Here is a 143,469-nt window from a genome sequence, read left to right on the forward strand (position 1 = left end):
AAAGGCGGTACCAGAAAAAAGTTTCAAATGAGGCAAAATTAAAAATTCCGTGAAAGTTAACTATAAAAGGGGTCAAAATGTTAAAAACCTATAGAATTTTTTAAAAAATCGATGAAAAATTTAAAAATACATGACAAAATCTAAATTTGGAGGGGAGCATTTGCCCCCTCTGCCTCCATGTGGTACCGCCACTGATCCACAGGTATATATTTCGTTCCCAAACATTTTAACATTAATAATTTTTGGTCACAACATTTCCTTCCCATGATATATCACAACCTTCACCTTTGAAAACCAATGGATCACCGGCACAAAGGACCCGAAAGAAACCCGTCTCCACCAAGAAACACTACTTTAGAATTCGAAAGAATTAAAAAGAATTTATGATAAATTAATTATTTTTTTAGGTGCTTTAACATGCATGTTTGTTGACCCTCGTTAACGAGTTCAAAAAATGTTAATCTCCCTAAAGACAAAAGCAAACTTATAATAACTAGATCAACAAATTTAACAGATTTAGGTAAAATCCCTATCACTTCACTTTTCCATGTTTGAGTTAAAAATAACAATTCAATAAGTCTTACTCTTTTAGTACGCATGACATATGTGTGTCAATTTTTCTATTTACAAATCATTAATGTATTACAATATTCAAAATACATAGCTAGTCTTACAAGCAAAGGATCACAAGCATCGCTGCAAAGGCAGTCATCCAAAATTCAGGACTCACTTTGCACTGCACATAGAACGAAATGTTGACAAGACCGTAATGTGTATTTTTTTGGACCAATTTCTACATTAAAAAAAAATCTAATTGATTAAGCTGTGTTTAATGAAACTCGAATCCGTAAGATTTTCGTTTGCTTTACCTCAAATAACTTTAAAAATCGACAATTCAAAAGCATTTGTTGAATATGTTGTGGCTAAGAAGCTTAAAAAATACTAGCACGGTACCCGCGCTATGCGGCGGTATTCGTGACGACGACGGTGTTAGTGGGTGACGATTGTTCGTAGTAGAGGCGGCGTCGAGTGATATAGATAATTGATGTAAAAGTTATTAATGTAAAGATTTAATTGAGATATTTTAAAAGATTAAGGACTAATAGTGTAATATATAATTAAGGGTATTTTAGACATTTCCTTCCATGTAATTTTCAACATGGGGCTATTCTTTTTATAATATAGTATAGAAGTATAGATATATATTGAGGAGAGACTTGTTATGAAGACTAATATTCGGTTTACAACCGGTCTTTTTGTTTAGTGGTTTTATTCATACAGTTTTTATAATTCACAAAGAGACCGGTTGCATCAATAAAGACTTTTAATCTCATAAATTAGGTAGATATATATGAGTTTTGTGTTAAACAAAGTCTTAAGGGATATAGTTAAGATGCATTAAATAATTGTATACTTATCATAAAATTCAGGGTAGACTTTTAATTTAAAAAATATACAAATATTTTATAAGGTCTCCATTAGATAAAAATGGTAATTGGATTAGTCAAAACAATTAGTTGATTTGAGTTTGTAAACGAACTTTGGTAATAAATCATCGATTCATACAAATATACAATTAAACTAAAGTTGATTAAAGGGTGATAGATTTGGCAACTTGTTTAATCCCGATCAAATGGTTTTCAGAAAATAAAATTGACTTTAATAATAAAAAAAACCTTTGTGACTTGTCATTGATCGGATTTTAACAAGATGTGCCTATTAGTTATTACACTATCTCCAATGCAATATTCCTTAAATGCTTTTACTTCTATGTGGATATCTTTTGTCATTGAAACTTATTCAAAACAAAGATTTTTAACATTTGTTTTTTGTTCAAAACTTGTTAAAGTGTATTGATTGAAGTTGATTTTTTTTAAAATGTAAAAAGGAAAAAGTGATTATTATGTGTGATATATTGTAAAAAAAGAGTAATGGGGGAAATCCTAGCACCGGTACCACAATTGGATACCATCGACTCAACCCGTGTGAGCCATATGATGCCGGTACAATACCTCCATCCTAATCCCTATATAATCTGGGCACCCCAAAGAATCACATATGAGTCTAGATTTCATTGGTAATAGGTACTTTAAATGAATTATTTTATGTGTCAAGCCGAGATCGAACCTGGAAAACTTAAGGTTAAAAATATGCATTTATGACTTATGATTTTATGTATTATGTAATATTAGGTTATCTCCAATGGAGGTTCTTTTGTGTGCCCTTGAATATCCTTTGCCGTTAAAGCTTGTCCAAAATTAATGATTTTTTGAAATGATACCTTGCTTGAAAGCATGCCCTTACTTGTCCTTACCTAATATATTTTTGTTTTTAGTTGGAGGTAAAATAATATGTCAGGATATCTAAGGACGTTTCTATGGTTGGAGATTAAATTATAGGATTTAAATGATTTATAAGGATGTGTAAGGATTTGTAAAGAAATGATGTAACAACTCAAGGACACTTAAGGGCGTCGACCTTAACATTAGAAATAACCTTAGTAACTTCTAATTATCACTTGAGTTGGCTCAAGTAACCACCATTTTTGTCTTAACGGGGGCCCACGTGTGAAGGATTACTAACAAAAAAGGAACGTGGATTCAAGGCTAGCTTCAAGCTTTCAACGGATCCCATATGGTGGTTATTCCTTTGCAGAATGGGATATATATATACATATATAAATACTAATTAAATATCAATGTGGTACATCATTGTGGGAGTTTGGAAGTCCATTGCAGGCTTAAACTCCCACTTTGCCCCACTTGACGTTTCGTTGGAGCGTGTCATTACAGGTTCAATTGGCAATGGAGCTTCCCTTCGCTTTTGGATTGATCCCTGGATTGGAGACCCCCCAATATTTTTATCATACCCTGATTTATTTAGATTAGAAAGACCAAAGAATTGTCGAGTCAGAGATAGATGCACAGGAGCTGGAAGATTTTCTCAATGGGAGTGGGAGTGGACTAATGTTCCCTTAACCCCTCTTGAACTTTTTCAGTTACAAGATTTACTGTCACGAATAAGCCAAGTCTCACTTACAGATGGAATAAGCACGATTGATTCTGATGGAATTTTCTCGGTCAAAATAGTTAGGAGATGCATCATCAACGCTGCTGTACATGGCCCCAACTGTTGTATTTTTCCGTGGAACAAACTCGCGCCTCTGAAAGTAAACATTTTCTGCTGGAGATTAGAGATGAACCAAATCGCCACTTCTGACCTGTTGCAAAACAGAAACATTTTTGTCCTTTCTCCTCTTTGCGTCTTGTGTAAGGCCAGGAATGAAACCGCCAATCACCTTTTCCTACACTGTGATTTCACTAAGCAACTATGGGGATTCATTCGATCATGGGTGAAGCTACCTGTATCCAATCTGAAAAGTATAAAAGAACTCCTTGAGTATCACAAAGTCCCCGTGATACCTCATGGAAAAAGAGAGTTGTTCAATGTTATCATACTATCCTACTGCTAGACTTTATGGAAGACCCGAAACGACTTCATATTCTCTGGAAAGTCTCCCTCAACAAGACAAGCGGCCAAAGATATAAAGAGCAATAGCTTTCTGTGGATTACTAACCGATCAAAGGCTCGTGATATTAATTGGTCTCAATGGAGCAGCTTTTCATTCTAAGTGAACTTCTGATACCCTGACCATCTTGCTGATCTTAGTGAATTTTTTGTTTACTTTGTGGTTGTGCCTTTCCTTTTTCATCTCTATTATCAGTATCAATATGTCAAAATCTGTAACATAACCTTGTACCCCGTTCAGCTGTACTTTTCACTAGCGTCTCGCTAGTTATTATTAATGAAAGGGTTATTTTAATGTTAGAAAAAAAACATCAATCTATAATTTTTTTTAACTATTAAATCACCTTGGTGGTTATCAATACAGGTAACTCATAATGTGTTACACTTTCTAGTCTAGCTAGCACCTAGCAACACCTTACTAGATACGAGTATAAGTACAATGTTTGTCATGCAAAAGTTGCAGAACATTTCAGATTATGGAAACTAATGACACCTTGTTTGTGGACCTCAGTAAACCACATGAATTCAACAACAAATTAAAATAATTGCTCGAGCATGAAGCATCACATTCAAGATGAAAGATCTACACGACTAGATTATTGGACTTGAAAAGTTATGCAATGTAAATGCCAAACCCATAAAGTTGGTACTTTAAGCTAAGAAAGTATATTCGACAAATTTAAAATTCATATATATACAAAACAAAAGTCACTACTATTAAGTTGTATAAATATTCAGTTTTAAGTTTTAAACATGTTTTTTATATCTAGGACTTATTGTATGATTAGTCTCTTTGTGTAGGTACTATTCTTGGTGATCTTTGGTACTTATGGACTACAGAAGTATACTTGGATACAAGGAGGGACTAATGTTGCACAAAGAGATTCAAGAAGGGCTGTAACTATAGTCGGTGGGATCAAGATTAGAAGACCTTATATACAAGTTTAATCCTAAAATCCAGAATTATGATTCATATCGATATTCATTCCTCTTTTGATCGGAAATTATATTCAGGAAATTATATTCATATTCATTCTGTTTCAATATCATCTTGATATTGATTCTGTTTCTGTAATATCTTCAATTTCATTTGATTCATATTAATAATAATACTCGATCAGATTTCGATCTAATATTTGTTTTTTGTTCTTAGTATTTGGATATTAATCTTTTCATATTAATAACAAAATTCTACATGGTATCAGAGACAGGTTCGCTTTGATATCCAGATTAAATCAATTATAATTGTTGTTAGGGTTTCGTTCTGGTTTTGTGTATTTGCAAAATTAGGGTTTTGAATTAATTGGGGATTTCAACTGCAAAGAACTTATTCTTGATTGATTGATCCTTGATTAGGGTTTCTGAACCCTAATTCGTCTACTACAACTCCGCTGCTGTTTTAGGTTTATTCTTTCCTACCTGATCTTGGTAAAATCAGGATCAACCTTTATTTGTTTTTGATTATCACGTTTATCAGTCTTATTGCCTGAAGAGTTGATTAGTGGTAGCATAAAATATTTGTTTGATCATTGGACCTTGACCTTTCACTATAGTGATTTGGAATCCTGGTAGACTTTGATCTTAGAAATTTGCTGCTTAATTAATTTCTTCTGTGTGATTTCATAATGACTGGTAGTGGTACTACTCCTGGTAGCAGTAGTACTCCTGCTGCTACTTCTATTGTGTTTGGTGATGAATTGTTTCTTCATCCTACTGATTCTAGTATCTCTTCTTTTGTTTCTCATAAATTGAAAGGAACTGAAAATTATAATGTGTGGTCTTGTGCTATGAAAATTGCTTTGCAAGCTAAAAATAAATTAGGTTTTATAAATGGTACTTGTGAGAAATCTACTAGTGATGAATCTTTAGCTAGACAATGGGATATGTGTAATTCTGTGGTTCTTACTTGGATTCTTAATTCTATTTTTGAAGATTTGTATTTAGGACAAATTTTCTCTACTAATGCTACAACTGTCTGGAATGAATTAAAAGAGACATATGATAAGATTAATGGTTTTGAAATTTTTAATTTGTATCAACAAATGAATTCTTTTAAACAGAATGGTATGCCTTTGTCAGATTATTATCATAAACTTAATGCTTATTGGAAACAGTTTGAATCTATAACAAAACTGCCTGAATGCTCATGTGATGCTAAAAAGGACTATAAAACTCATAATGATTTGATTAAATTGATGCAGTTTCTCATGGGACTTGATGATATATATGGTACTGTTAGAAGTGGCTTATTAACTAGGGATCCTTTACCTGATGTCAAGATTGCTTTCTCTGTTGTGTCTAGAGATGAATCTCATATATAGTCTTCTTCTACTGTTCTTGTATCTAAACCTCATAATACTGCTTTTGTTGCTAAATATCAACCTAATATTAGGAAGCCTGCACCTAAAAACAATAATCTTGTATGCTCTAATCCTAATTGTGGTTTGACTGGTCATACTGTAGATAAGTGCTATAAGATTGTTGGTTATCCTAATTATATTAAAAAGAAATGGGCTGCTTCTAATGCTTTGAAAAATACTTCTAGCAATAACTGCACATCTTTGTCTAATAATGTTGTTTCTAATGGTTCTACATCTTCAAATTCCACTCCTGTTTCTAATGAGTCTCCTTTCACTCATGATCAAGTTCAACAGCTTCTTAGGTTGTTAAATTCTAAACCACCTGAAAATGTACAAGCCAATATGGCAAGTACTTTTTATTGTTCAAATTCAAGGAGTTTTTTCAGAATTTAGAAAACTGATAAGGGATGGATCATAGACTCAGGAGCTAACCAACACATGGTTACTAGTCTTGATAATCTTGAAAACATTGTTGATATTTCTGAACTTGGACTTCAAATTGATCATCCTAATGGTACTACTGCATGCATTAAAAAAGTTGGTAATCTTAAACTAAGTGACAATTTGACTTTATATGATGTGTTGTATGTGCTTGAGTACTCTATAAATCTCTTGTCAGTCCATAAATTAGCTAGAGATAATAAAGTGTTTGTTGGTTTTGATGAATCAAAGTGTTACATTCAGGACTTACAAAGGAAGAGAACTTTGGGGACTGGTAGTCAGTCTGGAAGTTTGTATTATCTTGATTTTACTAGTTCAGGGAAAATGGTTAATTGCAATACTTTTGTTAGTTTTTCAAATTCTTTATGGCATTGCAGACTTGGTCATCCCTCTGACCAAGTTCTTAAAGTTTTAAAAAAATCAAATTGATATTAAAGGAGATGGTTCTACTTCTCCTTGTGATATATGCCATTTTTCTAAACAAACCAGAGATCCCTTTCCTTTAAGTGATCATGTGTCTACTTCTGTTGAAGATCTTGTGCATTTAGATGTTTGGGGTCCTTACAAAGTTTCTAGTAGAGAAGGATTTAAGTATTTTTTGACTGTGGTTGATGATTTTTCTAGGGCTATTTGGGTATATCTCTTAAAATCTAAAGATGAAGTTTATCAACATATTGTTATCTTTTTTGAATATCTAAAAAACCAGTTTTCAAAAAAGGTAAAAATATTCATAAGTGATAATGGAGGAGAATTTATTAATTCTAAAATGGAAAGTTTTTGTAATAATCATGGGATTGTTCATCAGACCTCTATTGCTTACACTCCTCAGCAAAATGGGATTGCTGAGAGAAAACACAGACATCTTTTAAATGTTGCTAGATCTCTTCTTTTTCAGGGAGGCATTCCTCTTAGGATGTGGACTGATTGTGTACTCACTGCTACTTACATTATTAATAGGCTGCCTTCCTCTATTCTTAAAGGAAAATCACCCTATGAGCTGATATTTGGAAAACCTCCAAATATTAATCATTTAAGGGTGTTTGGATGTCTCTGTTTTGCTACAACTTTAAATAATAATGATAAGTTTTCAAAAAAATCTGACAAATGTTTGTTTATTGGCTATTCAAATATTAAAAAAGGATACAAAGTTTATAGTATTGAGTCTAAAACTTCCTATTTTTCAAGAGATGTTAAATTTTATGAAGGAATCTTTCCTTTTAAAATGAATAAAACCAATTTGCTTGAAAAGGTTCAGAATTCTGAACTTATTAATTTCTTTGATTCACCTTATATCTATGAGTCAATAAACACACCACCCAATGATGAAGCAGAGACTAGCCATGATGATGAAAATCAGAATTTTCAACTAGGAGGCAATGGAGAAAATGCCAGTGATCTTGGATCACTAGGGGATTTCTCAAATGCCACCAGTGAGAATGATGATATGTCATCTCAAGATGATGATGTTAATGCTGAGGGTGTGTCTGATCAAAATCTTAGAAGGTCTGAACGAACTGGACACTTACTTGTTAAGTATGCTGATTATGTTTTGGATGGTAAAGTTAAGTATGGCATTAATAAACATGTTAATTATTCTCATTTTTCTAAAGACAACTTCTGTTTTTCTACTAATTTAAATAAAATTAGTGAACCAAAAACTTTTTTTGAAGCTAGTAAAAACAGAAATTGGGTAAATGCTATGAATGAGGAAATGGAAGCATTAAATAGAAATAACACATGGGAAATAACTAGTTTACCTTTTGATAGAAAACCAATAGGCTGCAAATGGGTATTTAAGGTAAAATATAAGTCAAATGGTGACATAGAAAGATATAAGGCAAGACTTGTGGCAAAAGGGTATGATCAAAGAGAAGGTGTTGACTATGAAGAGACTTTTTCTCCTGTGGTCAAAATTGTTACAGTAAGGTGTCTTATTAGTGTGGCTGTGTTTAATAATTGGCCTCTTTTTCAACTTGATATTAATAATGCATTTCTTTATGGTGACTTATATGAAGAAGTGTATATGGATTTGCCAACTGGTTACTTTCCTAAAGATGATAATAGAGTGTGTAAACTTAAGAAGTCATTGTATGGGCTTAAACAAGCTCCAAGACAATGGAATGAAAAATTATGTGAAATCTTGATTAAAAATGGTTTTAATCAAAGTAAGTGTGATTGTTCTCCCAAAAGGGATTCTGGACTGTTTATTGCATTACTTGTATATGTTGATGACATTGTAATTACAGGAAACAATCTCAATGAGATTGAAAAGGTTAAAATTTTTCTAAAGACTAAATTCTTAATTAAGGATTTAGGTGAGTTGAAATACTTCTTGGGCATTGAGGTTTTGAAGGATAATGATTCTGTTTGTCTTTCTCAAAGAAAATATACTCTTGAGTTATTAGCAGAGTATGGTATGCTTGCATGCAAACCTGCTAAAACCCCTATGGAGACAAAACTGATTATATCCAGTAAACCAATTGATGAAAGTGATAAACCTCTTGTTAATAATACAGAATACCAGAAATTACTTGGTAAACTTATCTATCTTACACATACTAGACCTGATATCTCTTATGTTGTTCATAGTTTAAGTCAGTATATGCATTCTCCTTTGACTTCTCATTTGAAGCTTGCTTTTAGGGTACTAAGGTATTTGAAGCAGAGTCCTGGTACTGGTATTTCTATCTCTAAATCTTCTTCCTTAAATTTATATGGTTACACTGATTCTGATTGGGCTAAGTGTAAAACTACTATGAGAAGTGTAACTGGATATGCTGTTTTTTTGGGCAACTATTTAGTTTCCTGGAAAAGCAAAAAACAAAGTGTTGTGTCCAGATCCTCAACTGAAGCTGAGTATAGAGCACTTGCTTCACTAACTTGTGAAGTAATGTGGCTTATAAATGTTTTAAGAGATTTACAAGTTGATGTTGAAAAACCTGTACCTCTTTTTTGTGACAACAAAGCTGCAATACAAATTTCTTCTAATCCAGTTTTTCATGAGAGAACAAAACATTTTGAGATAGATCTGCACTTTATTAGAGAAAAAATCTTAGATGGCTTAATCAAACCTTTGAAAATTGAGTCATCTAATCAAGTTGCAGATATATTAACCAAAGGTCTTTCAAAGGACCAACATGATAAGTTGTGTTCCAAATTGAAATTGTTTGACATGTTTAAACCTTGAAACTGAAGGGGAGTATTAAGTTGTATAAATATTCAGTTTTAAGTTTTAAACATGTTTTTTATATCTAGGACTTATTGTATGATTAGTCTCTTTGTGTAGGTACTATTCTTGGTGATCTTTGGTACTTATGGACTACAGAATTATACTTGGATACAAGGAGGGACTAATGTTGCACAAAGAGATTCAAGAAGGGCTGTAACTAGAGTCGGTGGGATCAAGATTAGAAGACCTTATATACAAGTTTAATCCTAAAATCCAGAATTATGATTCATATCGATATTCATTCCTCTTTTGATCGGAAATTATATTCAGGAAATTATATTCATATTCATTCTGTTTCAATATCATCTTGATATTGATTCTGTTTCTGTAATATCTTCAATTTCATTTGATTCATATTAATAATAATACTCGATCAGATTTCGATCTAATATTTTTTTTTTATTCTTAGTATCTGGATATTAATCTTTTCATATTAATAATAAAATTCTACAACTACGTACAAGAAAACGTACAAATCCAGACTCATAAAATACCAGCCAACATATAATTAATTTTCATAATTCACATCCAAATCCAACAAATCGCTAGAAGGTTGTCTATTGCAACATATGTCAACAAATTCATCCTTTTGACAAACCAAGAACATGATTGTTACTCGAAACAACATGTTTTTGAGGACTTTCATCAGGGATACAATTTCCATTCTCGTCATACGAAATCTTGCCCGAAAACTCAAGAGGCCGACATCTTTCTCCCATAATAATTGTTCGTTTCCATACGGCCTCTTTATCGTCATTCTCTAATTCTTCTTCTTGGTCAACTTTCCTCCACGAAATCATCTTGGCCATCAATAACGCTTTACTACTCATCAAGCCACTCCCTAATTTGGCAATTCTAGGCTTTTTGTCACCTAGACGTACCATGTTTTTTTCTCTTCTGTATGTATCTGACCTCTTCAAACCACCATTTAAACCACATAGAAAACGCATGATTGAGAAAACGGATTTATATATATATATATATGACCCGGCCGACCGTGAAAAATTTTGTATAGAAAATATATAGTTGTCTCTACCTTGGTAGACTTCAAAAGAAAATGATTAAATGAATGTAGCTAGAGAAGAAATAGGGATATGATGTTTATATAAGTGAAGGGTTGTTAAATGGACCATGGTTGGTTGGTTGGTTGGTTTTTATATATGGAGTAACCATTAAGGTATTGGACCAAAGACCCCGTGTAATTTGGTCAAGTGATCAAAGATACAAAAATAGAACCATATCTTCATATATGATCCAAGTTTTCCACGTACCAAAATGTATACTCCATTTGAAAGTTTAATGATCTTAACTATGCCTGGTTTTGTAAATTAACTATTATTATTAATCTTTTATTTTTTTTTATAATGAAAATGCTTAACGTGTATACAAAGCTTGATTAATTTTGTTCATAATCAAAAGTTTACTATTTAAATTTCATGGTAAGAGTAAAAAGATTTTAAGCACGTTACGGATTGTATTTTAAGACATATTTTAGGGTGGTCCATATACGTAGTAGTTTCTTCAATTATTGTACGGTGATTAAACTATTTTTGTTTAAAATGATGTTTAGAGTTAATTTTTGCTAGCAATCACTGTAAAGATATGTTGTCAAAATAATTATGCACATAAAAGGTCATACTTCATGGTTATTGTAGTTTCTAGAGGTTAATGGTTATTGTAGTTTCTAGAGGTTAAAAATTTCCAATGTCATTTTTCACACGTTTTTGTGTGCCACAATACCTTCATTTTTGTTGGGTATAAAGATCGAACCTTTGCTAATAATGTTAGGAGGTTGTATTATATATATAATTTGTATTTATATTACTTTCAGTTAATTGTACCTCTTAAAATCTTTATGTTGATTGTAATTCTATTTTTTAATTTTTTATTATGTATGATTATGTTTTACCGATGGGCAAGTTGGTCATTTTACTGTATCCACTAACTTAATTGTTGGTGCTTTTTTGGCTTTGCCATCTATCATCCAACATTGACTTAACAACATCATTTCGTGTCATACGGGCTGAGTTGACTCGACGACTTGAGTTGGTTTAACGAAGCAACACTTACGTCTCCTTCTTTGTCCATTAGCTTGTTTTGATATCAATATCTCATATGTCGTTTTCAGGATTCAAGTTTTGTGAAAACCATAGAGTATGAATGACCAATGATTTTTTATTTAGATTTAGTAGTTTAACTGAATTTTATTTCTTGTAGGTAAACTTGAAAGCATTTTCACTTTTAAATTAAAAATTAAAGGTCCAATTTGAAGTCAATTTTAGTAATAAAGTTAAATTAAAGTTTAAAGGATCTCAATCACAACTTAACGGTCAGTAGCCAACTAGTCCACAACTTTACATGATATTCTTGTATCTTTTTAAAGCTGATAATTTTATGAAGTCTAAAGGCCCAATAATCCAAATTAATTAATCCATCTATCAACTCATCCATCCGATCCATCGTTGATATGATGGTTGGGATTAATTATCGGGCCTATCGGACTTGAAAACTCGTTACATCAGAAAACTTCATATTAGAAATTTAAAAGTTCAATTCCTAGCTAGTTAAACATACCCGTACACTTACATTAGCAAAAACTAAAAGTATTCCACTTCAATACATATATCCGTTACACGGTTACACCATTATATTAACTCATCATCAAATAACCAAAATAAGTACGAGTATTTCATTAGTCATACATTCTTCGAATGAGAAACAAAATCAAACAATTAAGAAAAACGAAATTACATTACATTACCAAGTGTATATACATTGTAGTAAAAGTATTTTGGTCTCAAGAGTTACGGTTATACAACTTTTATTTAATTAAAACAAGCACGTTACATTACATAACATAGCATATATATTATATTATATTATATTATATATGTATGACTCAATAGTGAAAAAACATACTTGTATTATATATATTGTGAGTAGTATTAAATAGGAATGGCTCGGTTGACTTTAGGATAAACAACAGTAGCAGGATGAGCCATGATGCGGCGGCCTTTGACATGTCGAAAGATATAAACCAAGGCACCCACTGGCCACTCGATTACCGCCGCTGCTGCAAATGCTATGAACCCCACTGTCGGTCCCACCACCTTGCACCGGCACGGGTTGCTTTTTGTCCCGCATTGTACACATATTGGAAATCCACCTACCATCTTTTAATTAAATTCTTGCTCACTGTATTATATGTGTTTATATATATATATATCGATCTGTTTGTACTCGCCTGAAGTATTGATTACTGAGTGAATCAGATCAGATGTTTTTTTGGTTGTTTGATATTGATGATGGGTGTTGAAAGGTAGTTTTGTGGGTTTTTATAGGGGTGATTTTGATGATGGCATATGGTTGCTACGTGTCGTGATGAGAATGTGGTGTCGTGTGAACGTGTATGCATGTGATGACACGTGTTGGAAGGTTAGTGAACAGAGATATAGGAAGTTAGAATTGGATAATGTTGTTTACGGTGAATTTGATGAAGCTTGGCTATTGGGTGATTGATTTTAGTCTTGTTACGATTACGTGATTTACTATAAGAAAGTTGAACTTAATTACATCGCTCAATTTTATCAAATTAACTTTTGATGATGTTATTATTTAGATAAACTATAAATTAAAAATCCTAATAATAATTATCCAAATATATTATTATATTATTATTTATATTAAATTATAAAAAAAGTCTCATTAATTTACACTTTTTTATTTTCCATCAATAATTTATACTTTTTAGCCCTGAATACTTACTTTATATTTATTTTTAGCCATCAACTTAAGAGAATTTTTTTAAATTTATAATCATTTAATTAAATTAAAAAATTTTTTAACATATGAAATATTTTCTAAAAAAAAATTATTTCAAAACCTAACGACTTATTAACAAATATGATATTAGATTTTTATAATTATAAATATTAATATTTAGTTTAATATTTGATATAAATACAATGTGAACTCTAGATACATATCCCAAACACGATTTACAACAAAGGGTTACTTGAATCCTAAATCCAAATCAATATAAACTACATTCAAGATTCATTTTATCTCTCAATAAAAAAAAAGTACATAATTTTCTCTTTTTTATATATTAGTTTTACATATTAATATTTAATGTTACAGTTGTCACTCAAATCAAGAGTTCTAATTGTTATCAAAAAATATAAAAACATTCCTAATTGTTATTATATTATCATAGAACAAGTGATTGAAAATAAACCTATGCGTATTATGGACGCGCATCATAATTAAATACATATACTTGAATGTCAAGTACAGGATCACAAATATGTTTATATTTTAATTCTTAATTATCTTTCATAATAGTATCACATTATGAGTATATATAACTGGTTTCAAAATATTCTATAATGAAGAAATTATTATATATAGCATGTGGCTTGTGGAATGACTACGACAAACAATTCCATCAATATGTCTAGGCTAATCATTACAGTGACAAACATATGATTATTGTACTACAAATATAACACTTACAACCGTATTTCTTCAAAATTATAAGCTTTTATGACTTAAAGATATGAAGATCTAATATTGATAATATCATAAAACTCGTGTCCAGTGTTGGACACTGGTCTAAAATCTAGTAAAAAATATATAAGATATATTTTTTTAAATCAATTCCATCTTCAATGACATATATTGAGAAGGTAATTAAGATGAAAAATTTAGACAGTATTATCTTTTACTAGATTTTAGATCCGTATTAAATACAGATTTTACAACATTATCAACATAAAAATTAGTATGTGGAACAAACTTATACATTAAATGTAAAAATATACTTAAATTGGAATTAGGATATTCAAATGTAAATCTCGAATGTTAAATCACATCAAGGATGTATAGTGTAGCAGGGTTTATACAAACTCTCTCAGAAAAGCAATATTTCAACTTTGATTACACAATTGACCGAGTTCTCATTAATGTATTGCAAAAAAGTAATTTTGTTTTCGTTAGTCATGATTGTTAAAAACAATAAAAAAATAGCAGCTTGTTCGTGTAATTTTCAATGATTTTGTGTGTTTGATTTTATTTGTAGGGTACGGTTTATATACTACGAGTAATTGAGAAGGTAATTAAGATGAAAAATTTAGACAGTATTATCTTTTATTCATAAGTAAAAAGACTTATGATTATGTTGTAGTAACTAATTATAATCGAATCTCTAACTACTTTTTTTAGAAAAAAAATAAATAAATTGATTTTCAATTTTTTTTTCATGATAATTGATACATGAGAAGCTTGAGGCTCATTATCTTCGATGACATGAAAAATAATATCGCTATGAAAATTGACATAATGTCGAAAGATATATATGATATACGAGCATAATGTTCGCGTGTTGCGGCGGTGAGATGATGGGGGTGATAGATCATCAGAGGTGATAAGTCATAGAGTGTGATAGTCAAATGCCTTAGCTATACAGGTTCTGCCCTCGGTGTTAAAAATTCGTCGAAAGTATATTGAATGACCTCTTTAATGAAAAAACATGAAATTTTAAGAATACCCATACAATTTTTATAACTTATCGGTATACGTTTTTTGTAAAATAAAATATTTTGAATAAATTAGAAGAATAAAATGATCTATGAAGGAAAGAGAAAAAAATGAGTGGTTGAGATTTAAGGTTATATTAAGTAGAGATGTTTAAATTAATAAATAAAGAGAATAATAATTTAGATAGTTCAAATCATCTTTTCTTAAAAAAAAAGAGGCAAAATGCTTTATAAGATAGTATATAATTATATATATAAGAAAACTTATACGGAGTACTAACAAAGTTTACTAATTTATGTGACATCAATCATCACTAATAGAATTATTTCATTTTTCTTTTTATTCACTCTCTCTCTTTATTTTATTGGTCCACATGTATTTGTAAACTTTGTTGGTAAAAGTTTATTTGTAAATTGTAATTATAGCATTTTTCCAATGTATATATCAGTACATCACTGCTATTTTACATTTTTTAATCACCTTTTAAACCAAAACAAAGATTTTAGTTCTTGAAGAACCCCATTGTTGTTTCTGATTACATTTTTCTTTTCATTTCTGTTTTGGAGCGATCCTTTCACATAAAGTTTTGACTTTTGACCCATTTTAGCTCGCATAACAAAAAAGATATACGAAGTTTAATTTTGTCAATTAGACTAGCTATGTGATGGATGACCTGTAAGCAATTGGATAGAGACAAAACTATTTAGATTTTTTTTTCTTTATATCTCGTTTTTGATAAAGAATCGAGGTTTAAAATTGATACTTTTGCTCGGATTTTAACATTCATTTTAAATATCTTAATGACTAATTTCTTAATGAGTTGATATATATTTTTTCATGTTATTTTAAATATTTTATTTTGACTTTTTAATATTTTTTTTACAAATAAAATTATTCATAAACAAAATAACTAGGGGTATGAAACCTGTAGATTTCGAAGTGCAAGTCCCGAATACAAAAAGCTTAATCATGATGTCATATATTTTAAAATCAAATAATATATCTATAATACAAACAAAATTATTTACTGTCAAATTTTAAAGACAAAATGATTGTTAATATATGTATGAAACCTGTAGATTTCGAAGTGCAAGTCTCAAAGACCCGAAGTGCTCGAACAAAAAAAAAATTAAACTTAAAGTGATCAAATGGACAACCCAATACGAACTGCTGTTATGCACGTTATTTTGTTCAAATATTTATGTCCACTTTGACTAATTGTTCGAATAAGGGAAGATATAATTAAGATTAAATGAGAGTTATATTTATTATTTAATTAAAATTTGGGTGCATAGGTTATCAATCGTGACATATTAATACACTGTACATAACAGAGGTCTTGTTACAAATTTAGTGACATATGCATAGGGCTGTAAACGAACCGAACGAACACGAACGGGACCTTGTTCATGTTCGTTCGTTTAGTTTAACGAACGGTTCACGAACAGATTAACGAACAAAATGACTTGTTCATGTTCGTTCGTTTGTGTTTATGAACGGTTCACGAACACAAACGAACGAACACAAACGAACGAAATATTTATAAATTAAGTATTTTTATTTTAACTTTTTCTTAAATAGTTAGGTATTAATAATATATATTATATAAAGCACATATTTATATTTGTAAATGAACATAAACAAACTATTGTTCACGAACAGATTATCAAATGTTCACGAACGTAAATGAACGAACGAGAGCTTTGTTCATGTTCGTTCATTTAACTAAATGAACGAACACGACTGAACTTCCCGCCGAACGGTTCATGAACTGTTCAGTTCGTTTACAGCCCTACATATGCACATTAATCAGTTTTTGATTAATTAGTACGATACAAATAAATTATGAGATACAATTAAAAAGAAAGACACAAATTTAAGGTACATACCAGATCTCTTAGAGTCTTAGGACGTCCATCGTCATCCAAGAACTTAGACTCGTCTTCGGTAAACCCTCCCACAACATCAATGATGCATTGTTGATCCTTTTCGCTAACGTTATCACTTATTTTATTTTTTTATTACTTCCGAAAAAAGAAAAGAAAAATATGAATGTTAAATAAATTAATGATCATGTTAATTACCTGTAACTGTCAAAATCAACTAATTAACCCCAACTCGACACGATCTCAAATAGTATTCTTTCTATTGTATGTATATATAGTACATGACATCGATCAAAATAAGCATTACATAGAATTTAATTTAATTTTGGCAATATTATGAAAAAGATCATATCATTCGAATAACTAAATATTTAATTTGAACAAGATTAAGGGCCGGTAAACCGTTTAACAAAAGTTAAAAAGTCGTCGAAAGTACATCGAATTGGATCTCTAATGAAAGAGGACGAAATTTTAAGACTACCCATGTTTTTTGTTTCGTCAAATGATTTAGGGTTTGTGAGATAAAGCATTTTAAATGATTTGGGTGAATTTTATTATTTACTTGAAGAGAGAGAAAGAGAGAAAGAATGTGTGGTCCAAAATGGTTCTTGAGTTCTTTTTTTTATGAGTGTTCAAAATAACTCACTCTTAGTCTATATATAGTTATTTATTGCATTGTAAAATCTAAATATGACCAATGGTAAATCTTGCATTGTAACATCTAAATATGACCAATGGTAAATCAAGTTTCTTATCTATATATTGTTTTATCACATATTTCAGGATACAGTTAAAGCACCATCTGAACACAAAACCATGAAGAAAGCAAGCATGATCAGTGTTGTGACTATGACGCTTTTTAATATGTTATGTGGATGTTCCGGCTATGCTGCATTTGGAGACATGGCACCTGGAAACCTCCTCCTCGGTTTTGGTTCTTTGACCTTAGCTTACTGGCTTGTCGACATTGCCAACGTCGCCATCGTGATCCACCTCGTTGGGGCTTACCAAGTCTTCTGCCAGCCCTTATTCGCCTTTGTTGAAACCAAATCCTTCCCCGAGAGCAAAGTCATTAACAACGACATCGAGATCCCAATCCCGGCCAGTTGGTGGATGTAAACCCTTGAAGCTAAATATGTTCCAGTTAGCATGGAGAAGTGCCTTCGTTTGCTTGACCACACTCATTGCTATGTTGATGCCGTTTTTTAAACGATGTTGTTGGAATTCTTGAAGCATTTGGATTCTGGCCTTTGACCGTCTACTTTCCGATAGAGATATATATTGTTCAAAAGAAGATACCAAGATGGAGTGCCCGTTGGATTTTGCTACAATCACTAAGTGTCGCTTGTCTCCTTATCTCGATCATTGTTGCAACGGGATCAATTGCTGGTGTGGTTACTGATCTCAAGACTTACAAGCCTTTCAAGACATCAATGTGTATTGGTGCAGCAAATTTGGGGGAGTCTTGTACTTGTTAGTTTCTTATTAGCTTTTTCCTTTAATAAAATTTTTTTATTGTCGTTTGAAAATAAAAATAAAAATAAAAAACATTCGTGTTACTATGATAAATTGTATTGTTTAACCGTTATCACTTTTTATTATGGCATAAATATAATACAGTAAAACCTCTATAAATTAATAATGTCGGGACCGAGGTTTTTTATAAATTTATCGGAATATTATTATATTGATAAATTAATAAATTATTAATTTAAAGATGTCCAAACCTTCAAAATTTCCCTTTTTGATTTCCATTTTCAATTTATGTTTGCACATTAACTTGTCAAGTGCATTGTTTTAAATTAAAGATAGTTTAATGTACATGATTCTAGATTTCTCACAATAAAATGTCCAAGGATAAGTTTTAAAATCAAATCAACTATGGCTTCTAAACTAAAAGGTGTAAAGAAATCAACCATGACCAATCAACAACTCTCAACTTCTCAAGAGATCATCGGTAACAACACTTTACAACTTTTTGTTACAATACGAGAAGACAATGCCTCAACTTTTAAATGCAATGAGAAATTTTAAAGATAACTCAATACATATTTCAAATTCCAAAATAAACTAGTGACTATAGATTCATTTTTTACTAAAAAATATTAAAATTTTGAAATATTTAAGGAATTATTAATTTATAGTTCTATTGGGACTAATATATTTACATGGGGGTTTCAAAAAAATTATTATCTTATTATTTTATTAATTAGGGTCCAATTTTGTACTGGTCCCAAGTTGGGACCGGACAAATTATTAGTTTTATCGAGGTTATTAATTTACGCAGCATGTATCCCCACCATTGTTTTTTGGTATCTCGACCACAACTACTATTTGCAGCGATAGTCGCTACAAATAGTGTGGGCCCCCTGTTTGTAATGACAAATCTGGCGAAGTAATAGCGGGTCCCCTATCAGTAATCGCTGCAAATAGTTGGATATGGACAAAACACCACTATTTGCAGCGATAATCGCTGCAAATAATGTGGTTGAATTATCGAAAGTCTGGTCAAGATACCAAACGCCTTAATTTATCGAGTATTAAATTATTGAGGTTTTACTATAATATCCATGTAATATGCCATTAAAGCCATTTTGTGATACAAAACGTTACTTTTGACCAAAACTTTGAAACGACACATTGAGGCCCAAATGATTCAAACCCCAAATATAATGGGCTTCATTTCACAAATTCGAATAAATAATATTCCCTCGTTCCCCCACTACGACTATACTTTTCAAAATCAAACGTAACCAGGTGTTTGTAAAAATGCCCCAAAGAAAAAATTCCAATAAAAAAGGCCCATCAACATCAGGCGTTGTTACCCTCCGAAGATCACCAAGATTTCTTCAGATGGTACTCTTTAATCCTGAAAACCCGATAACCTCTGACCCGGAACCACCAAATGCTGAAACGTTGTCTCGTACCTCAAATCAGAAAAGCAGTAATCTTTCTTCTTATTTCTTTTATTTATATATTTTTGTAATTTGTTTTGATCATATTTTAGGAATTTTAATTGAGACCAACTAACCCTAACTGTAATTAGCATATCTATTTTATCTGCATTGTTAGTTTTTGCCCGATGGGTCGGCCCGTATCAGCAGTTTCTTACAACATAATTGATTTTGTTATCTTTTTTCTTATTTTGTGGTAATAAATTGTGATTTAATTTTGTATTAGGGGAATTGGAGAGGCGGGTAACACGTAGTACTAGTGGATTTATTGGAAATCCGAGCAATGGTGGTTCATCTAGTGAACAGATAACCGAAGAGGGCATGAATAAATCTAAAAGGTCTAAAGGCCGGCTGCGACAGAATACGGTAAAAAAGAGTAAGAAAAGTAGGGACGATAAAGTTGATGATATAATACACGAAGGGGGTTTGTTGATAACTGAAAAGCAGGTTTTGGATGAAGAGTTATTAGAAAAATATGTAAATAAGTGTATGAGTGAAGTTGATGTTAACACTGCTGCAGTAGTACATGAGGGGCCGGTAAACGTGATGGATGTTAACAAAATGATAAAGAGTGCCGGGGTTAAAAGAACACGAAATGAGTTTGAGAATAGCATGGGGTTGGCTCAAGATTGGACTAAAGAGCAGGAACTGGCGCTAGAGAGAGCTTACCAAGAAGCAAAGCCCACCCCACGGTTTTGGAAGAAAGTTTCTAGGATGGTAATAAACTACCCTTTATAAACTCTATGTCTACTGCGTAATATCAAAAAAGTTTTGATCTTGCTTTATTTCATGTGCTTTTGACAATGGCCAACTCAATTGTGTTTTCTGCATATTATCATAAATTTGAATTTTTTGAGGTTTAATTTTGCTATTAATGTATGTGTTTTAGGTGCCTGGAAAATCTGCACAGGAATGTTTTGACAAAGTACACTGTAGTCATTTAACACCACCACAACCTCGTATGCGTGCTAGGCCTCGAGTATTAAAAAGTTTACAGAACTCTTGTCTTGTTGCAAATAAGTTGCTGAATGCATCAAGTCCTGCAGCTAAAAGGCCTAGATACCATAAGCAGAAGAGTCATGTAGTTCAGAGAACCATAAGACATATGATACAAAATCAGTATAAGGTGGTACAGGAATCTGCGGCTGATCTGTTTTCAGTTTTGGAGCCCGCATTCGCCGAATCTGTAAATGGTAATCGGATGTTTACCACACCTGATCGTAACCCGAACGAAGTACTCAAAAGGTGTCAAGAAAGATCTTCCACAGCCCATAAAAAGAGTGTTTCAAAATTTAGTAGTTTAGACAATGCCACACTGGCGAGTCCTCCTGTTCTAAAACCGGTTAAAAACAAAGCGTTGCATGAGAAATATATCGACCAGTTGAACTGCAGAGAAGCTAAGAGGAAGGCAGCGAATGAAAAGGCGGAAAAGCTCGATAAAAGTAAAGGGATGAAGCAAGAGAGCTCTGCAGAGAGAAAGATTGCAATAAAAACAGCAAAAAATGCTTTGGTTTTTAGTGCAAGAGATGCTATTAATGAGTTCCAGCATCAACAGGCGACAGCTTTGAACGATTTTTTTGATTATGAGAGTGGTACAGATTCTGACAAGGACGACAGTGAGGTTTTTTTATGACTGCTACTGTCCAGATTACAGCTGAGTTTTGTTCTTTTCAAGTTAGTTCTTGTTTACATTGCTTAATATCTGAAACAAGATTTTAACTGTGCATAATCGAGTTTAAATAAGTGATCAATTGAAGTGTTACAATTGTTGTTTTTGTCCTAATTAGTCTTGGTGTCTCAAATTTGTGTTTCTTCTTGAAGCTCTATACAGTCTTTGCATTGCAACCATCCCTATAATATACTGCAGATGACCTGTTATTTAAGAAATCAATTGAGGCTTGGGTAGATGTTTCTTGTATTTGTCTTCACTGTCTGAATGTAAATTACCTTACCCCCACCATTAAAACAATAAAAACTTGACTATTAGTTGTGATGGTTGATTAAAATGACTATTTTTGTGCCATAGCAACATTTTATATTAACTGAATTAACATTATTTATACTTCATAACATGTTTATTACTAACCATAATTATATGATCAAATGTTTTATGGTAACAACCTTTTTATTGGACTAACGCAATACCTGCCCTTAAGGCAGGGTAAATATATACGTTATAGGCCAAGTAAAATGTGTATTATTGTCTTATTGTTTGTATCCAACTGAAGTGTACTGATAAGGATGTTTTACAATGATGGAAGCGCAAAGTGTCAAGCTTTTAGAAGCTAAGCAATTGAACGATTTAGATACGTGCATACAATTATATTTATGAGTGCTAAGCAACTTTAGGCATACAAAAACAAGGGATATAAATATAGGATATGTACATAACCATAGTTGTGCCCCTTTGCTTGATATCACCCAAAATAAATTTTGAGTTTATCTTGCCCTTGGTTGTACAGACAACTTCCTAGAAGACATCACACTGTTACTAGAAAAAAATGTTGAGAAAGAACTGAGAGTTGATGCCTACATATGAAAATAATAAGGAAAATGGTTGTCATTTGTACCTTATTACATCTATAAAAAGTAGTACTTTATACATAAAAAAATCACCCTTTTGAATTTTCATATGACAAAATACAACTTTTAATGCACCCAAATAACTAAGGTTGTCATTAACAAAACTCAAACGATAAATATATGTATTTAGTTCAAAAAAATTTACCATGATTATGGTATTGATTTTTAGTTAAAATAATGTGGATTCCAGTCCAAATAAACTGACATAACAAACCATATCTATAATAAACGTAATCATAATTCATAAATATTGCAACTTCGCAACACACAGTTTCACGCTACCAATGTTGTTTCTGATTTTATAAAATCTTTTCCAGGTCTTTTATGCAATTGTGGTGGTTCTATGAAAATGATTTATCTGTGTACTTAAAAATAAAAGAAATATAATACATTCTTCAATAAAATATGCCTATTTATTTGTCTGTATCCATGGGTTAGTTAAATAAACCTGAGCTGGATATCATTTCCATGTTCCTTCATATTCATCACCCCCAAAAATCCACTCAGCATCCAACATATTATAAATTATAAATATAATTATAAAAATCAACCTTCATCAAATCAAATCCATAATCGTATCCAAATCATAATAATCATGGGCGACCCAATAATCTCATCGGTAATTACACAACTAATGGAAAGATCAACATCATTAGCAACCCAAGATTTTGCAGTATTATGGGGTCTTAAATCTGACTTAAAATCATTACGCACAATCTTTACACAAATACAATCTGTACTTGCAGATGCTGAAACAAAACAAAGAAAAAACATCCACTTACAAAACTGGTTAAGGAAACTAAGAACTGTTTCATTCGAAGTTGAAAATGTTTTAGAAGAGGTTTCAACGGAAGCTTTACTAAGGAGACTTCATGTGGAAAGAGGTATTAAAAATAATTTAAGTACTTTTTTTTCGGCAACGAACCCGCTTCAGTTTCGTATTAATATGGTACGAAAAGTGAAGCGGGTTAAAGAAAGATTGGAACTTATCGCGTTGGAACGCGATAAGTTCGAGTTAATTGAAGGTGTTGTTGGAAAATTAGATGATTTTTGTAGCTATAATAATAATGTGGATATTGGGAATCTTGTATTTAGTGATAACATTGATAATATAGAGTTGGTTATAGGTAGAGATATGGATAAGGAATGTATTGTTGATAAGATATGTAGTGATTTCGATATCGTAGATCATGATTTTGAAAATGTGGATAATGTGAATGTTAGTGTGTGTGTGGTTTGGGGTGTGGGGGGAGTGGGTAAGACGACGTTTGTTGAAACGGTGTATAAGGATTTAAGGGTAGGAAAGGTGTTTGATTTGAAAATGTGGGTACGTGGGTCGGGTGAATTTAGTGCTGTGAGGTTGTTTAGGGAGGTTTTGAAGTCGGTAGAGGGAGGTGATTTGGGGGATATGGAGTGTCTGGAAGTGGGAACGTTGAGACGACGTGTGGAGGAGAGGTTAGGTGGAAGGAGGTTTCTTTTGGTTTTGGATGATGTTGGGAAAATTGGGAGTAAAGCGGATTGGGACGGGTTGATGGAAGGGTTAAGGTGTGGAAGTAGAGGGAGTGTGGTATTGGTGACTAGTAGGAGTGTTGAAGTTGCGGATATGATGGGGACGGATTGTAAGTTGGTGTATCCGTTGGGATGCTTATCAGAAGATGATTCTTGGAATCTGTTTAGACGTTATGCTTTTGACGAGCGGAAGGTTTTGGATGGCATAGAGTTTGAGAGGATTGGAAAAGAAATAGTGAAGAAATGTGAAGGCTTGCCTTTAGCATTGAAGGTTGTAGGAAGTTTGATGTGTATCAAAAGTAGCGTAAATGAGTGGTTGTCACTGTGGGAAAGTGAAGTTTGGGACTCGACAGACGAGGGTGGTAGTAATGTCTTGCCGTCTTTGAAGTTAAGCTATGACAATTTGCCACCACATATGAGACAATGTTTTGCTTTGTGTTCGATATTTCCAAAAGACCATGAAATGGATAAACAGTTGTTGGTTGAGCTTTGGGTGGCTTATGGTTTTGTTCCGTCCAGAGGAGATGCTGACTTGTATGATTTGGGCGAAGAGATTTTCAATGCTTTGGTTTGGAGGTCTTTCTTGCAAGATGTCAAAGAATGCATCTATGAAGGTACTACTACGTGTAAAATGCACGATGAAATGCATGCCCTTGCACAATCTGTTATGAAATATGAATGTTCAAGTGTAATGTCTGGTGAAGTACTAAAATTCCCGGAAGAGGTACTTCATTTGTCTTCTAATGATATATTAAATCTGTCAAATGAGGTGATGGCGAAAGCAAAATCCTTACGATCATTAGTTACTTTAGGCGGTGTTTCAAGGATTCCTACCCCTGACTACATCTTTGAGCAGAGGTATCTTAGAGTGCTACATTTAGGGTCAAGTTCTGATATGCTAACAGATTTGCCAGAATCAGTTGGAAATCTAAAATTTCTTAGGTATCTTAATGTCTCACGCTCAAAAATAGTTGTTTTACCTAACTCCATCGTTCAACTCCAAAACCTGCAAACTTTGAAACTGACTTTTTGTGAACATCTCTGTGAGTTACCTGAAGGTATCAGATACATGAGAAATCTTCGAGATTTGAATATACATGGATGTTGCTCACTTGATCACATGCCACATGGAATGGGACAGTTACGACACCTAAGAAGACTTAGTACATTTCTTGTGGGTCAGGGGGTCCAAATAAGCGAGCTGCAAGATTTGAATCATTTAGGAGGAGAGTTTAGCATAAAGGGACTTACGAATGTAAGAAATTCAATTCAAGCGGAGAGTGCTAACTTGAAGAAGAAACAAAATATAAATTGCTTGAATCTATCCTGGAGTTCAAAGGATGGCAGTGAAGACCACAACCACTCACCGGCAGAAGAGGTTTTAGAGGCTCTTCAACCCCATTTGAATTTAAAGATGCTAACGATCTCTGATTATCAAGGCTCACGGTTTCCAGATTGGATGGCAAGTTTGGTCAATCTTGTTAGTATTACGTTTGAAGGCTGCAGAAGATGTGAAGACCTTCCTGCCCTTGGAAAACTACCCTTCCTTAAGGTTCTTGAACTAAAAGAAATGGATGTTCTAGAATATCTGGATAATGAAGAACCCGAGGATGAAGACTTATTTCCTTGTTTGGAGAAAATGGTCATCAATGACTGCCCAAATTTGATTAAACTGCCTTATATTCCGAAACTGAATTTGTTGCATATAATTGGAAGTAATGTGATGATTTTTAGATCAGTTGGGAAGCTCACTAGTCTTACCTGTCTTGAGATCGAGGGGTTCAAAGAGATGAAGTTGCTTCCGGATGACATGCTTAGCAATTTAACAGCTTTGGAGGAAATGCATGTGTGGGGTTGCCCGAGTCTGAGGAGATTACCACATGGGATACAAAATCTTGAAGCACTCAAATCTCTGGTGATTGGGGATTGTGAATTATTGGCATTAAGGTGTGAGAAAGAGGTAGGTGTGGATTGGTCCAAAATTGCTCATTGTCCCTATATAAAGATCGATGATCAAGTAATACAAGTCTTGTGACAACTGATTCAGTAAAGTGCTTCGTAATTCAGGTACTTAATTTACATTTCTGGTATCAACAAGGTTTCTGAAATTACACAATTAGTTCAGATGAAACGATATACATTAATGTAGGCATATAACTCGTAGTCATGATTTCTTCTTCATTTGTTTAGTGTAAACTAGGAGGTGATAACTTCTAAGTTTTTGCGGCTCCTCTTTTTCTTTAGTGTAAGTTAAGAGGTGATAACTTAGACTTCCAAGATTTTTGATTTCCGTGTAAGTAATGAAATTAAAACATATTGTGTCTAAGAGAGTAAGATCTACTACATTAACTATCAGTCTTGATCTAAAGTAATTGTAAAAATGCAAGCTAAAAAAAATACTTCTGAAATAATATATTTACACCGATTATATTCTTGTGCAAAAAACAGACTTAATGAATCCGTAAACTAGTTCCCCTGCATCTCGATTATAAAAAAATGCTTTTAACTGATGTATGTTATGTTACCACATCTATGAATACCTTATACAGATTTCACAAATCAAACACTTGCTTATCAGTTATTTAATTCGCATAAACACACCTACAGTTTTTCTTATTTGATCAGGTTGTAAATAGCATTTGTTCTGACTAAGATACTTGGATGCAGGCAATTACTAGATTTTTAGGTCTGCCAGGAAGCTCACTGTGAAACCTAAAATTTGGGTTTCAAAGAGACGAAATTGCTTCCAGATGACAGGCATGCCATATTAACAGGTCTGCAGGAAAAACAAGTGCATGCATGAGAGGCAAGAGCCCTCCAATAGCCAAGCCAAAGTGATATAGTTATTAAATTCGTCTATACAAATTTTTGATTGTTGTTCGTTTACTTCATTTTCAACTTTGGTTGTAAACGTTAAAACACCGCAATGCTTATGTATCATAATGAATAAATAATAAAATCAAATTGTAGTTCTGGTGCCTCCTCTCGTGTCAGGTGCACTAACTATTGGTAAAGCTAGTTTGCAGTGACTTAACTAGCGCCAATCTTCTGTGGCGTCAACATGTTTAATACTCCAGTTATTACTTAATTACTTATTAAGGAATCAATAGTATCTGTTAGACTGTAGGACCTGCCGTTACCTAGGATTCATTTAATTATTTGGTTTGCATCATCATCATCATATATGCCATGCTTTCAAATTTTTCTGCTTCGTATTCTTATTTCAAATCTCAGTCTGATTGGATTTATCATAAATGCTAGTCTAGCACCTGTTAAGAAGCCTGTTGAGTAGGCTAAACTCCAAGAAAATACAGAGAGATCAGATAGAGACTTTTTGCTAATTTTTCTTCATACTCTTACTAATTCAGAATTACAATTTAAAGGGAAAATACTGAAGTAAACGTGGGGTCCTAAGTTACTAAAAAAACTGAAAATAACTTTAAATAAAGATAGTGGTACTACCACTCTTCTAACAATATGCATGCATAACAAATGTGAATAACTCCAACTTTGAAGAGTTCATGCTCCTTAAGTAGTGGGCTTGTTGACTGGGTCATTAGTTGGGATGGATCCCGGGTCAACTGTCACATGGGTCGTATCAGCACCATTGTGAAATCGTTACTTACATATGATGAGATAATTCAAATTCACATGTAATATCATTTGCTATATCGATGCTTTGGTTTCATCCAGGGCTGCAATTTGTGTATACCAAGAATCATGATCATGTACTGCAAGGATAGGAAATTACTATGCATAAAAACCAATTTGCTAATTTTCTAGTGAAATGTCATTTAAAGAGTTTCATTGGGTTACATGCTACTTTATAACAAGTTCTTTTTTTAATAGAGTTCAGCAAATATAGAAGACAAACTGGGAAAAGATCGCTATTTATTTTGTAGAAAATGTTAATATAGAAAAAATTGTGGTGATACAAACTCAATCATCTTTTTTTTTGTTTTTTTTTTTTTTTACGGCATTCTATCCTACTCCTACTTCCAAATTACACGTATGCCTGGAAACCAGAACTCTCTAAAAACTCCTATTAGCCCACCCCACAAATGTGGGAAGTGAGACTCGAACCCAGGTCAAAGAACCAACCCCATTATACAGTTTTTATCTTTGTGATATAAAAAATGTTTTTCGTGAATCTGTTGCCCGAGCTCACCTGCATTCATGTTTCTTTATACAAAATACAAAACAATGGTTTTCAACATACAGTTTATGAAACCAAATTAGCAGATACCAGAATGCAGATATCACAAGTCCAAAAATTTCGCCGACATTTGATAAAATCTAGTTAATAATATATGTTCTGATATCCAGATATAATAGGCTACAGAAATAGAACACTGGGAGTGTAAAAAATATCCTGGTGAAGGCTGCAATATAAACTGTCCAAACTTCAATACCTTTTGCATGTTTTGAATCTACCTACAACTACTGCTAGCTAACTTTAGGAGCAATTAAAGCCTTAAAGGTTTGTATGAATTATATATCAGCTCATAATTTAACATGACCCTACGCTATATACCCAATATATCCTTGCCCCAATAATCTTGGTCAAGTCGGCATATATTATATATATACTAAAGGGCATCTCGAGTTCATAGTGCTTTAATTGTTTTGCGCTGCCATGTTGCAGTTTCCGGATCAAACCTCAGTTCCCATGTAGGCCAGTAGTGCAGGTCTTGTTTCAATGTTAGCACCCGTGGCTTTCCATTGAGATACACTGTCTTAATACGAACAAATTCTCCATTTTCTATCTCCTGCATATACCATGAACGCAAGTGAAATCTCAAGATTAGAAGCAAAAACTGCTCTTGTAAAGCGTGTAAAACATCAAGGTGGCAGATAGGCATGTTGGGTCAAGAGGGTAACCTTGGTATGGCTTTGATCTGAAACACTTTGTCTGAAGTGTTTTAGGATTAATATACTTGTGTAGTTGTGTGTGTCAAATACTCGGGTTTATATGATAGCAATAGTGATAGAGGTTTATAGATAAAAAGACACTGTCCATGGGTCCTTTTAAAAGCAGTCTCTCTACTCACAGGTAGGGGTATGACTGTCTACATCTAACCTCCCCCATACCTTGCTTATGGCAGGGTTAAGTAAAGTTGAGTTGAGTTGTTTATGAATAAAAAGATTTAGAATTTAATGCATTACACACTTTGACATATTATCTTTTAAAGAGATAAAGGTATTTAAACTGCTAAAGATAAATCATAAAATAAAACCCAGATTGACCCACTCGAAAAATAAGATGTACCTTTGTTACGTTTACAAAGGCTTCCAAATCAGGAGTTGGTTTCCCATTAACTTCGACAATCCATTGAAGAGCATATAGGCCATATCTATGCACAGGACTTCCATGAGACCACCTGAAATTTCCAAAAGATTGTAATAATAAGCATTTACAGTAGCTTGTATACTAATAAAAAAATGCAACCCTACCTTGTCACGTACACACCATGGCCTTCATCAGGCAAAAACCCGAGAGCACGCACTGCTGGATGAGGATCCTGTAAAAAACATCCACACCAATTGATCACACGAGTGGTTCCAAATCCGTCTCTCACATCCGTTCCAACAAGAAGCTCGATTTCATGCCCCTGAGAAACCACAATGAACTGCTATCATGAAAATTCCTGTCATTTCTTGAATACGTGAATGGATAATCACTCAACACACTGGCTAACCTCACGAAAGATGGTCAGCCCAAGTTTTCCTTCTGGGTCATCACAAAGATCTAATGCCTGGCATGCATCTTCAATATCATAAAAACACGTAATCGGTTTTTTATTGATTGCCAGCACCATATCGCCTTGTGTTAATAGATTTTCAGCTTTCGATCCTGCAAAACAACCTTTGACCCGTAAAACTTGACGTCTGACAGGGTCTTTTTTCACTAGAGCTTGGATCCAGTGGTCACTCAGCCCAAAACTTCTAGCCTTTGCAAGCAAAGTGGGATATAGCTCAACCTCCAAAATCCTAACAAGAGGCATTGATCTTTTAATGCCATTAATGAGAAGGGGTGGTCCTTTTGCACCAGATACTATCTTTGTGAGTATTTGGCTTATTGCATATATAGGGATACCCCTGACAAACTGATGATCTTCGGATGACCCGCTATATTTCAGCTGCAAAGCATAACTTATTATTATAAATTCTCACTTATGAACATATGTAAAGAATATGAGTGTAAATACAAAGTACAAACCTGAGTTGAAAAACTTCCCCATATAGCTTTAACCCTCCCTTGTTCATCAGTAAGCGCTCCTGAAAAACTGCTGCCAAAATCTGCATGCATAAAGTCATTATAAACTACCCTTTCAAATAATAAACAGATGTGGGAACAGTCGATAACCGAGATTTACCAGTGTCGAGCTCAATTACTTCCATGTTTGTTGCCCTGTACCGTGGAGAATCAGCTGAGCTAATATTTAAAGCGGCACATGGGTTGGTAACAACCGATTTTCTAGATGTTGCCTGTAAATTCCTACTTAACCCCACTAGATAGACGGATTCACCACGGCGTAATGGAGGTTCTGAAATAAAAGGCCACAATGATGATAAATAAAATAAGAATGGAATAATACTATCAAAGAAATATTAAATGTTGTAAAGCTTTGTGCCATTTCCTTTAAAACGGCTAAATTCACTGGTGCCTTGCAGAGATAATACCCACCTCTCACAACAGGTATAAACAAACCCATGCTTCATGGATATTCTAAAATCCATTTCCTTAAGGGTTGAAGGAAGGGACCCTGCCCCCGGTATCCCTTAGCTTGGATACCCACCTATACCACCCCGTAAGGCTTTGGGTGCCGGTGGAACACTTCCACTTAATTCCCACACGATATGGGCATCCTAAAGGATCGAACCCTTGTCATTTAAGACTTCCCCTGTGGACCCTAAGCATCATAGGTGACAGGTGCCACTTGGGTATTGCCACATTGGTATTATTATTGTTCCATTCATTCTTAAACCCAAAAACCAAATACACCCTTAGCTTAGAAGGAAACAAGTCAAATAGATTAAACAAGTTAAAAGTCACCAAAAGTTTGTGTTTTAAGCACTATTAGAAAACGTAACACATTTAAAACCCGGTTTTATATAAAAACTTTGAACAAAAAGTACGAGTCTACCCCAACCCCAACCGAATTACACGGTTATCAGAAACCGTTACCCAGTCCCCCTGTCCCGCACATTTTACCACCTCTCTAACATATTAACCTACCAGGAAGAAGTTCAGCAGCTCGCACTAGAGAAACCCCTGCAACTCCTAGTGCAGAAGGATCATATGATACAATAGCATAGTTGTGAACAGGATGAAGAAACACAACCTGGAAACTGATAAAAGTCAACTAAAGTTGTATAGATGCTAATTAGAAAACAAAAGAAAGTCAACCTCGCCAGGAATTTCCATTGGGAAGGCAGCAAATGAAAGCATAATGTCAGATGCTGATATAGCAACGGTGTTCTTGTCGACCACAACCAACCCCAAGTTCTCAGAATGATGTATGATCACCCCAGTTCCAAAAAAGTGTTGCGCGTGGACACCATCAAGCATACAAGATGATGGTACATAAACCTGAATAGTCAAACAAAAACTATCTACTCTTTAAGCGTGCACAGACTACAATTCTATTATCTTTGAGCTAAATGAGTAAGATGAGCTCCGGTTAACGCGTTATACTTACCTCAAACATGACAAGAGTTGGCTCGATCACACGCTCAGCAACACAACCATGAGGGTCTGTCACAACTGTATCTTCCTGAGATCTTGGGTCTTCTTGTATCTCAACCTTTGATTCATTTACAGTATAATCAGCAAGCATACTTGCCTCACCAGATAGACCTTCATCAACTCTTCGTTTTTTTACTATAATGCTGGGTTCATCTTGAGCATGCGGCTCAATTCTACTACTTGTGTCCGTACTGGTTATACCATTGACTAACTGTTTATTGGCATATTGCAGAGCTTGCTTTGCTATCCAAAAACCAGAATTGTCATCACGAGTGTAAATCTGAGGGGAGGCATACCACTCATGCCCATCAACAGTAACTAGAACCGACTGCAGCCAAAAGAATATAAAATATCACATTGTCATATAGTAAGTAATCGAAAAACATATGGGTGTGTTTATGGATGATAAATGCTTAAAGATCGTAATCTACCTTCCTCCTATGACGATCCAAGTAGCTTATATATTCCAATGGAACCCTGGCTCCTCTAGAAAGTCTAGACAAAACCCTAATAAAGTCTTCAAGGTTTGAAATCTCTTCACCTGCAAACTTCTTTATAATGGCGTGACGTGGAACTCCAGCCCTAAAAAGCATATAACTGTAGACAACACAATAAGTATACTTGACTGAAAACGGTTCTACAGATTCAAAGAGCATTCAAAGAACTTACCCTGTTTCTGAGACATACACGAGACCACACTGAAAGCGAAAATTTCTGGCCTGTATAAAGAGGAAAGTTAGTTATAACTATTATAAGAGGAATAAACAGCATCAACATGCAAAAATAACAATTTACAAAAGACGATTGGATCAACCTGTTGATAGGAAAGAGGGTTTATCACAGCACCACTGACTTCCAAGAAGTAATTTGGAGTTATTGAGTGTAAATCTTGCACCTAAAGATAGCATGATGGGATAGTCAAAGTTTGAAGCTAAATGATAATGACGTGAGACAAGAAATTAAAAATTCAGGTGAGTAACTGACCGTCAATTGAACAGTCAAAGGACTGCCACCCCTTTCAAGTTCTAATTCAACATTTTTGCCAACACTATCATCAAGCTGAATCTCCATCTTCAGAAACTGAGTAATCACCTGACGACATGTGCAATTAAAAACATAACTTCAGATAACATTAATATCTAACGAAAAAACTGATATCGAAATAAGTTCATATGCATCTAAAGGATGCTCTTTTGCTCAAATTTACAAACCTCTTTGTTCATGCGAACAAGCACGTCACCTGGCTCTAATTTTTTATGAGCTGGGCCACCTGGCACCTACAGAATGCCCATGAAGTCATGAGTACAAACATACTGGTGAATCTATATATTCTAGTAATGCACTAATAAATGAAAGAAACTTACAACAGAATCAACAACGAGCATTCCAGTTTCGCTTAGAGGAGATGCATGGCGCACCAACTATGTCAATCAAGGACTCAGATCAAGCTTCGGAATTAGTAAGAAGAAAAAATGCTGATAGAGTAATAAAAGTATGGACCTGTTCAGTTTCAGTTTGCAAACCAAACCGCCGAGTCTCATCAAATCCTTTGTGAAGAAAAGTGGTCTATATCATATGTATCATACAATCAGCAAAACCAAAGATAAGCATTCTAACAATAGTTAGCATGTGTCACATAAAGACAATAGAGAAATTCACGAACCTGGAGCGTACCACGTGGTATTGTAACTGCCTCCCATTTATCTTGGAAAGAATCTCTTCCCTTCTGTAAGAAATTCAGAGCCCTCACCACCTGTAACGTCATAAAAAATAATTTGAAACTTTGAAATATCAATGCTCCTAAATGTTAAAGATGTCAGATATACACATAAAAAAGGACCACCAAATTGAACCGGATGTTATAATTAGCTATATACTATACTTACGCGTTCTAAAGGTAAGAAAAAGGCTGAAGCGCTTGAAGACTTACTGCCAGCATTTAAAGCAACTGCTCTTCCCTGCCAATCAACAACTGGGGAACCACTTGAACCACCTTTAGTACCTGAAGCTGCCTGTTGTAAGCAGAGTAAAGGGAAGAAAAAGAAATTACAAATTTGTTATCTAAAACTTCAGTTGCAAACAAATCAGAAAACCAAATAATATGATTCAGTGTATCGAACAAAATCACTGTCACTCCTAGAATATGATTCAGTGTATCGAACAAAATCAGAAACTGGGCAATAGAATAGGAAAAGCAAACAAATCTAAGAAGACCAAATAATAAGACTGGTAAATATGCAAAAGTATAGTAGTATGTAACAAATCTAAGAACATCACCTGCATGTAGAATGTATTGAAATCGTTGTAGCCATCCCTGCAGAAAGCAGAAGACTAGTTATTGCTTCTGCCTTGAAAATCTACGTATTTTATAGAAAAGCAAAATGTATAAAATACTGTTTAGTATATAGTACTTTTTATAGTACGGAGCATCCCTATCCAAACGAGCAATGGTACCAGCCAAAATAGAGATCTGCAAATTAAGACCAATAGTGAATACTTGCATGAAGAATATCAAACAGATGTGGCCCAACATAAATGAAGCTGATACGGAAAAACACCCACATAGACAACAAAGTAAAAGAGTGAGGTGTTGAAAACCTAGGACTCGATGACAAGATGGTCAAACCAAACTACCAAACAATTCAAACCTAAATATATAAATATAATGAAGTATACAACTGTGGAGTGACATAAGCTTGATATAATGCAAAAAAAGTGGCAACTTTCGTTTAAATGGCAGAAAAGAAGTGAAACATCAATTCTTCATAATATTTTTTCAGCTAGCCAATAGAATTTAGACGCCTGTTGATAAAAATACAATATTACAATCAAAGAATAACTTTCATGAAGGAACGTAAATGCCCTCCCAAATATCACACATAGGCAACTCCAGATATCAAGTAGAATAGACAAAGTTTCCACAAACAAAGATTCATATACCTTCTCTCCACTATCATTACCGACAACTCTGATTTCCAATCCAACACAAGCAGCGTCTGGAGCAAGAGGGATCTCTTCATAGCTCAGGAATTGAATCGCAGCAGGATCATAACAAAAAAATCCAAAATCGTGAATCTAAAAGTTGGAAAGGCAATTTTGAAGGGATTAGTATATTTTCGTATTGTAGCTTTCATAGAAATTATATATTGTTTTTGTCATACCTGTTTTTATCAGGTAGCCAAGCCAATATATTATATCTATATGTCCACAGCTAATAAACCTATCATCAAAGGTAACAACCTTCATATTACACACAGATTTTAAACCAATTATATCTGCAACAAGGGTATTTGTTTACACGTGATGTGATGTGACATGGATTCTAACCTGTTGGTAACCACTCCATGAAATTTAGTCTGACAAAAAAATCAATGGAATCGAAATCCACCTGTTCGACTTAGCATACTTGGCGAGTCTGATTATGTAAAAAGGCTTGTAAGTCCTTCGTGATCCTTTGTACTCGAAATATATATGCAAGTGGTATTTCAGGTAGAAAGAAACATGAAAGCCGAAACCTTTTTACATAAGCAGACAGCAGATTGGACACTATTCAGATGCTAAATCAAAAAGACAAAGAGGGTGGTTTTACAAATCCAGCAAAAAAAAACTTTGAAAACTTTCGCGGGGTGACTCATGACTGGGATTGATGACTGCCAACACGCCAAGAATCCAAGTCCACGTATATAAAAATTCAACTGTGGTGGATAATCAGATTATCAGAGATCAAAAAAGTTAACCTTTGACGATAGATGCTAATTGTGGACATAAACAATACACGAATTCAATGATTGTATGTTCTTTTGTTTATATCAGCAATGGCAAAAACGTGTGGGTTGGGCAAAAACAATAAACGATTTCAATGGAAACTCCGATATTACACAAACACACTTTACAAAAACAAAACATAACACATATACTAAATCAAGCAACTCACAGGGTCCCTATAGATTGGATAGACAGGAATCTCTTCACGATTCACAAACATAGCTTCGGCTACCACCGGACCTGCATTAAAAAAAAAAAAAAACAACTTACACATTGACTTTACAATCTAATAACATAACATCTCAACTAACAATAAAGGCAAATTACGAAGCTTTATCTCAAAAGATGCATCGAAATTTAAAACAAACAATATTTACTTGGATAGTCAATAAAACTCATATGAAATTCAATTACACATATATAAATTATAAATTGGAGTCATCAAGATACAAAATTGATACAATGTATATATATATATATATATATGAAAGGGAAGTAGTTGACCTGGTTTAACGACATGACGATTGGTAAGTATAATTCCACGTGTCTTATCAACAACAAAGCCAGTAGCGTAGCTGGAACCAGCGGGTTCAGTATCGAAAGCTCGAGTGGCGGTGGTTCGGAGCACAACCACCGCCGGAACTACTTTCTGTAATGCCTTTCTCCAATCTTCAGCTGTCGCCTGCAGCTTTTCTTTATCTTTTTCCATTCCTAGTTTATTATCTATTCTATCTATATATATATATTATCTTCTGTGTATCTATCTATAATATATATATCTATATGTATTGATGTATATATGTACTGGTTGAACTTGTTCTTGCTGGGGCGATGGGAAGGAAGAAAGAGAGAGTTGATAATTGAGATTTTTTATATTTTTTTAATTTATTTATTGTCAACTCGCTATTTCGTCCTTTTGGGTTTCATGCTCTTCGCTTTACAACTAGTTTTGATAAACTACCAATTATAGATTTACACGTGGATTTTATTGTCATCAACTGAAGTGAAAGTTGGGGTAGTTTTGGTAATTCGTTATAGAAATTTCGTTTTTTTGTTTATTTTTTTTTTTTTTACTTTTGAGATAATAAAAATATGCATACTGAATTAATCATCAATTATCCAGTGTCTACAGGCCTGGGACCATTAGCCACTGTCAACGGTTAGCTTCAAAGAAAGAGCATCTTTGACCGGTTGTTTATAGCACGTGTTTGTCCGGAACCGCCAGCACCCCCGGTTGGAAACTCGACAGTTTGGGTGGGTCAGTGAGGTGGGTCTCTCGGTGTAGTACTATAGTTAAATGAAACTTTCAATAAAAGGAAATGGCAAAAAATATTAGTTAACGTATAATTTTATTAAATGGTACGCAACGGATACATAAAAGGATATGGGTACTCTTACACAACAATTAACTTTTATTTTCTCACATCATCACATACACACACTCATATCAGCGTTGGTGTAGAATGTTGTCAACGTCATCACAACGGCGGCGGCAGATATAGGGTGGTGATGGCGACAACACCATTTTACACCATCGGTGATATGGGTGTGTTGTGTCATGTGTATAAGACACTTGTAATTTTTCATTCTAATTTTGTATGTTGGTTTTTTGTTCGACAATGATGAGAAATTGGTAATTAGGGTAAAAATGATATTTTATTTTGCATTAGTTGCATGTAGTTTAAAAGCTCAAAATAATTTTTAACTTTTCAAAGGTTGAAAATTTTAGAATGAAAAAAAGGTTGTTTGCTTTATAAAGGTTTAAAGATAATAAACATAGTGATGAAGTTAATTATACATTAACTTTCTTTTCTTTCTAATCATTACAATATGATTTGGTGGTAAGTAAATTTTAGCTCACAAAATGATGCGGTTTGATCCTACCTTATTACATATTTTTGTTAGTCCTAAATATATCACTTCAGAAGATACTTCTATGTCTATAGTGATATAAATTGAGTATTTTTATTGGACCATGAACAATTCCAGTGAACAATACGCCGACATTGAAGTATTCAACTTGTATAATACAATAAAGTAAATAAGTAAAAACAAGACTAAAGCGAAGTAAATACAAAAAGTAGATTGGTGTAACACACTTGTAGTTTTCAATATTTTTATTTATTATATATTTTCTAAATAAAACTGAAGTCCTTAGCAAAAAAATAACCAAAAAAAAGCTGACTTGGCTCTATAGGAACCCTTTAATACATTAATTTGATTAAATAAATATATTTAGTGATGTCATCAGTTGAATACTTCTAAATCTTTTCTCAATTAATTTAATAATTAAATTTACTCATTAACTAAAAAACGTTTCACGTGAATTTCAGCTTAAAAAAAAAACCCAACTTCTAACCTCAAAAGCATATATTTTTATAAAACCAACACCTCAATTTCAATACGAATTAAAACCAGATTAATAATCCATGGAACCTAACTTTCAACCTCAAATTACTTAAATCCATGAACCCCCAATTTTAAACCCAATTTCATAAATTTAACCTAATTAAATCCATGAAACCCCAATTTTTGAGGATCATTTTCGTAAATTGGATTCCCCGGTTTCTTTTAACCCCAAAATTGTTGGGGGACGGTACGATGACACATACACACAATATGTTTCTACATTGAGTTAAAAGAAGTTTTTTTTTTAAAGGACATCAATATTTGGGATCCAGGTTAGTTTTTTTTTTTTTTTTAATTACTAACCATATTTTTTTATGCTCATTCATATTGATTCGTTTATATACGAGGATAAAAAATAATCAGAATTTAAATTTGAATACTTCAGACAGATAATCACGGCTGCAAAGAAGCTGTGGAATGTGGATGCCATTGAGATGATTATTCATAGAAGTAAATATGGGTTTAATATAAAGCTCTTCACGTGGGATTAGAAAAGAGTTTGAATCCAGGTTAAATTCTTTTTTTATTATTATTATTTTCGTATTTTCATATTGCTATACACATAACAATTTTTTAAATCTTTTCAAAAACGACGATTATTTTGGGATTGAAACCTCAATATATATATTTTTCTGTTTCCTTTTATTTTGGATTCAACGTTGAATTTCAAGTAAACTTTATCAACAATCATCAACTCTAAATATGTTTTAGATATTATCAACAATTTGAAAAACCCTAAATACGGATCTTATCACCAATTTGTTTCTCTGTTGCTATTCCTATATATAAGTGATACATTTTGAAGAAACAAGTATCTGCCTTCAACACACTTAACTCTTATAAGCCTCTCTTAATATCTTCTACTGCAAGTATCTGCCTAATGATGTTTGTTTTTTAGTCCAACGTTACTTTTGTTCTTTGTGATTTGAAGGGCCTGATGATGTTAAGTTGGATGTTTTGGTCATGCTTCATGCTCATGGTCTCTAATGTCAAGGTTGCTGCTCATACATGTTTTGATACATTGACTTTCGGTTTAATGTCAACATGGTCATTTTTATGTTTATGTTTTGTTTCCTTCGTTCCATGTACTCGGTACTTATTTACTTTGGTTATGCATATGTCTTGGTGGTTTGAAATTATAATTGTGACTGGGCATTCTTTCATGTTAATAAGTTGGGCCGTTTACAAGGATTGCTTGTGCATTGATTGTTTTCAAATTAGATCTATACCGTGTAAGAATTATAAGATTTTTTTTATTGAATATATTAAATGACTACTTATTATGTAGTTAATTGTGTTGTATTGTTTACATCTTTACTATAATTAGTTTTTATAATACCACCCGGGTAGTCACCCGGGTCCTTAAGCTAGTTGTTAAATAAAATGAAAGGTTGTTAAAAGACCAAAATAATATAAAAAATGTAAATATTCTAACAACCTATTAATGCAATGTGAACAGTGTTTGAAAATACTCTACAAGATTAAAACACTTAACGTTGTGAAATGTTCTCTTTTACGATCGAGAGTATTATTGCACAAGTTCACGAAGAACGCCAAAGTCATTTTCTAGGGTTGCAGAAAGACTTTATTTTGTAGGCAAACAAGAGTATATGTAAAGATATATATATATATATATATATATATATATATATATAATATATATATATGTTGTATAAATATGGTTGTGAAAATTTAAGAAACACATTTAATTCCTTAATATACTTGTTTCAAGTTAAGGATAAAGTCATATTGGATGACATTTTTTTATTTAAACCAACCACCTTATACACATAATTAGACTTTGCATATGCAAAAGGTTATTGTCCGTGAAAAAAATATGTAAAGGTAAAAAGTGTTTCTCGTAATCGGTGTAAAATCGTAATGAGTGTAAAGATATGTAACTATGTAAGTATTTGACACTAATGATTGGCTCCGGTCTTCAATCTGATTAAAACATTTTATGGGCTCCGCCACTTACAATGTTTTCTTTTTTCTAACATTAGTCTTCGACTTCTGCTAGAATATTTTCAATTTACTAGTGGATCTTGAATGGAGCGAAGCTTCGGTAACCTTTGTTCCCTAAACAAATTATGGAACTTGACTGGAGCGAAGCTTCAGTAATCTTTGTTATATAATGGTACTAGTTTCATATTTCTAAATATATTATCAATAACCACCCCCACCCCTTTTGCCTTCTCTGCAACTCCACACACACAAAGCCCAACATGAAAACTCATGAAGACCAAAAGTATATTATCTCTAGTATTAACAATAAGTTACCTACTAAACAAGAGTTAAATAATAGGGTACATAATTTGCTAAGCTCTCTTAATCAATTCACTAAAAGATTTGTCTGTTGGTTTAAGCAAGTTATAAACAAATCCTCCTGCAATTGCTCCAATGGTTGGACCCATAATGTATATCCAAATCCCTTTGTAATTGTATTTCTAGGGAAATACCGATATTGGACCGGTTTTGAAAATCACCACAACTTAATACCAGTCCCATACGAAACGGTATTGACATGAGGCATTTAAAGAATATGTATTTGTACGAGATTTTTCAAGTATCGGTATTGATCTTGAAAACTATCAAAAGTGAATACCGTTTACGCTCCTACTTGAAATTCGATACCACTTCTCTATTGAAATCAAAACAGTTTCGAAACAGGATCAAGATTTAAATTTTTGTGCTGATCCCTATTCTACATTCATAAACTTTTAAGCAAAAAAGTAAAAAACAAATAAAAATGCGGCAATATTCGTTTGGGCCATATTTAAAAACCCAATGGGCCAAATCATAAAGAAGGGACAAATTTTCTGATACTCTAATCAAAATGCCTAAAGTGGTCGCCAGAAAAACTGAAAATTAAGCAAAAGTAGAATAGCGGCGAACAAAAACAGTCAAAACCTCAAATCATCTTCTCAAATTATATTTTTATTCCTTGAATCCCCTTCACTTGTTTCAAACTTCTGACCATTTATTCATCATATATATATATACACATTCCAGGTTTGTTAATACTCCCTTTTTCTTACTTACTTTTCCATCTATCTGACTGTTTAATTTGTAATTAGGGTTTTTGTAATTATATCACTGTATATATTACCAGTTCTTTTAAATTTTGTTTATATTATTATATGTTAATTGGTAACTTTTATTGGTTGTAAAAATCTGCTATTGTGTGTTGACTTGATAAAGAAACACTGAAACAGTAAGTTAGTAAGTAATGGTTAGTTAAGTGAAAGTTAGTTTTCGAAAACCGAGCTATAAAGTTGTGTGCTTTAGGGAATGTTTGTAGTAGTAATAGTCAATATGTGAAAGAAGTGATGGAATGAATTTGGTTGGGGCATGGGAATGGGAACATGTAGCCGGAGATTTATTTGTCTCGTTTTTCCGTGAGAAACGAGAATGTAGGAGAAAAGGTTAGAACTTTAGGGTGCGTTTAGTTGTATGAATTTGGAATCTTTTTTGCAGCTATAAGTTTCAAGAACAACTCGAAAAATAAAGCCAGTGTTCAAGTTTGAACTTTCTAGGAAAAAAAATTTTAGGAACAAGAAAACTTACTTTACATATTTTGTTGCTAAGTTTTTGAAAACTAGTTTGCTTTCTTGAATTGAAGTCTCCTTTCATTTTTTAAACTGTATTATGAAAACAAATTACCAGCTTCTATAAATTTTCCAGTAGTAGATAAAGTACAACTTCTGATTTTTAAAGATGTAGAGATGGACAATTTTGCAATTTTCGGCAACTAAACACACCCTTGGTAGATCTCACTGTCATTTTCCTTTCTGCGATTGAGAGATGTATGGGTGATTTGGGAATTCCATCATTCACTTTTATTTGTGTCATTTTAATCACTGTCATCTTGGTTCTGTTTGTTTTAATGTAAGTCTGTAAATGTGTGAACATTCTTGTTTGAATTCAGATGAAGATCATTTCTGGAACGATTGTATCTTCAAAGCCTGTTAATCTCTCGAAAGCCGCCAATATTTTGTCGAAGTTTGTGAAATCTGACAACGGAGCTTCCCAAGCGGTGTCTGCTTACCTCCGCCGTGCATCCGAGGCTTTTAATGAGCACGTATACTTTAAAAAGAACCATAAACTTAAGAGAAGTCGCTCAAAGGAGGAAGCTTCAACTATATCTGGATTTTCTGATATGACTCATAGAGATATAGAAGAAGATGAGCGTACAGTTATGGAAAATGGCGATGCGGGAAACAGGGAATTTGACCAGGATCCAGTTGAAATTGATGAAAACGGGGCCAGTAAAGCTAAAGGTAAGTTGAGAAAGAAAGATAAGAAAAAGAAGACGTCCGAGGATCTGGAGAGTAGTAAAACATACAATACTGAAGTTGGATTGGAAAACGTTATCGAACCTGTGAAAGAAAAGAGTGAAGAAAAGAAGAAAAAGAAGAAAAGGAAGAATTCAGAGGTTGATGGGGGAGAAATTAGGAATTCAGTGACGCCTGAAAAGAAGAAAAGAAGGAAAACCAAAGCCGAAGAATAGGCATAAATTTTTGGTACAATTTTTGTTGTTATCGTAATTAACTTGATGAATGTGATTTACTATTGAGTAAAGCAATTTTGATGGTGATAAACCAGCTCTTGATTGCTATTTTTTCTATTGTCTATGAATGAGATCTGAATGTTATTGTATTTCAGTTTTCATGCTATCGCATTTTAGATGAACCTTTCACTTGACAGGGTCTTCAGATGGCAGGAAATTGAATTAATACGGATGATGAATGTATGCTAATGTTTTAAATTTTTTTAAGAGGGGGCTTTTTGAAGTTGGATTCACTACAATATGGATTTTCCCAGATGAAAAAAGCCCTGTAAAAAGGTTAGCAAAGCTTTAGAACAGTTACTGTAGCTGTATAGATTACAACATTTTGGTTGAAAATAGCAATACTTTGATAGGAACTTGCAGATTCTGATGCCTTCTATCCGTAAATGCAGGGTAGTAGAAAAACATATCTCACATTCTCACACTTCTATCATTTTTTAGTGTTTCTTTTGGAAGTGTGCTGTTATCTTTACTAGATTTTTAGTAGAAACTAGTATTTTTAGTAGTATTTATTTAGGTCGGCCAGGAAGCTCACTGCTCAAGTCTCAACCTAAATTTGGGTTTCATATACATGAAATTGCTTCCAGATGACAGGCTTATCATATTAACAGGTCTGCAGGAAACGCAAGTGCATGCGTTTTAGGCAAGATCCCTTTAATAATCAAAGTGATGTTATTCAATCCATCCATACAATTATTTTTTGTTTTTGGTTTACTTCATTCTCAACTTTGGTTACTGGCTAATGACCAGTTGTGTAAACATTAAAACATTGAAATGCTTATTCATCATTCTGAATAAATAATGAAATCAAAATGTATTTTACATGAAGTTTGTTGACATTGTAGTTCTGGTGCCTCCTCTCGTATCAGACTATCAGGTGCGCTGAGTATTGGTAAAGTTGGTTTGCAGATAAGCGGCAATCTTCTGCGTCGCCCAAAACGTATTATATTTATAAGTAGTCGACAGTACCTGTTCAATTGTAGGACAATGTGATTTAACAAGAACCTGCCTGTACCTAGGATCCATCTGATTTTTGGTTTGCGTCATCATCATCATCATCCATGCCATACTTTCATAGTTTTCTGCTTGTCTTTATTTAAAATCTCACTATTTGGTTGGGGTTGTCCTAAATGCCAGTTTATAGAATCATTGTGAAATGTTACTTACATATGATGAACATGTAGTATCAGTTGCTATTCTAATGTTTTGGTTCCATAAATGGGCTGCATTTTGTGTGTACTGAGAATCATGGTCATTTGCTGGAAGAATGGGAAATTTACTATGCATAAAAACCAATTTGCTAATTTTCTAGTGAAAAGTTGTTTTATTTGATTATTTCAGGTTGTAATTAGGAAAATCCCCAAAAAATAACTTTTAGTTTACTGGTTCTTAACACATAAACGAGATCAAGTCGCACAAAGTTATAAAGCAATGTCTCCAAGTCAATCAGATAAAAAGTTGTAAAATTGTCAAGAACACAAAACGAGAAACCGACTGTGAGAAAGAAAAAGACACAACATGACACCTTGGCTAAATGAAATTGCCATTTGACTTACAGATACAAATAAATGCATACCCGACTATTAATTGTGATCCTGAGGAAAAGTGTCAGTGCCGAACATAAAGAAAAGGAGGATGATATGATCGAAAATAAATAGCCAGACTCTGTGAGCTCCACAATCGCAGTCCCATATTATTTTTTTGCAAGTAGCTTGGATTATTACACCATATGCCCAACTAGAAATGCCCTCTTTAACTCAATTTTATATTTTTAGAACGGTGAGTTAGTTGTTAGAGATCGAGTACCTTTAGATTTTAGTGACAATCAAGCTGAACTTGGTCTAAATCCACTTAGACAAGAACGATGTAAATAAAGATTGTGAGTTGTCTATGTGGTGTGTAGCTAGCAACATTGCCACCACTTGCCATATTGACTTCTGATTTTGGGTAAAGGGTTTACCCTGATTAGTTAACATATAAAAAACTCAAATAGATAAAGTACAGGCAGTATGGTTGAGTACCAAACTGGCTTACACATCCGATCGTACCATAGTACGTCTATAACCTACCAAAAGAACCAAACTAAACATCATAAACTCAAAGAACTATTACATCTAGTAAATTCAATGAGAATAAAATTACGTCTCGACAAGTAACTTATGGGGAAGATCCCACGCTGCTAAGGCTTGTTCCATTCGTCTTGATTTCTTGAATCTAAATGTCATGAGCTTCAGTCGTACAGTGGATATGATGGAATCCACAATCCGAACACGTGTTCTCTTTTTTTCCAGAAACAATCTCACATTCCTTTCATTCCAAATGACATACACTGCAGCAGCAAGCACTAATTTAGGGACAATGCTTCTAACTGTTGACTTCTTCGGTAACAACATAATGTTGCTAACAACATCATTCCATGTTGAGAAGTTGAGATTAATCTCAGCTTTCCTTTGAGCAGCTATCCATACCTGTTGCTTGAAAGTACAATAAAAAAATAAGTGTTCATGAGAGTTTGGAATAGCTTCACAAAGTGGGCAGACAAGCATCCTCCCATCTAACCCCAAATTCCATTGGCTCATAGTATCTTGAGTCCTCAATTTGCGATGAAAAACTAGCCATAACACAAATGCATGTTTAGGGATACATCGTGCAAACCAAACAATATGTGCCCATGGCACCTCATCAGCCCGCAATCTGATGTCTTCCCACACATTATGAACCGTAAATTCTTTGAAGTTTCCGTGTAGATCCTTCCATAAAAGCTTATCACTTTCATCTGGTTGAAGCATCGGAGGCTCAAAGGGGAAATCACCATTCCATCGCGCTGGTCAGATCCAATTATTATCCATAACAATGTCAGCAACTTTAGAACACAACCGAAAACCGGCATTAGCAATCCGTCTTGCTGTAACATAATCAATTAATGGACCATGTGCACCCCAATTGTCAAACCATGCATTCGCAGCCAAACCGTTACCCACCTTGAACCAGAAGAATCTTTTTACCTTTGGGCGAATATGGAGGAGCTTACGCCAACTCTAAGTCATGACACCTTTGGCTGGAATTTCCCAGAAACTTCTGTTCTTAAGCTTATAAGTATGAATCCACCTTACCCAAAGTGACTCTTTATGTGACAAAATATTCCAGATGTGGGCTGTTAGGAGAGCAACATTGAACGTTTCCAGCTTTTTTAAACCTAGCCCACCCTCATTCTTAGGAAGACAAACCGTATCCCAAGCAACCTTCGCTTTACCTCTTTGCATATCACCATGACACCACAAAAACCCTCGCATTAACTGTTCAATTTCTAGGATGACCCGTTGAGGGAGAAACATCACAGTAGACCAATATACAACAAGTGACGAGACAACAGACTGAAGCAATTGCAGTCGACCTGCAAAAGATAAAAATCTATTCCGCCAATCATCCAGTCGTCTTTTAACTTTCTCAATTAGCTGCTGACAATTTTGGTACTTTAATCTTGTGGAGATATGAGGCACCCCAAGGTATTTAACCGGCAAGCAACCTTCCTCAAAAGGGAGGACTCCAAGAATAGCAACTTTAACATGATTCAGAACGTTACAAAAAAATGTTGTACTCTTTGGGAGACTCGGCGCAAGACCAGAGGAGTCTTTAAATTCAGACAAAGCCTTCATAATAACCTGAGCTGATGCTACATCCCCCCGCATAAAAATGAAGAGATCATCTGCAAAGCAAAGATTCACCACTTTATGTAGATCACATTTGTGGTGATACGAAAAAGTACCTGACTCATTGATAGCTCGATGTAGAGTAAGTGTAAGTACTTCCATAACTAGTCTAAATAAATAAGGGGATAGCGGGTCTCCTTGCCGAAGGCCCCGCCTGCCTTGAAAGAATCCATGAAGCTCCCCATTAATGTAAATAGAAAATGAAGCCCCTGAAAAACATTTCATTATCCACACAACCATTGTAGGATGAAAACCAAATTCAAAAAGTATAACATTAAGAAAATTCCAATCAACTGTATCATAAGCTTTCTGGATATCCACCTTCAACGCACACCTTGGTGAACCCCTGTCAAGATGATAATTATGCATAATCTCTTGGGTTAAGAGTATATTATCAGAAATTCTTCTACCTGGTATGAAGGCTGACTGATTCATGTTAACCAGATCTCCAAGACTCTCTTTAATTCTGTTTGCAATGATCTTACTAATGCACTTAAATAACACATTACAAAGGGAGATAGGCCTATAATCAATGACTCGAGATGGAGAAGACACCTTAGGGATTAGGGCAATCACAGTGTGATTGAGTTCCCTAAGCATTTTCCCTGAACTGAAAAAATCTTTTACTGCACTTGTCACATCACCACCGATAATATCCTAACCATTCTTGAAAAAAGCTACAGAAAACCCATCAGGTCTTGGGGATTTGTCGTCCCCCATAGAAAAGATAGTTTGCTTTACTTCCTCCACGGTAACCTCACTCACCATGTTATTCGCTTTCTCTAAAGACAATTTATTATAAAACAAATTGGAAGTGTTAAGAGGAGACACCATACCAGCGGTGCCAAGGAACTGAGCATAATGAAACACGAATGTATTAGCAACCTGTTCTCCTTCAGCTTGATTTCCACTAGAGTCTAGAATAGTATCAATCCGGTTATTAGAAACACGACCCTTTACTACCTTGTGGAAATATGCAGTATTTGAGTCACCCACTTCTAACCAATGAATTTTAGCTTTCTGCTTTAGGAACCTTTTTTCATCCAAAACAGCATTATTATAGTCTTGAAGATAAATTGCGTGTTCATCTCTTAATAATGGATTTTGTGGCTCCTTATTAAAAGCTGTTTGCACCGTATCCAGCTAAAACAACAATTTTTTTAACTTTTTCGTGTAAGTTATACAACAACTTTCTCAACGGTTTCTTAAGAAGCTTCAACCTTTGTACCACCCTATACATCGGGTAACCGGGAACATCGACCCTCCAAATATCAGCAATAACATCCTTAAACTTTGGGTTGTGAACCAATAGATTGGAAAATTTAAACGGCTTGGGCTTGTATTTGATATTTAGAGGGATCCTTAAAATAGATGGGGCATGATCAGAAGACCTGTATGGTTGAAATATAGCATTCACACCAATGAAACTATCAAGAAAATCTTGATTAGCCATAACTCGGTCAATCTTCTTCAATAAACCAGAGTTACCTCTTGGTTTTTTATTCCAAGTGAAATGCAATCCGGACCTATTTACATCAGTTACCTCCAAATTCTCAACACACTCTCTAAACTCTCTCATAGCAATGTCTATTGTCGAGCTGCCTTCTGACTTATCTTCAAGATTTAAAGCGGCATTAAAGTCACCTAAAAGGCACCACGCTTTTTGATGAACAAACTGGTTATGGAGAGAAAGGTTATTCCACAGCTCACGCCTATCAATGTAACGGTTGTGTGCATATACAAATGAGCAGAAAAATGACTTTTTAGTAGCTTTGATATACACTTTAGAATGCATAACCTGGTCGGATTGAGTAATCACCAAAACGTCCACAGTATTTGGGTTCCAACCTAGAATGATACGCGAACCCTTACTACAATAGCTTGCATTAGAAACCCATTTCCAGTGCCAACAAACCTTAGCACAGATTTTGTCTACACTTAAAGTCGAGACATGAGATTCAAGTATGGCACACACATCCAGTTTATTTTCGTACAGAACCTGATGTACGTCGTTCTGTTTTGGGGCGTTATTAAGCCCCCTTATATTCCACGGCGCTACTTTAATCATTTGGAACTGTTTGAATGGGAGTGCTTGCCCCCTTTACTTCTTTTTCTAGGATAGACTCATCGTAAACCACTTCAACATTGTCATCATCACTATCCAGGTCCAAAGCAGTTTTGTGCGAAGTAATAGAGCCACTCCCAGAACTACTTGTCGATGCACCATTAGCAGGATGCGGCTCAGGATTAGGCTCATCCTCCAAAAACACATCCGCATTATCACCAGACAACAAATCATACGTATTCTTTAGAGGGAGATTATCTTTAGATTATCCAGACCCATCCTTAGTCACACATTTCTGGTCAGGTTTTTCCTTTCGTCGATATATAAATTGTGGCTTAGGCTTTGTGATTTTTATGCCCTCAACTTGTCTTGTTTGTTTCGACTTAACTTTCCCACCCTTCTTATTTACAATCTGAAAACCATCAACATCCTGATTCCCCACAACGTCCACCTTCTTTAAATTTACAATTACTCTTTTTGGACACTTATCATCAAAATGACCATATACCTTGCACCCTGAACACCTAGGAGGCTTCCATTCATATTCAACCCTAACCCTCTCCATTGAATGCCCTTCACCATTCATTCGTGTAATAGCTACCCTAATTTCATCACACCACTCCTTATCAGCATGAACTTCAATTAATGCACGGGCATAACTATTTCGACCCCATGAATCCATACACATAGAGCTAGTAAAGGAATCCAGCATCTTAGGATCACCAAGTTTGGTAGCTAACATACTCAACTCATCCTCGGAATATGCAACTAGAGGAACCTGGTGCATTTTAACCCAAACCGGGACACTTGTAATATCTTGCTTGGTTAAACATGAATTCGGTGTCCAAACATTTAACAAGATAGGCATGGAGTGAATAAGCCATGGTCCTCTTTCAAGTACTTGATCCATGCCTTGTTTTGTGTCAAACTTGAAAAAAAAGAACCCCAAAGAATTCATCATCATTTTCTTTAACCCATACTTCGCCCAAGTGTTGTTAACGTAATTCTAAACAATAGGATATGCAGGTCTATCCCCAAGAAAATAACCATAAAGCGTATTTGCAAGCCTACTATTAACTTCCAAGACAGTAGAGAGAGGAATCACCACGTCCGCCCCCTCTACAGAAGAATTACATGAAAGATTTCTAAAATTTACCTTTTTGGTGATATTCGTTTGAGCTTTGAGAGCAGCCGCATAAGACGGCTGCCCCTCCAGTTTCTTTTCACCATCGTTCCTGGTAGAGGATACTGGAGGCAATGGCTGCCCCTTAGCATTTGATATTGGCTCTACAACTGTCGAGTATTTCCCATCGTCATTCAAAGGACTAGAAACATCCTTATTTGCATTCACAACAGGATTATCAACAAGCTGATGAACATCACCTTGATCTTTTTATGTATCCACTGTAACAACAGTTTCCTCTGTATCTTCAAACACAACCTTTTTAGGTGAAAGAGCTGAATTGGAGTCCATGGAAGCACTCTTGTCCATTTCCTTCAGTATGCTTCGCGGCTGTACCTTTTTATCATCACCACCAACAGAACCCCTAATATCAGTCCTAATCGGGCTGTTAGTAACATCACTTTGATGATCAGAATTGGTATTAGTATCTTTTTCAGCTAGACTATGAACAGTGTCTTTGAACTTTGCTGGAACCTTCCCCTTACGTTTTAAAGATTTCCGATTAGGAGACATCATTGGAGGGAGAGGCTTGTGAGGGGTTTAATTGCAACTTCTGATTTTTGTTAGCTGTTATGTTATCGAAATCAAATATCGTAAGTTGAAAGTAATTAACCAATCCCATGATGGGCTAAAAATCGGGCTGGAGTCGTGGTCATCTCGGGATTCTTCATAATTTCGTTAGCGACTATTTGGTACTTGGATTTTATCACAAGTCTTTGGCTCGATGTTTTTAATACGAGTATATATCACTGTTAAAAAATTTAAAACTTGAATAGTTTTTCTAGCTCATTCATTACAAATTCTTTTGCATGTCTACGGGAATGTAATGTGGACAAAGAGTTGAGCGAAGCAAACCTACATACATGGTCAAACACTCAAACCAAACACCAAGCAGAAGTCTTCCTTGTTATAATCACCAACAAAAATAAAATGCACAATTTTGTTGGCCGGTGTCCATTTGTCCCGTCTTGTCTCATGAATTGAACCAATAATATCGAGAATGTTGGAATTTGACAATCACGACATTCTTTGACTCTATAGTTTCGCACATAATAATACCACTTTTGACTATGTAGTTAGGCTCTTCCGTTTAGATAAAATGTTCATTTGTCAAAAACACTTGCTATTTATGGATATTTTGTGGGATAAATATCATTTCTCATCTATTAATTAATGCATATCTTCTCTTTCTATTATCTAAAGAAAGTGACATTGTTGGGAGAAATAACAAGATTTTGGTTTTATTAAGTTTCCATTCTTTTTCACACTATATTATCAAGGAAGGATATATATTATCAATGTGAATTCAACGGACGTAGACCATACAACAACAAAAACAATATCCAATACTGCCAAAGCAGGATATGGAGGTAATTAGACGTAGACAACCTTGATTCTATCAAAGGTAAAGAGATAAGGATCTTCGGCCAAAAGATGTAGGGGTAATGGAATTACCCCGATGAGTATATTTCATCACAACATCGAAAAGGTTCAGTACAAATAATATGGCTGAGTATCATAACAATCTACATATATGACATGCCATATATGTGTTATAATCATAGATTATCCATAACAAAACATGCAAATAACCTCTTAAATACTGTTATAGTATTGAAAACTCTTTAAACAATCATAGTTATAGTTGTAAATATAAAGAGATATAAATTGTATGGAAACAACTTTCCTCCAAGATTTTTGAAAATTGCTAGAACACTACCATCAACAATTATTCCAATATTTTATGAAATAAAATTCCCAAAATTAAAAAAAGAAAAAAACTAAAAACAAAATACAGTATTTCAACAATCTAAATGAAAATATACTCCATCTGAATAAAATGATCAATGATTTCTTTTAACAAGATCGCTATAAGATTTATCTGTTGGCTTTAACAATTGATAACCAAATCCTCCGATAATAGCTCCGATTATTGGGCCAAAAATATATGCCCAAATTCCTTTGAAATTATGCTTAACAAAAGCTGGTCCAAGACTTCTAGCAGGATTCATCGATGCTCCAGAAATAGGCCTGAATTTTTATAATTAAATTCAATTAAATATTTTCCTAAAAAATGCAATTAAAAATAATAATTAATCATAGTTAACTTAGCAAATTCAGTTAATAATAATTACCCTCCAACAAACACATTTAACATGATTGCCATTCCAACTGCAATCCCTCCATGCTTCTTTATCTGAAATTTTAAAACAAACAATTAGTAATTAATGAAAATTCTAAATCTGAATGATTTTATCTAATCAACAAAATATTTTTATACGCTTACAATCAAGATCATTAGAATGAAAACATACCGCTCTATCGTCATTGGAAGCACCAGATATAACAAACATCAAAATAAACGTAATGATTATCTCAACAACGAACGACTGTAGGGTTGAACCAACCGGTACGGTCCCAAAATATGCTTCCGGGGTCACATTCATTAACAACGCCAATGTTGCACTAGCAAGAATCGAACCCAAAAGTTGTGCCAATATATAACCAGGCACCTACATATGTATGCACAAGACTAAAATTAAATAAATTCCAAAAACTATATATTACAAAAAAAAAAAAAAAACGTGTATATCAATTTCAATAAGTTATTTAAAAAATAAAGTTGCATACTTCTTTAAATGGCAACAACTTCAAAAGAGACAAGGTGATTGTCACGGCGGGGTTAAAATGAGCCGATACATGACCAACGGTGTAAATCATGCACATAACGATTAAACCCCAAGTTACGCATATTCCAGGAAAAGTTACTGTGCCACCGTAAATTTTATTAACCGCGACGGATCCACATCCAGCAAAAATGACACAATATGTGCCAATGAGTTCCGCTAACAGCTATACAACGTCAACGAACAACATTATAACAAATATACATAAGCAGATATTATCACTACACAAATACAATATATTATGAATTGTACAAGTATATATATATATATACCTTTTGAGTTAAATGGACTTTGTAGTTCGTTGACTCATTTAAGGTAACAAGATTGCCTTTTTCGATATCTGAAAGTTGTTCTATAGATTTAGCCATTGGACGTAGGGATCGAAGAAATGGAGTTTGAAAGCTACAAGAAATTATATATAAAAAGAAAAGTGTATTCTAGGTTGTTGGTGTTTATATAGGGAGAAAAATCCCAAGTGGATCATTATCGGATATGTATTTTGTTTACCTTTTTTAAAAATTGAAAATTAGATAAAGTTATCTAGATATTAATTGGTTATCACGAAATTAAATGTTTGTTGTAATTTATACTTTTCAAGTTTTTACTAGTATTTTGATAAATGTTATTTTATAATAATAATAATAATAATAATAATAATAATAATAATAATAATAATAATAATAACAATAATTGTATTAAGGACAAAGTTAGCATTATGGTAATATAGTCATTGATGGGGTGTTTTCTCGTGTCTTGGGTAACTGTGGCATGAGTTTCTTTCTAACTATTTTACAATCTTAACAGTTAAAGATCCAGAAAGTTTCTAGATTGTGGTTTTGTTGTATTTCTATACAATGTATTTTTCGACATCTTGCTAGTTGGGCGTTTTCATTAGTAATAGCCCCTTTTAGCCATTAAAAAAAAAAAACGTTTGCTCCCCAAAAAAATTTATGCTTTTGGTCAGGGACAACTCTAAGGGATTTTGGGTCTAGGTTGACGAGCCGTGAAAAAATATCCCTTGATTAGGAGCAATGAATTTGACCCAACGACTTGTAAATAACATCTTAACGCATGTCAAAATATTCATAGTTAATTATTAAATGTAGAGATATTGTATACTGTATAACATAATACACAGATATAATACGTACAATATAATTTAAATATATGTATGTATATGTAAAATTTAAAAATCAAGTCCCCTGAAAATCAAGCTTATGCGGTGTTCATTTTGCCCCCTTCATGTCTTAATTCGGTAAAATTTTCATATGCCTAAAAACCAACCTAAAAACCTTAAGCGTTTAATATGTGGATTTCACTAATTCTCTTTCCTAATCTTGTCTCCTGATTTTTCCACATGTTATTATCTTACTATTAGGCATATTAATTAGGTTGATTTATCATTATCTAAAATGAAATGGTAGTCTTCAGCGCTTCATCGCCGGTAAAATCCGATGTGGCACCTGGAATTTGATGACATGTCAGTCACTTGGAATCGTTATGGCACCCATACGATATATATTGATTACGTGATGTTTTGATGGTACACAACATTTCATTTATAGCCGATAATATTCGTTACCAAATATACAATCCTATATATCATGAATTATAACTACAACACCATGTGTGTAAAAATAATAGAATATAGATTTACGTAACGTAATGGTTTTTTTTCTAAAAAAGATATGTTACCATTCATGACCTTGACACATAACAGATTATCCATTTCCACACAAATATGGTATAAGTGTATAACTAGGTTTATAGGATTAAAAAAGGTTTTGTTAATTGTATCACTACGTATTATCATTGCGCATAAAATATAATATTGCAACAAAAAAAAGAAGACGACTAGTTAGCGGTTACGTTTTAATAATACGGGGTACAAGTAAATACATATATTATTTTTATTACTAATCTACCAATAAACTAAAACAGGATTATAGCCCCCATTAAACAACACGTGGGTATTGTATTATAAAGACAAGTGTTCTTTTAGTTATATCCATTAAAAAAACTATTTAAAAAATACATTATTATTATCTTAATTTTATCTTAATCTTAATCTTAATCTTAATATATACTATAAGACAGTTGAACTAATGACTTATTAACCAATCAAATCGTTCAATTTCATCAAATTGACTTTCGCTTATGTCATCATTTAGATTAACTATAAATTAAAAATCATAATAATCATTATCCAAATATATTATTATATTGGTATTTATATTAATTTGTATAAAAAGTCTCATTAATTTACACTTTTTTTGTTTTCCATCAATAATTTATAGTTTTTAACCCTGAATACTTTATTTATATTTATTTTTAGCCATAACTTGAGAGAATTTTTTAAAATTTATAATCATTTAATTATTTTTTAAAAAATCAACATATGAAATATTGTATATAAAAAACTATTTTAAAACCATCATCCACTATACTTACAAGTTTCGAATTTAATGTGATTGTAAAAGTTTAAAGTAAATTCAAAACTATAACTAAACATATATTACTTTTGTCATTATTGTTTATTATTATTTAGCTTCGAGCATTTGTTTACTTTAACCACAATTTATTTCATACGCACGAATCATGTATGTGGCATATTCAAATTTCTATATGATACAATCTATATATCCGTACATCGTACGGGTATTAGGACTAGTATATTACGAGTATATGTTAAAATTCTAGATTCTATTTAAACTATAAATAACTAATCTGATGTACATCTATTTTTTTCTCGAATGGAACATTTTTAAATCATAATGTTATACATATACTAACAAAGAGTGACTTGTGTGTGTTCAAGGGATGGATTGTATTTGTTTAATAGGTAGAGAATAAAAAGAGTATAATTGTAATTTTGTCATGTGTAACTTTCAATATTCATGGTAGAGGATGCTATTTTTTTTATAAATAAAGGAGTATAAATAAGTAAGTAACTGCTCAGTGCCGCCTTCTGCGGGTTTTGAGCCCCAATACCTCGACGGGGGGAGGTTAAGATGTAGGCAGACCTTACCTCTACCTAAGTAGCGAGACTGCTTTCAGTTTCTACCTAAATGGTAGAAAAGGTCCTCCAACCTTTGCATGGAATGAGGATCGAACCCATAACCTCTGTCTCCAGAGGCAAAAGTGTTTACCACTGATCCAATCATGCTGCTTAAATAAAGGAGTATAAATATAATAATAATACTATAATACACTCAACATTTAATAATAAGAAGACAAAATTGTTGGGAGACTATATTTTGACCATACAAATGAGCAAACAACAAATTGAGAATGATGAATTCTACATAATTGACTGGATAATTTGATATACTTTATATTATTTTTATAAATGTTCACCGATAATGTAAAGGTACATGTCACAGTTGTAAGCACGAGATTATTATGTACGTACGTATAAGAATCATATGTGTGTTTATTATTAGACCTTATCCAGTTTTTGACTAACAACTTTACAGATCGAAAGCTAATTTCTCGTGATTGTAAAGTGGTAAATTTTGAACCGTAAATCGTTATCTTTTATTTCAAACAAATCTGTTAGACCCTTATTTGATTACAACTATATGCTAAAACAAGTCAACAATAACTTGAGATATAGTCTAAAATTAGTTTAGTGTATCACTTTCATGAAGGTTTGTAATCGAATGAACTTATGAACATGTGGTTATATCAAGAAGAAGGGTATTTATCAACAAAGTGCTTTTGTATTGATGAGGATATGATCTATTCAAAAAGCTTTAATAAATCTATGAGTGTTGGTGTTAGATAAACTTTTTTTATTTTTATTTTTATTTTTATTCTTATAAAGAAAGAGTTTTTTTTACGACACTTGATGTTGTCGTTGATGGCATCCCTCTTCATGATCAGCAACTTTGGTTTCTCGTGAATTAATAAAGAAACAATTAAATTTGTTCAACGAATTCCTCTCATTTTGATTATTCTTCTACTTTACATATTAGCTAACATGTTTCATTCCCTTTTGAAACTTGCGTAGTTGCGTTGCTCTCGAGGTGTGACATGATAGATCTTAACAATAGATTAAATCGACTAGTATTTCAAAAACATAAACATACAACGAATATATACCCGGTTGCCATGAGTATCTGTTTTTTTTTCAATCTAAAAATTGACCAATAATATAATTGATTAATAGATTTTAAACCGTGTCCAACACTTCACACGATATTTACGATATTATCAATATTAGATTTTCATACAATTTAAGTCATAAAAACTTATAATTTTGAAGATATACGGTTCCAAGTGTTATACTTTGCAAGTTGTAGTACAATAATCACAATTAGGATTGTTTTCATATTTTTTGATAACAATTGGGACTCTTGATTTGAGTGACAATTGTAATTTTAAACATTAATACACAAAACTAATATATAAAAAAGAAGAAAATTATGCACCTTTTAAATTGAGAGATTATGTTGAACTTTTTTTAATTAATTAAATAATTGTAAATTTTAAAAAATCCTCTCATGTTGATGGGTAAAAATAAATATAAATTAAGTATTCAAAGCTAAAAAAGTATAAACTATTGATGGAAAACAAAAAAGTATAAATTAATGAGACTTTTTTTTATAAATTAATATAAATACAAATATAATAATATACTTGGATAATGATTTTTGAAATTTTTAATTTATATTTAATCTAAATGATGACATAATCGAGAGTCAATTTGATGAAATTGGACAATTTGATTGATTAATAAGTCATTAGTTCAACTGTCTTATATATTAAGATTAAGATAAGATTAAGATTAAATTAAGATAAGGTGTTAATATATATTTATCAATATAAATAAGAAGCAAATGTAAAAAAATTATAGTAATTACTATATTTATAGTAATTACTTATAATATCATTGTAATACAAATACGTTTAAATAATAATAAAAAAAAAAAAAGTCAGCATAATACAATAAAATTTAACAATGTATTATAATGATAAAAACAATAAAAAGGAATATTAACTTGGTATAAAACAATTACTATATTATATATTAATGCAAATAATGAAACTTAACATAGCATCTTGGTTTAAATTTCACACCTCTTAGTAAACTATTATGACAATTAAACCGATCCCCTCTAACGGGCGGATTCCTGATTCCTCTAGGCCCCCAAAAGGTTGCTCCATGATAAAGATGGTAGGGTGCAAAGAGGCTTGCATCAACCATACTTGGATTCTAGGCCAGAGTTGATAATTTCTTGGATTCATGCTTCTCAACTGCTTTCTAAGTTTAAATGCTACATTGAAGCTTTTTGTTTCGTATGGTGGTGGTCGCTTTGGAAATATAGGAATAATGTGCTTTATTGGGATAGTAAAGAAACATGCGGTGATGTGTTCCAATCTATTGTTTCATTATCTTATTTTTGGATTTCTAGCTAGTTGCGATAGGAAAGCTAGTATATCTTGGCAAATTTGGACAATGAGTCCATCTTTTTTACCGTAACTGTATTTGTTTTTCTCCCTTATTCGATGTCTTGCCGAAGCTTAGTTTTTAATAATCAATAGTATATCAGCTATTAAAAAAAATGACGAACTTAAGATGTAACACACATGAAAATAATAAATAACACAATGGAAGAAAGCAAGACATAGTCGTGCGTAAAACCAAATGTCAAAAAGAAAAAGACAAAACCGTAAAAAATGTGTGAAAGTTGTGTGTTCAGAATGAAAAACAATCAAATCATAGAAAGATGCTCAGGGGGTAAAACACTAATCATCTAGAAGATGTGTGGCATAAACATGAAAACTGAAAAATTGGACAAATGTAAGGGTTTTTTTTTTTTACCTTTCAAGTACAAGACAACAATCTTTCGTAAATATGTGCGAAAGTTGTGTGGAAAATTCAAAAACTAATATCGGATAAATGAAAATGATTTTTTTTATATAAATAATAAATACAAAAAGCTAAAAAACACTGATGGCAAAATTGGAAAGGACCAAAAAAATATGGTTAAATATAGTAATCTTTGTTACCATCGTCGATTTAAGCTTTTCGAGGGATTTAAGGGAGATTAATTTTGAGGTTCCAATTCATTAACATCTTTGTTACAATAGGGATTAGTGTCTATAAATGTAATGAACTATGCATGAATGTCTATGTTATGCAATGATGTATATAAGTGTTTGTGTTATGTAATGAAATCATTGATTTGGTTTAATCAATGTATATTACCGGCTGAACAATCAGTTTCCGGTCAACAATTTAACTTTATTTAAGTTTGACCAATTGTGCATGCTTAGTCAACTTCATTTCATACGTTGCTATTATGTTTTTTTTACTAAAAGATATATTGGATTAATTATTATACAATATATAATTTCCAGTTCCAATGAATATATTTCAGGTGTCCGATAATAAGTTCCAGTTCCCGGTGACTATTCCCAGTTTCCGGTGACCCTTTTCCAGTGTCCGATGACCCTTTTCCATCAAATTTCAAATTCACAATGACTTGTCTAGTTTCCAGCAAAGTTTTTTTTAATGTTAAGACATTGAAATTGAAACATTAAATCCAAATGCAAGTCCATAATAAGTATGAAAAACAAAAGAGTGTGAGGATCTTCAAACAAAGAACACACAAAAAAAAAAGAGAGAAAATGTCACAAATGGTCCCTATGGTTGTTCATAATAGCATTTTGCCCTTTGTGCTTTTTTTCCATTGCAAACTGTCCTTAGGGTTTCTATTCTTGTTGCCCGAAGTCCCTGACACTAACATTCGTTAGTTTTATTTTGTTAGTAAGGGTATAATCATCTATTGCAATTCAATCCCCTCACCAAATCATCTTCTTCAACTCTTATACTCATTCTTGTCATTTTCCCCAAAAAAAACAACCCAACTTACCATATCAATTTTTTCAATCTATAAATAAATCAAATAAAAAACAAGAATACAATCGAAAAGAAGCCCAAGATGTAATCCATAGGTTTCCTCAAGCTTTATTCATTCACTGTGTGCATTCATTTTCCATTATCCACTTTCGATCATTTATATCTTTTTTTTATATATTTTTTTCATGAAAAATCCATAGCAACAAAATTCATTATTTTTCACTAATATAGAAAAGTTAGACAAAGGATTAACAACACAAAAAGGGGAAGAAAGTATAACAAATTATTTTTGGGTCACCACCTGTTAATATTGTGCATTTGCTAAAACCAAGCCACACCACTTTTTCCACTGCCTCGATCAGATGGATGTATAAGAGAAAATTAAAAACAGATCGAGATGGGTTTAATTATAGATGGCTGAATCATTGTTTTTTTTTGCCGGAAATTGGTCGGCTGCTTCAAGGTAAAAATTTACCTTCTTCATGTGTTTGATGATAAGATTTTGGTTTAAAATTTTAGGAATCTTCTTGATTAAATAGTATTTTCATTTTAACTTATGTAGTTAGATGTAGATATGATCTTAAGTTTCTTGAAATTTTCAGCAGTGTTTGGTATAGATTATTTGTTGGTGATGAATTTTACAACTTGATCTGTTTGATGTTGTGAATAAATTTTCTATATGAATTTATAAAGATTGAGCTATATAAAATAAAATTAAAAAATTATTTTGGCTGACATTTGAGTTGGGGAAGACATTTGATTTGAACATGTGTGTAAACATGGAACAAGATTGACAAGAAAAGATATTTGACGGTTTGGCCGGATATGGGTGATGGAGGTGGCCTGAAAAAGGAAGAAGGAGGTGGAGGTCTGGAAGAGGAACAAGGGTGTTTTACACAAATATGGTTTTGTATTACTTTATCAGAAATAGTCCATGTGGTTGGCAAAAGGACGATTATACCCTCACATTGTATGCATGTGAGGGGTTTAAATGGCCAAAACTAACAGAAGATAGTGTGAGGGACTACTGACAACGAGAATAGAAACCCCAAGGACTGTTTGCAACGAAAAAAAAGCACAAGTGGCAAAATGCTATTATGGACAACCACATGGACCATTTGTGATATTTTCTAAAAAAAAACAATGAACCACAAAAAACTTGCAATCTAGTCAGAGCAAGAGTGTGAGGATCGACGTGTGGAGTTCGGTATGAAACAGATCTGGAACACCACCATTACCGGGTACTCCGGCGGCCTTTCCCACTTCCTTCAGATCTGAAACAGATCTTGAATCATTGAGTCATTGTTACCCACTTACCGATCAGATCTGTTGAGTGTCGTGTTGATGGTAGTTCGATCTGTTGTTGTCCTTTCCCAACCACCACCACTTCCGGCCACCACCACCATTAGCCGCAACCATTCTCAACGGCCATACACACAGATACAGATGGATATGTTATAGATATATAGCTTGAAGCTAAATGAAGAGATGGTATGTATATCATTTCCTAACCACCACCACCACTCTCGGTTCTCAGATTTGTTATGATTGGAGCTAAATGAAGAGATGGTATATATATAAATTTGTTATTATTGTTAATGTTACTTTACAGCACTATATGTATCAAAGATGTATATATTGGAAGTAGTAATCGAAGTATTGAACTGATGGACAATTGGATGGATGGTGCTAGAATAGTATCTTATTACGAGTATTATTATTATTATTATTGAAATTGGAAAATATTGAGGATTTGGTAGTTAAAGGGATTCGAAGGAAAATATAGTGATGTCGGAAGTTTTCCAGTAACTCGTTGGAGAAGAAGACCAAACACTGTAATTTATCGGAAGTCTATAAAATGGAATGAAGTATAACTTAATGTCTATTGTATGTAATATACGTGGCATATGACATGATTACATGGCATCATCCTGTTACACTTAAGTGGTTATCCGGTAGCTTACATCACATAGACATAATAACAAGTTCATTGCATAACATAAACATCCGAGTAGATCATTACATAACATAGACAATCGTGAATAGATCATTACATCGCGAGACACTAATCCCTATACAATAAATATCGATAAATGTTATATTAATGTGCAAAAACCATTATTACTATATAACAATTTAAGAAGCAAAGCTATAGTAACTCGCTGATGTCAGCTATTTTGTTCTTTTCTCAAATTTTTTATTTTATTTTAATTTTTTAGATTGTATACGATTAGAATTTTTTATTTTCAACACTTAATTTTTGGTTTTTTAATTTTAATCTATTTTTTTGTAAACTACTTAACTTTTAAATTCTAAACTTTAGTCTAACTTTTTTTATACAAATTGTCTAACTTTTTGTATACTATTTAACTTTTGGATTTTCAACTTTAATCTAACTCATATAACTTTTTTTTTTTAACAAATATATACGTTGAGAGTTTCTTATTTTTAACACTTAATTTTTAGTTTTTTAACACTTAATTTTTAGTTTTTTAACTTTAGTATAACTTTTTATAAACTACTTAACTCTTAAATTGTTAACTTTAGTCTAACTTTTTTTTACAAACTTAAGTATAGTTTACTTCTAAAGTATGTAATTTTATCATCTAACTTTGGGTTATAACTTTAATTATCAAATCTTTTTTTTTTCTCACTTTCTATATCTTATTTTAAGACTTTTAACTTTTACTATCAAATTATTGGTTTAAACCACATATTTTTTTAGTTTCTACCCCTTATAATAAACTTTAAGTGTCCAAACGTTTAAGTAATGTTGTATATATGTTAACTAGTTACATATCATGTTATATGTCAGATAGATACAAATATGTCAAACACAGAATAACGTAGGTGTTAGTGCGTGGCTGGGAGAAAAATCAGAAAATAGTTGTGAGGCGTGTATGTCTCTAGGTAGAGTCAAGGGACCAAAGTAAAACTTCCAGCAAAAAAATAATATAAAAAACCAAAAAAAAAAAAGGGATGTCAGAAGTGGGATTTGAACCCACGCCCTCTCTCGAAGACCAGAACTTGAGTCTGGCGCCTTAGACCACTCGGCCATCCTGACTTGTTGTTTGCTCATTGGTTGTTAAGTTATATAAACTTTCAATTTCATGAAAATATTTGCCTTAGTTACGAGTTACGACCATACTACAGCAATTGGTTCTTGCAAGGAATATGCACACACATCTATATTAAGGAAAGTAATTGAATTGAATATCGTTCCTTTTAATCTAGGTTATATATGAATAATTCATTAATTCCATAAACTTGACAAGGAACATATACATATATATGTCAAAAAAAGTCTATAAACTAGTTGAAGTAAAAACATGTTCACCTAATGTCCAATTGGCATCATAACTCCCTACATCAAAGTTTACATGGTTTCTTTTATTTAAGGGTTAAGTCATTAGATGAACAATGTATTTTTCCTCATTTACATGGTTGCCCATTGAACTAAATTATTAATGTGTATCACCCATATATTTTTCAATTTTTTACATGGTTGACCAACTGCTGACCTGCTATAACAGGTTAATCTTTATTTACATGGTTACTCATTAAATTGGATGACTAATTTACTTTCCCTTATTTATATGGTTGACCATTGAACTGGATCATTAGTATATATCACCAACATAGTTTTCTTTTTAATTTTACTTGGTTGACTAAATGTTTACCTGATGACCTACAATAACAGGTTAAATTCTATATCTAATTTTTATTTTTCCAGAAATTATCTACATCATCTTCATCAATTTTCCAGGCGAAAATTCCGGTAAAAATTCTGGCAACCATGTTCTTTCGTTTCAAATTGACCCAAACGTCCATAAACTGGGTCATACTGGGTCGTCAGTTCAGAAATTTAGCGTATAATTATTAATGACCCATTACATATCAACGAGACAACGATTAAGTTAACAACGACTTACTAGAGACAATGTCCATACAATTATATAAATCAATATATATTTTGTATATCAACAATCATTATGTATTTTCAACAATCTATTATCTTCTCGACAGAAGGACAAGCAAAGAAAGTTTACGACTATGTCAATGTACTAATGTAGTATTAATAAAATGTTGTCTTTCAAACCAAGATCCATTGGCCACTTTCCATAAGTTGCCATTTATTCTCAAAACCTGGTGTCGCTGTTGATGGGAACTCCTCCATCCATCTTTTTTCATTTTGCTCAGTCTAACTTGGTCTCAAATAGATATTCATTATACTTTGCCTTAACTTGCGCATTAGCTTACGGAAAACCAGATATGGTGAGGTTGATTTGAGTTATCGAAAGAGAATGGCTTAGTTGCACACTATATCGATGCGTCAAGATGATCAAACAGTTATGCGAGACATATTACTATTACTTGTCCAAATTGATCAAGACTTTGTTTCTCCAAATAAACATCACTTACCTATACGGGCAAAGTACATGTATGAACAAAGGGTTGTATGTCATGTTCTAGTCACCATTTTAGACGGAAGTTTGAAGTAGTTAGTTTATGTAATTATGTAAGAACACCCCAGTATGAAACTATTTTATAGTGCACTTAACTATTAACTCATTTCTATTTGCTAGCAAAGTAAAATGCATTAATGAAAAACATGTTAAACTTTTACCAACTGGTATCTTGTTTACTTAACAGTAGATTTTATACGCATCTCTTCGTAGATCAAAACAGAGAAATATTAGTAAACCTACCACTTGAGCATCGAATAGACTCAAAAGTTCTTGCATAGTAAATAGTTGCATAATAACCAAAGGTCAACCATGAGCAATAAATAGATATAATGATTCCTGCAATGATCATTGCGCATATTCCACAAAAACTGAATCTTATTCATCATTCTGCAATAAATAACAACAAATTGTTTGGTAAGTTGCAATAGCTGGGGATGAGAATATAAATGGGGCAATTTCTTATGTTGGTTGTATTTTATCTCAAACGGATCAATCTCACAGAATTGGGTTAATGAGGAACCATTGTTGACGATTGCTTATAAATTCTGAACTGATATTTGAGAAAGATTATTATTATATATTTGTAATGATAATCAACAAACCCACCAAAAGGCATTTCCAGGTCAACCAACGCACACATGCGAGTCTGCGACCCAACCCATTTCAACCTGAACCTTTTTATACCTGTTATAAAACATGTCAGTCCCACCCATTTTACCACCTCTAATTAAGGTGAAACTAGTAAATAAAAGTTTTACCAGTTAGACTTTCAATTTTCAAATGTCAGATTTGGACCCTTTGTGGGATGGAGAGACAGGCAATTATGTGGAACTTCAACTTTCTACACTCAAATTAAGAACCGGGTAATGATGAAAATTTTCTCACCTTAAGAACAACTTTGAGTCACTTAGCGAGCTGAAGATGAAGGAACTTGACTCAGAGGTACAGGTGTTGGTGACCTGAAATGAGAGAACCAACTAAGAAGTGGGTTGGATCGAGCATCCATATTACACAAAAGTGTCAAAACAAAGGCATTATGGAACACATGTTTTTAAATTGTACTCAACCTGATAATTGTAAAATGCAAATAACCTGAAAACCTACTGATAATCTGAAACACTACATTCTAGAAATGACACCATTACTTCATCAGATGGAACTTGTGGCCTAACTACAGCATTGAACAGAAGAAAATTAAGCCCTTCTTACACAAGAAAGGTTAACCTCATTAAGCCCAAGAACCATGCACAAATAAGAAACCCCCCAAAAAGTTAAATATAAAATATGCATATGTAAAAGATGATATTTAAAAGTCAACACTGAAAAGGTAAAAACCAAAAGAGTTACCAACACTTACTGATTTTCAACACACATTTTCTTTTGGGGCATCTTGCTATTATTATGGCTTCGCTTCTTGCCACGAGTTGTACTTGCAAAAGTCGCTTGTGATATAGCTGGAGATGCCAATGAAAGTGGACTAGTAACTGTTAAAGATGATTCTTCTGATTTCACCACTTGAACTACATTCGGAGGATGATGATTCACCACCGTGGACACTGCTGATTTTACACAGGAAGTAGGTACATAGTGGGTACCAGAATATGGACTCTTTGGCAAAACTGTATGCACTGTCATAGCTGTTGTGAGTGCCCTGGTTGATACTTTTTCGGTGTTGCTTTGAGGTAAATCCACTGACGAATGCATTGCAGGGAAAGTAGCATTTTGTACTGAGCAAATATCAGTAAAAGGCACTTTGGTGTCTTCCTTAAACTTAGGCTCATTCAATGTAATGCCATTTCCAACACCAGTTGGAGAAAGCATTTTGGTACCTTCCTCAACTTTAATCTCATTCGACATAAGGCCATGATTGACCTCAGTTGGAGAAGGCATTTTGGTTCCTTCCTCAACTTTAGTCTTGTTCAAAGTAAGAACATTTTTAACTGAGCAAATATCAGTAAAAGGCACTGTGGTTTCTTCCTAAACCTTAGTCTCATTCAATGTAATGCCATTTTCAACACCAGTTGGAAAAGGCATCTTGGTACCTTCCTCAACTTTAATCTCATTCAACGTAAGGCCAATTTCAGCCCCAGTTGGAGACGGCATTTTGGTTCCTTCCTCAACTTTAGTCTTGTTCAGACTAAACACATTTTCACCACTAGTTGGAGAAGGCAAATTGGTTCCTTTCTGAACTTTAGTCTCATTCAACGTAAGGCTATTTTTGACATTGGTTAAAGAAGGTATTTGGCTTCCTTCCTCAACTTTGGTCTCATTCAAAGTAAGGACACTTTCAACACCAGTTGGAAAAGGCATTTTGGTTACTTCCTCGGCTATAGTCTTGTTCAATGTAAGAGCATTTCCACCATCAGCCGCAACTACCTTATTGGAGTCATGTTGAGTACTTTGCAACTCCTTCGACTCTGTAGAGCGTTTGAACCTACAATTAACTATCTCTGACATTATATGTCCTCCTGATTCCAAATCTGTACAAGAATCACTAACTTTCAGCTAAATACTCGAAGCTTAAAAGGAGCATTAGAGTCATGTCAGATAAAAAGGATTACCTAAACACTTTAGAACTGCAGCACGTGCTGCTGACTGTTCAGCTTCTTTTTTGCTTCTGCCCTTCTCTCCTGTACAAGAAACACCATCGACAACCAAAGAAGAATGGAAAACAGGTATATTTGTCCCCACTTGTATCGTCTGATATGTGGGTTTCTGTATATTCATCCTAGTAGCATATTCAACAAGAGCAGACTTGCAAAGAGATCGATCCTGGAACAGAAACTTACATAAGAAATGTACTAACAAGGTATAATCAAGAGTAAATATATATGCACCAAACCTCAAGGACAAGACGTGATGCTTCATTCTTCAGCTTTTCCAATGAACCAAAAAAAGCTATCCTGGAAGCATCCATCTCAGCCATCTTACGCTGAGTAAAAGTGTTTGGAATTGTGTAGTCCACACTGTCAACCCACACAGTACACCTAAACTTTGGTGAATGGTCAGAACCTTCATTAAAGGTTTGATACACCGGGAGCTGCTTCCATATCTTTTGAGCATGTTGATTCAGACGACTCTTGTACATACCTACATATACATAAAGAAAAAAAATTAAATTACCTTATACCTAATAATGTCACACATGACGCATCACATCTCATACACAAACAAAATAGACTTAAAAAATTGCATTCACAATTGTATATATGCGAAATACACAGATTCATATAAGACCTTATCTGGCCTTTGTTCCCCGATTATAATCGAAAAAGCGTTTTGTTGGAAACATATCGGAGTTGTAATGTCATATATAAAACACAAGTTGAACGTAAGTGTTGGAGGTCTATAACAAGCATAATGTTGAAAAAGTTTACAGGATTGAATAAATACTACAACTAACAGAATCATTCATCAGCCAAAATGAAATTATCAATATCTAGGCAATCTAATATATGCAATTATGTATGTGTGCATGTGTATCAGTATATCCCATCTCTTGTTCTATGCTTAAAAACATGCATCTCAAGAATTTAACAAATCAAGTCCTGAGTTTTTTTCGCATCTTGGATACCCTTGAGAATAATGTAACGGAGCTGTATACAAGTACTCAATATCTTTAAAGAAAACCACTTAAAAGATTGAAAACTGCCAGCCGTTGTGACAGCAGGCACCATTTCCCCATATACAATAACAATAACCTATACCTCTACTAAAAGGAAAACAATTTCATATGTCAATTTACTGAAGATGCCTCTCAAAAGAATCATGAATACGCAAACTCATCATTGAATAACAGAATTCAATGATTGATATAAATAGATTGTAAATGTTGTTGCAATGCTCTTACATTATCACATATTGTAAATTGATAGCATGGTTTAACATTGCCACTTATTGAACAACACTTTAGTTAGCTCTCTACACCTATCTCTTTAAACAGATTAACTATTAATTATCGCAAACTAAGAACCATAAAAAACAGGACTAATATTGTAATATTTCTCGAAAAAGTCTCTAACATATGAAACAAAGCAGAGACAAAGATGATAAAACTATATAAGTCACTAAACATTAAATCTCCTTTTGCACGGTTATTATAAAACTATATTACTAAATTACAACCAAATAGGTTGCAAATGTTATAAAATGCCTCATTTATAAAGTCAAGACTGAATAACATACTTCAGTCAAATCTATACACCAATTCCTTTTGTTTCACTAATGAAATCACTTAATCATATCACAAGAACTCGTATCCTCCAAATAAATAAATATAAAATAGTAGTAAAATGGCTTGTAATTACTAATGAAATCACTTAATCATTATTTAAGCGACGTTTTTTCTTAAACGTATCCAGATTTAGGGGATCCTTGGCAAGTACTAATTCTAAAGCAAGTTGATAAATCCATAACATTTTTCTAATGATGACTTATCCGATTATTTCATAATGCAAGTCGGTACATGCTTATTCATTATGTAGATAAATACTTTTAAAAAAATGCAATCCAAAAACACCCTTTTACACAAAAGTCTTTATTGTGTATTCATCACTAAAACATCTTATTATTTGTATCTAAACATTTAATATTGGCATTGCACATTTATCAAACAAGAAGTATTTTGCTTCCTTGTTTTTGGCTGACACAACACCCATAAAAACCCATATAAGTTGCCACATCATCAAATTCGGTTTACAATTCATATGAGGTCAGATACATACGACAACATGTTGGAATAAACATGATTCAATTCGAGTGATAAAGCATCACCAATCGTCCTGTGGAACCTGTAAGAGCATAAAGCATAATTGCTATTGATTTCGGGTTCCCATAACAAGGTGATTGAGTAATAATGGGATGAGTAATTCGGCTGGAAAATGATGCACGAATTTGAGAGGAATACACACACGAAAATTAGGGTATTATGTGTGTAGGGATTAACATTAACTTAGGGTTAATGACTCTCTATATATAAGGAGAATATTTACACTTTAGACCCCTTTGGTGTTTAATGTGTGCACCATTAGTCCTCTTAGTTTACAATCACCTAATGGGAAACCCTATACTACGTCTCTAAGAGTAAATAAGCCGATTATATATTTACTAGACATAGGGATTTCAGTTATCGTCAATTATCATATCAGGAATGATACATGATCAGTGACGGTCACACTAACTTGGTTCCAACACAACAATGACCGAAATGTTAGATAATACATACGATAAAATATTATCAAATAAAAAAAGAGAATACTAAAACTATGATTATCAAGTATTCAATCTACCTAAGCTTAATTATCAAGCATATTATCTATGATTATTCATATACTAATACTAATATTAAAAAGGAAAATATAAGTTACAAAGGTCTGTTAAAAAAATACTGTAATAAAACAATAAAGGAGCATACTTTGGTTAACTATTTACGCTTCTTCTCTGTTTACATAAAATAAAGCAAACATTACGGTGAAATGATCGCATTCACTTCAACATATAAAAAAGGTGATAGAAATTACCAACACTCAAATGGTAAGATGACGTGTCAGGTTGCTCCGGCTGCGCCATACCTGCTGATCAGAGTGTATAAGATTCTAGAAGATTCTTCCCAAGCAGAATTTAAGGAGGTTTTTTTTATTATTATTATTATTACCGTAACTGGGTAGTGAGAAGGCAATCCTTTAATTCCCCCTTTTGCCCCCTTTAAGCTAAGGGTGTTTGAAAATAACCAAACCCAAATAACCCGACCCAACTTGAATGGGTTTGGGTGATACGGGTTGGATTATTTGGTTTGTGGGTCGTCATTTGGGTTAACCCAAATAACCTAAAGCTTAATCGGTTTGGGTTGTGGATGAAAATGTTATAGTTTGGGTCAACCCAAATAATCCAAATAAGATGCGTTTATATATATATACACTAATATAACACATTAAATTTGTTTAAAGTATATATTATTTGAATATTAAATTTTCATTTATAAACAAAATAAGAAACGTGCAAAGTTAAATAATAATGGATGTTAAAAAATACACTAATAAAAATGATAAAAATAAATATAAAAGAGTTATATATTGTCAAATTTGTTTATTTAATATCAGTAGTTTCTATATTTTATATAGTTTGTAATTTACTTGTTTTGTCTATGACTTTTATTCTAATAATATTATCATTTTTTCATTCAAGAATTCAAAAAACGCATAATCAAAAGTGTTTCAACACATTTGAAAATAAAGAACTTAGTCTATATAAGTATCACTATTATTCAAGTTTTTGAAATTGAAATTATATTGTTGCAATATTGCGTAACTAATGCACGTAAATTCAATGACATTTTATTTGGGTTAACCAAAACCCGATCCAAAAAGCCCGGACCCAAACAACCCAAACCCAAATAACCCAAATATTATTTGGTTTGGGTTACGGGTTAACTTATAATTCTTTGAAACCCGAATAACCCGAACCAAATAACCCGAAACCCAATTAACCCGACCCATCAACACCCCTACTTTAAGCATAGTATGAGTTGTTAGATGACCTGTTTTTCTCCTTACTTTTACTAGCATTGTATCCGCGCGATGCGGTGACGGTTTGGTCGTGACAACGGTTGGTGGTGGTGACGGCGGTTGTGGTGGTGACGAACTATTGTTGGTGGTGGGTGTAAGTAATTGATTTAATTTAATTGATGTAAAGATATAGTGGAGATATTTTAAAAGATAAGGGATTGATGATGTAATTAATTAATCAAGGGTAAAGTGGTAATTTTGCATCTAACACTTTTATGAGAGAGAAAGTGATAATTATTATAAGATAGTAAAATACTTTTATGTAGATAAATACTTTTATTAGATAAGTCGTCGTTTAAACTTGGATCGAGTTATTACGAGTTGTAAATTTATGATTGTTGTAGTTTGATACTATGGTTATATATTATTAATATTAAATTATATTTATGGTTACATATTTTGTATATTATATATGTATTTTTGATCATTTTAGTATGAATTTAGAGATAAATTGAAAGTTTATGATTGAAAAGTGTCGAATATGTAATATATTGGTAAAAATATTATGATAATCAACTTATATTTTGTTATAAATACGTCACATATATATAATTGTACAATATTATGTAGTATAGAAAAATGTCATGACTCTTACAGGTCGAGTCACGAGTCAAAAAAATTTTGTTTTCAAGTTGAGTCAAAATTTACGAGTCGATAACTATTCCTTTAAGTTTTCTTTTTTCTTTACTGCGAAGTATTTTATCCACATTATTACTCAAACTATACTACCCGTACAATCGGTAGTGGTATTGACTTGTGGTAGCGGTAACAACGAGTGACATCGGTGGCCATGACAACGGTGGGGTAACGATATGGTTATTAATGTAAAGTAATTGATTTAATAGGGCTAGTTTAGTCATTAAAGATGTTATAGGTTTAATAGATTGACATATATAAATTAGTGGATAAGAGAGAATTAGTTTAAGTATTTTCATAATGAAAGTTTAAAAAAAAAATAAAAAAAATTGATATGTGATTTGTTTATAAGGTAGTAAAGATATGAGAAAAGTAACTTTAGAAAATGTGATCATTTGTGTCTATAAACTTTAACTTTTAAAAGATTTGACAACATCTTATATTAATTTACAACTAGTTTATTGAGTTTTGATCATTTGAAAACTAAATTTTTCGTGAAAACTAAAAACCTGTCAAAACACGTTGTGTTCTGAAATTAACACAATGTGTTTTTAATATGTTTTTTTGAAAACACATTGTGTTAAGTTCATATCATAGTGTGTTTGAACAATTTTCTGATTTACAACACTATCAAAAACACACCGTGATTTAAAACTTAACACAACGTATTTTAGATTACACAATAAAAAACACACTGTGTTTTATAAATACACAATTAAAACACATTGTGTTAAATTCAGATCACAGTGTGTTTTGACAGTTTTTTAGTTTTCACAGAAAATTTAGTTTTTAAATGAACAATTCATCTAACTTATTAAATTAAATTTCTTTTAATTGGTTATCCATCTTGTTAGAACACACACAACGCCCGGTCCCTGTTTAGTCCTTGGTTAGTTTTTTTTTTAAAAAGTTTTTAGTCCTTGGCTAGTAATCCATCGTAACAATATTAGGCCAACCGAGTCCTTGGCTCGTCCACCCCCCAAGGATGGTCGTTCATATATTTATTTATAATCCATAAATATTTATTATACCACTTTCCTATTAATTTTATACCCCATAAAATACAATTTTCAACCGAGGACTACATTCAAGGTCCTGAAGGCAACTAGTTTTTTTTTTTTTTTAATGTGTTGTCGTTTAATTTTTAGTTCATAATGTGTCGTCATTTAGGTGAAGTCTGGCTGATCGGGTGTCTTCATTCAAGCGATGGTACAGAAGAAGAACGAAAGGAAGTGAGAGGCCGGGAGCAGGGAAAAGAGTCGCCACAAGCTCGAAGCGTGGTAGGCCTGCGCCGGAGGAGCATAGGGAGGAAAGGGAGCCCGGGCGGTGGAAGAGTCAGGGGAGGCTGGGTCATTTGACGGAAATGAAAGGCTTTGGACGATTTATAGCTTTTATAAGTTTTAAGAATGTAATTTTTTTTAATGAGTATTTTTATTTTTAAGAATGTATTTTTATTTTAATTAATGAAGTGAAAAAAAAGGGGTAAATGTTCAGGAACCCTTTAGTTTCGTACATAAATTTTTTTCTCTCAAGCTAGCGACCCTGCAACGCTGTCTGTGTTTTTGTTAAAATGTTAGTATTTTATATTTATATTTAATATAAATGGTATGATGTGTCTTTGGCTAGTTTTGGCATTGAGGGTGTTATGGGGGGACATGTCCTTGGAGGGGAAAAAAAATTGATGTGGTATTGAGTGACACATGTCCTTGAAGGATATGTCTCTTGCACTGTGAAAGTAGTGACAGAACTTGAACTTTTTTGTTGGGGCGGCGGAAATCATTTGATATTTATGTGCTACGTTTAGCCTATTAAACATTTTCATATATATATAAATTATTGATATGGTCGTCATTGTTTTTAGCTCTACAATTATACACATAAATAAATTACTGTAAAGTAAATTAGTTAAGTATTCTTTTAAAATTATATATATATATATACTGTATATTTAGTTGTATGTATTTAGTGGTTTAGTATATGAAAAATTATTAATGAACTAGCTAAAAAGTCAAAAAAGAAAGAGTATGAAAAAAACTAGTGATGAAATAAATAAAATGGTATAAAAAAAATTTTAGGCAGGAGGATGTGAACCTCCGCCAAAGATAGATGAAAATATGTGCTCACATGTTATGACCAATTGAACTATCAACAACTTTTTTTTCTCATATTGTTAGTTTGTTACGTCTAGTATATATCTCGTTAATGGTTGTTCAATTTGGGAGGACCACTGCCCCTCCCTTTCAGTACTGACATTATAAAATTTGAACATGATTAGTTTAGCTAAACCATCTCAGTTTACAAAACTTAACTGAAAATAATTAGAGGATTATTAAGCGGTTGAGATTCACCAGGATACTAATCTGACTGGAGGATTAGTGGGTGTCAAATGGTACAAGAGATCAAGAAGTTCCTATCCATTTTTTTTTTTTTTTTGAAACTTTGGAGATTTCGATGTTTGTTAATGTTGACTAAGGATAGTTAAAGCAGTAGTTAGGGGGTTGGCAACGGTAGCATTATAGACGAGTGGTCACTGCGGCACCACGACGGAACACCGCCGCCAACGCCTGACCACGCGTGGCGGGGTGAAAACGAGTGGTCACACCACGCGGTCCACCACTCCATTTTCGCTGGTTGGTTTGCGTGCAACGGCTAGTTAACGACCAACTTTGTTTTTTTTTTTTTTTGGTTTTTAAAACTTTATTACTTATATATACATACAACTCACAACACAAAACACACACACTACAACTATAAAACAAACACACCACATTCACTTTCTCTTTTAAAAAACACACTACAACTCAAACATACACACACTAAAAAAAATGCAAAAACATATTGGTTCCACCACAATCATCGATGAACCGTTCGAATGGTCCGACGATAGTAGTTTAGAGGTGTTTGCGAACGCCATTGAGTCCGAAGAAGCCGAAAGTTCCACGGCGCGGTCACGGGCGAAACGTAAAGTCGTGTTTATATCTTTTAAGTATTTCTAGTATTTTTTTGTTTTAAGGTTTCCAAGAATTATTTATGTAATGTTTATGTATTTGAATATTTTTAGTTTAATGAAATTTAATGTTTAAATAAAATAAAAATTGTAAAATGAGTAGTGAAGTGAGTGGTCGGATGCCAATGAAATTTGGATGAGTGGTGAGTGAGTGGTGGATGAGTGGTGGAGTTGAGGTGGCATGCTGTGATTGGTTAGAAATGAGTGGTGAGAAAAGGGATGGAAGGTGAGTTGTCAACCCTCTTAATGGCTGACTTGGCAAATTATAAGATTCTTAGATGTGCAGAGGTGGTAAAAAAAAAAGTTTTGAAGATCTCATATATTTTGAAACTTTCTACTTATTATTATAATTTAAAATAGCTACAGTGGTAGCTTTAGATTATTCTCAAAATCAATTAGCTTAATAAGCTTTGTATCAATTAGTCTTCTTTGGGGGACGGAGTCAAGGCGGGTTAACTAATTAAATAAATGTTAGTACACCGCCACCTTTCTAAGGTGTATGATAGCATCTTTCAAAACATGTTAGAGATATCTATGGAGGTTTTATAGATGATTTTTTTGTTTTTGGTAATTCTTTTGATACATGTTTATCCAACTTTGATAAGATGTTGAAAAGATGCGAGCGGACACAACTTGTACTCATTAAGTTCCGCACTTGTGTGAAAGCTCTTATGTTTCTTAGAATTTTTTTTAGTGTGACTATATTCAAATAAATAACATTTATTATTGTTATTTCTTTAAAATGTACTGAAGGTTACATTTTAAAATTTGATGTCAGGTTTAATTATAAGATACGAGTTAGGAATTTGAATTTGAATTTGTGTTGTAGATTATGAGACATGCTTTAGTTATTATTTAAAATATTGTATAGACTTCAATTATACTTGATCGAAGTATGGTTATGATTGATGTAGTGTGTTTGATTGTTGGCTACGTTATTTCAAGTTTTAGAGTTGAAGTGTCCTCTTTAGATTATGTCCATGTTTGATTGTTTTCCATTTATAGTTTGTCTCAATATATTCTGAATGATTACATTGTAGTGTTATGATTTTTTTTAATAAAGAAAAAAATGAATGAAAAAATTTATAAAATGCATTTTAAAGATTTTTAAAAAGTGCAAATGGAATGAGACATCAGAATATAAAGGGCAGTGTAAGTTGTGTCAATATATTTCTTTTTAAAATTGGGTTGATTTATTATTATTATTATTTTTCTTTCTTTATTAACAAAAACTAATGAATAGAGTCTTAATAAGTTTGATGATTTTATCAAACACGATAATAAAACATTATTGGGTAAACTTTTGACATGTAAACTATTTTTTTTTTTTTCCTAAAGTTTCAAATCTTTCAAAAGAAAAAAAAAAGAGTAAGTGCTCAGTGCCACCTTTGCATAAGATGAAGATTGAACCCATAATTTCTGTCTCCAGAGACAAGAATGTTTACTGTTGATCCAACGTGCTACTTTTTCACTACTTTTTCAAATCTTTCAAACAAACATTCAAATCAGTGAATCACTACTTTTTCACTAAAAACACCCTCCAAACAGGCAAAACACACCCACCCCTTTTCATGGTTTCTCCTTAGTTAGGGTTCCAACTCCACCGGGAAAAAGAAAGCCCCATGTCGAAACGCCACCGACCCGACTCTCCCCGCCCATCAAAGAGTCACGACCGTCGGAGCATCCAAAACACAGACCCGGATCCGCCAAAAAGTAAACCCCCTCAGGTTTTTCCATCTTATCTTGACATTCCAAATTTACCTGATAAAATAAAACTACTATGTGAAATAATAGCAACCACCCCTTCAGTACAAGTAGATACAGTTTTAAGTAATGCAGGATTTAGGGTCACAACTAAAGATGTAGAAGAGGTTTTAAAGTTATCGTATTTGTACCCGGCTGCCGCGATTAAGTTCTTTCGGTGGGCCGGGTACCGGTTAATCGATAGACATAGTCCTTATGCTTGGAATTTAGTTGTTGATATTTTAGGAAAGAATTGTGACTTTGATGCAATGTGGAAAGCTATTGATTCTATGAAAAACCAAGGGTTGTTGTCTTTATCTACATTTGGTTCGGTTTACGGTAGTTATGTGGTGGCTGAAAAAGTCGATGAAGCTATTAGAGCGTTTGAGGGTCTGGGTCGGTTTGGTTTTAATCAGGATGTTTTTGCGATGAATTCTTTTTTGAGTGTTATTTGTCAGGATGGAAAGACGAAAGATGGGTATAAGTTTTTGGGTTTGTTTAAAGGGAAGATTAAGCCCGACGCTGATACTTACGCGATTTTGTTGGAGGGGTGGGAGAAGGAAGAAGATGTCGGGAATGTGAAAAGGACTTTTTATGATATGGTTGAGGAAATTGGGTGGGAACCGGGTAATTTTGTTGCGTATGATTCGGTTTTGAGCACCTTGCTTAAGGACAAGGGTGGAGGGATACACGAGGCTATGAAGTATTTTGGAAAGTTGAAAGAAAAGAATTGTTATCCGGGAATAAGGTTTTTTAAAAGTGCGTTGAATGAGTGTGCTGCAAATGGTCGTTTGAAAGATGCTATAGTGTTGTGGGATGCGATTAATGTGCAAAATGGTTTTAAGCTCGATGTTGAATTGTATAATGCGATGATTTTGTTGTATACGCATGTTGAGGATGTTGATCTCGCTAGAAAATTGTTGGATGAGATGGTTTTGAATGATGTGTATCCGGACTTCAATAGTTATAATATTCTATTTAAGTTTTTGTTGAAGAGTAGGAAATTGAAAGAAGCTCAACCGTTATTTGTTGAAATGACTAAGAATGAGTTTGTGCCCACTCATGAGTGTTGTTATCTGGCTGTTAGGGTGTTTATAGATGGTGGGGATCCTTATAACGCTATTAAAGTTTGGAAATGTATGATTGAGAATTACAATTCTGACTTGGAGGAAACAGGGAATCTTTTGGTTACTGGCTTACATGATCTTAAACGTCTTTCTGAAGCGGTGAAGTATGCTGAAGATATGATAGATCGAGGAATTAAGCTGACTTCTACTTCGTTAGCGAAGCTGAGGCATGGTCTTGCAAAAGCTGGAAAAGGATCTGTTTATGATGAACTTTTTAGTAAGTGGAAGCGTTATTAGGTTAGTTCCTCGTGTTTTTGTACTATATTGGCATCTTTACAAGTGGTTAGATGACATTTTTCGGATCAAGATGAAGTTTTAGCATATACTCTCCATCTATGGTTGAATTTTTGTTGGATGCTCTTTGGAATTAAAGTTTGGCCTTAGACTGTATGGAAGAAACCTTATTATGTCGGGTTGAATGCTGCAGCTTATTTGAAGTCCTGGTTTTTGCATCCTTTCGGATAATAGTTCTTTTTGATGGTTTTTCAAACCAACTACAAATGTAAATGGCTCGTTCACTAATAGTTACTAGATTGACCTATGTAGTTGTCCGTTTCTTTTATAACGGCAAGGCTTTTTATCTGGTTGCTCTTTATATTGCTCCCATTTTACGCCTCTATGGCTTGCTTTGCAACTTAATGTAATTTGAGTTGTTTGACTTTCTGGCTGCTCTTTCTATAGCCACTGTTTCTATTTTCAGAATATGGCTCATTAAGTTGATGTGGTCATAGTATACCTTAACAGCTTAAGGTACACTCGAATAGCACAAAATGCGCCTTTATAATCATAAATTGCTGTAACACCAAGAGAATAACACCAAGTCACCAACTCCAAGAGACTCAAACCTGTCTTTCACTCTGTGAAAGGTAAAGAGTTTCGTCAATCTAAGAGGTCATTGTATATCCAACTTTCCGGTTTTCTTTCGTGACCAGTCAAAGAGAATGAACCGTTGGCAACATCTGTAACTTTATATGTACACAGCTGACCGATGGATTATCGGTGTGAAAGCTTCAATGGTTTGTTTACAACAATTACTTTACATGTACAAATAACTTTTTATTTCATGAGAAAAGACTAGACACCATACAAACATAGCTGATTTACATTTTACATGTATGCCACAAAACAGTTTAGCTACTGGGCAAAGGGAATATGTAAAAATAATCAAGTTTTTTAGAATGGGCATTTAAGCAGGTTGGTTTTCTTTTCAATACGCGTGTGAAGACTACGTATTATGAGTTTGCAGTAAATGTATTGTTTGATAAGTTAACAACGCTGCTTAATTGTCGCCGACAAGCTTATAAACTTGGTAGAACTATAAATTGGAAAGTTTGTTACAATACCATATAGATTTAGTGAAGGAGTCCCTAAGATGAAGAGTGTGTAGCTTCTGAAGCTTCAAATTTTGAGGGAATTGCCTGTCTTAATCTCAAAAGGAATATGTAAAACATAACATAGCCAAACATTATTATTAATTATTAACGTTTGCCTACATACTGAGCCAACAAAAAGACAAACAGTTCCTGCCTAAGCAGGATGATAACATAGTCAACCATTATTTGGTATGTTATAAAGTTTCTTACATAGTATATGGCTAATATTAGGGCTACTCTACTTTTACATATATCTAGTAAATAGATATACTAACATAAACTAACAAAAAGCTGGAATAGCTCAGTTGGTTAGAGCGTGTGGCTGTTAACCACAAGGTCGGAGGTTCAAGCCCTCCTTCTAGCGTGTTATTTTTCTTTTTTCTTTCCCTCATGTTTTAAATAGTTATGTACTTATTGGTAGATATGGGATATCAAACACAATGTAATCAAATGCTGAACTTTCAAAATCACAATGATGATAACATGTTTTCCTTCATAAACAAGTCCATGTTAGAGGTCACATATTCCCTATTGTATCCAAAAACATCAATGAAATATTCTACATCTTGTCGACTATTAACAAAATGTAATAAATCACATGGAGAAAATACACTAAAGTTTTCCATAAAAAACAACTTTTCTTTACGCCTAAAAGAAGATGGTCGCGATATATATATAACCATAAACTCATAAGATCTTGGCGACGTCCTTCATTAATCCCCTATTAGCATTACAAAACTCTATATACTCTTCATACGAAATGTACCCATCTCCATCAGTATCGATTTCCTCCATCATACGTTGGACTTCTTCTGGTGACACAGAGCCGAGCATCTTCAAAGCTTCTCCAAGCTCCGATGATGATATCTTTCCATCTCCATTGATATCAAATTTCTTAAAGATTCTCTCAAGGTCCCCTTGATCCTCATCCGCCATTTTGGTTTACTGACTCTTTGTTAAAAACTACGTTTTTGTTTATGTGTTGGTATGGCCTTTTGGTATAAACATTAAGGTCGATTTGTGCTTATAAAATGGTTGTCTAGGACAAATGTTGTGGTTGTCCTACAAATTTGGAATGTAAACAAAGAATTCACCACTAGAATTCTCCGAAATGCAAGGGTTAAAAATGGTCCTTTACACTATTAGTAAAATGTTAAACTTTTGTGCGGTTGTTAATGTTCTCTTATAGTGCTTTGTGTGAATAATAAAGGGTATTTAAAGTTATTTCTGTTTTATATACATCTAGGTGTTTTAGGAAAGTAACAGCAAACTGGTACTAGCCAAATTTGGAACAAGTGACTCACAATATCTCATAAGTTGGAAATCATCAAAATTGAAAAAATTATAACATTATCCATTATTTTGCTTACAAGGTTATATATGAATGTTGTTTGGAGTTCCATAATGCAGGATTGTATATTGTTGTAAATTTGGGACTTGATCAGTTGTACCAGACATTTATAAAAAAATCATATTAAGATTAATTTGCTGGTAATTGTAATCAGAAGGCAATGAAGACGGTCTTTTCAAGTTATAGACAGAAAAATGATGGTACAAAGAGGAATTCATTCCCATAACTTTATTACCATCTACAAAGGTATTATTTAGACTACACTTGATGAGAATGAATCAGCCAAAATTATCTAGATCGTAAGTTAACAGTTACAACAACGGCAAGCTTAATTTGGTACATAACAATCATGTTTATTGGCTCACCATTCTGGAAAAATTGGAGGTGGTCTTGGAAGTGATTAATATACAGCCGGAATTATGCAACAGTGTTCAGCAGAGCATTCATGACAGCTTCTGTAGTCGGTAATGCTGGAATGGCTCCTCTTTCTGTCACAGTAATTGCTCCACAAGCATTTGCAAACCTAAGGGCTTCTCGCAGCCGCTTTTCATCCTATAATATATAAAATTCAAAGCAGATTGTTAAGGCAATGGATTGAACATCTTATTTCATTAACATATTCATTTTGTTGCAGATGGTATGACATTGATATTTTTGGCTAGGTCAAAGTCGTTTTTTTTTTCCTTTTCTAACAGCAAAAGCTATTATTATTTATATACCATCTAACAAGATGCTAGTCAAAGTAATACCTTCAATAACGAGACATCTGCCGCAAGTTTTGATAATACCCCAGCCACAAAAGCATCTCCGGCACCTGTCGTGTCCACGGGATCAACCTTGATACCATTCACTCTTCCACTAAACTCCTATAGAATTAGCCAAAATGACAAGGTTAAAATGAAATACATGCTTGAAGAAACAATTGGTAACTACTGTCGGCTGTATTAAACTATAGAGCTGATTTTAAGATTCCAGACATAACATAGCTTATAAACCGCTATATACACACCTTTGTGTAGTATCTGCAACCATCTGGTCCTTCTGTAACAAGTAGCAATTTAAGATTTGAATGGTATAATTTACGGACAACATTCTCATCATACGGATCTTCGCCATTTGTCAAAAATTCAATCTCGTCTTCACTTATCTGATTAACAAACACAACGAAAACCATTATACTTGTTGCTTGAAAGCTTCTAAGAAGAGAGTTCAAGAAAAGATCTATATGCAAAATACCTTGATAATGTCCGCTGTATCCCATATGCTCAAGATTCCTTCTCGGGCACTCTCTGCAGACGGCCACAAAGGAAGTCTCAAATTGGGGTCATAAGACAAAAGAACACCGGCATCCTTTGCAACCTTTGTGGCAGCAATATGAGCTGACTTGCATGGTTCAGTAATCAAACTTATAGAACCATAATGAAAGATCTTTGCCTGCCAGAACAATAATAAAATTTGAGTATATAAACCAAATTATCATCTTCTTTGTACTTTTTGATCATTAACTAACTTACATACCTTCCTAATTAAATCAAGATCAAGTTCAGATTCCTGTAAAAGCATATCAGCACTAGGATTTCGGTAAAACATGAATTCACGTTCCCCATTGTTTTTCAGAGTGACAAAAGCTAAAGCAGTACGAGCACCAGGATCAAACCTCATTCCTTCATTATTCACATTATTTTCCTTTAGAATATCAGCAAGCATGTAACCAAACTCATCTTCTCCAACCTGGGACCAAGTAAAGCGTACGATATCAGTCAAGTAGATAACACTCACGGCTACCCAATTTTGTTACAAACTATGCAGCTTCACTATAAGCTTCAAAAAGATGATCACGAACATAACGGAATACCTTCCCGATGAAAGCAGATGAGCCACCGAGACGAGAAATACCCACAGCAACATTTGCGGGTGCACCACCAGGTGCCTTTTTAAAGGCAGGGGCTTCAGCTAACGCAAGCCCGTTTATTGTTGGGACGAAATCTATAAGCATTTCACCAAAGCAGACCACAAGTGAGGATTCATCAGGTTCAGATGATCCCTGAACACTTGCCTGCACTTTTCCTAAAAGAAATTACATAAAAAGTAACAATCAAAACAAGCACAAAAACAATACAGGATTAAGAAACAGGATGCCACAATTTTTCAACCCGTTAAACTATATTACCTATGTTTGTTTATTTAGCGTTTTGTTTTGACCCCAAAAGAGCTTTGCTTGTGGGAGGGCATGACCAATGAGAGGATACTTAAAGGACTAGAATTAGTTTAGAGGAATATGGGAGGATAAGTAACCCTTTTAGGGGTTTTAGGGGTAGTGAGTAGCATGCACTATCTTATATAAGCTTGTCGGACCTTAGGCCTTCTACGTAATATCTACTTACTGTATATGTATGTATGTCAGGCATGATAACTTTCTTATTTGCTCCTATGACTTTTGGGTAGAGACAAGACTGTCTACATCTTACCAACCCCATACCCCCGCTATAGCAGGGATTGGTTATTGTTGTTGTTGTTGTTGTTTGTTTATCGAACTCTATACTATCATATAAAAGCATCGACACGTGACACATCACCCACTATTTTCGTAACACCCGAAGTTCCCAAAAGACCAAAGTCATGTTCTGGCCCAATCCCTTCAGATCACAAGTTAAAAGAAAATGGCCAAAGGTATTGTTAACCCACAACTTTGGACTTGTTAGGACCTCAATCTTCTAGTCTAATTCCATGTGGGACGGGTTATGCCAAAAACGGTTGGGAAACCATATTCCCTCCATTACTAATCGGGTTTTATAGTGGAACCACATTGGACTCATAAAGCTGGCTTTGAGGCTTTCCTAACAATTTGGATCCAAGAATAAAACTTTCTTCCATTTTATAACACAAAAAAGCAACACATTGTTTTTAGAGTGATATTACTTTACAGTTTGTGTTTTATTGGGGAGTACAATTCTAAGTCAAATCTAGTGAGATAAAAATTCATATAGACTAAAAACTAGATAAGCCTAACAGTAACTAGAAGCTAAGACAGTAAAAAAAAAAAGATGGTCAAAGTAAATAAAAGTTACCTGGGCGTGATGAATTAGAAAACCGGGATGAGGAATGAACCGGTGGTGGCGTGAATGATAAGCCGGAAGTTTTGAAACTAGTAGCAGAGGATCTGGAATCTGTGAACCGGGTGGAACAGGAACAAGACGGTCTAAAATTTGATGAAATAATGGACCCACCAAAATACAGAGCAGATGATGACTGAACTGACAATAAAGCCATAAATATACACAGAGTTGTTTTGATGGATCAAACAATATAAGTTAGTTAGTTACTTAGTTAGTTGTTATTGAGAACACCTGTGATGACTGTGTGTGAGGGATATATGGATAGACATAGGCGGAGAACGCCAAGGGGGGGAATAACACTACAGTACTACAGCAGTCGTAGTAATTGGGTCCAAACCAACGTACGGTCTTTGTTGTTAACGGCAGTTTTAGATTTGTTTTTCCTTTTAAGACCATTCTTAGAGGAAGGCGAAGAGTATAGGCTAGGCTAATAGATAGGTGAATTGTAAAGGCACTTAGATGATAGGAAAAGGTGAATGGGAGATAGGTGAATGATTTAGCCTAGGTAAAATGATTGATGTAGGTCCACTTTAATTTATCTATATTATTTGTGTTATTTTGTTTTATTTTGATTGGCTACATTGTGAGGTATAAAATAAAAATGGAGACCAAATGATAGGTGAATGGTTAAAGAAAGAGTGAAAAGGGAAATAAATGAGAAGGTACTGCTGAGTTGGCATGAAAAAGTGTAGGTAAAAAGGTGAACGATTACGAATGGTCTAACAAACACAGGTTACTCTTGTTTTCTCACTATCTACTTATCTACTAAAACTAGTATGGTACCCGCGCGGTGGTGAAGACGACGACATGATGATGGATCAGGTGATTTAGGTAATTAATATAAAGATATTTGAGTTAAAGGGTAGTAGAAGATAATGAAATCATTGTGTAAGTTAATTAATTAATGGTGCAATGATAATTTCGCATGTCTTAAAAATTTTAACTTTTCAATATGGGGTATATGGAAAATAATTTATAGACCTAAAACGTTAACTAAATATATGTCTAATGCTTTATATGTTTGACACATATCACATGAGTATTCTTTCTCCTAATTTTACTATTCATCATGTAAGGTATCATCATCTTACTATTAGGCCTATTTTTAAACATACTAATTAGGTATATTAATCATTATCTATTTTATATAGTATTTCAAATATAGATGTTGTAAACAAGTTAGTGACCAGAGAAAAAAGGAATTTTAATTACAAGTTTTTTTTTCTTCTGTGGCACTTGTGAAAGAAAAATGAAAGTGAAAAGGTATGATAAGGTAAAATTGAAATGCCAAAATTAATTATAAATAAATGATACTCTATGTGGCTTCAAGGTTGTAGAACTCGGGGATCGGGATCGGATCGGATCGGCGAGGTGGGGAGACGGGATATTTTGAAAAATCAGGGAGATATCGGGAGATGTTGGATTAGGTGAATAGTGAATAATAATAGTAATTTATGGAGTTATGTGTAATAAAAGTTTAAAAATAATTAAAAACTCATAAATCTTGAACTTTTGTATACCTTTTTTAAATAATTGACAAATATAAATAGATATAAATATAAATATATGATATATTCTGAGAATATAGATATTAAAAAAAAAAAACTTTTGTTGACTTTGACCTGATCCAACTCGATATTTGACTAATATTCCGAGATTTGACCCGATCCAACGATTTTTCCAATGTTGACCAGCGTTGACCCGAGTTATGACCCAATCGTAGCATCTCGTCTCTTTGACTGGCCGATCCCGATCCGAGATCCGATATCTCGGTCGATATGGCCGAGATTTACAACATTGTGTGGCCTGGAAAACATGGCGGCACTCTTTATACCTTCTCCTTCAATATAACTTAAGGGGTGTTGGTTCGCGGAATTCCCTGGAATTCATGGGAATTTGAATTTCACATTTACCATGTTTAGTTGGGAAATTAGATGGAATTAGAATTGAAAACTTTCCTTTGAATTCTATAAAATATGAAATTCAAGATTATTTCAAGATATGGAAGGAATGTTTAACATTCCAATGGAATGTGTATAAATTACCCAAAAACCCTCAAACAAATAGATTATATATTATTATTATTATTATTATTATTATTATTATTATTATTATTATTATTTTCATTTATTATTACTATTGATGAAAATATTATAAATTATATAAATATATAAAATAATAATAATATAAATAATATAATAATATTATTTATAAAAATAATAAATAATAATAATATTTATATTTTTTATATATTTATTATATATAATATATTATATAATATATATTATATTTCGATTATAATTACTTATTATTATATACTATTATATATATATATATATTATATGTATTATAATTTTTATATTTAATATAACTTTTATTAGCATTATTTTTATTTATTCTTATTATTATATTAATAATTAAAATATTAGTTTTATTATTTTTTTCTTATTATTATTATATTAATATTATTTATATTATTAACATTTAAATTTATTATTATTGTTTAAATTTAATTATTATTAATATTTATATTTGTTTTATTATTTAATAAAGGGTATTCTAGTCATTTTTATAAATTAAATTCACATTCCTTTAATTGAATTTTATTGAATTCTGTCTAACAAACACATGACAGATTTTAAAACTCTTAAATTTCAATTCCTTTAAATTTCAATTATTTTAACAGATTTCAGTTCATTAAAAAACATTTTGTGAATCAAACGACACTAAGTAATACAATAATTCATAAAATTTTAACAACTTAAAAGGAATATTTAAATGTAACTTATACTAAAGTAATGACAAGCCCGGAAGAAACATTGTGCACAACAAAACAAAGGTTATAACTGGCCTATGATATTTGAGCCAAGAACTATTAAAGAAAGACACGTACGAATTCATGTAATTTACAAACACGAAATTCATGACAATAACAATGATACTCTTTTAACTTATGAAAGTTACCATTTGGATTTCGGAACAGTTGAAAAAAAAAAAGTTACTTTAGACCTTTAGAACCAGGAACATTTATCCATCCTAATTGCATCTCAATTTCACCGGATGTCACATTTCGCAATCGAAGTACCATATTTTGGACAACTTTTCCCTTGCTCCATGTTATGCAGCTGTCTTCAGATAAACAATTTGTTCTTGTCGCTTTTACAGTTGCAATGATCGCTTCGTCTGGTAGATTGTCCAAACGCATTTTTAACGCTTCTATAAAGGGTTTGATGTCGAATTCTGCATCTCCCATTTCATCATCACACGAGAATGTATCCTTATCATATACTTCCTTCATTTTACAACACATTTATCAAACGGATATATTGTTTTGGTCATGATAAATAAACACAAAATGAGTTGATAAAATGTCCTTGATATGAACTTACGAATTTGATTGGAAGAGGTTCAAAAATGGCAATGTGAATAACTTCATCCCATACAGGATTGTTGTTATTCTTAATTACTCGAGTCTTCAATGTCTGCATACATAAATCTCATAAAAACCAAATGGTCTTGTATAGCAGTATAGTAGTAGTATTTGTGATGACCCATTAATCAAAAAGTTGTTAGGATGTATGAATGCTTGCCTAAAATAAAATCTACTATAAAATTAACCAATTTTTTTAATCAGAAAACTACAATAAGTAATTAGAAGAGATAATTAGCTAAGAAAAATAACCTGATTTCCTAATCGGAAAACAATGTAAGGATCGCTGCCTAGAATATCCTTTGCGGCAAGGTTTACTCCTTTTTGTACATGAATACTTAACAAACCCAACAAGTGCTCCATGTAATATGTTGGTGTGAGAGTTTTGTAGATTATAGAGCAGCAAATTTGTGAATTGTGATCAACAGAAGTATTGGGGTGGGTGATATGAAGAAGAAGTCTCTTTAGGACAAACAAAAAGAAGGATCTTAACGCTTTTGTTTTTAGTTGAACTATTTTATTTTCGTGTAAGAACTAAAAACAATCTTAAATACAAGGATATTTTCTATAGTTTAATTCTTACATCTTGCCTATGTATTGAGTTAATTTGTTATTTATGGTCACTTATTTTGCTAATATTCATTCTGAAGTAGCTAATATGATTTTTTGTGAATTATCATTATGACATTTAGTCATTCATTTTGATCATATTTTCTTGAATGTGTTCTTGATAGTTAAATTCGTTAAACTTGCTGACACCAAATTGACCCAGTTAAAGTTTGGAAATAACCTATAGCAAGGATAGCTTGGGCTATGGTCCGTGTGGCTGGATTCAGTTAAGTGGTGATCTTTCGCCAATGGATCATTCCGTATAAAGTATCTGGGAAATTACGTTTGTTGGCCATTCAAGAAAAAGTATACGTACCTCCAAGGTAATTAACCTAATGGCCAGACAACCTGATGACAAGGAACGATTTGGAAACAACCACTCGATACTTAGATTAGGTCGTATACATTTAAGTGAAAAGTCTTTTTCCTGACTCATCACATCTATTTTTCTTTAGCTATTACCGACCATATGTTTTTTTTATCTTCCTGTCATTTATGGAGTACTTTTTATACTACAGTAAAAAAAGAAAATTACAGATCATTTTAAATTCTCATTTCACTACTATAAAAGTATATTTAACATGACACTTTAAAAAGCAAGAAATTGTTGCATTATCTCGAAAGTGTTGCATTATCTAACAAAGTGTCACATTATCTAATAAAAAACGCTGCATTAAATCTAATATAACAATGTACCACTTTACAATTTTGAAAAGTGCTGCATTAGCTAATTTTATCTTAAGTCAAAAGTGCTGCATTAACTAATTTTATCTTAAGTCTAATGAAATATTTTTTATTGGATAATGTAATATTTTTATTGGATAATACAACACTTTATTATAAAAATGCAAAATTTTAAAAATGTTGTTTTTACATTTGTATAGCATTGTTGGCTGAAAGAGACCCCGATCATATCACATTGTACCTTCTATTATTGTAAAGCACTAAAGCTATGTAAAACTAAAATAATTTAAGGTGAGAGATATGCTATAAAAATCATTTAAAACCAACAAAAATAAGGATCTACACAAAAAGTACCAAGTTATTGAACCTTTATGCTTGTTACATGTCCATCTTCAATTAAGGTCACTGTCTAAGTTTATTTTTTTTTAACTTCTAAATGGTACTATTCTTAGTCTCTTAGAGTTAAATAATCATTTTGTGACAAATATAGGTTCAAAGAATTACATATAAAACACTGCTGAAAATTCAACCTAAATCTATTTACCAACAAACTCTGGAATCTGGATACACTCGATTTTTATCAGCATCAATCATAATTCATAACTTTACTTAATATAGTGAAAAAATCACATAAAAAAGTATGAAAAGGTAAGAATTGTAAATACTACTGTATGTGCTATTCCCATATTATTAAGGACATTCATAATGAATTGCGAGACCTTCAAATTAGAACAAAATAAAACTATAAACTTGACAATACAAAATTACATGTAAGATGCCTCCATGATACATCATCACATGAGCTAATCAATTAACTTTTCAATCTTCTAGCCTGCAGCGTTTATGGAGACATTTGGAAAGTATCTCGAGTTGACTAGGGTGAAAGTGGTAATGGGTTTGGAGCAACTTGAGATCGGTTGAGATTGTTACAATTCTAAGCTTTTTAATAGTTCGATCGTTTAATAAAAACTCATCATTAAAGGAATCTACATACCAAACAACAAAATAGTACTAATCATTGTGGACCAAATACCAGCAAAAGGTTCTTCAACAACCAAATATCACATATAGATGTCTTTTGTACAAGATCACAAACAATGAAACAATTATCAAAATGTTATGGAGTACAAAAAAACTCTGGGTTTGACTGATAGTCAAAAGCCTAAATTACCATTCAATTGTAACAAATGACACCAGTCCAAAAAATAAATTACATAGATAGCGTTTGAATCTACATAATACACTTCTAAAACTCGACTAGGTGACAGCATTGGATCGAAACTCAGTAACTCAGTAAATGGCAAAGCAGGATAAAGAAACTACTTATTAACTTTACGACCAGGAACATCGATCCAACTCAACTTAATTTCAATTTCACCACATTCCACATTTCTTAATCTGAGAACCATATTTTGGACAACCCTTCCATCAGTCCATGTTATGTGGCTTTCCTCTGCCAGGCAGTTAGTCCTCGTTGGTTTCACTGTTGTTATAATCGTATTGTTTGGGACGTCATCTTTCAAACGCATTCTTACTGCTTCCAGGAATGGTGTGAAGTCGAATTCAGCATCCCCCATTTTATCATCAAGGGAAAACAGATCTCTGTCATAGACTTCCTGCATTTCTTTAACAGGTTAAACAATAACAGAAAAAATATATAGATTTGGACTTCACACTAAGCTTTTTTTCCCTTCACAAATGTATGAATCAAAACTAACGGATAAACAACACAAGTAATCACAAGTACATTAGACAGATGATGTTTTTGTGTAAACACGATTCGCATATATATGGATATCCGACCTACACGATATTTTATCATTCCAATATTCCATGCCTAACCAGTCTACCACACACAAAGACATGGTTAGGCATTAAATGAACTTTTTAATACTTTGCATCAACTACATATGCAAAATCTCTAAACCCAAGCTTTGTATCTAACAAATCGTTTAAATAATGTTGGTAGCATGTCACATTGCAAGATGACCCTACCATTTCATTGATTAAAACACCAATGGCTGCAAGCACAAATTATAAATGATGCCAAGTACACATATAGAAATGTATCCAATATATCGTGTACTTGTGTATGTCATGTTTTAAATACGTCTTTTGTGTGTAACGATTAACAAGCTTTAAGCTCTTTATATTGTGCGGAGATATCTTCCCCAAATTAATTAGTAATTTCACACTTTTTTCAATCTGATAACCATACAAGTTGTTCCATACACTATCAAGTCTTCGCCAATTGCCATACACTACTAAAAAGGTTGATTTGACTATTTTACCCTTCACCAAAGGGAAAGTATAGTTCAATATATAAAGGGTAAAATGGTCATTTTAGTTATACATAACAAAAAGTCAAAAACTAGTATTATATGGATCATCACAAATAGACACACAAAATAGTCAAAATCACAAGGATGAAATTGAAAATGATAAAGAAGGAAAACAACTTACAAGTTTAACAGGAAGAGGGTCAAAAATAGAGAGAGTTAAGTCTTCATCCCACACTGGATTTATGTTTTTCTTCACCACTTTAGTCTTCAATTTCTACAAACAAAGAATTACTCATAAAAATAAAATAAATAAAATGTAACTATTTACTATCCATCATTCTATCCGAAAATATAGAGAATCTGCTTTCGGGTAATTAATATCAGCAGGAAAAAAAAAAAAAACTTTTTTAAAAAGATTAGTAGCGCAACTTCCGTTTGCCTTTTAGAATGTTTATTTATCAATGAAAGGATTTAATCACAATAAGGAAATTATATTATTTTCTCTATAATAAAGAAAGAAAAATAAACTTGCAGAATATATGGCTCTAACGTACGATAAAGTCAACCTAGCTACATTGGGCCGGCGGAAATAACAAAGTAGAGAAATCTGAAATGAAAACCTGTTTGCCCATACGCATGATGACGTAAGGATCGCTAGAACGTAGATCTCGAATAGCAAGGTTAACACCTCTCTGTATATGAACTCTCAGTAAACCCAACAGCCCTTCCATCGACATTTATATATATATAATTTATATATCTATATATATACTGAAGTAAGTGATTAGTGTAAATAAACAACGTATGTTGTTGGTTGCTCTGCTTCTTGGTTATATATGAGAAAATTAATGTGGGGTGGTCTTGGTCTCTCTGTTTTGAACAAAAATATAGGATGTATGAAAAAAATGGCCTTATGTAGGACCAGGTGGGTAGGTTTTAGAATGACAAATTCACATTCATTGCCTTTCATTAAATATGTTTTTTCTGTTGATTTTTTTCTTTTTTTTATAAGAAAAAATAAATAAATAAAGCGCGTTATTTTGAAGGAAAATACCAACAAGAAAAAACTCAGAAAGACAACACAATGGGTTTTAGATTTCTAGATCTTTCATTTTACTTCTTTCTTAAAATAAAACACTTGTAAATGAGAATGACTAAATTTAATTCGATCAAAATTATACAATAATTTAATTAACTTATTTTTTTTAAACGACAAAATCAACTAGCAAGGTACTAGAAGAACAAAATTACAACCACCAAACGAATATAAAACATCAACTTTACAAGTAGCTAGACACCAATAACCATTCTAAATAAAAACCCGGGACTAATCAAAAAGACAATGTAGGAGCAACCCCCTTAGATCGAGAAGATAGCCACAATTGTGAACGAGTTTTTATCTCTGCCATTACAAGATCAGAAGACGACTTGGTGTTGTTGAAAACACGGTTATTTCTTGTAGCCTAAATGCACCATATAGCAATAAGGATAACAACACTAATTTCTTTCTTTTTCTTGTTATCCCCAACGCTTCCTTTGTGAATTTCAAGTGGATCTTTAAAAGAAAAGGCGAAAATAGGAGGAATATTGCACCACTCGCTTACTTTGCTCCATATCTCGTTAGTTAAAGGAAAAGCGACAAACAAATGCTCTGTTGTTTTAATGCCCGAGTTGCAGCCCAAACAGTAGACGTAACCAGTATTTATTCCTTTTTTTTTGCAGCGCAATGTGTGTTGCAATTCTGTCTAGATTTGCTCGCCAAGCCAAGATATTCACCTTACTTTTTGAGACCCAATTATTCCAAATATAATTATTTTCGTTGTTGAACCCGTGGGACTTCTCTATTATTTGTCTGATATAACACACCTCAAGCTCCTTTTCATTAGTGTTGTCAACAGCATTTTTAATATCTATACCCTTACCTTGAAGCTCCATTCCATTTTTCATTAAACATTTCAAATTTTCAGCAATCCTTTTATTTAGAGGGATATCATGAATTGTTTCATGGCCATTGTGTATAGAAACTACTCCATACACCAGGTTCTTTGCGAGTCCTTAAAACTTAGGCCACCACTGAGCAAGAAAAGCTTGATTTGCAGCCTCCAAAGTTCCAATACCAAAGACCACCTTTTTCCTTGGGAGCAACAACTTGATTCCAAAAGATCTAATAATTCTTCCTTTTTTCATCATACCGGCCCCAAAAAAACTTTCTTGTAATCTTTTCTAGAATTTCCAACACTTTTTTAGGGGCTCTAAAAAGAGAAAAATAATATAAAAGGCTACATATAACAGATTTGATCAGAGTAAATCTGCCTTCAATCGATAAATGTCTTCCTTTCCATATAAACAATCTGTTGTAAAAAGTATTAATTACCGACTGCCAATTAGAAACTTTCAACATATTTGCTCCTATTGGAAAACCTAAGTATTCCATAGGAAGATTGCCCATTTTAAAGCTGGCTTCTTCAACCAAAATAGCAACTTCGGTTTCATTGACTCCAATGCTAATAAGTGAGTTTTTTTCTATATTAACTTTTAAGCCTGAAACGAAATAGAAGCAACGCATTATTCTTTTAAGATTTAGGTCCCGTATTTACATAAGGACTTCATAAAGTAAAATTATGTTTTTATGTTATCATTTTTGACAATCGATTAGATAAAAAAAAACATATACACATCGATAATTTTATAACAATCTGAGTTAGAGTTTTTTTTTAAAAAAAAAGATAACATTCAATCAAATATTACGGTAATAGCTATTTTAAAGTAAACTTTTAAACTTTGTATCACATATATAGTTGAATGGAACAATATAATAATATTTAAGCATCATCTTTGTCATGTATCAAATATAAATTCATCAACGCAAATGAATTTAAGGTACGAACTTTGTTAATACATTTTTAATTCAACCAAATAACCAAAAAAATGCATTAAAAATTTACTCGTATATTATATCACCAAAATATATGAAGAGGCTTCCATCAGTTTTTTTTTTTTTTTTTTTTTTTTATGTTTTACAAAACTTATGAAGATTTACAAGTTTCTTTATTTACTTTCTTATTCATGTATGTATTAACTTTTGGCAATCTTTTAAAACTCTTGGTTATCTTGTCTTCGTATTTGTATTACTAGCCTCTCGCAAGTCTGTATTAATAAAAGTCTTTAATGTTAAAAAGAAATCTTTTGGCAATAAAGTTTATGGAAATTCAAAAAGCACAAAAAAGTTTTGAATGTAGATTTTTTCTTGTTTTGAAATGATTTTTTCATATATATTAATATATATATATATATACTAGGTTTTTTACCCGCACGATGTGCGGCTGTTTAAAACGATCATTCAACAAAATTTTGACCAATATTGTGTATTTCGTAGATATATAAATAAAGATAAAAAAAACAATGTTTGAATTCTCGGTATCCATATCTGGTTCTAACGAAACTTTAAATTAATATTTAAAGATTTTTTATTTTTAAGATTGCATACATTTTGTATAGTTAAAATAAATCTATAGTAACTTGTTTCTTTTGTTAATCTTCAAATTTGAATTGATTAAGTCATGACTGTGTGTATTAAATCCAAAACAAATGCCACCTAAGTTTGTAAATGTTGTTTGTAACTATATCATTTCACAATTCTATAAACAACATAAAAGCGAAAAATTATTGTGTTAATTTCTTTATAATTTTCTAATTTAATTAAATAATAGTTGTCAAAGAAAACAATGTCAAATATCTTCCCAAGTTCCATGTATATCAGTATAAAGGATATACATTATCCTTCACATTCTATACCATCATCAAAAATATCGATACCTGCATGATTGAATAATTGTAAAGTCTAGACACAAAGAAATTTTGCAAATAAACGATAATACAAAATTAAATTAGAATGGAAAAAAATATTTGCTACTTGTCAACTCGTTTTTTGACTCGGCACGCAAACTTGCTTTTTGACTCTTGAGATTTTACCCCAATCATATAAAAAGAGATGAAACTTTGAAAAAGAAAATTATCATTCGAAATAAGGTTTGAAATCATATTAAATTAACTATATAATTGTAAAAAGAACAATAAAAAGTTATCTAAATATCGATCATTATTGCAGACTTTTATTTTTTTTTAATAAGTAGCCAAACTTGTTAGTGAAAAATATATCTTAATGAATCTAAATGTGTAATGTATGGATTAGATATAATCACATTAAAGTTGAAACCAAATTTTGGTGAATATTAAAAAATCATAAATAATAAACTAAAATACATAAAATATAATTCCAATGAAAATATAACGATTCCATATTTGGTTAAAGAATATTTAATTAATAAGTTTGCTTAAAAGTTTATTTTCACTTTTTTATATAAATATTTTCTATATTTTATTTATATTTATATTTATATTTATTTGTTTTATATAAATATAAGATAAAATATTATGAAAAAGTATGAAGATGCCACATAGGATAAATCCTATGTGTCAATATTTTAACATAGCTTTAGTTTAGAAGAGTGTTTGGATTTGCTCGGTTAACTACTGTTTTAATAATTATATAAATAATATCACTTAAATGACACGTGTCGTTTTAATATAGTACTACATGTTGATCAATAAAAGCTTTAATCATGTTTTAGTTTATTAGTAAATATATATATATATATATACACTAGGTCTTTTATCTGCACGATGTGCGGCTAATTAAAATATCGTTAATGGAATATACATAAGAAAAATTATCTAGCTAGATATGGATATTGATAATTAGTAAAAGTGTTTTGTGTTAATTTATACAACCTTATCATTCGTTTGATTGGTAAAAATGTACAGTTAATTACAGGATTTTCAATTTTGGCTAAAAATTTTTTTTTTTACCTAAAATAAAAAATTTTAAGATCTATATAACATTTGAAAATTAGGTAAGTCATAATTTTTATAAAAATATTAAAATAATTTAATTTAAATATTTTTAGTCGTCACTATAAAAAGAATTAGATACACTCATTTTTGCGAGTAATGATTGTTGTTTTCTTTAAATGTTTTTTATATTCAAGTTATTGTTCTATTCTTTTATATTGCAAATTTTTAATCAACACATTCCAACTATAAATTAAAATTTTGAAAAATCAACTTAATAGCCATTAATTACAGAATTTTCAATTTTGGTTAAAAAAACAAATTTTTACCTAAAATAAATAATTTTAAGATCTATATAACATTTGAAAATTAGGTAAGTCATAATTTTTATAAAAAAAAAATCTATATATACATAGTAAATAAATTAAATATTGTCAAAAAATTTATGAAAATGTCACGTAGGATAAATCATATGTGGCATTGTTGGAAGAGAGTTTAAATTAAGGTGCATGGCCTAAAAATCCTAGGATAACTAAACTTTTAATATATATATATATATATATATATATATATATATATATATATATATAGGAGAAATGTAATATATGCCTGTTAGACACCTAAGTTGGGTGAAACCCCCCACATACTTTTTTCAAACCATAAAAATCATATGGGCCAAACATTTATTCAAAATATTAAAATATTGGTATATGAGTGATTTTTCACCCAAATTAAATAGATACCAGCCCCATACTCACTTTTCTCATATCTATATATATATATATGGTTTATTGAGAGCACTATTACTCAACGTTTTTTACGTTCACAGGTCAGCAGGTGTATATGAGGTTGTCGACTTGTCGTTGGCTATTGAGTATCCGGGTAACCGGACTATATTGATTGACCCTAAAAACAATATGATAAGGAATAACTTCATTTTTCCCTTTTAAATTAGAGTTTGTATAATTGAATCGTTGGTTGTCACCCACCCGGGAGGCTGGAAACATTTTTAAAACTTTGGCTAAAAGACAAAAATAAATATGAGAGACTTTCAATGTCCTTGGCCGCAAACCATTTTAGGGGAATGAAACTAGGGATGAATTGCGTCAATTTTATAAGTTTAAACTTGATAATCTTTAACTTCTTCTCTATATAAGTAAGAGTGTATATTTTTTTTATTAGTTAACATTTATTATAGATTATTATAGATTATCATGTAAGATTTTTCATTATTTGTCATACTTATATTAATTTCTTAATTTTAAGCATTCTTTTAAATATTATTTTTTATCTAAATCATCATTAAGTAATAATAAAAAAATTAAAAAGTAAAAAAAAAACATAAATGATAATAAGTCGGCTCAAAATCATCTATTTTCATATCTTTAATAGTTTTTTTTTAAATGTACAATAGTCTTCATATTTTATATCATAAATATTATTATAATTACATAACATTTTATTACCATTGCTTAAACTACTATTTCTTATAGATAATTTATTGTTGAAATTTTATAAGGTAATCATTTTTTATAATCATATTGATCTTTTTTCACCTCAGACATGTATTATTATTAATTATTATTTTAACTAAGTGAAGATAAAGATAAGACTAATATGAGTTAAGTCTTTGGATATCAACTAAGTTTGTTTATCTGTCATTTTCTTTTTCATTTTTTAGCATTTTATGATATGAGTAATATTTAAGAGAAATAATTAATAAAAGTTTATTATTTAAGGATTGTATAATGAATAAAAACTTTCGGGATTTTAAACTTTATCATGTACCTATATTTAGAGTAAGAATTACATAACGATTATATCGAATTGATTTAGTATTAAATTAAGTACAATATAGTGATTATTTTTTCTCTTCATCCGTATGCATTAAAATTGAATATATGTTGATGGCTTATTTGTATAATATATTTTAAATATCCTATTTTTTGATTTCATTTATTATTACACAATTGCATAATTTAAATATTATTAGATAGATAAGTCCATTTAGGATTAAAATATATTCATTTATTATGTAACCGTCTTTAATAAATAAGTTTAAATTTAAATACATTATTACAGTATTGTACTCTTATACTTCAAATTGGAAGATGTAATATTTATTTTTATCGGAATTTTATGACAACAATTATTCACCATGCAACGCATGAGTTTAATCTAGTTTTTAATATATTTGGTATTATACATATTACGAAGAAAACCGTACGGATGAATTTCAAATAGAAATAAATATTCTCATCATCAAATGGTGAGGTCCTAACTTAACAGCGGATAGTCAGTTGTCTAAATCAGATCCCGTTACTACCAGCCGAGCAATGGTGTCAAAGTGAAAACCTCACTTGGATCCCTCCAACAATTATGGATTAATTAAGTACAAATTTCTACTTAACAAAATTTAAACTTTTGCTTCATGAGTAAAACCTAAGTAGTGTCTCATCACTTGAACCATTGATGATTGACTAAAGATAAAATAGTAAGTTAGTGTTTGTAATTGAAACACGTTTTTAAATATGTAACTTCAGTCAATACATTATATAATCTATTCATTTTTGTTTTAAGGGAAAAACAAAGAATGCGCTACTTAATTGGTGGATAACAAGTTGAGTTTCAATCTACATCTTTTTGGGTGAATATCAATGTATTAAAATATGATTAGAAAACTACATAATACTCATAATATGGTTTCGTTAAACATAGAAACTATGGTTAAACCAAGTTACAAACTATGAAGCCAGGTTATAAAACAGTTTCATCGTTTGATTATGACTTGAAAGTAGACATCAATAAATGAATCTCGTCAGAAACAACACAAATTTTTGAAATGAGCTTGAACTAAAGTTATAAGAAAATGAGGGATGATTGATGCGACTATGCAAGTACATAAACCAAACACCCGAGTTAAGCAACAGAATTACAATTATACAGAAATTGAACCATTATGCAGAAAATTGTTTCTTTTTAACAGAAGCCCATTTGATTTGGACCATTTCAACATACACAGCCCTTGTTCAACGGACCAGATCAATGCTGGTGTAAGTTATCGAAGCAGCTCCAGAACTGACATCTGGTTCATTCGGTGCTGCAAAGTATATGGGCACTGGCATCTTCATTGGAAGATTTGGTGCTGCACCCTCAAACTTTAGTACTTGAATCGCTTGTCGGATAGATGGCCTCAGACTTCGGTCAGGGTGTGCACACCATAACCCCACCATCATCAAACACTCTACTTGTTTCGTGTCAAATTCCTTGTTCAGCTTCTGGTCCACACCTGAAATCAGATCACCTTTTCCAAGCAGATCCCAAACCCACTGAACTAACCCGAGGTCAGAATTTGGGTCAACGCTATCCATAGCCTTTCGTCCACAAGCAATCTCTAATGCAACCACCCCAAAGCTATATACATCCGATTCTTTGCTGGCCTTCCCTGTTGTTACATACTCAGGAGCCAAGTAGCCTAGTGTCCCAGCTAAACCCGTTGTTTGTGGACCCAACTCATGGTCCATTAGTCGAGCCAATCCAAAATCTCCAAGCTTCACATTGAACCCTGAATCCAACATAATGTTGCTTGTTTTGATATCCCGATGCACCACACACTGTTCCCATTCTTCATGTAAATATAGTAATGCAGAAGCTAAGCCCGTAGCAATCTTGTACCTCACTGCCCAATCAAGGTGACTATTTTGACCGAAGAGGTGGGAGTCAAGGCTGCCATTTGGCATAAACTCATAAATGAGCAAGAATTGAGTTTGATCATGACACCAACCGATGAGTTTCACCAAGTTTCTGTGTCTTAAACTGCTAATAATCTTGACTTCTGTTATGTACTCTTTTTTTCCTTGTTTAGAACCCTGTGAGATTTTCTTCACAGCAACTGGTATGCCATCTAAATAGCCCCTGTAGACACAACCAAATCCACCCTCTCCTAACTTGCGTTCATTTGAAAAGTTATCAGTTGCAGTAACGAGGTCACTGTAAGAAAACCGCTTAGGTCCTGCTCCTCGTTCAAGATCGTCATTCATGGAAGTATAGACGACGGTTTCTACTGATTTCTGTGTAACGTTTCTTTGTCTTCTCCAATAAATACCAAATGCTGTCATGGCCACCACAACAAGAACACCAAAAGGGACTATTAGTCCCACTGCTAGTTTCCATCCCTTTGAATTGTTTTTGCTTTTCTTCATTACATTTAAGCTTGAATTGAACTCCCAATACTGAAGGATATGTCTCTCTACATTAGCACCCGTGGCAGCTGAAAACCCGACTGTTACCCATTCAGGAAGAACTTCCTTGAGATCAACTTGATACGAAAGACTGGTATTTGTACCATTTCCAGCACCATAGCTCCACGACAAGTTCAGAAACTGTGTGGTAGCGTTGTAAGAAACCCATACATCTGCAGGGTCTCCACTGTGTAAACTAGCATTCCAAGCAGTATAATTTGCCGAATGAATTGAATTCTTGTTGATACCCACATGTTCAAAAGGAGGGTCCCAGTCATCGTTCACAAAAGAGTCAAACTCGATGACTATCATTTGGTTTCGAGAGGAATCAGTGTAAGTTGTATTGAAGAGGCCTAAAAAGCCACCAGCTGAGTTTGGTGGGATTTGGAAGCCAACTGGGGCTAGAAAGAAAGCTAGCCCATGACCATATGAGGACTGGGCTTGTGTATCAATAATGAAAGTGAAGTGAGTGGTGAAATCGGTAACTTTACCAGTTTTTCTTACCCAAATCGGGACTGTATCGGCATATATGGCATGACCGACACGAGTGAGGTAGTTGACTTTGTTGAACTCTATGGCTCCTACAGATGGTACTGCATCGCCTGAATAGAGTATATTCGTTGCATCAGTATCAAAACGAGTAATCCTGAAATATACTGATTCAGAAAAAGGCAACACAGATAATAAAAAACATACAAAGAAAAAGGCAGCCATGAGTAAGCAAAAACACAATGTGTTTGTGTTAATCGCACTTGATTATGTGGATAATTAACATCAAGTAAGATTAAATATTGTTGCTAATGCATATCCTTCCAAAACTTGATTTTCAAGTTTCACCTACTGCCTTAATTATATATAAAGAATCAAAGGTTCGTGAAGATTAGAGGAGGATTAACTAATTTATTATAACAACTAATTGCTTAAAGTCAAGCTAAGGAAAAATATTAAACCAATGAATAAAGTCAACGAATCAGTGATCATATCAAACTTCAAAGTATTATATAACATAATGTGATCATGTATCGATCTTGTTTATGATTTTAAATTCAAAAGATTGTTTTCCTTGGGTTTTCTTAAGGACAGCAATACTCAACAGTCCACAAGACCCCAAAGCACTTGAAATCGAAATGAAAATAAACGGGTTGAGCTGTGAATTTTAAGAATGCCAACTTGATTATTTTTCAGGTCAGGTCCCAGGTTGCCATTTAGGTCAGCCCACCTGCCCAGAGTCTTCTATTGATAGTATCCAACTAGTCGACCCGCCTAACCTGTTTGACCCAAACCAAGTATTTGACCTAAAGTCAACCTGTTTGACATGAAACCAACTTGCCAACCCATTTGACCTGTTTGTTAATCAGTTTCACGGGTCATATCAGGTTAGCAGGTCATGTGTTACGGTTGAGTTTTCCAACCCGATAATGAAATCAGGTCGATTCCAGGTTTTACAACCACCCCGAACTCAGCCTGATTGCGAACTCTAGTTTTTTCTAGGGATATTATATCGGGCTACTTTACAACATCTATAACAAAAATCAGAAACCCCATAATATATCTGGTCCTAACTATATCACATGTCCTTTGCCAGCTAGTTGTCATTATCTTTTATAAATTGGTTAACTTATAAATACTGAAGTTACTCCATTTGTTACGGATGAGTTGTTTGGACCACATGGGGTTTGTTGTTCCAAGACGTGCTTAACGTGCTATTGGGACAAATGACACCTGAATATGTTGATATATTATGGATACATATGATAATATCTATGTAGGTCAAAGTCTTTAAACTAATATTCCTTAAAAAACAAATAATCATAGAGATTTTAATCAAATTCATGTTGGTCAGAATCTGTATCTAGTATAATATAATATGTAATTAAGGTCCATGGACATGACAGATTAACAATATTAATGAACAAATTAATGATCAAGAATCAACTTGACAGAAAGATAATTACAAATATAGAGCTCTAAGACCGCCAAGCTATGGTATCAGCGTTATACTTACTGCAGAAAACACATAGGAAGACAGCTATGGGTGCCAACTTAGGCCATGCTGTATGGGTCAAATGGAAAAAATCAACAAACTTGACTAAAGCAGAAATAGGTCAAATGGGTCGCAGTCGCTTGACATATAATTTTAGTGCTTACAATCTCATGATTTTTTACTCAAAAAGTTAAAGAATATTGTTTTAAATTTTTTTTGTTAATAATATTTAACACATAAAAACTTTATAAAAGATCTAAAATTATACATGAGAAAGCGTTTCTGGTCTAATGCGACTGAACCTGTTAAAAGTTAACCAGATTTGACCTGTCTGACCCGCTCATTTGCTGCCTGTAGTAAGAACATATGTCTGCATGAAGCAGGACGGTAAGCTGGTGCACTCTTAGACTTCAAATCGAACTTAAAATGTCCATGAAAGTCAACTGCAAAAGCCAAAACGCATTAGATTTGGTCCATAAATTGGCAAGTAGTTATCATTCTACTTTTTGATAGAGAATGGAGAAACTGACTGAAATTGATACATATCTGTTGCATAATTTTTTAAGTCCAAAACTTGTATTGACTATGTCCAAAGGAAAACTTCTTTGCATGGTAGTCAAGGTTAACATACTTTATTAATTCGGCATACCATCTATTTAAATTATAAGCTCACATACCAAAGGTCCTATGTCCAACGTATTCAAGTTGACCCATATTGTAGTCCCATTGGGGACAAATGTGTGAATATACAGTGAGTTGCGTATATACTTGTCTTCAATTATATATATGTATATATACACACATATACTCTGACTTCAAGTAACAGACACAGTCAAACACCACAGTAACAAAAGGTTGCTTTCAAGCTTAACTATTCTAACCAATAAACCAATTCAAAGGATATTATGAATTAGGATATTATATACTATTATGCCGCTTTGATGATGCATTACGCTGAAAATGTATGAACTACATTAAACAAATATGATCCTTTTATTTATAATCTCAAATAATCATGATACATATTTAAAGAAAAATACAGCAACAAGTAAACACAGTGTTGTAAGTAATTAGGATAAGTATTAATTTTAACGTCCTATATTGATACTTGAAGAAATTAAAAACGGCTCTCCTGAACTGCTTGTAGGGGCAGATTTATGATACCCAGTAACAGGACCATTCATTGAAAGATTAGGAACCGTGGCTTCAAAGTTGAGGACTTGAATCGCTTGCCTTATAGACGGCCTCAAACCACGATCAGGGTGAGCACACCATAATCCAACCATCATCAAACACTTGGCTTGTTCAACATCAAAATCTCTTTTCAAACTCTCATCCATTGCCGAAAGAATCTCTCCTCTTCCATGCAAGCACCAAACCCAATCTACCAAACCCATCTCCAAATCCCCATCAACAGAATCCCTAGCTTTTCTTCCACAACAAATTTCAATGGCAACCACTCCAAAACTATAAACATCTGATTCCTTGCTAGCTTTGCCTGTTTTTATGTACTCGGGTGCCATGTACCCTAAAGTTCCAGCTAAACCGGTAGTCTGTGGACCCAACTCATGGTCCATGAGTCGGGCTAACCCAAAATCACCAAGCTTGACATTAAACCCTGAGTCAAGCATCACATTGCTTGATTTAATGTCTCGGTGGATAACACATTGTTCCCATTCCTCGTGAAGGTAGAGCAAAGCAGAAGCTAAGCCTAATGAAATCCTGTATCTTGAACTCCAAGCGAGAGGGGGCATGTCTCCAAAAAGATGGATATCAAGACTACCGTTTGGCATATACTCATACACTAACAAAAACTGCTTTTCATCGTGGCACCAACCTATGAGTTGCACCAAGTTTCTATGCCTCAAACTGCTTATAATCTTGACTTCTGTTATGTATTCTTTTTTCCCTTGTTTGGATCCTCTTGAAATCTTTTTAACAGCAACTACTTTTTTTTCACGGGCAAGGTATCCTCTGTATACGCAGCCAAATCCTCCTTCACCCAACTTCAAATCATCAGAGAAGTTATTCGTAGACAAAGCAAGATCTCTGTAAGAAAAACGCCTGGGTCCTGCTCCAGTTTCGAGATCATCATTAAATGAAGATAAATTGACTGTTTCTTCTATAGGTCTTTTGTGACACCGCATCCAAAGTATATATGCTAATATGCATCCTGCGAATACAAGGCCTAATGGCACTGCTAATCCCACTGTTAGCTTCACATTTTTTGATGCTATTTTGCTTTTGTGTTTTATATCTAAGCTGGAATTGAATTCCCAATACTGAAGAGCATGCTTCTCCATGTACTGACCAGTGGAAGCTGTGATGCCGATTGTGACCCATGAAGGAAGAACCTCTTTGAGATCAATCTGATGTGAAAGACTCGAGTTTCCTTGAAAAGTAGGGTTCCTTTCGTATGTCCAAAAGACGCTTAGATTCTTAGTAGTAGCATTATAAGAAACCCAACAATTAGCAGTTTGCTTATTATGCAAACTAGCATTCCAAGGAGCATAAGTAACTGAAGAAAGTGAATTCGTGTTGATGCCTACATGCTCGACAGGCGGATCCCACTCATGGTTGGAAAATGAGTCAAACTCAACAGAAATAACCGGGCCTTGGTTTGGATTATCACTAGTTGTTGTGTTAAAAAGGCCTAAAAAACCAGCAGCCGAATTAAGAGGAGTTGTGAAACCAACAGGAGCAAGAAAGAAAGCAAGGCCATGGCCATAACCGAAGCCTTTAGGAGGGATAAAATCTTGGGTGTCGATTACAAAAGAGAAATGAGTAACAAAATCAGATAGTTTCCCTGAATTCGAATCCCACAGGGGGACTTTTTCTTTATAAAGAACTTGACCAACACGACAACAAAACACGACACTGTTTAAATTCACCGCTCCAAAAAATGGCGCTGCATCTCCTATATAGACCACGTCTTGCGTTTCAGGTTCAAAACGAGATACATGGAAATACAATGAGTTAGCAATAGAAAAGACCAATAAAATAAAAAAGACAGAAAAGCAACATGAAGCCATGATAATGCAAATCTTCAGGCACAACTGCCTGATAGTAAGTCTTTACATGAAATCAACATATGCTATAGTTCAACAACTAATTCAGTATTATATGGACTTATGAAGGTGATACAAACACTAAATTATATAACTAATGGCAGATTAACAGTTACGGTTACTTTGTTTATTTTTATTGTGCGGGTCCCACGGGCCACGAGTCATGATTCAAATAGAGTCTACAAGATGAAAAACGAAAATGCCTAAGTTGTCAAAACCATGTGTTAATTAGATAGACTAATAGAAATCAAGATGGATATATCAACATCATCATATAGCTGAGCTGCCATAAATCATTTAGGTAAAGTAACATATATATTAAGATGAAATGCATCAGGACAAAGCCCCACTAGCGTGGATATTTCAAAGCTTAATAGTAACCCCAAAAGTTAACAAAGTAATTGTTGTAGTGGGCCAGTTATATATATAAAGACAACAACAGTTATCAAGTCTAGTCCAATAACTTAGCCCAAGTACATAATATTCGGATATCTGAAATTTTTGAAAATTGTCATCCGAAACCAGATATCTGGATTTTCGGATAATTTTGGACTGGGCTTTCGGATATATTTTTTAAATAAATCAAAGTGTGTTATTTTCGTAAATATAAGTATTATATTCCCATTAACTAAATTTTAAGTTAGAAAAAACTATTTGCTGGGATATACAGGTTGAAAGGATGGAAAAGCGTATCGATGATTGGAGGAATAAAACGCTCTCCTTTGCAGGCCGAGTACAACTGATGAGGTCTGTCTTGTCCTCTTTACACATTTACTAGGCATCTGTTTTCATACTTCCTGCAAGAATTATTCATGATCTTGAAAAAAAGATGAGAAAGTTTTTATGGAACAAAGGCGCAATGGGGAATGGTAAGGCCCGTGTTGATTGGAATTCTGTTTGTCTCCCAAAAAACGAGGGGGGGTTGGGCATCCGTAGAATTGCTGATATGAACATTGCATTAATGTCAGCCCATATTTGGTGTTTGTTAGAATGAAAAAAATACTTTATGGGTAAAATGGGTGTATGCATACAAGCTAAAAGGTAGGAGTTTTTGGAATGTTAGTCCACAATCGAGTATGAGTTGGGGGTGGAGAAAGATGCTCCAAATGAGAGACTTAATTCATCCCCACATAAGGACTCGCATTGGTAATGGCCATAGTACCTCCGTTTGGTTTGATAAATGGAACGTGGCTTGTCCACTAAGTCAATACCTCACCCCTCGAACCGTTACTAATAGCGGTTTCTCATTACAAGCTTCTATAAGTGATATGATTAATGATGGATGTTGGCTTGGAAGGACATGTTCCCGGTTCTTATAACTACTCCACACTTGTCCTCCGACCAACAAGATATGCTAGTTTGGAAAGACAAAAGTAATAATGAGGTTTTTTTACTCGGCAACTATTGTATGGGACACCATTCGCCATAGTCATGCCCAAGTACCTTGGGTGAAGCTGGTATGGTTTTTTCAATGTATCCCTCGCCACTCTTTCAACATGTGGCTCATTTTGAAGAACAAGCTCAAGACTCAAGACAGGCTTAGGCCATGGGATGTAGGAAGTGCAACAAACTTAAACTTAATGTGTTGTTCGCTCTGCAAGCATGGCCCAGACTCGCGTAACCATTTATTTTTTGAGTGTTATTTTGCTTCTTAGGTGTGGACACTTGTTAAGCTAATGACGAGAATGCAACATGTATCTGCTAAATGGGAAGACATCACCGAGGGTCTGATTACCTTGTCTAAAGCTATCTCAGTGCAAAGTGTTATTGGAAGAATTTTGGTGGGAGCAACTACATATTTCGTGTGGCAAGAAAGGAATAATAGAATGTTTACAAGCAAGAGTAGGACTATCTTTCAGATTCGTGATCTCATTGTCCAAACCACTCGACTAAAACTTGTTTCATTGAAGTTTAAAAAAACGGCTGCCAACTTGAGGCTATTGGAAGATTGGAAGATACCAAAGGCGAATATGGTTTAGCTTCTTTCTTTTCCCGTGTAATATTTATGCTTTTATCACTATTAATTGCCTAATGTAGGATAGGATAAGATTTATTTGGTTGTGCTAAGTTAGGTGGTTGTAATCATGCGGCATGTCGTATGTGAACTAATGTGATATTTCAACCATATTACTTGTACCATAACATTGTGTTGTTGGTATAATATTCATAGGGGAATCTCATTACCCAAAAACTATATGCTGGGATATTCCACCTAGTTGATGTAGATAACAACCATTAACGTAGGTACTTAAATTATGAGTGGTATTTCACTTGGTCCCTTTCGTAATTGATATATAGGCGAACACAAGTGTACTTAACGTGGTATCGCCTGGAAGTCTTGACGATCTAGAACAGTACTTAAAAAAAAAAAAGAACAGTAATTTTCTAAGTATAACTTAAGAGTCAACTTATTTGAAGTCACTTTAATTATATTCACATTGTATGTTAAATTACTCATTACGTACTTTCCCATGAACCTTCTTAATAATTAGACAATATTGATCTTGAAACATTTCACCTTACAAATATAAAACGTCTGGCATATATATCCATTTGAACCCATTTGGTATAGTAGTTTAATCTCCAAAATCAAGATTTTTTGACCTTTAATTATGAATCAATATTTGATTCTTATAATTCATTCGTTCGTGTATAACGCGCATATGAAACATTCTCCTAACGGCAGAAGAAGTAACAACACCCCTAAAATTGGTGCGCCCATTCCAAGGTTGATTCCTGGTATAACGTCTTATAAAAGTTAATTTGTTCTCTCATAATATTGTCTAATGACTAATAGACATATAAAAGTTTGTTCTCTCATGACTAATGACTAATGAATGTTTCTTTTTGTTATTATAATCCCCTAATTAACTTTTATAACGAGTAGTTGTTAGGCATGCGGCAGGTGAAACTTAATGATCTAAGTTTAGAAAGTATATGTCTTTGCATCAATATTTTAATCTTTGTTACATATATATATATACATTACCATATATAGACATATACACATCGTGTTTAACTAATTTTCCATGCATATTATATATGGCTCCCTCATCTTTTTGTTATTCCACCACGCATCTAGTTACCACAGTAATTTGTTATATCGTTATCTTTGCATGTTGTAATTTGTTTCGTTTGACCGAATCGGTGGATTTCAAGATCGATCGTTTTGATGCTGGTGATACGAGTATAACATATTCAGGGGATGCAGCCGTTTCTGCTGGAGTCGTACAGCTCATAAACACAAAAACCACTTACCCCTATGGACGCGTTGGTCAAGCCATATACGCGGATCCGGTCCAAATATGGGACCGACATTCTCATAAGCTTACCGATTTCACTACTCACTTCACTTTCATTATTGATGCATATGCCGAGAACTCATATAGTCACGGGCTTGGTTTCTTTCTAGCCCCGGTTAGCTTCCAAATCCCACCCAACTCAGGTGGTGGCTTTTTAGGCCTCTTCAATTCAACTTACACAGATTCATCACAGAACCAAATGATAGTCGTCGAGTTTGATACGTTTTGGAACATGCAATTCGATCCTCCAAAAGTAGGTACTCATGTAGGTATTAATAGGAACTCCATTTCTTCTGCTAATTGCACTTATTGGAATGCTAGTTTACACAGTGGAGACTCTGGAGATGCCTGGGTTTCTTACAATTCTACTGCTCAAATGCTAGACTTGCGTTGGAGCTACGGTGCTGGAAACGATTCTAATACAGATACAGGTCTTTCATATCAAGTCGACCTCCGGGAAGTTCTTCCTGAGCAAGCAATAGTCGGGTTTTCAGCAGCTACTGCTGGCAGTAATGGAGTGAGAACTATCATTCAAAGGTGGGAGTTCAATTCAACCTTGCAAATAAATGAAAACAGTAGTGAAGATAATCCCAAGGAATTTTGGAAACTAGCGGTTGGCTTAACTGTCCCTTTTAGTGTTCTAGTTGTGGCAGCAGCATGTGTTATATTATGGAGAAGACAATTAAAACCTACAAAGGAGCTAGAGAAAGTCACATTGACATCCATAAACGAAGATCTTGAACGAGGAGCGGGTCCAAAAAGGTTTTCTTATAGTGATCTCGCTACTGCGACCAATAACTTCTCTAAAGACAGGAAGTTGGGTGAGGGAGGATTCGGGTGTGTCTACAAAGGCTACTTACCACGTGAAGGTATCGTAGTTGCTGTCAAGAAAATTTCACAGGGTTCTCGACAAGGAAAGAAAGAGTACATAACTGAAGTGAAGATTATTAGCAGCTTAAGACACCGAAACTTGGTGAGACTAATTGGTTGGTGTCATGATCAAAGTCAGTTCTTGCTTGTTTATGAGTTTTTGCCAAATGGAAGCCTTGACTCTCACCTATTTGCTCATAGAAGTCACATTGAGTGGGCTGTAAGGTACAAAATTGCGACAGGCTTAGCTTCTGCATTACTGTATTTACACGAGGAATGGGAACAATGTGTGGTGCATCGGGATATCAAAACAAGCAACATTATTCTAGATTCTGGATTCAATGCGAAGCTTGGAGACTTTGGATTGGCCCGACTTATGGACCATGAGATGGGGCTAGAAACAACCGGTTTAGCTGGAACTTTAGGCTACTTGGCTCCTGAGTGTCTAACAACAGGAAAGGCGAGCAAAGAGTCAGATGTATATAGCTTTGGGGTTGTTGCTTTAGAAATTGCTTGTGGGCGAAAGGCTACAGATAGGGTTGACCCGAATTCTGGTCTTGGGTTGGTGAAGTGGGTTTGGGATTTACTAGAAAAAGATGAGCTGCTTACGGGTGTGGACCAGAAGCTGAACAACGAATTTGACGCGAAAGAAGTGGAATGTTTGATGATGGTGGGGTTATGGTGTGTACATCCTGACCGGAGCTTGAGACCGTCAATCCGGCAAGCGTTTCAAGTGCTGAAGTTTGAGGCCGCGGTCCCAAATCTTCCAATCAAGATGCTGGTGCCCGTACACTCTGGTGATCCCGAAGTCAGTTCTGGAGCTGCTTCGGTGACTTACGCTAGCATTGATATGATACGTTGATCAAAATGCAATACATATATTTTTGTAGTATTTGCTGTAGATACAAATTTACTGTATTTACCTTTGCTTATCATGTTATGTTTAAAAATAATGCTAAAAGGCTTTACTATGATATGAACCAGAAGTCCAAGAGTGTTAAGTGTTTGATTTATAATAATTGTCTTGTTATCCTTGAAAGTTACTTGTTCTTCAAGATTAGGTCTAGTGTCTACAAATAAGGCTGTTACCAGGGTTAAGTGTGGAAAATATTATCATTGTCGTATAAGATAGTGTGGAGCTACTGGAGCTCAAATCCAGCAACTTATCTATCATATAAATTTGTTTTCTTCTTTGTTATTGGTCTGATACATATCAATTGGTATCAGAGCGTCGATATTGCAACCTGTGGTTTTGTTAAACAATGGGATCAAGGACAACTGTTGATGCTGATGTTGATTTCCAGCAATACCGTGAATCTACTGAGGCTTGGTTGGAGAGAATGCATGCTTGGATCAATTGTTTTCGAGCAGCCATTGCGCGATTTCAGTTGGCCACTCAATAGTTTTAGGTGAGGTTTACAACTAGGCTGGATAAACTTCGGTTGTGGTTGTGGTTGGGGTATAGCACGTGATGATATTTTGGATATCCTTTGAAACTTGTTACGGTTTTAAGTTTGCTGCATTCCTCCGATCCACAACAGGCAACAGTACACGTCATAATATAGGATCCAAGAATTATTTTTTGGACTGGAGTAATGATATGAATCAGAAGTCCAAGGGTGTTAAGTGTCGATTTATAATAATTGTCTTGTTATTATTGGAAGTTATATGTTCTTCAAGATTAGGTCAAGCTACAAATAAGGCTGTAAGCCATTAGGGTTAAGTGTGGAAAATATAATCTACTCAATAATCATAATCATATTATCACATAAACCATCAAAAATCATGACCACATATCCATTTAATATTTTACAATAAAAATAGATAATGAAAAGAGTGAGAAGATACAACCCAAATCTCTAGCAATAAAATGAAAGTAGTGGTGGAATCTTCTTCTTCACCAAAGCTCCAAATCTCTAAATCTCCAACCCAAAGTGTATATCTTCAAAGATGAAGAAATGGGTGAAAAGGTTTTGATGGAAAAATGTATATGGTGATAGTGATGGTGGATGGATGATGATATATGATTGTAAGAAAAATGGGTTATTGTTTGGATGATCTTGTAATAAATTTAAAAAAAAATAAAATAAAAATGGAGCTGCTGCTGTGCGTGTGTTCTTCAAAATAAACTGCAGCTCCCCCCTTCTAAAAATGATAAACATAATGGCTATGTGTCATCCATTGGTTGTAGAAATTAATTCTATTAGACCAGGTTCAGGTCCACCAACATTTGTGCAACAAATGAAAACGAGCTTGGTCAAAGGAAAGTAAAAAAAACAGCCCTTTTAGCCACTAACGACCATCACAGGTTTTGTAACAAAACAGCCAAACAGGTTCTTTTTCTGACGAGCTTTACTTGAAATATTGTAGTTCTGGTCCTTTTTTTAACGGTTCAGTTCACCAACATGCCAAGACCCGAACCCCTTCATTCGTATGCACCCAAAAGTCCAATACCAATCATCATCAAATCATCGATTTAGCTCCAAATTACCATATTTTCTCCAAATACCTACACAAAACCTTATACTAAATAACCATTTCAATATGATTTATGACATAAAATAAATAAAAATGAAAAAAATATTAGCCATTAAAGCTATAATATAAACATGTATATATTGGCTAATATTATCTGCCGTTAAAAAAAAAAAACTTAATTATTAGTTTAATGGTTAAACAATTAACTTGTCAAAAAACAAAAAATTTCCATATTATTTTTGTTTATCTTTTTTTAATATAACTATTCTTTTTCTAGATATTAATCTCTTTTTCATTATTTTAATTTCTGATTATGTTTCCACTCCCTTTAAATTTTTTTTATCTTTAAGAGTTGATTATATTGAAGTCTTGACTTTAGTTACATTCACATTGTATGTAAAAAATTCATTATGTAATTTTCCATGAACCTTCTTAATTATAAGAGACATAAAAAATTAGACAATATTGATCTTGAAAGATTTCACCTTTTGATAATATAAGAAGTCGGCATATCCATTTTGTTTGGTATAGCAATTTAATCTCCAAGATCAAGACTATATTTGTATTTTATATTTTCTTCGTTCAAAAAGAGTAGATAAGTGATAATTCCCTAGTGACTTCCATGTACATCTTGGTAACCAAAGTCCATATCGTATAAAACTTATGCCTGAAACACCATCCTCATACATGTAACACAAAATATAGTTTATCCACTTATTTTTGGTAATGTTTGAACTAGTGACCTTCAAGTCTTCATCTTGTGTGCTCATGTAGTCTCATGGTGACGTACTAGTTGATATATAATCAATTGGTATATTTCCTTCGTTCAAATATAACGTGTGAAACATTCTTCAATTTTTTTTTTGGCCAAAAAAAACTAGCAACACTTTCCAGGTTGGTGTGCAGTGTTTACCTCAAGTTCGAATTCTGATAACGTTTTAAAGGGTTTGCTACTCCATCTTACAAAAGTTCCCTTCTGAAAGGCCTTTTAATTTTGGAAAATTTCGTCATTAGGGGACCAGACCATTCTTCTATATATGTTGAATATATTAAAGTTAAACGGTAATGACTAATGAATGTTTCTTTTTGTTATTATATTCCCCTATAAACTTTTATTAGGTGTTATTCAATTCAAGGCATGCAGAAGTTGAAACTTAATGATCAAGTTTAGAAAGTATATGTCTTTGCATCAATATTTTAATCTTTGCTGACGGTATATATATCTATACATTATTAAGCATAGACGTACATATACATATTCTGTTTTAATTTCCATTTTATGGCTACCACTTTTTGTTATTCCACCACGTATCTAGTTACCACAGTTTGTTATATCATTTTCTTTGCATGTTCGTTATTCTTGTTTCCTTTGACTGAAGCAGTGGATTTCAAGATCGATAGTTTTGATGCTGGTGATACGAGTATAAGATATTCAGGGGATGCAGCAGTTTCTGCTGGAGCCGTAGAGCTGACAAACACAAAAATACCTCATCCCTATCGTGTCGGTCAAGCCATATACGTGAATCCAGTCCCAATATGGGACCAACATTCTCGTAAGCTTACTGATTTCACTACTCACTTCACTTTCATTATTGATGCATATACCGCGCCCTCATATGCTCATGGGCTCTGTTTCTTCCTAGCCCCAGTTAGCTTCCAAATCCCACCCAACTCAGGTGGAGGCTTTTTAGGCCTCTTCAATACAACTTACATAGATTCACCACAAAACCAAATGATAGTCGTTGAGTTTGATACTTACTCGAATAAGGAATGGGATCCTCCAAAAGGTTTTGAACATGTAGGCATTAACATCAACTCTGTTTCTTCTGCTAATTACACTTTTTGGGATGCTAGTTTACACAGTGGAGACCCTGGAGATGCCTGGGTTTCATACAATTCTACCACTCAAATGTTAAACTTGCGGTGGAGCTATGGTGCTGGAAATGATTCTGATACAGATACAAGCCAGCTTTCATATCAAGTCGACCTCCGAGAAGTTCTTCCTGACCAAGCAATAGTCGGGTTTTCAGCAACTACTGGTGGCAGTAATGGGGCGAGAGCTATCCTTCAAAAGTGGGAGTTCAATTCAACCTTGCAAATAAAAGATACTTCCAAGGAATACTGGAAACTAGCAGTTGGCTTAACAGTCCCTCTTAGTGTTCTAGTTGTGGCAGCAGCATGTGTTATATTATGGAAAAGACAAAGACAACCTACAAAGGAGCTAGAGGCGGTCGCCCTGACATCACTAAATGACGATCTTGAACGAGGAGCGGGTCCAAAAAGGTTTTCTTATAGTGATCTCGTTACTGCAACCAATAACTTCTCTAAAGACAGGAAGTTGGGTGAGGGGGGATTCGGATGCGTCTACAAAGGCTACTTATCACGTGAAGGTATCGTAGTTGCTATCAAGAAAATTTCACAGGATTCTCGACAAGGAAAGAAAGAGTACATAACTGAAGTGAAGATTATTAGCAGTTTAAGACACCGAAACTTGGTGAGACTAATTGGTTGGTGCCACGATCAAACTCAATTCTTGCTTGTTTATGAGTTTTTGCCAAATGGAAGCCTTGACTCTCACCTCTTCACCCAAAAAAGTACTATCATTCAGTGGTCTGTAAGGTACAAAATTGCAACGGGCTTAGCTTCTGCATTACTATATTTACACGAGGAATGGGAACAATGTGTGGTGCATCGGGATATCAAATCAAGCAACATTATGCTGGATTCAGGATTCAATGCTAAGCTTGGAGACTTTGGATTGGCTCGAGTTATGGACCATGAGTTGGGCCCACAAACAACCGAGTTAGCTGGAACACTAGGCTACTTGGCTCCTGAATGTGTCACAACAGGAAAGGCTAGCAAAGAATCAGATGTATATAGCTTTGGGGTTGTTGCTTTAGAAATTGCTTGTGGGCGAAAGGTTGTGGATAGCGTTAACCCGAATTCTGATCTTGGGCTGGTGAGGTGGGTGTGGGATTTACTAGAAAAAGGTGTGCTACTTTCAGGTGTGGATCAAAAATTGAACACGGTATTTGACGCGAAACAAGTGGAATGTTTGATGATGGTGGGGTTATGGTGTGCACATCCTGACCATAGTCTAAGGCCATCTATCCGGCAAGCAATTCAAGTGTTGAAGTTTGAGGCTGCATTTCCAAATCTTCCAATGAAGATGCCGGTTTCCGTATGCTTTGCACCACTAGATGATCCTGAAGTCAGTTCAGGAGCCGCTTCCTTGACTTACACTAGCATTGATCTCATACGTTGATCAAAATGCAATATCTTAAGAAAGATGTGATGACTTGAGATGATATGCGCCTTAACTATATAAATTGACTTTTTTTTATGTTTAATTGGATAAACGTTTTATTAAACTATGTGTTATTTTACTTAGTTTTAATCGGCCAACTCTTGTTCTTTGAAATGTGTTGTGACCTCAAGTTTATCAAGAATGAACAAGTTGATGAATAGATGTGCGAGACATGGGTAGATTGCAATAAATTAAATTGACTTTAGTTTACCCATTGCAGCCTCTTATTTAGACATTTAATCTTTGACAAAAGGTTTTAATGACTTGTAATTATGTTTCGCGTTGATTGTCTATGTTGAACAACCGTTGAATTTTCATTTGAACTTATTGTGATAATATAGTTAGTAACATCGTTTTAATAAATGAACCAATCATTACTATTAGGTTGAGTCATCAAATGTTTGTTTCCACCTTTTTTTTACGCCGGTAGGGGCAAATTTATTAAAAACCCATATTCTTAAACGACAAGTGTTACAGGTAAATTTCAAGATGTATGTTTGTCTTCAAAAACATAGATAACTTTATGCTTGTTTGACTATGCCATGACAAGTAAATTTAACCCTCCCTCATTTTCTTAAAAAAGAATTTGATGTACAGAAATTACCTTTTTTTTATATTCACAAATTTAAATCCTACTATAACTATCTTTTCCTTTAATAAAATTATTTACAACTTATATATCTTTTAATCATTAGAATAATTACACTATTCTTTTTTCAATCAATTACTTTTACGTAAATATCCACGTGATAGGACAAGAATAGGGCTGTCAATTTTGACCCAACCCGAAACCCAACCCGAAAAAAATCAGGTTAGGGTTGAGTATTTTCGACCTACCAACCCGCAACCCGCCAACCCACCAACCTGATTTTTTTTGGGTTGGGTCCGGGTTGGGTTGTTGGGTTGTCAGGTCGAACCGTCAACCCAATATCTTTAAAATAATTGGATTATATATAATAGTTCATACTCCACATTACACTAATTCATACGTCATATTCTCATTTTTTATATTTCTAACCTAAAGTAACTTCAAATATGAAATAAAAAGAGGATTCAAAATTATGTGAGATTATAAGTGATGTAGGATGAGGCGGTAAGTTTGTTAACTTTGTGCCAAGTATTAACAATACCCTCGTATTTCTTTCTTTTTTGTATCCTTCGTTTTCGGCTTACACCATCAATGATAAAGCTTTATATTGGTTGATTTATTCCATTTTATATTTATATATATTTGCTTCCCGGGTCACATGGGTTGGGTCATGGGTTGACGGGTTGTGGGTCAGGTTGAAATTTCTGACCTGAAACTTTTAGTGGGTTGGGTTAGGGTCGGAGTTTTTCAACCCACCAACCCGCCAACCCGAACCTGTCAACCCGAACCCGAACCTATTGACAGCCCTAGACAAGAAAATACTTAGGCCGGACGTACACATACACATAATTAAAAATTAAAATGGAAATTTTTGCACACGGATGATAACAGCCGGAAAAAGAGAAACAAACAGTAGGAGACAAAACTACTTGTTTATTGTCACCAAACTAAGCAGAAGGTGAAACTTTGAGATTAAGTTTACAAAAAATATGTCTTAGCATTAATATTTTATATTTTGTTGATTGTATATACAGATTATTCGTATTTATTTTACATGATCGAATATATATAGACACACATTGTGTTTTTGCGTATCATGGCTACCTATTCCTCATGTGTAGTTACCAAAGTTTCTTATATCCATTTGTTTTTATGTTCTTCAATGTTGTTGTTTCCTCTGACTGAATCAGAGTATTTCTATTTCGACCGTTTTCATGCCAGTAATACGAATATAACATATACAGGGGATGCAGTAGCTTCTGATGGAGCCGTACAGCTGGTAAACAAAGTCGATTACCTCAATCGTGTTGGTCAAGCCATATACGCGAATCCAGTCCCAATATGGGACCAAAAATCTGGTAAGCTTACCGATTTCACTACTCACTTCACTTTTGTGATCGATACACGAGGCCAAAGCAGATATGGTCAAGGGTTCTGTTTCTTCCTAGCCCCGGTTGGCTTCCAAATCCCACCCAACTCAGCAGGTGGCTTTTTAGGCCTCTTCAATACTACAAGTTACATGGCTTCATTACAAAACCAAATGATAGTCATCGAGTTTGATACTTACTGGAACCAGCAATGGGATCCTGCAAACCAACATGGTGATCATGTAGGTATCAACAAGAACTCGCTTTCTTCTGCTAATTACACTTCTTGGAATGCTAGTTTACACAGTGGAGACCCTGCAGATGCCTGGCTTTCATACAATTCTACAGCTCAAATGCTAAACTTGCGGTGGAGCTATGGTGCTGGAAATGATGATGACGATACAAATACAAGCCTTTCATATCAAGTCGACCTCCGGGAAGTTCTTCCTGAGCAAGCAATAGTCGGATTTTCAGCAACTACTGGTTGTGAAGGAATAAACGCGAGAAGTATCCTTCAAAGCTGGGAGTTCAATTCAACCTTGCAAATGAAGGAAAATAATGAAGGTAGTTTCAAGGAATACTGGGAACTAGCAGCTGGCTTAACTATCCCTCTTAGTGTTTTAGTTGTGGCAGTAGCATGTGTTATATTATGGAAAACACAAAGACAACCTACAAAGGAGCTAGAGAAAATTGCATTGACATCAATGAACGAAGATCTTGAACGAGGAGCCGGTCCAAAAAGGTTTTCTTATAGTGATCTAGTTACTGCGACTAATAACTTCTCTAAAGACAGGAAGTTGGGAGAAGGAGGATTCGGGTGTGTCTATAAAGGCTACTTATCACGTGAAGGTATCGTAGTTGCTGTCAAGAAAATTGCACAGGGTTCTCGACAAGGAAAGAAAGAGTACATAACCGAAGTGAAGATTATTAGCAGTTTAAGACACCGAAACTTGGTGAGACTAATTGGTTGGTGTCATGATCAAACTCAATTCTTGCTTGTTTATGAGTTTATGCCAAATGGCAGCCTTGACTCGCACCTCTTTGCTCATAAAAGTCGCATTGAGTGGGCTGTAAGGTACAAGATTGCGACGGGCTTAGCTTCAGCATTACTATATTTACACGAGGAATGGGAACAATGTGTGGTACATCGGGATATCAAAACAAGCAACATTATGCTGGATTCAGGTTTCAATGCTAAGCTTGGAGACTTTGGATTGGCCAGACTTATGGACCATGAGTTGGGTCCACAAACAACCGGTTTGGCTGGAACACTAGGCTACTTGGCTCCTGAGTGTCTAACAACAGGAAAGGCTAGCAAAGAGTCGGATGTATATAGCTTTGGAGTTGTTGCTTTAGAAATTGCTTGTGGGCGAAAGGCTATGGATAACGTTGACCCGAAATCTGATCTTGGGCTAGTCTTGTGGGTTTGGGATTTACTAGGAAAAGGTGAGCTGCTTTTGGGTGTGGACCAGAAGCTGAACAAGGAATTTGACGTGAAACAAGTGGAATGTTTGATGATGGTTGGGTTATGGTGTGCACATCCTGACCGGAGCCTGAGACCATCAATCAGGCAAGCGATTCAAGTGCTGAAGTTTGAGACAGCGGTCCCAAATCTTCCAATGAAGATGCCGGTGCCTGTATACTTTGCAACACATGATGATCCGGAAGTCGGTTCAGGAGCCGCTTCGGTGACTTACGCTAGTATTGATCTGATACGTTGACCAAAGTGCGATATCTATAATAATATAACTATAAGAGGGGGTTGGGGGTGCACTTGGCACCCCTAATCCCTCTCCTTTAACCTGGTCCTCCATCCTTATTAATCCTTTAATTTTTTTAATATTAATCTAAATTAATTTACACTTTTTTGTTTTCCATCACCCATTTACACTTTAACCCAATCTAAAAAAAATGATTTACACTTTTTGGTTTGGGAAATGATATTCATACAACAGAATTTAGCCGTCTACAACAAAAGTACAAATTTTAATACATATAGTACAATTGAATTATGCAGAAATTGTTGTAGATGTCTAAATTCTGTTGTGACAATATCATTTCCCTTTTGGTTTCCCATCACCAATTTACACTTTAACCCAATTTAAAAATAATTAACTTACACTTTTTGATTTTCCATCAGCAGTTTACATTTTAACCCAATTGAAAAATAATTAATTATACTTTTTGGTTTTCCATCACCAATTTACACTTAAAAATAATTAATTTATATTTTTTGGTTTTCTATCACCAATTTACAATTTCACCCAATTTAAAAATAATTAATTTGCATTTTTCGGTTTTATTGGTAATCTATAATATAACTCACGTACGACCTATGTTATCAATTTCGGTGAAATTTCGGTGGTATACCGGTTTTCGGTAGTGGGACATAATTTCGGTATTGAATCTCGGTTTTGATATCGTTACCAAAATTTTTGGTGGTTTTGACCGAAATACCACCGAAATTTCCGAAATTTGACCAAAATTTCCGAAATTTCAGTGAATTTTGTTTCAGCACTTCCAGGTTTTATCTTTTACTCTTATTTATGTATATATATAAATATATGTATATAATATTAAAATTACCGAAATACCACCGAAAATCGATATTTCATATACCAGTCCGTGACCGAAACACCGAAATTTATGTCCTTGACTACTTAGCGTACGACAACAAAAAAAGAAGTTACGATCAACTACAAAAGAGTTTTTCTTTTTATATACTTTGCACATAATTAATCATCATTATTATTTTTTAACATTGAATTCTCATGTTATTGTTATTGTTATTTCTTTTAATTTAGTTTCAGGTTCGTTATGGTTTTTTCTTCAACAACAAAAAATATGTAGTTTTTTAGCTGTTGTTATTCTATCAGGGGAAAATGCTATATATTCAGATGGTGTTGAATGTTTTAGTATGATAATTTAGCATGGTGGAACAATTCATCATTTTAGTTTGAATATGACAGATATACTTCGTATTTTATGAAAAACATGATATCAAATTTAAATAATACCTTTAGATAAAACACTTTGATCCACGTTATGTTTAGGGTTTAACACAACAGGAGATGACTTTGCAAGGTTTTTGGCTCGACTCCTTTTTTTTTATCAACAATTTGTTTCCCAAGCTTTTTTGCATTAGCCGATAAAATCATTTGATCGACGTCTGAAATATCCTTGGTTGTGTTCCTTTTTTATCCTGAATAATTTTTCTGGATCTGTATGCATAAATGTTTATTCGATTCTTATGGTTAATTTGTTTGGGGTTTATTTTTTAAAATTGGATTAAATACATAGAAACACACTAACAGAACTTACCAGTTTTTTCCATGTTTTTTTTGCTATTTGCAGGGCACTATCATACATGGCTCGGTCAATGGTGATTAGACGGAAATTATTAGGAGTATTTAGACCGATGGAGTGGCTATTCAGATAGCAAATTTCCAAGTTGATTTCGGTATATCTATTTAATATATTTGAATTACAATTTTTTAGCTTTGATTAATAAATTTTGAGACTATCCATCCATTAGACGGGCCTGAACACTAGTTTGTTATATAACTATCTAGATAGTGGACCTAAATAATATTTATGTAACTAATAAAAAACCAAAATACACAAATTAGAAAAATATGAACAAATAAAAGGTATTGTAATAACTAATATATTTTTCTCCCTTCTCAAATATCAACCACTCATATTTTCTTCTTCTCAAATTTCAACCACTAATTTTTCTCTCTCATTTATAAATAATTGTATTCCTCTAATTCATTCAAAATCTTTTATCTCAAAACCGTATGTCGATAAATTATAAATATATATGGGTAATCTTAAAATTTCAAACTCTTTCATTAAAGATATCATTCGCTATCCTTTCGATGAATTTTTTAATCCGAGGGCAGAGCCCGTACTGCTAAAACATTTGGCTATCACACTATATGACATATCACCTCTTATGACCTATCACACTATATGACTTATCACCCTCACCATCTTACCGCCGCAAGCACGGGTACTTTGTCTCGTATATACACAATATACAGAAGATCTATCTAAACCCAAACTGAATTTGTTGTATAAAGAATTCAACGGGAGATTTCTTTTTCCACATAACCACTTACATTTTGGTTCAATTCAAGCCTTGATTTTTTGTTGTTTATCATAATATCAACACTCTTCCTGATCAAATTTTAAATCGCTACACCATCTTAAATCTGAATTATATTTTTTGTTGACCAAGAAAAACGGAAGAAAAATTAAAAAAAAAAAAGGCAACCAAAATTTCTATTCATTGTGAAGATTCAGGCCGAGCAAAATCTAAATCTGATATACAATAACATGGTGAGCCGATTTGAACCGATTGGAAAATTAGGGTTCATGAGAAAAGAGAAAAAGACGATGGGAGGGAAATAGTTTTAGGGGGATTCTTTCGGTGAAAATAAATATGTGAATAGTTATATAAATACAAGTATGGTGTAACCAGTTTTTTTTCTTTTTCAAGTCAAAGGTCCAAGTATGCAATTTTTAATGACATGGCAAGTTGATTTGTCATTTAACGGAAGATTGATGTTAAAAACTAACGATGTTACCTTTATTGAGAAATTTTTAAAAATAGAATCCTTTTAATAGACGAAAACTAAATAGATTTCTCTTATTAGAAATTTTGAATAAAAAGGTTACCCTTTTATGAATTTTTCCCTAGTTAATATTGTAGTAGTTTTCATTGGAATTGATCTCTTCATACTCTCACTCCTCTTTCACTTTCGTCAACACATTGTTTTCTTTACCTGTTTGTTGAGCAAATCATGTACATAAAGTTAGTGATTAAACTCCTATATTTTTTTTCACGTGATAATGTTATTAATAAGAAAAAACCATATAATCTACTATTACAGGCAAACAGGATTAGTAAATCATGAACAAATTTTACAAGTTCGTAAGGAATATATATCTATTTTCATGGTACACAATGACTTTTAGTTTTAGAAAAAAAAATGTTACATCTGTTTTAATTTTAACCTTATTTTATTTTAAGCAAAACCTATATATATATATAGGGGTGAGATATTTTGAGACCACCTCTTATTTTAGGACCAACTAGGACCATTGATTTTTGTACACCATCATCATCTACTACGATATACAAGACTTTTTTGTAAAAACACTAAGACTTTCCGGTGACGGACCCACCAGAAAATCATGTGTAAATACACATGATTTTCTGGTGGGTCCGTCGTCGGAAAGTCTTACACATGATTTTCTGGTGGGTCCGTCGCCGGAAAGTCTTAGTGTTTTTACAAAAAAGTCTTATATATCGTAGTAGATGATGATGGTGGTGTGTAAGTTACGAAAATCAATGGTCATTTTTTGAACTTTTTTTGGTTGGTCTCAAATTATCTTTCCTATATATATATACTCCCTATAAGTTTGTCAGTGTTATTAACTCAATAATAAACCAAATTAATTCCACAACGGCTCATTAACAGGTAAATGGGTGGTAATTACGTAATGTCTGCTACGGTTTTCTTCATTTGATGTTTTGGGGAGTGGGGACAAGTGTACGGTAACATGATATATATGGACGTACGCTTGGAAGTCTTGACAATATCTAGTCTAGAACAGTAATTTTATTTATGTTAATTATAAGAGTCAAATTGAAGTCTTGATCACTGAGTATTAAATTCATTATGTAACTTCTCATGAACCTTCTTATATAGACATACAATAATTAGACAATATTATCTTAAAAGATGAAGAAGACGTTGACAATATAAAAAATGAGATTGATATTCATATCAATGTTTTTAATTATTTCACCCTATCTATGCATTAAATACTTATACAATATGTGTAATACTTATATGTTGTAAAAGTATTAAAAACATTGATATGATTATCAGCTCCCGAGCATTTCCGTTTTGTTTTGTATATACTCGATCCGTATTAGTTTAAGATGAAGACTTTTTGACCTATATATATGAATCACTACATGTAATTTTATAGTTCTTTCATTCATGTGTTAGAGCAACAAATACATGAACATTAATTAATTAGCTCCCCATATATGCATGCAATTCCTAGTTACAGCTCTAATCAACTCAGCGCATTAGCCATGCATCTTAATTAAGAGAAATTGTACTTGAACTAAATTATAAATACAAGCTAGGTTAACCAATTCAGACAGTAGTGTACGTTTTGGAAAGTACGTTTTTATTAGAAGTTGTGCTCAAAATACGCAACACTAACATGGTGTATAAATAAAGTGCGTTTTTCTCTTAAAATAAGCTAAAAAGCACCTAGCTAATGTGGACATAACATAATGGTACTTAGAAAAACACAATAAGTTAGACATATTTGAAATAAGCGCTCCTAAACGCCATATCTTGTTAAACGTACTTATTTAAGTTTATTAGGCCGGGATATATAAACGTACTTTATTAAGTTGGAAATTTTTGCACACCGATAACAACCCGGCCGGCCTGCTAAAAAAACAAAAAGTTAAACGGTAATTAATTGTTCATTGACTAGTTATTAGTCATCTAATTTTCACTATCTGTTAATCTCTTCGTAGAATAATATCAGGCAGTAGGTGAAACTTAAGGATCAAGTTTAGAAAGAATATATGTCTTGCCATGAATATTTTAATTTTTGTTGATGCTATATATATAGATCATTTTTCTTTTAACATTAGCATAGACACATACACATTGTGTTTTTGCATATCATATATGGCTACCTCTTTTTGTTATTCCTCATGTCTAGTTACCAAAGGTTCTTATATCCTTTTGTTTTTATCTTTATTTATGTTGTTGTTTCCTCTGAATGAATCAGAGTATTTCAATTTCGATCGTTTTGATGCTGGTGATATGAGTATATCATATACAGGGGATGCAGTAGTTTCTGTTGGAGCCGTAGAGCTGATAAACAGATACACTTACGTCAATCGTGTTGGCCAAGCCATATACGCTAATCCAATCCCAATATGGGACCAAAAGTCTGGTAAACTTACCGATTTCACTACTCACTTCACTTTTGTCATCGATATACAAGTCCAGAGCGTGTATGGTCATGGGCTTTGTTTCTTTCTAGCCCCAGTTAGCTTCCAAATCCCACCCAACTCAGGTGGAGGCTTTTTAGGCCTCTTCAATACAACTTACACAAATTCACCACAAAACCAAATGATAGTCGTTGAGTTTGATTCTCGCTGGAACGAGGAATGGGATCCGCAAGATGAACGTGGTGATCACGTAGGTATTAACAGGAACTCGCTTTTTTCTGCTAATTACACTTCTTGGAATGCAAGTATACACAGTGGAGACCCTGCAGATGTCTGGGTTTCTTACAGTTCTACCACTCAAATGCTGGACCTGCGATGGAGCTACGGTGGTGGAAATGATTCTGATACAAATACAAGTCTTTCATATCAAGTCAACCTCCGGGAAGTTCTTCCTGAGCAAGCAATAGTCGGGATTTCAGCAGCCACTGGTAGCAGCGGAGAGAGAACGAGACATATCCTTCAAAACTGGGAGTTTAATTCAACCTTGCAAATGAAGAAAAATAGCGAAGATAATTCCAAGGAATGGAAACTAGCAGTTGGCTTAACTGTCCCTCTTAGTGTTCTACTTGTGGCAGCAGCATGTATTATACTAGTATGGAAAACACAAAGAAAACCTACAAGGGAGCTCGAGACAGTTGCCTTGACATCAATGAATGATGATCTTGAACGAGGAGCGGGTCCAAAGAGGTTTTCTTATAGTGATCTCGTTTCCGCCACTAATAACTTCTCTAATGATAGGAAGTTGGGTGAAGGGGGATTCGGGTGTGTCTACAAAGGCTACTTATCACGTGAAGGTATCGTAGTTGCTGTCAAGAAAATTTCACAGGGTTCTCGACAAGGAAAGAAAGAGTACATAACTGAAGTGAAGATTATTAGCAGTTTAAGACACCGAAATTTGGTGAGACTAATTGGTTGGTGTCATGATCAAACTCAATTCTTGCTTGTTTATGAGTTTATGCCAAATGGAAGCCTTGACTCTCACCTCTTTGGTCAAAAAAGTCACATTCAGTGGGCTGTAAGGTACAAGATCGCAACAGGCTTAGCTTCTGCATTACTGTATTTACACGAGGAATGGGAACAATGTGTGGTACATCGGGATATCAAAACAAGCAACATTATGCTTGATTCAGGTTTCAATGCTAAGCTTGGAGACTTTGGATTGGCTCGACTTATGGACCATGAGATGGGCCCACAAACAACCGGTTTAGCTGGAACACTAGGCTACTTGGCTCCTGAGTGTGTTACAACGGGAAAGGCTAGCAAAGAGTCGGATGTATATAGCTTTGGAGTTGTTGCTTTAGAAATTGCTTGTGGGCGAAAGGCTATGGATAGCGTTGACCCGAATTCTGATCTTGGGTTGGTGAAGTGGGTCTGGGATTTACTAGGAAAAGGTGAGCTGCTTTCGGGTGTGGACCAAAAGCTGAACAAGGAATTTGACGTCAAACAAGTGGAATGTTTGATGAAGGTGGGGTTATGGTGTGCACATCCTGACCGGAACTTGAGACCATCTATTAGGCAAGCGATTCAAGTGCTAAAGTTTGAGGCCGCGGTCCCAAATCTTCCAATGAAGATGCCGGTTCCCATATACCCTGCAGCACAAGATGATCCTGAAGTCAGTTCAGGAGCCGCTTCGGTGACTTACACTAGCACTGATCTGATACGTTGATCAAAATGCAATATATCCATATATGTGTGTTTTTGTAGTCCATGTCAAGTGAGATATTGCTGTAAATTTACCTTGCTTGCTTAAACAGCTTGCTTGTATCATGTTATGATTAAAAATAACGCTAAAAGGCTTTACTATAATTATAATACTAACAGAGTGTTTGAAACTTTGAACCATTCGATTTTTCTTTTAGTCGATAAAGTATTTGTTTGGCTATTTAATGATGATACTCTTTTGTTACTTGATCATTTCGTATTCGTTATTTTGTTTCGAACTCGTATTTAACTCTACATGAAAAGACTAAAAGTGCACATTGAGTCATGTCGCACGCAGAATCCATTTAGTCTCCTTTTACTATTTCCTTCTATCATGGCAACAAATGATGCCAGACCCAAGTCTATATTAAGCTTGCGATGTGTAAATGGATTCATGCCTCAAGAGGTAAATCATGTCATTGAGGTATTAGCCTAGTGGTCAAAGGGTTTTCCACATTGTGATTTTCTCTTGGAGTTCTTAAGTTCGAATCCTGCAACATGTAAATTGTGGTAAAGGGGACTTTAGCAATGTTATACTTAACTAACGCATGAAGAGCAAACCCTTTAGGGCGTTGTGTCATGAGTCGAACCGATATTGACGCACTCGCGTGAGAAGTATTAGTCATTTATCTGTCGTTTTCTTTAAAAAAACAACTATAGGTATATCATTATAAGAAACTTGAATTTTTACTAGTGACTAATATATTTTTTTTGAAAGGTGTGGATCATTTGCTCGCAATAGGGGATCTAGCTTACGTTGTTTTAACTGGGTCCGCGCTAGAGCCCCCCCTCACTCTCAATACCTAGTAGGAGGAGGGACCCTCAACTAAAATGCCCGAAGGCACGACATTTAATTGGGGTAAAACCATGCCCCTTCTGCATGACACAAACATGCTTCACTGGAGAACTTTATTTGTGAAATACCTTGAAATGTCCTTTTTATGTCTCAAATTTGAGACTTCCAGCATGAAAAGCTAATTAATCAAGAAAGATGTGATCATATTATCATATTCTTAAAAACGATGACATATTCTAAAATATCTAAATATCTAGAATTAATTGATGCGATTTACAAAAATTAAACCTTCTTAAAAAAAAGTTAAGTTACCAATTCATTTTCCACGAGTTATAGTTTTATAATTTTAATTAAAACGCTCGGGTTGAACCCGGATAAATTCGCTAGTATTTTTAGAATGATTTAACTCTATTAGCTTGTTGTCTTTGTCATCATTATCATTAAAAATTGTTCCATAACTAAATAATAATCTAATCCAAATTATACAAGCGAAATGAAATACAATCCATTAATAATATTCGGATGTTTTATTTTTTACAGTTACAAATTGATTATCATAACAGATGATCTAGATTATATTGTTTTAATCGGGTTTACGTCAGAGACTTCTCTCACCCAATACTTAGCAGGCGCAAAACCCCCCTTGTAGTCTGCTCAAAGACACGAAATATATTAGGAGAAGTCATTATCACCCGAGTCTATCAAAATACAACTTTTATCATAAAGATTCATGTTTATGTTTAGATATATATTATATATATATATATATATAGGTGCAATTTATTTTAGGATCAATTTTAGGACATGTTTTTTTTATAACTTACACATCATCATGATCATCTCTGACCACCACCATGATTTTTCAGCCACCGTGTCGCCGGAAAATCATGTGTAAGTTAACTTACACATGATTTTCCGGTGGGCCCGTCGCCGGAAAGTCTTAATGTTTTTACAAAATAGTCTTATATATCGTAGTAGATGATAATGGTGGTGTGTAAGTTACAAAAAACGCATGTTCTAATTGATCCTAAAATAAAAGGTGGTCCTAAAATAACATATATATATATATATATTTGAAAGGTGAATTTCGCTAGAAACTTCGTGTTGCGATTCGACCACGGGAGGTCTAACATATGTTGTCTTAACCGAGTCCACGCTAGAGAGCTTCCTCGAAGTAAAAATGCCTATTTCAAAATACCGATGGGAGGAAAACCCCTTACTAATCCGCCCGAAGACACAACGATTAATAGGGGTAAACTCTGTCCCTTTAGACTTGAACATGGGTATACCCAAGTCAAGTTCTTATAAAAGGACTTAATTCCAATGTCCTCCACAAACCTTGAACACAAGACATCATACAAAAGGAATGACCTTTCAATCATTGAGCTAAACCTCAAAGACTTATGTTTAGATATATAACCCAAATAAATAATCTTTCTCTTCATGCTATATATAATCTTTGCAAATATATTAATTAAGAATGGGATTAAAGTAAAAGTAAAATAAAATATCTATGATTATGTCACTAATTACAATTTAATTGTTGTACAAGTCATATGTAACTACATCACAAAATATATCGTTACAACCAAAAAAAGATAAAAATGATAAGAAAAATAACATCAATCGCGCCTAGCATAGTTATCGTAGTCATAACAATGGCTACAATCATATCTTTAGTTCGTTCATTTCCTCGTCCCTTGTTATGCTCATCTCCTAAACACCTTCTTAAATCTCGAATCTGCCCTCTGTATCCTCCTTCCTTCTTCCTCTGCCTCCCTCCTTCTCGCACCAACCACCGTCCGCCACCACTCTCCGCCGCCGCCGATCGCCGTCGCACTTCCTTCTCCACCGCCGCAATGTCATCGGTCACCTCGAACGATAATCCGTTACTAAAGGACTTCCAGTTTCCGCCGTTTGATTCGATCGATGCTAGTCACGTGCGCCCTGGCATGCGTGCCTTGTTGAAAAAGCTTGTAAGTTTTTATTATTATAGATATATAGATATAGATTCGTGTTTATATTGATTTTGAGGAAGTACGTGTTTCTGTATATGTGTGTCTGTGTATATATAGGATAGTGATTTGGTGGAATTGGAGAAGAACGTTGAACCGACGTGGCCGAAATTAGCAGAGCCGTTAGAGAAGATGATGGATAGGTTAACGGTTGTTTGGGGAGCTGTTAATCATTTGAAATCAGTTAAGGATACGGCTGAACTCCGTTCTGCTATTGAAGAGATACAGGTTTTGTTTTTTGATTTATATATATTTGAAAATTTTGATTTGTAATAGAGATAGGATAGTGATAATATTGTGTTGATTGTATTTTTTTATTGCAGCCAGAGAAAGTGGAGTTTGATTTAAAGTTGGGACAAAGCAAACCGATTTATAATGCGTTTAAGGCAATAAGGGAATCCCCAGGCTGGGAAGGGCTAAGTGATGCGCAGAAACGTATTGTTGAATGTGAGTATTATTAAGTTCTTCTGATTGTTGGAAAATCATTGTGGGATTACTTAAAGTGTATGTTTTTGAGATGACAATTGTTTGCGTAATTATTATTTGAACTGAAGTATCTTGAAGATCTTTTTTGTTCAACCGTGTTAATATTAAATGAAGCATGATTCGGGGAAGCTTTAACGGGACCCCACGAAACTGCATATCTCTATAGACCAAGAAACAATCTTTTCTACATGTATCATTGATATGTTGTTTTTACTTGTATCTTGTAATATATTCCTAATATTAAAGCAAAACTTATCCTTTTTTAGATAATTTCTAGTTTTATTTTTTATTATGATCTGGAGTTTTTTTTACGGTTAATCCAAACTTTTTTTTCTTTTCTTTTTCTTTTGTAGTTAATGTTTTTTTGAATTTGGAATGACATGTATCCTTGTGTGCACATGCAGCATCAATAAAGGAGGCTGTTCTTAGTGGTGTCTCCCTTGATGATTCTAAGAGAGAAGAATTTAACAAAATTCAACAGGTGTGCTCTCTTAAAAATGTATAAAATAAATATTTGACCAAATTATCACTCTTACCATCGTGAGGCATAAATCAAGAGATCATGTAGTGAAAATGATATTACCATGAATGAAGCATCAACCATGGGTTGTGCATAATTTCAGTGCTTGTTCTCTTGTCATGTACTGTATAATGTTATTCTCCGTCTGACGAGGATCGACTATTCTACCTTTAGTATTGATGTTCTTCCTTTTCTTTTCATTTTTTTTATGATAGGCTGTTTCATCTTCCTTAAAGATTGAGTGATTATTGAAAAATGTGTCATTTAAGATCCCTAACCATTTTAGTACTGATCATTTATTGATCTGCAGGAGTTGACAAAACTTTCTCGGAAGTTTGAGGAGAATGTCTTGGATGCTACCAAGAAGTTTGAAAAACTAATAACTGATAAAAAGGAGATTGAAGGATTGCCAGCTACAGCTCTTGGCTTGGCTGCACAAACAGCCTCATCTAAGGTTTGAAGCCTTGTGCTTACTGTTTGGATGCTTCAATAAGGATACCATTGCCCCCGCTTGTTCTTATTTTGTGTATATGTGGAAATCCAGGGTCATGAAAACGCCACTGCTGAAAATGGGCCGTGGATGATTACATTGGATGCTCCAAGTTTTATGTCTGTCATGCAACATGCTAAGAATCGAGCTTTGAGGGAGGAAATCTATCGTGCATATGTAACCCGTGCCTCTAGCGGAGAACTAGATAATACTCAAGTTATTGAACAAATTCTGAAGCTTAGGTTGGAGAAGGCTAAGCTTCTTGGCTACAATAACTATGCAGAGGTCTGTATTTATGTTCATTGGTTGTAATTACTATCTAGCTTAACTTCTTAGTTGCTTCATTTATTTGGGTCGCTGGTTGAAACGTTTGATCAGGTAAGCATGGCGACCAAGATGGCTACTGTTAGTAAAGCAGAAGAGCTTCTGGAAAAGCTAAGGAGTGCTTCCTGGAACGCTGCAGTTCAAGGTATTGTAAAATATGGGTTGATGATCAAATTACCTGTGGCATGTAAATTTTTTTATTGAGGTTTCTTGCGTTCACACTGATACAATATCTCCTTTTAGGGCTTTGATGAACATGAAAAGAGTTGGCATTGAAAAAGTTGAAAACAATTAATAACTTTTAAACCAACTGATTAATCCCAGCTACTTAATTTGTCTGTTGTTTTCCTTTTTGATATACTACATTACTACATCCTAAGAGTCTGCTATACATCACTACTAGGCCTGGCAAAATGGGCGGGTCGGGCGGGTTTGGGTAACGGATCAAAACAGGTGTGGGTCAATCGGGTGCGGGTCCAAGCGGGTCTTTTTGAGAATGCGGGTCAAAGCGGGTTGGGTGCGGGTCAACCCACATTTTTTCAAACCCAAAGCCAAAGAAATACTTTGTAATATTTTGTTTATAAAATTTGAATTCAATTATTTAAGCCCATAGGCAATTGTAAATTAAGCTTATATTACAACTTCCATTTGTGTTTAAATGTGTCCATATCCACATCGTATTAAAAAGCAGAAAATATTTTTAAGGTTGATACATACATAATTACATTTTTATAGAAATAAATTATTAATATTTAATCTTACTTTAATAATTACTTTGTAGTGATATTTTTTGAATATAAAAACATAAATTGGTGATTAGGAAAAAGAATAATAATAAAGATACCGCCAAGCTAAATGACAGTAGTATTAAGTATTAACTACATATATATTGTTAATTAGGAAAAGAAAAAAAAATTAAAAAATCACAATGTATTACCATTTCCTTGTTTTGTTGTAGTTTGTGAAAAACAAAAGGTTCACATGCACGTGTCTCTCACTCATGAATTGAGTGTCACATCCTTTTTGTAAGTTACAAAACCCGTTATGCCCGTTCCAGAATTCAGTGAAAGGGTTGGAATACCCATTTGAACCCGCTATTCATTTTAGTCTCCACCCAATTAAACCCAAACAAGAAAATTTTTACCCAAACTTAAAAGTTGGGTAACAATTGCCAGGTCTAATCACTACTATAGGCATAGTTGTCAATTCGTGACTCGTGATACGACTCGTTTTCCTGATTTTTGAGTCGTGACTCGTATTGTGTCTCGACTTGTAAGAGTCACATATATAAATAAATATAATTTAAAAATATATAATATAGCATAAAAAACATAGATTCTTCATTCAAAAGCTATTTGCTATAATATTACTTGTTTGCTAGTTACGATTCACCCCCTTAGATGTGTCTTAAAGTATCAAAAGTACAAACATGTATTCAAATTCAATATAACTAGCGATCTAGTAATAAAGCAAATATCAAAAGCATAGTTGTCAAAAGCGACGGCGAACTTAAAGTGCACGCCTGGAAAAAAAAAGCGCACTAAAGTAAAAACCAAACCAAATGCCATTCAAATTAGCAAATTCCATCTAAATAACACATAATGCATTAAGCCAAAACAGTTCGAGACAAATTGTTAAACAGAATTTTTGTTTAGCCGTACAAATTCCAGCTTTGCTGATAAACCCGCAAAAATTGCAACGAACAGAATTTTTGTCATTAGGAAATGCCCACTTGTTGTACTTCCACGAAGGGTCTTTCTATTTAGGACGTTGAGAAACATTACCATCTTGATTCATTGACTCTAACACTATGATAAGAAATAAAGTTTCAGCTGAAAAAATCTTTTGAGTAAGAAAAAAGAAAAAATAATTTTAAGAAAAAAAGAAAAAAAGTTGCCTGGAATTGAAGGGAGAATATGTTGATGAAGGATAATTTGATGTTCATATATTTTGATTGACGATTTGATGTTGATATTTGGAACAATATATAAACGTGATTTACTCTGACATGCTATTAATACGCTTCTTGGATAACCAAAGGGTTTTATGGAAAATAGGAGTCTGCCGCCTAAATTGTTGGTGGGCCTGGGCCTAGGTTTTTAGGCGGGAAACTGTTGTCTCGCCATCGCCTTGCGCCTAGGCGGCCTGGGCGCACACCTTTAACAACAATGATCAAAAGATCACGGTTTTAAAAGATCATAAACTAAATGTTTGGGTCAATTTGGTCATCATCTTCATCAAGAATTACGGTTGTCTCATGTAGCCTGACTTCATCCTGCTCGTTTGCTTCAACTTCACTGTCATCATATTCATTTATGTCAACAAGAGACTTTTTTCCTTTGCTTTTGTCAACTTGCACTTTGTTAAGGTTTCTTGGTCCTCTCTTTCTTTTGTTCTTGCTAGTTCCTTCATCCTCTTTGAAACATTGATGAATATCCATCCATGAAATATCTTCCGGGAGACATGGTACCTCCTTCTCGGTTATCCACTCATCATCCGACTCCATGTCCGACAAACATATTGGATCATATGTCTCCCTTTATCCTTTCGCCTTTGGAGTCTTGTGTCAAGTTTAATGGTGTATTTGACAAACACTAATGCATTTAACCTTTGTTGCTCCAAACGGTTCCTTTTTTTAGAGTGTACATGATCGATGTGCTCCAATTTCTCTCGCATCCCGTGGCACTACATGTGAGACTCAAGACACGAATAGCTAGCTTTTGGAGTTCCGGGCACTCATCTCCATAGTTTGACCACCATTTAGCTATAATTAAAATACAAATACATATGCTTTAATTATGATACAAAAGGCAAAATACAAAAACATACTAATCACATTTTACTATGCACGTAAGCTACCGATCAAGCATTCCATTTGTACATGAATTTTATTATACAAAAGCTACTCATCAAAAACTTACCAGGTTGCATCTTTTTCCTCATCGCGATAGTTACGGGAAGACCAAACATTCCAACGCTATCTTTGAACTTTTCCATTTGTACATGAATTTTAATGCCAGTTGGCCTATCAACCATCCTTTCAATGACATCGGACAATCCTTTCTTGACTTCAACATCCCCCTTAAAGTTTTTGTCAAAATGAAGGCTCGGGTTAAGAAAGTATCCCGCGGCATGTAGTGGCCTATGAATCTGCATATCCCACCTACGATCAATCTTTTCCCAAATAGGTTGATATCTCGACTCAATACCATCAAAGTTATCCTTAATTTGTTCTTTTGCTCGTTCAATTGCTTCATAGATATATCCCATTGCCGGTTTGGCATCACCGTCCACAAGCCTGAGTAGCTTATAAATGGGAGCTACACACTTCAGACAATATTTGATGGGACTAATGGGTTCTTAAGGGAGTTATTGTATCAAATAGTCACAAGTAGACTGTAGAGAATCATTATTTAAATCATACTATATAAATTATAAGACTTGGGGAGCCATATGGTTTTTAAAGTGTGGTGGTCAAGTTCTGTCACCAAAAGCTCACTGATGTCTTATTTCATCACATGGGCATATCTGTCCCATGTGTTTTATCAGAAGTGGACCTGGGGATGTACATGTGTAAAAACAGAACCAACTACAAAAAAAAAAAAATTTAATGAACAATAAAGTAGCAAACAGTTGGAGGGACATACCTGAGCAACACCCTCTCATTTTGGTTTGCATCATTAATAATTCTGGTGTTTGGTGCTTTTGGTACTTTTCGTGTCATTTTGGTTGATATTGTCACTTTACATATTTATCGTTGATATTCTTTTCAGTAAAAAAGTTTAATCTAAAAGGATTGGGAAATTCACATTGTATACTTATGTATCAATTTCATTTTATGTTGTAGACATGGAAGATCTCAGGCAGTTCTCTAAAAGTCAAGGTGCTCCCGAAGCCGATGATTTGACCCACTGGGATACCACCTTTTGGAGTGAGAGGCTCCGTGAATCAAAATACGAGATAAATGAGGTTTTCTATTCTAATGTCTTGCTTACATGTTATGGATCTGTGCAACTGCATGTTGCTACTATAGTACACTCATACACTATTGAATTGAGTTATGTAAAAGTTTTCTCAGAGGTTAAACTCTTGATACTGCAGGAAGAACTGCGACCTTACTTTTCATTGCCTAAAGTCATGGATGGTCTTTTTAACCTAGTAAAGATGCTTTTTGGAATTGATGTTGAACCAGCTGATGGTTTAGCACCTGTAAGATATCTAGTTACCTTGTGATTTATATTGGGAATGTTGACATGGAATAATCATGTTTATTCTTATGTATTGCTATGTGTGTAGGTTTGGAATGCTGATGTCAGATTTTATCGTATCAAGGATTCAACTGGCAAACCTATTTCATATTTTTACTTTGATCCATATTCACGCCCAGCTGAAAAAAGAGGCGGTGCATGGATGGATGAGGTGGTTGCAAGGAGTCGTGTATTATCAGATGACAGAACCTCTGTAAGGTTACCCATTGCCCATATGGTGTGCAATCAAATGCCACCCGTAGGAGAGAAGCCAAGCCTTATGACTTTTCGTGAGGTGCATTCATGTTATGATGGTCATATATATTTTGGTTCTTATGTTCTATGCTCAGATAGCCTACTTCAACTACTGTGCATCTATGATGATTAATATTACATAATGAGGAAGTTATTACAAATTTTACAAAATGTTTTGTTCCATTCATGCTGTCATGCATGCAGGTTGAGACTGTGTTCCATGAGTTCGGTCATGCACTTCAGCATATGCTAACAAAACAAGATGAGGGCCTTGTTGCTGGTATACGTGGAATAGAGTGGGATGCTGTTGAATTACCTTCTCAGTTTATGGAGAATTGGTGTTACCATAGGTATAATATCAAATAAAATTTGTTGTGTATTTAGCCTACACCTGGCAAAATGGGCGGGTCGGGCGGGTTTGGGTAACGGGTCGAAACGGGTGCGGGTCTAAGCGGGTAATTTTAAGAATGCGGGTCAAACGGGTGCGGGTCAAAGTGGGTCGGGTGCGGGTTGACCCGCTAATTTTTAATCATAAATATATATAAAAAACAATCCCTTGTACATGTTCATGGCAATTCGACTGGAGAGCTAAAATCAATTTTCATAAATATGTCAAAACTGAAGTTTCCTTACTATGGTTTCCAAACCACAAACTTATTTAACAAATATTCTTTTGGCAAACGTGTAAATGAAAAGGGTAATAGTTTTTTTTCTATTTAATTTATTACTAAATATAAGTAATTAAACAAGTTTTATTATTACCTTGTGATTCTTGACATAATAATAATAATAGTAATAATAATAATTTTGAAGTTCAAATAATAATAATAATAATAATAATAATAATAATAATAATAAAAAAAAAAAAATTTATCCCCTTCAATTTATCTCGTTCGTTGAAATTGAAATGAAGAAATTGCTAAGCATGTGTTTAAATATAATTCACCTTAATTAATTCATTGAGCTCCACTCCAAATTGAAGGTGACTAGTTGTGTTTGTGGGCGGCAGTGTATATTAGACCCGCGTGCTTACTTTTCAAGACCCGCTCAACCCGCTCGAACATATTAGCAAATTCAGGAGTTAGCAATGAGACCCGCATGCTTACATTTTCTTAAGTCCATTCATACCCAATCAATGAAATAAATTACCCAATCAAGTCCAATTCAATGGATTTGGGTATGGATTGCCAGGGTTAATTTAGCCTTATAATCAACCTGGAGTAAGCCTCTAACCCAAAGTTTTTAAATTTGTAATCAACCCTTCTTGTGTGTCAAGACACAATCAGACATTGAGAATAACAAATCTTGTACAATTTTTAATCAATCCTCCTTATGTATTTGTGAAAAGATACACAAATCTTAGTACCACAATGTTAATGGTGAAACGGTACTTTCTGTATTCGCTTTAAGAAAAGAAAAGTAATTTGATTAGAGTATTTCATAAGTGAGGTGGTTAGAAACTTTGGTGCTGATTTGTTACTTTAGGGGACATGGAGTGAGATTTGAACCCCACCCCTGACCTCTGCTTTTTATGGTGCACGTCTCCCACCACTAGTCTATTATTGTGGTGACCACTCTGTAATACATTTTGAATTAGGTTTATGGCAACTAATCTGATGTATTAAATGGCCATCGCAGGGATACCCTGATGAGTATTGCGAAACATTATGAAACTGGTGAGTGTCTCCCTGAAGCTATATATCAGAAGCTTCTTGCTGCCAGGACTTTCCGTGCTGGCAGCCTCAGCCTTCGTCAGGTGAGCATAATATCCATTTGTTTTCCCAAGATTGATAAATTCTTTGTTTAAGTAGATATGTTAGTAATGCATTGTCTAGATAAAGTTATTAAACAATGTTTATTGACATCCACAAATTTGGGATTTACCTTAATGGTTAAGCATTTGATTTTCTAGTACCATCTGTGTTTGGAGGGGAAACTTTATGGGAACCTATTATAAATAGTTTTTGTAAGCTCCTGATTTGATGTATTGGTGTTTGTATGCTGTTGCATATGTGGCCCTGGGCGGAAGGAACAGTGGTATGTTTTAGCTAACAATAATAAGAATGATGATTAGTTGACCTTTTACGTTGTTTGTAGCTAAAATTTGCGACTGTTGACCTGGAGCTACATAGCAAATATGTTCCTGGTGGGTCTGAATCAATCTACGATGTTGATCGAAGGGTCAGCAAAAAAACTCAGGTTATTCTTCCTCTTCCAGAGGACAGGTTCCTTTGCAGCTTTAGCCATATTTTTGCAGGTTAGTTATATATTATTTTCTTCCGTTTTGTCATTGTCAATTAGTCTGCAGATGCTTATTACCTTCTCATTATGATGTGGTGTGCTTTAACAGGTGGGTATGCTGCTGGATATTACAGTTATAAGGTAGTTATTTTCTTCTTTTCTGATGTCCTTTTCTAGTTTGTTTTTGGGTGGAATGGGATGTTTTGTGGGTCATGGCTGCAAGTCAAGTTATAAATACTCTGAATTACATCTAGGAAATAGGAATCTTTTTCTCAAGCATTTATCTTTCCTTTTTGCTATCAGTATATATGTTCTCATTTCTTTCTTGGCATTGAATCTTTCTCATTGTGATCTTTATTCTATAGTGGGCGGAAGTGTTGTCTGCTGATGCTTTCTCAGCATTTGAGGATGCCGGATTAAATGATGATAAGGTATGGATTTGTATATTATATAGCATATTCCTTCTGTATTCCCACCATTTGACAAATCTCAGCTGTTCTATGACTTCTAAATTGACTTTGTTGATGTAAGTTCAAAAACTTTGCGAGTAGACAGTTTTTTTTTTCCTTCTGAAATGCACCATCCTCAGCTACAATATTTGAGGATAAAAACAGTTGCGGGGAACTTCGTCGTTTTCTTTTATCTTTATACTGCTGCAGCATATGGTATTGGTTTGCGTATTCTAGAGATTATATGCGATAACCTAATTAGCTACGGAGTATTTTATTTAGCACGTGTTTTGTACTTTTGTTATACATTTGAGGAAGTACCTTATCAGTAAAATAAATGAGTGACGATCTATCTGATTTTAGATGGTGTATTTGAATCTCTAAAGAAATTTTAAATTCTATGTATCTGATTAGTGGGATAGTATGCCATATGTATATAAGTTGGCGATCCTGTGCTCCTAGATCTGAAGTACTGCAGAAACCTTTATTCCTAATTTCATCTCGTGGAAATGATGTCTATATCTTTGGTTCAATTGATTTAATAACTGTTTTCTACAGGCGGTCAGAGAAACAGGACATAGGTTCCGTGAAACTATTCTTGCACTTGGAGGTGGAAAAGATCCGCTAACGGTGAGACTTTTCACGGTTTTTGCATTTCTTTGTTTTATTTTGACGGCTTCAATTACAGAGTCTTGTAGAAGATTATGTTTGCTCACCGCCAATCTTAAACCACTTAATTATGACAAACTCTCAATGTGATGTGTTTTTAAAATAGCAATAATGGTGGTTTTAAGGAATGTTTTGTTAAAGTTTCCCTTGATTGATTTGATTTTATACAAAATACAGGTTTTCGTTGAATTCCGTGGGCGGGAACCCTCTCCAGAGCCTCTGCTTAGGCACAATGGTTTGCTACAAACTGCAGCATGATCACCCATTATCTGGCTATTGCGGAGCAAGGAAGGAGCTCTTGGTCCTCTTATTCATCACCGACCAGTTCGTTTTTCTTGGATTAACATTATAGATTTATCATCGCTGCAGTCTGCATGATGTCTCTCATTATCCCAAATGAACCTTGGTTTAAGACTTGTAGATTAGTTGCTTTTTCTTTTTTAATAGGAAGCAAAACTGTCCAGGTAGCAAGTCATAGGGATACAAGCACAAGCATTATTTAATGGAGGATGACTTACATTTTAAGAATTTGTCACCTTTTGATAGTTTTCCGTTCTAAAAAAAACGTTTTGGTGGTTTTCACAAACTATTTGGTTGTGGTATTTTTTAACCATACATCTAAGAATTTAGAGTAAATTACACTTTTGTCCCTGAAGTTGGCACGTTTTTCACTTTTGATCCTTAAACTTTAAAAATTACAATTTTGACCTTAAAGTTGGACAATTTTTTCAATAATCGTCCTTTGGTTTTACGGCGTTAAAAAATGGTCGTTAACGTACGCACGTGCTAGACACGTGAGGGCACTAATGTCATTTCACCTTACACAGAGGGACGAAAAGTGAAAAAATAGCTACTTGAGGGATGAAAAATGAAAAAATAGCTACTCGAGGGACGGAAAATGAAAATCATACAAATAAATTTATTCTTCCATACTTTTTTTTCCGATCATCTTCTCCAATCATTTTTACCGATGGAATTTTCCGACTAGACATTTATTTTTCAATTATACCTAATAAAAACTCGACTTTGAATCCAAATTTAAACCACAAACAAAATCATTTACTCAAATTCATGACACAAAACACAACCAATAAAACAAATTATAATTCAAACATGTCAGTTTTTTTTCTTTTCTAAATTTTGATTTTATATGAAAGGGGGATGGTGGATGGTGGTGATTCTAGGTGTTGGCGGTGGTTGGTGGTGATTCTAGTCGGCGGCGGTTGGTTGGTGGTGAATGTAGACGGCGGTGGTTGGAGGTGATTGTAGATGGCGGTGTTTGGTAGTAATTGTAGGCAGCGGTGGCTGATGGTGATTGTTGGCGGTGGTGGCTATCGTTGATTGTAGTGGCGGTGGCTATTGGTAATTATAGGCGGCGGTGGCCGGAGGTGGCGCTGGGTGGCAGTGGCTCGTGGTGGTTATAGACGGCGGTGGCTGGTAGCGGCGACTATTGTTGGTGGTTATTAGGTGGTGGTGATTGGAGAGGCTTGGGGGTAAAAGGGAAATAAATGTTTAGTCGGAAAATTCTATTGGAAAAGACGATCGGAAAGATGATCAGAAAAGAAAGAATGGAAGAATAAATTTATTAGTATAATTTTCATTTTTGTCCCTCAAGTAGCTATTTTTTCACTTTACGTCCTTCAAGTAGCTATTTTTTCACTTTTCGTCCCTCAAGTAGCTATTTTTTCAATTTTCGTCCTCGGTGTAAGGTGAAATGACATTACTGCCCTCACGTGTCTAGCACGTGCGTACGTTAACGGCCATTTTTTAACGCCGTAAGGCCAAAGGACGATTATTGAAAAAATTGGCCAACTTTAGGGTCAAAATCGTAATTTTTAAAGTTTAAGGATCAAAAGTGAAAAATATGCCAACTTTAAAGACGAAAAGTGTAATTTACTCAAGAATTTAAACTTGGACATAAAAGAAATAATAATAAAAAAAGCTAACTGACTCATTATCTAGGATCTTTTCTCAAGAGGAAATACTTTATTAAACGAACTGTATGAAAGTCCTATGAAGTAATCAAGCCATGCCTATCATTATCAATTTGGATATTCTTTTTCCTCTATAATTGTATTATTAGGCTAGGTCATTTTTAGACCTGCAACCTCTAGGTCTATAGTCATAAAAACCCAATATATTTGCCAATATATAAATAAATGGGAAAGGAAAATAGTCATCATTCACGGGGCAGAGAACTTTCCTGGCACCTTATCTCCTTCCCGTGTATGATATGACAACGACATTATTGAACCTTATTTTTTTAAGTGAATTTATCATACGAGACTGGTAACATCTGAATTTGAGGTATTATTACTTGGGAATTGACATGTAAAAAGAAAATTTAGTATAAAGCTTGGAGATGTAGAAAATGTAATGCAAGATTATTAGAGGGGAAGGTATGATAATGACTAAAGATGCGTGATAAGTTATAATTTAAATTACTCAGTCATTCCATACTGGATTGTTCATATAATTGAGGATGATTTATTGTTTTTTTTTCTTCTAGAGCAAAAACTATCTTACTCCTATTTTGAAACTACAAGAATCCCTATGGTATTTGATTTATTCCTGAGAAGTTGAACTCAAATCTTGATGGAAAATCATGTTAAAGATTCAAGTGATTTAGAGCAATAGTACCCGCGCAATGCGGCGATGAGATGGTGGGGTGATAGGTCATAGAAGGTGATAAGTCATAGAGTGTGATAGCCAAATGCCTTAGTCGTACGGGCTTCGTACTCGGATTTAAAAGCTCGTCGAAAGTATATCGAATGACATCTTTAATGAAAGAGCATGAAATTTTAAGAACACCCATACAATTTGTATAATTTATCGATATATGGTTTTTAAGATAAAAGATTTTGAATAAATTAGAGGAATAAAATAATTTATGGAGGCGAGTCTAAAAAAAAATTTAGTAGTTGAAATTTGAGGAGAGAAAAAAATGAGTGGTTGTGATTTAAGAGTTTTATAGGTATATAGAGCATCTCCAATGAGCAAAAGCTTTTAAAAGCTTTTTATCTTCCCAACCAACCAATCTATTAATTTAAAATAAGAAAAAGTCATTGACTCCAATGATAAAAACTTATTCTAAAGCTTTTTTTGTATGTGACTTCCAAAAAAAACTTTCCTTCAAAGGCTTGAAAATTGTCGAGCTTTTGATAAAAAAAAAAGTCATTGACTCCAATAATATCAAGTCATTGAAAGACTTTTTTCTTCCAGAAAAAGTTTTCCATCAAGCACTATTGCAGGTGTTTTTAGGTAGAGATGTTTAAATTAATAAATAAATAAAGAAGGTAATTTAAATAGTTCAAATCAGCTTTTAAGAATTCAAAAAATGACAAAATGTTTTGTGCGATAGTATAGAAGTATAGATGAGCTATCAATCCTACTGGCTTGCAGCTAATTGTTGTACTTGATGGCACCAATAATTAATTATCCATTCAAATGATTATTGTCCATATGTTTATTTCTTGATGTTCTGCTGTTTATTACACTAAAAATGCTAACATGGCTTGTTCAAATAAACAATATTTACTTTTAAGGAAATGAACATTAATGGTTGAAATTGGTTAACATATTCAATATCTGTTCCTTTTTTATTTTGCAAAATAGTATTTCATGTAGTTTGTCACAGCGTAACGTCTATAAGTCATAACTCATAACATATAGCACTAACGAAAATCGCACGCGTGTTGTGTTGCGACAACTTTCTTTTTAACACTAAAACGTAGTAGGTTGTAAAATAATATCGACGCAAATAACAAGGATACAATATTGTAATGAAAATAACCACATATTGATAACAATGATGGTATATTATCTTACGATATATCTTATAAGAATATAGACACAAAATAGCATTTTGAAGGATAAAAATACAATAAAGTTAATTTAACAACAAAGTGATAAAAAAAAAAAGTATACTTAAAAGAAAATAGAATGAAATATAAAAGAAAAAAAAAAGCAAAAAAGACAACGTTAGCTAGGACCTGTTGTGAGCAAATGATGCACTCCTTTAAAAAAAAAAAAAAAAAAAAAAACTAAATAAATAAATGAAAAAAAATGCAAAACTCCATTTAGCAATTAAGGAATCCAATATAAAAATAAAAACTCAAAGAAGTTATAATAATACATAAATAGCCTGTCTACCTAAGATACTATTATCTGGGTTAGTAAATGTTAATATATAAATATACATGCAAAATATCATTTCACGTAATATTGTTTATATTGCTTTAAAAAAATACCATAAAGGGTAAAGGTATAATCGGTAAAAAGATATTGGCTAGCAACATCCACAATAATTGGCAAATTGATTTTCTCTCCTTAACTATCGGCAAAAAATGACAATGAGCATCGACAAGGCAAATCGGCTCAATTAGGTTGATCAACATGAACATTGGGTGGGAATACTTTTTAGAATTATGTATAAATATATATTTAAAATATTAAAATGAGTACATTGGCAAGTTAGCTTCAAATCTGTACCACTTAACTCGATCAAATTTAGCAAATTTTGACATTGTCACATGACAAGTTATGAGTGGCTATTTTTTTAGCTAAAAATTGGCAAATCGTTACACCTTTGCCCTAATTAATATAAGTAGTATTGTTTATTGAAAAATTTACCTAGATAGTCTAATCTTAAGTTGTATAACTAGATTTATTATTAAGTAAGAAATAGAATCACCCAATTAAATCATGCCAAGTATCAATTGTGAGCTTCAATGCATATTAATACATATATAAAATTTCCAAATATTTACACAAAGACATTGAAACCACACCACTTTTTTGTTCCATGACAAACTTTGAAAACCCGTTTAGAACTTAGAAATCATGAGTCGTCTTCTATTTTATTCTAACAACACTACTCTACTCAGTTGTTGGAGACTCAAATATATGAGATGAAAAATGTTAATCGAGCTCACTCCACACTTTTTTGTTCCATGACAAACTTTGAAAACCCGTTTAGAACTTAGAAATCATGAGTCGTCTTCTATTTTATTCTAACAACACTACTCTACTCAGTTGTTGGAGACTCAAATATATGAGATGAAAAATGTTAATCGACCTCACTCCACAATCATAGTATTTAGTGGAATTCTTTTAAAGGATTAGAACACTAATGCGACACAAGTTTACGCGTCTCACGTCATGGCATAACGCCCCAAAGCTCATACTTTTTAAGAAGCTAATAACGAGTTACGTGATTATAAATATGTAGTAAAAAACTCTAACACATAATATTTAAATTTAATAGCACTATCACAGTGTATATTCATTTCTAAAGAGAATAAGAAAATTAAAATTTGATCTGCTAATACATATATTTTTAAAAAAGAGACTATAAAACATGTTGAACATTATGCTTGCAACCTATCCCCGATTAAACTTTCACTACTACAAATCTAAAATAATAAACATAATTTCTTAAACTTTGCATGCAAACTTGTTTAATCAAACTAAAGCTCTAGGTACTTATGAAAGATCCACAACAAGTGCAAATATTGTAGTCTACTATTTAACACTTGGCATGATTTTAATTGGATGATTTTATTTTTTACTAAGTAAGTTAAATAGTAAGAATTTATAGATCAAATAAGTAAAAAAAATATTGTAGATGTCTAAATCTAGATATACACCTTAAATCTAGACCATTTAAGTAATTTTCCCTTGTTTATTTAACATGGAAAGTTAATCTTTAATAAGTATGTTTTTTAGAATAATTATAAATATGATAAATGGAAAAAATTGCACTACAAAGTGAGATTTTTATTGTATAGTTATCAATCCCAAGATAGGGTCGGAAAGATAGATACATCACCATTGTGCTTCTTTTCATCCGTATTCAGGATAATGTGCACCCAAAATACTAGCTAGCTAGTAGCTAGGTAATTAATTAGAACCGCATGTGGCGATACTGTGATGAATTTCTAAATCGAAACACAAGTCAGTATATAAGACCCTATAAATAATTCAATAAAATGATAACATGATCTAGATTAACAAAATATTCAGAAGATTATAAAATGATGATATAAGTCAAGTTTCGGAATCTTATATACGGAGTATAATTATTTAATAGAGAAATCATATATAAAGACAATTTTCGGGTTTGTGAGTCACAATATATAAACAGATATTCCAAAGAGCTTGTTTGTATGTATGGAAAAAGGAAATTGAGAAAAAGATTTTTCCCATTTCACGTGTCAAATTACAGTATTTTGTAAGAGATTTTCATATTGTAAAACTAAATGAACTTATTACTAGGATATTTGTGTTGTAGGATGGTATCTTATCCCATCAACGGAAATTATAGTAAGCAAATGTGTGGCATTAGCTTTTTGTTAAGCAAAATAAAAACATTGTCATTGAGCCAAAAAATAAGCATCAATGGGCTAATTTTACAACTATAAATATGCCTATTCCCAAAATCATAATGCATAATCTATATAAGGTATTTATATACTCTCTTTAAATTTCTTTTTTAATAAACCCAAATTGCATATCTCTTTTTGTTCATTAATTTAAATACAGTCATCAATATATATTTATAATAATACGTTTAATAAAGTTATTTACAAGATTGAAATATTTATTACTTATTATTTAATAATGTACCAGTAAAACAAGTTTGGTAATAAGTTAAGTTAATTGTTAACTATTGTTATACTTAATAGATAACTACTTGGGGTGTGCATGTAATGTTCGTGCAATGAGTCTCCTAT

The 143,469-nt window shown here is 33.5% G+C and overlaps 19 protein-coding genes, 2 non-coding genes and 1 pseudogene across 22 annotated transcripts; 11 read left to right on the forward strand and 11 right to left on the reverse strand.

Annotated features, from left to right (window-relative positions):
- Positions 1 to 12,462: 12,462 nt before the first annotated feature.
- Positions 12,463 to 12,839, reverse strand: LOC122602640. Its single transcript, XM_043775239.1, has one exon. It carries the CDS (start codon positions 12,729 to 12,731, stop codon positions 12,504 to 12,506), a length of 228 nt encoding a protein of 75 aa, XP_043631174.1. The 5' UTR covers positions 12,732 to 12,839; the 3' UTR covers positions 12,463 to 12,503.
- A 4,959-nt stretch (positions 12,840 to 17,798) lies between these two features.
- On the forward strand, positions 17,799 to 18,460 carry LOC122604682 (annotated as a pseudogene).
- A 1,246-nt stretch (positions 18,461 to 19,706) lies between these two features.
- On the forward strand, positions 19,707 to 21,687 carry LOC122605939. Of its 2 annotated transcripts, none has more exons than XM_043778904.1 (3): positions 19,707 to 19,926; positions 20,163 to 20,653; positions 20,826 to 21,687. In XM_043778904.1, exons 1-3 carry the CDS (start codon positions 19,752 to 19,754, stop codon positions 21,567 to 21,569), a joined length of 1,410 nt encoding a protein of 469 aa, XP_043634839.1. In that variant the 5' UTR covers positions 19,707 to 19,751; the 3' UTR covers positions 21,570 to 21,687. The 2 variants fall into 2 exon arrangements, with proteins under 2 accessions (XP_043634839.1, XP_043634840.1); XM_043778905.1 differs by having other exon boundaries at positions 20,457 to 20,653.
- Positions 21,688 to 22,986: 1,299 nt separating this feature from the next.
- LOC122606326 (putative disease resistance protein RGA3) lies at positions 22,987 to 27,008 on the forward strand. The gene is made up of 2 exons (XM_043779278.1): positions 22,987 to 26,095; positions 26,696 to 27,008. Exon 1 carries the CDS (start codon positions 23,115 to 23,117, stop codon positions 26,061 to 26,063), a length of 2,949 nt encoding a protein of 982 aa, XP_043635213.1. The 5' UTR covers positions 22,987 to 23,114; the 3' UTR covers positions 26,064 to 26,095; positions 26,696 to 27,008.
- A 1,284-nt stretch (positions 27,009 to 28,292) lies between these two features.
- On the reverse strand, positions 28,293 to 36,398 carry LOC122603768 (protease Do-like 7). Its single transcript, XM_043776567.1, has 23 exons — positions 36,048 to 36,398; positions 35,713 to 35,783; positions 34,719 to 34,853; positions 34,190 to 34,248; positions 34,056 to 34,092; positions 33,665 to 33,790; positions 33,442 to 33,531; positions 33,279 to 33,344; positions 33,143 to 33,199; positions 32,990 to 33,055; positions 32,763 to 32,870; positions 32,593 to 32,673; positions 32,448 to 32,497; positions 32,210 to 32,375; positions 31,732 to 32,106; positions 31,440 to 31,622; positions 31,269 to 31,374; positions 30,406 to 30,576; positions 30,249 to 30,328; positions 29,728 to 30,168; positions 29,483 to 29,640; positions 29,298 to 29,409; positions 28,293 to 28,797 (listed from the first exon to the last, which is right to left on the reverse strand). The coding sequence occupies exons 1-23, from the start codon at positions 36,250 to 36,252 to the stop codon at positions 28,636 to 28,638; spliced, it is 3,105 nt and encodes a 1,034-aa protein (XP_043632502.1). The 5' UTR covers positions 36,253 to 36,398; the 3' UTR covers positions 28,293 to 28,635.
- A 4,402-nt stretch (positions 36,399 to 40,800) lies between these two features.
- LOC122603605 (protein PXR1-like) lies at positions 40,801 to 42,553 on the forward strand. Its single transcript, XM_043776356.1, has 2 exons — positions 40,801 to 40,964; positions 41,881 to 42,553. Exon 2 carries the CDS (start codon positions 41,881 to 41,883, stop codon positions 42,460 to 42,462), a length of 582 nt encoding a protein of 193 aa, XP_043632291.1. The 5' UTR covers positions 40,801 to 40,964; the 3' UTR covers positions 42,463 to 42,553.
- An 8,566-nt stretch (positions 42,554 to 51,119) lies between these two features.
- Positions 51,120 to 52,567, reverse strand: LOC122603604 (probable aquaporin NIP-type). Its single transcript, XM_043776355.1, has 5 exons — positions 52,440 to 52,567; positions 52,112 to 52,333; positions 51,796 to 51,993; positions 51,616 to 51,677; positions 51,120 to 51,511 (listed from the first exon to the last, which is right to left on the reverse strand). The coding sequence occupies exons 1-5, from the start codon at positions 52,533 to 52,535 to the stop codon at positions 51,325 to 51,327; spliced, it is 765 nt and encodes a 254-aa protein (XP_043632290.1). The 5' UTR covers positions 52,536 to 52,567; the 3' UTR covers positions 51,120 to 51,324.
- A 9,448-nt stretch (positions 52,568 to 62,015) lies between these two features.
- On the reverse strand, positions 62,016 to 62,099 carry TRNAL-CAA. The gene has a single exon. It is a non-coding gene; the product is annotated as a tRNA-Leu (tRNA).
- A 1,589-nt stretch (positions 62,100 to 63,688) lies between these two features.
- LOC122606048 (double-stranded RNA-binding protein 3-like) lies at positions 63,689 to 69,164 on the reverse strand. Its single transcript, XM_043779013.1, has 6 exons — positions 69,024 to 69,164; positions 66,347 to 66,594; positions 66,066 to 66,276; positions 64,862 to 65,984; positions 64,390 to 64,463; positions 63,689 to 63,891 (listed from the first exon to the last, which is right to left on the reverse strand). The coding sequence occupies exons 1-4, from the start codon at positions 69,070 to 69,072 to the stop codon at positions 65,482 to 65,484; spliced, it is 1,011 nt and encodes a 336-aa protein (XP_043634948.1). The 5' UTR covers positions 69,073 to 69,164; the 3' UTR covers positions 63,689 to 63,891; positions 64,390 to 64,463; positions 64,862 to 65,481.
- A 6,094-nt stretch (positions 69,165 to 75,258) lies between these two features.
- Positions 75,259 to 77,243, forward strand: LOC122605817 (pentatricopeptide repeat-containing protein At1g71060, mitochondrial-like). The gene has a single exon (XM_043778775.1). It carries the CDS (start codon positions 75,333 to 75,335, stop codon positions 76,815 to 76,817), a length of 1,485 nt encoding a protein of 494 aa, XP_043634710.1. The 5' UTR covers positions 75,259 to 75,332; the 3' UTR covers positions 76,818 to 77,243.
- A 1,000-nt stretch (positions 77,244 to 78,243) lies between these two features.
- On the forward strand, positions 78,244 to 78,317 carry TRNAN-GUU. The gene has a single exon. It is a non-coding gene; the product is annotated as a tRNA-Asn (tRNA).
- A 129-nt stretch (positions 78,318 to 78,446) lies between these two features.
- LOC122606158 (polcalcin Syr v 3-like) lies at positions 78,447 to 78,889 on the reverse strand. Its single transcript, XM_043779118.1, has one exon. It carries the CDS (start codon positions 78,887 to 78,889, stop codon positions 78,641 to 78,643), a length of 249 nt encoding a protein of 82 aa, XP_043635053.1. The 3' UTR covers positions 78,447 to 78,640.
- Positions 78,890 to 79,499: 610 nt separating this feature from the next.
- On the reverse strand, positions 79,500 to 82,813 carry LOC122602888 (probable fructokinase-6, chloroplastic). The gene is made up of 7 exons (XM_043775497.1): positions 82,373 to 82,813; positions 81,160 to 81,371; positions 80,823 to 81,035; positions 80,541 to 80,738; positions 80,314 to 80,451; positions 80,054 to 80,170; positions 79,500 to 79,856 (listed from the first exon to the last, which is right to left on the reverse strand). The coding sequence occupies exons 1-7, from the start codon at positions 82,572 to 82,574 to the stop codon at positions 79,722 to 79,724; spliced, it is 1,215 nt and encodes a 404-aa protein (XP_043631432.1). The 5' UTR covers positions 82,575 to 82,813; the 3' UTR covers positions 79,500 to 79,721.
- Positions 82,814 to 85,418: 2,605 nt separating this feature from the next.
- LOC122604683 (protein C2-DOMAIN ABA-RELATED 4-like) lies at positions 85,419 to 86,275 on the reverse strand. The gene is made up of 3 exons (XM_043777552.1): positions 86,103 to 86,275; positions 85,810 to 85,902; positions 85,419 to 85,712 (listed from the first exon to the last, which is right to left on the reverse strand). Exons 1-3 carry the CDS (start codon positions 86,211 to 86,213, stop codon positions 85,419 to 85,421), a joined length of 498 nt encoding a protein of 165 aa, XP_043633487.1. The 5' UTR covers positions 86,214 to 86,275.
- Positions 86,276 to 88,291: 2,016 nt separating this feature from the next.
- On the reverse strand, positions 88,292 to 90,273 carry LOC122604087 (protein C2-DOMAIN ABA-RELATED 4-like). Its single transcript, XM_043776986.1, has 3 exons — positions 90,046 to 90,273; positions 89,607 to 89,699; positions 88,292 to 88,759 (listed from the first exon to the last, which is right to left on the reverse strand). The coding sequence occupies exons 1-3, from the start codon at positions 90,160 to 90,162 to the stop codon at positions 88,463 to 88,465; spliced, it is 507 nt and encodes a 168-aa protein (XP_043632921.1). The 5' UTR covers positions 90,163 to 90,273; the 3' UTR covers positions 88,292 to 88,462.
- Positions 90,274 to 97,305: 7,032 nt separating this feature from the next.
- Positions 97,306 to 99,231, reverse strand: LOC122606174 (L-type lectin-domain containing receptor kinase IX.1-like). Its single transcript, XM_043779136.1, has one exon. It carries the CDS (start codon positions 99,229 to 99,231, stop codon positions 97,306 to 97,308), a length of 1,926 nt encoding a protein of 641 aa, XP_043635071.1.
- A 2,358-nt stretch (positions 99,232 to 101,589) lies between these two features.
- LOC122606241 (L-type lectin-domain containing receptor kinase IX.1-like) lies at positions 101,590 to 103,533 on the reverse strand. The gene has a single exon (XM_043779202.1). It carries the CDS (start codon positions 103,531 to 103,533, stop codon positions 101,590 to 101,592), a length of 1,944 nt encoding a protein of 647 aa, XP_043635137.1.
- A 3,078-nt stretch (positions 103,534 to 106,611) lies between these two features.
- On the forward strand, positions 106,612 to 108,603 carry LOC122604684 (L-type lectin-domain containing receptor kinase IX.1-like). The gene has a single exon (XM_043777554.1). It carries the CDS (start codon positions 106,612 to 106,614, stop codon positions 108,601 to 108,603), a length of 1,992 nt encoding a protein of 663 aa, XP_043633489.1.
- Positions 108,604 to 111,498: 2,895 nt separating this feature from the next.
- LOC122604685 (L-type lectin-domain containing receptor kinase IX.1-like) lies at positions 111,499 to 113,484 on the forward strand. The gene has a single exon (XM_043777555.1). The coding sequence runs from the start codon at positions 111,499 to 111,501 to the stop codon at positions 113,482 to 113,484; it is 1,986 nt and encodes a 661-aa protein (XP_043633490.1).
- Positions 113,485 to 115,211: 1,727 nt separating this feature from the next.
- On the forward strand, positions 115,212 to 117,203 carry LOC122606257 (L-type lectin-domain containing receptor kinase IX.1-like). The gene has a single exon (XM_043779221.1). It carries the CDS (start codon positions 115,212 to 115,214, stop codon positions 117,201 to 117,203), a length of 1,992 nt encoding a protein of 663 aa, XP_043635156.1.
- Positions 117,204 to 122,213: 5,010 nt separating this feature from the next.
- On the forward strand, positions 122,214 to 124,208 carry LOC122604686 (L-type lectin-domain containing receptor kinase IX.1-like). Its single transcript, XM_043777556.1, has one exon. The coding sequence runs from the start codon at positions 122,214 to 122,216 to the stop codon at positions 124,206 to 124,208; it is 1,995 nt and encodes a 664-aa protein (XP_043633491.1).
- Positions 124,209 to 126,643: 2,435 nt separating this feature from the next.
- On the forward strand, positions 126,644 to 137,260 carry LOC122603301 (probable cytosolic oligopeptidase A). Its single transcript, XM_043775970.1, has 17 exons — positions 126,644 to 127,015; positions 127,115 to 127,282; positions 127,378 to 127,501; positions 127,945 to 128,021; positions 128,371 to 128,514; positions 128,605 to 128,835; positions 128,929 to 129,019; positions 132,722 to 132,843; positions 132,976 to 133,083; positions 133,171 to 133,416; positions 133,581 to 133,726; positions 135,015 to 135,132; positions 135,474 to 135,633; positions 135,727 to 135,758; positions 135,983 to 136,048; positions 136,625 to 136,696; positions 136,913 to 137,260. Exons 1-17 carry the CDS (start codon positions 126,644 to 126,646, stop codon positions 136,991 to 136,993), a joined length of 2,358 nt encoding a protein of 785 aa, XP_043631905.1. The 3' UTR covers positions 136,994 to 137,260.
- Positions 137,261 to 143,469: the final 6,209 nt, after the last annotated feature.

The sequence above is a fragment of the Erigeron canadensis genome, chromosome 6 (assembly GCF_010389155.1).
Source record: "Erigeron canadensis isolate Cc75 chromosome 6, C_canadensis_v1, whole genome shotgun sequence".
Classification (NCBI taxonomy): Eukaryota; Viridiplantae; Streptophyta; class Magnoliopsida; order Asterales; family Asteraceae; genus Erigeron; species Erigeron canadensis.

Excerpts from the sequence above, each read along its gene's own strand:
- LOC122606158 (XM_043779118.1), bottom strand. The coding sequence starts at position 78,889 with ATGGCGGATGAGGATCAAGGGGACCTTGAGAGAATCTTTAAGAAATTT.
- LOC122602888 (XM_043775497.1), bottom strand. The coding sequence starts at position 82,574 with ATGGCTTTATTGTCAGTTCAGTCATCATCTGCTCTGTATTTTGGTGGG. Across the intron at positions 80,739-80,822 it reads ATCTTGATTTAATTAGGAAG|GCAAAGATCTTTCATTATGG; the intron begins GTATGTAAGTTA and ends TTGTTCTGGCAG. Across the intron at positions 79,857-80,053 it reads CAGATGTCTCGTTATTGAAG|GATGAAAAGCGGCTGCGAGA; the intron begins GTATTACTTTGA and ends TATATATTATAG.
- LOC122603301 (XM_043775970.1), top strand. The coding sequence starts at position 126,644 with ATGATAAGAAAAATAACATCAATCGCGCCTAGCATAGTTATCGTAGTC. Across the intron at positions 135,634-135,726 it reads CTTTAGCCATATTTTTGCAG|GTGGGTATGCTGCTGGATAT; the intron begins GTTAGTTATATA and ends GTGCTTTAACAG. Across the intron at positions 136,697-136,912 it reads GTGGAAAAGATCCGCTAACG|GTTTTCGTTGAATTCCGTGG; the intron begins GTGAGACTTTTC and ends TACAAAATACAG.
- LOC122605939 (XM_043778904.1), top strand. The coding sequence starts at position 19,752 with ATGCCCCAAAGAAAAAATTCCAATAAAAAAGGCCCATCAACATCAGGC. Across the intron at positions 19,927-20,162 it reads TACCTCAAATCAGAAAAGCA|GGGAATTGGAGAGGCGGGTA; the intron begins GTAATCTTTCTT and ends ATTTTGTATTAG. Across the intron at positions 20,654-20,825 it reads GGAAGAAAGTTTCTAGGATG|GTGCCTGGAAAATCTGCACA; the intron begins GTAATAAACTAC and ends TATGTGTTTTAG.
- LOC122606048 (XM_043779013.1), bottom strand. The coding sequence starts at position 69,072 with ATGGCGCAGCCGGAGCAACCTGACACGTCATCTTACCATTTGAGTGTT. Across the intron at positions 66,595-69,023 it reads ATCTTACCATTTGAGTGTTG|GTATGTACAAGAGTCGTCTG; the intron begins GTAATTTCTATC and ends ATGTATATGTAG. Across the intron at positions 66,277-66,346 it reads CATCACGTCTTGTCCTTGAG|GATCGATCTCTTTGCAAGTC; the intron begins GTTTGGTGCATA and ends TTTCTGTTCCAG.
- LOC122606257 (XM_043779221.1), top strand. The coding sequence starts at position 115,212 with ATGGCTACCTATTCCTCATGTGTAGTTACCAAAGTTTCTTATATCCAT.
- LOC122604685 (XM_043777555.1), top strand. The coding sequence starts at position 111,499 with ATGGCTACCACTTTTTGTTATTCCACCACGTATCTAGTTACCACAGTT.
- LOC122603605 (XM_043776356.1), top strand. The coding sequence starts at position 41,881 with ATGAAGATCATTTCTGGAACGATTGTATCTTCAAAGCCTGTTAATCTC.
- LOC122603768 (XM_043776567.1), bottom strand. The coding sequence starts at position 36,252 with ATGGAAAAAGATAAAGAAAAGCTGCAGGCGACAGCTGAAGATTGGAGA. Across the intron at positions 34,854-35,712 it reads ATCCAATCTATAGGGACCCT|ATTCACGATTTTGGATTTTT; the intron begins GTGAGTTGCTTG and ends TCCAACTTTTAG. Across the intron at positions 34,249-34,718 it reads GTAATGATAGTGGAGAGAAG|ATCTCTATTTTGGCTGGTAC; the intron begins GTATATGAATCT and ends CTTAATTTGCAG.
- LOC122604087 (XM_043776986.1), bottom strand. The coding sequence starts at position 90,162 with ATGTCGATGGAAGGGCTGTTGGGTTTACTGAGAGTTCATATACAGAGA. Across the intron at positions 89,700-90,045 it reads TCATGCGTATGGGCAAACAG|AAATTGAAGACTAAAGTGGT; the intron begins GTTTTCATTTCA and ends CTTTGTTTGTAG. Across the intron at positions 88,760-89,606 it reads ACCCTCTTCCTGTTAAACTT|GAAGTCTATGACAGAGATCT; the intron begins GTAAGTTGTTTT and ends AAAGAAATGCAG.
- LOC122603604 (XM_043776355.1), bottom strand. The coding sequence starts at position 52,535 with ATGGCTAAATCTATAGAACAACTTTCAGATATCGAAAAAGGCAATCTT. Across the intron at positions 51,994-52,111 it reads AGTTGTTGCCATTTAAAGAA|GTGCCTGGTTATATATTGGC; the intron begins GTATGCAACTTT and ends ATACATATGTAG. Across the intron at positions 51,678-51,795 it reads CTTCCAATGACGATAGAGCG|ATAAAGAAGCATGGAGGGAT; the intron begins GTATGTTTTCAT and ends TTAAAATTTCAG.
- LOC122606241 (XM_043779202.1), bottom strand. The coding sequence starts at position 103,533 with ATGGCTTCATGTTGCTTTTCTGTCTTTTTTATTTTATTGGTCTTTTCT.
- LOC122606174 (XM_043779136.1), bottom strand. The coding sequence starts at position 99,231 with ATGGCTGCCTTTTTCTTTGTATGTTTTTTATTATCTGTGTTGCCTTTT.
- LOC122604686 (XM_043777556.1), top strand. The coding sequence starts at position 122,214 with ATGGCTACCTCTTTTTGTTATTCCTCATGTCTAGTTACCAAAGGTTCT.
- LOC122604684 (XM_043777554.1), top strand. The coding sequence starts at position 106,612 with ATGGCTCCCTCATCTTTTTGTTATTCCACCACGCATCTAGTTACCACA.
- LOC122605817 (XM_043778775.1), top strand. The coding sequence starts at position 75,333 with ATGTCGAAACGCCACCGACCCGACTCTCCCCGCCCATCAAAGAGTCAC.
- LOC122604683 (XM_043777552.1), bottom strand. The coding sequence starts at position 86,213 with ATGGAGCACTTGTTGGGTTTGTTAAGTATTCATGTACAAAAAGGAGTA. Across the intron at positions 85,903-86,102 it reads TTTTCCGATTAGGAAATCAG|ACATTGAAGACTCGAGTAAT; the intron begins GTTATTTTTCTT and ends TTATGTATGCAG. Across the intron at positions 85,713-85,809 it reads AACCTCTTCCAATCAAATTC|GAAGTATATGATAAGGATAC; the intron begins GTAAGTTCATAT and ends TGTAAAATGAAG.
- LOC122606326 (XM_043779278.1), top strand. The coding sequence starts at position 23,115 with ATGGGCGACCCAATAATCTCATCGGTAATTACACAACTAATGGAAAGA.
- LOC122602640 (XM_043775239.1), bottom strand. The coding sequence starts at position 12,731 with ATGGTAGGTGGATTTCCAATATGTGTACAATGCGGGACAAAAAGCAAC.